Raw genomic sequence first — 144,179 nt, forward strand, 5'->3', positions numbered from 1 at the left:
GGTGAATAAAATTCTATACAGCAAAAAAACAGAAGACTCCGACCACACACTCAACCTACTGACCCTATAACATCTCCCCTCACTGCTCGTGGTGCACAAAAACATTCCAACCTATGTATGTCCCCCTAATGGGTTCCACAAGCCCAACGGTACATAGTCGGAAGAAAACCAGAGAAGCCTTGATTGCCAGACCAAGGACTGCATCAGTAGCAGCGAAATATGGATATACCTTCTCTCTTACAGTCAGCGAGCTGACAACAAACTTTACTGTGTCTTTTAGGCATTGCCACACCACCTTTGCTATTGCATCTGCTCGCCCGTATTCACTGACACATGCCACACCTGGGTTTAGTATGAAGATGTACGCATATTATTCACCCAATATGCGGAGATGCCTCAGTTTAGCGAGTTGAGATACAGCAGCAAACTCAAAGGAGCATGAATCAAAATCATCAGTTACAAACCTGCCACCGTTTATCAGGGGACTATAGGGAACTGGGGAAGTATACCGCGCTTCTATAATTATACCTTCCTTTTGGAGGAATTGTTTCTCGTGGTTGGCCAGAAGTGGCATAGACAGTTTGTGAACTCCCAAAAACCAATTTACAACAATAGTCTGGCGCCGGTCCTGTCTCGATACCAACAGCTAACTATGTTAATATGTATAAAGACGTTGTTAAAGAATTAGTGTGTCTCACTGACCGTACCCATACTGCTTTACTGTATTAAATAACACTTACAACGACAACAAGTTACTTTGCTTGGTATATTTTTGTAAAGAAAAATAAAATGTATTATGTTCAGATATTTAAAAAATAATTAATCTGCTATTAATATCATTAAAAAAACTAATCTATAGAAAGTTTTAGAAATAAAAAACACTTGTCAAACGTGTACAATAGGACAGAACAAGAAAAGCTAGCCGAGTATACCATCTAACAAAGTTACAGCTCGTCCAGAGATAAAGATTGACGCGGACGAGCTGTATTATTGGATTATGAAGGAGTGAAAACTAGGTGAAGCAGTGTTTCAGTCTCTGTCTCCCTTTGTATAGGTGGACTAATATAATATAGTATAACTCTGTCTGCACCTGGGTGCCATGGGAGTCAAGGTCACTCACTGTTACCAGTGTCACACCTGGCAATAAGCTAGTTTGGAATATAACAGCAATATGTAACAATCTCTCCAGGGCAATTGTGTGCAAACATGTAGTCAATATCAATAAAAATTATGTTGCAATTCCAATTCTGCAAATCTATGGCTTGCATTTTTCGAATTCCTTGATTCGAATTGAAGTCATGGCGGGGTGCACCATATTTGGTTTAAAACGTGAGACTGATCCTGGTTACGGTTACAAGCTGATTGGTTTACGTCACGTTTCAAATAGATATGGTTCAGTGTTCACCTCAGTACAGTCAGAATGCAGATCTATATAACCCATCATAAAACGTACGAGTAAATGAAAGAGGGACTATGAATAACTGCATTATTGCGGGTCACCAACTACTTTCTATCCATTTATTGGACCAATAAAGCAATAATATCGCTTATTAGTTTGTTCAGGACCGTTATACATAATAAATATGATCCAACACGGACAATTGATCTGCTGCCAATATAAGAATATACGAATAGCAGGCTAGGATCGTACCCATTTAGACTCATAAACCTGTCAACTTAAATATTGGATATATAATTACCTCACATAAACAAGTAAAAAGTACTACGAAAAATTTATCCGGCCCGACGTTTGCGGCGATCTTTCTGTCGTAAATTCTTCCTCTTACGACATGTAAATACGACGGTTTTATCGAGATACTAGTCGTATTTAGTAAATAATTTACGACAGTAAAGTGTTATATTTACGAAAGTCCACTTTTGGTGGGGTGGACTAAAAAATCCCACTATCGAGTTTAATCGTTAAAGAAAAGTAGTTGCATTGTTCCATTTAATTAAAAACTAATGAAAATTCATCTATATATATATGTAGAAATTGAGCGCACATTTCTAAGCTTATGTCTGGATTCTGGAACTGCTATGATAGTTGGAGCAGCAGAAGTGTCTAAAGCTTATGTCTGGAACTGCTATGATAGTTGGAGCAGCAGAAGTGTCTAAAGGAGGTGATAATAGCAGTGATATAGATTTACCCGGGGTGACAGATCACAAACCAGTTATCTGATATCTCAGTTGTTGTCGCACATTAGCGCTCTATTGTCCTATTTGTATATAGGGGTCTCTAATAGTTTATATAGAGGTCTCTATTAGCATATATAGAGGTCGGCAAGTGTTCTACAGATTGTGATTAGGCCCTGGCACTTGCTAGGTCCTTGAAAAATATACTATTGACAATTTAAGACTAAGTATAGTGTGCTAGATAAGTAAATATAAGGACGCTTGGTTGATCACGACCCAGAGAGCTGAGTGCTGAGTGCTAGTGTGATCATTCAGTTTGATTATAATGGAGCTGACAAGTGCTGCCAGGTGTGCAGTTTTAGCACTAACATGATATAGATTAGGCAATCATTTTAAACTTTTAAAAATTAACCTCCTGTGTTATGTATTAGGTTGTCTAATTTATCAGGCTTAAGTTTAGTATAACTATATTATACCATTAACTTGAAGAGTTTGATAGTAATATACTCATGGCACTGCGAATATAATTATATGTAAATTATAAATATTGCTTTATTTTTTTAAAGGCATTGGTGACCAGCTGCGCTTACAGGAAATAATACTTAAATCATTAAATACTCAAATAAGTCAAATATTGAAATATGAGATATACGCTAACAATAAAATCTTTGCTGCTCGTGACCGAACCTTACCACAAAACGACAATTATCAAGAAACAAATGTCCCTATACTTTTGATGCAAAAGAATCCTTTAGATCTGACAGGCTGTCAAAGATATATCTTTGACTCGCTGTCAGTTCCTGAAATTATAATATAATCTAAGACTTTCAGCTCCAAATTCGAAAGAGTACAAAATAATACCTTCAGATCGGCCTAGATTTTAGTTACAAAGTCAAAACAGCAACACAGCTAACAAAGGAATGCCACCCGGATGAATCGTTCTTAAGAAAGAACCCGCTGATCTTCAACAGCATTCAATGCTGAGCATTGACCCCCTACGTCGTGCAACAAAGTACCTGAGGTACAATAAATTATATCAAAACTGTCAACATCGGAGCTGCTCAACACAGATTTTAGTCTGGAACTCTAAATGGTAACGGAAAGTTAAATGGGTGTCTTCCTCGATTATAGAGTGTTTAACTGCTTACATGCTAACAGGCGCAAAATACTCTAAAGTAATAAGAAATCTAAGTAGCATCCTTAATGGAATCCTATCAGAAGACTAAATTGTTGTTTGAACTCTGAACGAAATACTAACGGTCAAACCACAACGCAGTATATCTTTATATATTGGGTACCAAGTAATCAACCACAAAGGCTCGAAGGAACTAGAACTTAACAGGATAGGCACTAAAAGCCACTTAAACGCAGCTATAGAATATGGATATTGGTAATATAAGACATGCAAGTAATAAGTATTACTATCATTTGTCAAAATTGACACAATATGAGCAACCTAGATCAATTTTGGACTGTTCTAGTGACTTTGTCAGGGAGTAAAAGAGCAAAAGGCAAATAACCCGAATGAGGGCCGACCATTTAAAAACATAAGAAAGACTCAATTACGTCACAGAAAATCATCAAATAACATTAAATGATAGCAAGGTACGGTCACTACGGATTCTAAATAGTAAGTACAAATACCGAGCATACCACTTTTAGTGCATCCCACAATGTTCAGGTTCTGATCGCACTGCCGTAAAGTACTAAAGTTGTCTACTACTCTACCAGTATTGAATAACGACTGTGCTACCAAGCCACTAGACAGTTTTTTTGGTTTTCTTGATTAAGAAGATGTGGATAATTTCGGCCAAGCAGTCACATATCAAAAATATATATATATACAGGGTGGGCCAAAAGTCAGTGTGCAAACGTTGGCCTTAATAGCTCAGTCACTGAGTGCCCAATTGAAATACTTCCTTCTGGTATGACTTAGTACCACCACTGGTTCGAGGAATTTGTCAACTCGAAAAATATTCGCGTTCATTTTTTTCAAATGGAGGTTCATTTTCACATTTATTTGATAGTTTGGATAGTCGGATCAAGCTAAATGTTATTGAATTGTGTTTGGCCATTCGAATTACGTTTGTCCTGAAAGAATTAGAACTGTAGCTTCTCAGATGACCGAGATATGAAGCATAACGAGTTTATTCATTACGTGTGATCAGGTGATTGGTTTACCTAAATCACGTGATAAGGTGACCCCGTTAATTACCCCGTTAAAAATTATGGGAATTGTTAAGGGTGCCCAATTACTGTGTCGTGTCACGGTGTCACATAATCACCCAGTCAATATTGTTAACGAGATACAGAAAATGCTTGATAACTTCGTCATTTCTAATCCGTTTTGCCTCATGTTTTCAGATCATATGCAACATTTGATAATCTACCGTCTCTGAAAAAAATTAGGCGTTCAGCATGTTCAGAGAAAACAATATAGGTGTTTTAATATTGAATGGGTGTGGTCTAAAATATTCGAATTTTCAAATTTTGACGACGGAATCCTCGAACCAGTAAGTACAGTATGCCATCTGCAAAGCAACAGCTCTCAAATATAAAACACGGCGGAGGTATAAGACCCAACGTTTGCACACTGACTTTTGGCCCACCCTGTATATTCGTTTTGGTCCCCGCCAATAGCTGTGCTCTATCCCAAAAAATACCTTCAAGATATTTAAGCCGCCAGTAAAGCAAGCAATGAAGATTTAATTGCCTCCCTTTTAAAATCGTAATGCGTTTTGTACGAAGGCGTTAGCCCAAGGTGTCGCCATAAAATCAATTGCCTTAAATCTCCCTCATTTTTTGTTTTTAAAAACGGACATCCGGTATATGCCTTTTATGGTTGTTTTGAATATTGAAAGATATTCTAATTATTCTAAAGGTTTAAAAAGCTGTGGGAAGAAGAAGATCGAAAGTACAACAATTTCATATATCAAAAGCAGGAAGCCTGATAGTGATACCCAAAAAATAAATTTTTACCAACGTGGATTTAGGGAGGAATTGGAAAACAAATTAACCCAAACCTGTAATCTTATAACCCAACCCTAACCCTAATTCATACTCCCAAGTCTCATCACCCTGAAGTTTATTCCTATCAGCAGAGGTAAAATGATTTCGTAATGTTCGCTCCCTGCCCCACGACCCCATTTTATATAATTAAGTAATCCTGGACCACCCGGAGTAATATTATATCCGAGGAGTCCTAATCCTCCCCGCGTCCTAAGATGGCGTTTCTTTTGTCTCATATATTTTATTATTCCGGTTCACTAGTTCGTCTATGCTTACAGTTACACTTTACAGTCATTCGCTCCCGCAATATTCTCGACAAATTAATAAACTGCACCCTTTTGATCCCAGATATTACACTATTACAGCGCCCATTATGCTATAACTTTATAAGCATTAATGTAAGCTAGAAAGCTATATAGGCCTTTAATACCTGAACCGAGCTTTACAACTTCTATACAATTAGGCCTAGGGGGTATGCTAGGATATATCGACAACAGGACACCGACAATTAAAGAATTAAGAATGGATTTGTCCACAAAAGCAATTAGTGAAATAGGGGTTAGTAAATAGGTAACAAATAAATGCAAACTTTACATAAAATAAAGCGGATTACCTTATCGGACCTTATTTGGACGGACATGCACGGACATTAAATGAACGGACATAATTATGAACGGACATTAATTAATATGAACGTTAGAAGGCATTCAAAACCATCAAAAATCCGAATTTTTTTCATTTTTTAAAAACTTCAGCCGCTCTGACATAGTTAACCACCTTCCTTGTGTTGTTGGTTATATTAATCATATGAGCGGGATATAAATACCTCATTTCATTTCATTTCAACGTTTTTTTAATTCAGCAAATGATTTTTAAATCCATTTTTTATACAGTAAGTAAAAAAAGCAGTAAAAATGTTAAAATGTGTGTACATGATTAGTGTCTACTATCACATGTATCATCTTCATCAAATGGGTTTTCGTGCATGAAATAGTCCATGCTTAAAGCATCAGTGATTTATAGCTTTATGGAAACCTTTTTTTTATCAAACTACCCCGGTCCTGCATTTCAGTGTTAACTTTTACAAGCCATTCGGCGTGAAGTGGTTTTATCTTAGACAACTTTAGGTTAACCTTAACATCACGTGGAGCTTTCCTAGCACTGTTTCATTACCTCCCCTGAGTAATATGAACTATAACAACGTCGGACAATGTCATTGGCAACACGATTTACCGTAATTTCTAGAGGCTGGAACAAGTTTTTTATGTTGGCGGGGACTATAGCTCATAAACTATGTTGTACAGTGCCATAATTTCGTTGACGTTTTCCGCCAAGTGACCCTTGAAAACATCATACACTAGTAGAGTTTTCTGTGCCTCCGGCAGACCAAGGAGAACCTTTCCGTCGTTAACTTACAGCACAATAAAGTTCTCATAGTTGTCATATTCTGGACAAAAAGTTCGAAGTGGAAACATTTTTGAAAAAAATTCAACGGACTTTACCTTGGACGGACCTTAAATAAACGGAATTTATTTGAACGGACATTAAGATGAACGTTAGGGCCTCCAGCGTTTGATTTATGTCTGTCCAAATAAGGTCCGATAAGGTATGCATTATTTATTAAAACAATTCCTGCTCATTATGACAAAACATCGAATATGAGCACATGCATTGGTGGCTCATAATATTATCTGTAAATTAAAAGGCAAGGAACATCTCAATACAGTGCCATGAATAGTTGCAATTTTTCGCCATGACTGATTAGCTATGATGCTGAATGCTATGTCCCTAGCGCGACTAGATCCGGAAAGTGTTTCAAAAGGAAAGTTTTAAAGTGATGAGTGATCGTTCACTTGGTCGAACTTTAACTTTAAGACGCATACAAATTGAAACTTGCAGCCGGAATATTATATACATGCAACAATATTCCCTCTCTACAACGCGATTTTTTGGTATGAATGATGTTACCTCAAACATTCGCGGGGGGGGGGGGGGGGGGACTGCGTTATGAGGATGATAAATTTAAAATGTTCCCTCCAGTTAAATCGGGATGAAACATGTCCAAAATAACAGCGTTGTAGAGGATCACCGCGTTATTCATTAAAAGGTAAATACTGTATGTGGGAGAGAACACGACAAATGGTGCATCTGCAGAACGCCCGTATTAAATCTTTAAACCTAACAATCATTCGTAAAAGGACCTTTTATATAGGCACGTCTGCTCATTACAATGGTTTTATTTAAATATTCGGAGTCTTAAGGTTAAAGTAGAGTCGACGTTAAATAGTGGTGAATAATTTCAATACGATATAACTTAAAATAAACGAGCAGTTTGAGTATATATGCACATATATATGACATGTTATAGCAATATATTGAGCACCCATAAACGAAACATTAAACCGTCGACATTACTTAAAATTAGCTTATTTGCATTATTGCACTCGCAACTCACGCGGGGCGACCATGAATTTTGGACAATACTAAATACTCTAATAGTCTTCAGATACTAAAAATTAGTTTATATTTGTGAAATGAATTTGTCTCTAAAGCAGCTGCAGCGACAGCTTACCTCGATAGCAAGGAATTGTTTTGAAACCTATAGCTCTATAGTATCACACCATGAAAAACCTCTGCAGATGAGTATAATATGTGGCTTGTATATAATCCTTATATTATAAGCTTATAAGGATTATATACAAGCCTCGCATATAGGTTTTTGTTTGTTTGTTTGTGGGGCACCCACTCTACCTCAATACCAAAGTAAAAAGGTAACGTCCGCACAATGGGCTGATGTCTAATGGGGCATTGGTTGAACGTGTACCTTAACTGTGTCCTGGTCAAGTTCGGTTATACGCTCCCGTACAAGTTATAAGGATAATAACAAAACAGTCACCTTTACGTAAGTTACGACTTTCTTCCTGCATACTGAAAATAACTGATTTGACAAACAACCCTGATTTAAAAAAGATTGGAGGTAAGAGAAGAGTTGACAACGACTTCAGATCAATACGAGCATAATTATGTGCATTTAGCATAATTTTATGTGCATTAAGCATAATTATGTGTATTTCGCATGCCTGACAGCAAAAAACAAGGTCTCCACTCAACACTCAAAAGAAATTTAGAAATTATTATCTATTTTTAGCTTACATTTGTGAACTGAAGAGAAAAGGAAATGTCATTATTCAAGTTGGAGGAATTTCTTTCATAAGTTGAGTTTAACTGTGGGAAAGAATTGTGATCAACATAGAAATTATTCATTGTTCTGATTTTGGATTAAGATTTACTGACCTCGACATTACGAATATTCAAGCTTCCGAATTTATCAAGCTTTAAATCTCATGATAACATACTGGATATAAATTCATTTACGAAGATCCCATATCTGAAGGTTAAACGAAATTTGATAACGTTAAAGGTTTTTAATCGCTACAGTTACAATATGTCACGCAAAACTTTAAGAAATGTTTAAATATTACTTATAGTTTTAGTTATATCAGTTATAAATAAATAAATATTAACTGGCTGTAATTAACAATCTTGTTCAGGTCATGAAACATTGTTGCTATATGAAGTTTTTGCCACTTGATGCAAATGAATAAAATCATAATTTTCATGATTAATAATCTGGAATTAATTTATTCATTAATTCATTCACATTTCACAACAAATGAAACATGAATAATAGTTAATAGTTTGCTTGATTCAGTTTATCTGGTACTTATAAACTGGTTATACGTATAGTCAAATCAGACTGCTGAGTGCTGACCGTAACAATATGGCCATTAGCCAAATCTATACCTTGACAATTTTTACAAGCCATCTGAAATGACAAAAACGCGGTTTCGGGGAACATTTAGATTAATGAGAAATTCGGTCTTTCCATAGCAATAGCAAAGGCTCACTGGCTCATTCACTTTAATAACAAACAACGTCTTGCATCACATTAGCTGGTGTTACAAAGAACACTGCAATCATTGATAGCTCTCTTATCTGATGCACGTACATCAGATAAGTATCGATTATAATCTTCGATATCTCATCAAATCATATGTTGTTGTCATGCACAGAAATGAGAACCGGGCTTAGGTTTTTTTCATAATCCCCGAGATTGTCAATACAATTTTGCACAACAAAAATGGACAAATGTTTTGTATATATTGGAATAGCAGATCACTATTGATTTGATTTGAAACTTTTACAAAATAGCAAGTATACAAATGTACAGCAATTCGAACAAACATATAAAATGGGCCGAAATGTATAAATGCTAAAAAGCGTGGGTCAGTGAAACAAGTACAGAGGACAACTTTCAGAACAGGAGTTTTTTGGCCGCCCAAAGTCTCAATAACATCACCTCCACCTAGTAATAAAATTATGAAACGTGAAAAGTGTGAAACAATCAAATAATAATGTATTTATATAATATAATTGTCTCTCAAATACAGATAACGTCCGTAAACTCTTAAAATACTCCTACAAGTACATATTATACTGATCGGTGTCCGAGAAACATGAATTACGTCATCATGGTGCCTTCTTAACCCGGCTACAGACCTTCCCGTTACGGATGTAGTGGTCGAGATGAGTCTGTTCAGCCCTCTTCTTCTTCAGGTCAGTTACCACGTTCTTCCTTGCTGCACGCTCTTCACTGGATCTATCAGGACAGATCCATACATCTTTGTGTGCATCAGCCATCCTCAGTCTCCCTGTTTTCATCAGAATCTGATGAACTGCTGTTGAGCTTGGGACGGTGATCTTGACTGGTCGGATAGCCGTGATACCTGGCCTCTTCCAGCCGACTCTAGTCGCTTCAAAATGAGGTTTCTCCCCGATCTCCTCCAATACTGCGGTTACCAGAGCTGGAAGCTGTTCTCCATCCTCTTCTTTCAGTCCAAACACTATCAGATTCTTGCTCCTGTCCTCCTCTGCAGCCACACTCTTCATTACATTCTTCAGAATTTTACTGTTGCAGACCGCGCCATTTGTGCTGTTCTTTTGTACAGCGGCACTGTAGCTCTTAATCCCTGTCTCCACCGTTGTTTGTACTGTCTCTTCAACTGACGTCTTAAACAACTGTAGTTGTTCGTCCTTCTGCACTAGCAACTGGTCCTGCAACCTGACCATCTTTTCCTTGTCTGCTAGTGCTTCCGTCTTGAGGCACTCAACGATTTCCATCATAGCGCTCATCTGACTACTCTGCCGTCGTACGAGGTCTGCTGCTTGCATAACCCATTCTGCCATATACCTTTTATAGATAGACGGAGACATGAGTATTTCTTGGTCCATATCTCCACGAATTTCGAAGTTTTCTAATTTCAGTTGTCTTGCCATCGAAGTGAACCATCTATCAGCACAGCCCTCTACATCTTCCTTTTCTTCATAGTTGAAATCCTTGAGTTTCTTCTGAGATCGGGTCAAATGTAAATCATCCTCCGTGGTGTACATTGTATAGTAATGTACAAGTATACACACGCAAAGGCTTACTACGCGGTAGCAGCAAACTGAACTTATCGCAAAGTTACAAAAGATGAAAGCACGTGAAAGCAGAACTCAATTCAACAAATTGCGGACCAGTCGGCATGAACACAAATCTCAATCGTTATTATCTGCATTGTTATTGCAGTTCCGAAGATGAGAACTCGAGATTAGACCTCGTAGTTCATTAATAACATCATATCACATTCCGCCAACCTCAATTGGTAGAGCACCAGGCATGTAACTCGGAGGTTGGCGGATCATACCCGCCCCGGCACTATGCCGGCCCATGATTTTCCGAATCGCTTACCAGTGGAAATCTAGTCAATTCAAATATCTGCTTGCTTGGTACTCATGGTCGATACAATCACAGCCCAACCAACTATACTTGATCAGACCGATTCACCTACATGTGCATACGCCATCTGGGAGCCGTCAGTTGAGCTTGCTCTCTGACTCGTGGGTTGAAAACATCGTGTACAGTACTTCGTCAGTAGTACAGTACTTCACAACGATAACCCGCCTCCCCAACCAAATCTCTTAAATCATATCACATTGTCTGACTGCACGATTCTAAGTTCTAACCATTCACCCCAACAGTGACTATCTCCTCACTCTACAATCTACGAACGTGCAGATATTTAGTAGCATATACCGGGAAATATACCAATCACAGGATTTCTCTATCGTGAAGGAAGGGTCGGGAAAATTTTGGAAACTTTTACTGGCGGATTTAAAGAAAATGCGTGGATTTAGATGAATAATAATAAGCACCATCTAAACAAGTTTTTAAGAAATTTGTACCTCTCCAAGCAAACGAAAGGAAATATTGCTATTTTGTGCTATTTTTGCCACGTTCCTTCACATCTCATGAAAAAACTTAGCATAGAGATCAAAAACATTAAGTTTCAACATTGTGGCAGTTCACACTTTAAAAAAAGTAAAGTTGGATTTTGTGTTCTATTCTTTTCGTGGTACAATATACCAAAACAGGGTTAAGTCCAAATGACTTCACAGGAAGTTCAATTACTGTCTAGCGCAACATTTCCACACCAAAAATTGAGAACACTCATGACTCGATTCTGTATTTTATTTTCAAGTCTCTGGTTTCCTGATCTCCAGAAGGCAGAGCTGCAAGATCAGCTCCTATAACCATAACTAACCCTGATTTAGTACACTCGATACACAAATTATTATTATCCTATATTTTACCAAAACCCATAATCATGGGTAGAGTGGACCGCTGTCAGTGTCTCTCATTCCCAAACAAAAGGAAATGATATTATTTTGATTGACTGTTCTCAAATGCAAAATGATACCGAGAATGAAATCGGTCGCTCGCTTTTCCCATTCATTCACGGCTTACGAATTGTAATAAGTTTCGATTGATTACATCAATCAGATGCTGTAAAAATCTCTTTGGGTTGCGTTCGGGTCGATACCTAGTATTTCGGGGTAAGGGTGGTAGTTATTAGTATTACTTATTGAATTAGCTGAAGTTTATTGAATCTTCATTGCCGAGTACAGCTGCCTTTGGGTAGTTCTTCTTAATCTATTACAATTGTAAATGAATGGGAAAAGCGAGCGACCGATTTCATTCTCGGTATCATTTTGCATTTGAGAACGGTCAATCAAAATAATATCATTTCCTTTTGTTTGGGAATGAGAGACACTGACAGCGGTCCACTCTACCCATGATTATGGGTTTTGGTAAAATATCATCTCTTTTTGATTATAATGTCAGGGTACTTTATAAAGTCGAAATATAAACTGATATATTCATTAATAAGGAGGAAGTTTCAACGATTTCGAAATTTTTCCTTTAAAAACATTTCCTTGTGTTTAGGGAAGCATATCGGTCGATCACTGACTGAATATGCCACTTAATACTCATTCAAGTTGGCATTAAATTCATATATAATGACATTAAACTGTCGTGGCAAAGCAGAATTTGTTGGAAATCACGAATGAGCAAAATTCTCACCTTTCGCACGTGCAAACTTTGAGCAGACGTTGCGTGCGCATCCAATATTGAATCGCCGTAAATTTTTGCATGTAATTGTTTTATATATAGCTTGATAAGCATGCAAAGTTATAAAGTATTTCAAGAAGAACTGTAATCACAACGGCACTCTAAAGTTGACAGAAAATGACGAAAACAGCAATTTTCAGTGATTTTAGCGATTTTCTATCAATTTGGGCGTGTCCCAACGTGTGCAACTTTTCGATTTTCAACATTAAAACTAGCCTAATGCACAATTTATACCTATAGGAAGCAGAACTGAGCTCCACAACCCAAGGCATGGCCAAACACCAGAGAATACTAAATCGCAAAATTGACGTTTTTATAAAATAATTCTTCAAAAAAGCACAAGCTTCAATGACGAATATCTTTATGAAGGAGCAAGCTAGAAAAATTTTCCGGTAGATTTTCAGAATGCTTGAACAATTATCTAAGGTGAAAATTTCCTTAGATTTTGAATAAAATTACTCCTTAATGGTTTAAAATTAATTTTAAAAGTTATTACTTTGTCAAAAATCAAGTTTTAAAAACGGATAACTTGATGACGTCATTAAGGGGTGTTTATGACGTCATATAATTTTTTTATACAATGTAAACTTAAGTATAAACAATTATTTGCAAGACCTGTGGTCGGAAATGGCTGTATCTTTTATACTTTTGAATCAATGGACAATTAAATACAGGCTACAATTGACTGGCAAAGCGTCTATCCCTGAATATATATGTATATATCACGACAATCTATCGTAAAACAGGGGTTCTAGAAAACCCACTTCCCGATGCTCCTGAAACCTGAAACTTTTTTGCAGTCGATTTGGTCAACGTCTAGACGCCCTGAAAAATTTCAGATCTCTAACTCAATTTTAACATGGTTTTTAAGGCACCTGAATATGGCGATTTTGGGTTTTTTACCGAATTTCGTATAACAGTGCTGGCGAGTATTTTATGCAAATTTCTTAAAAATCTCAACATAACTATTTTTTATTCCTGTCAGCTTTGACATCAAATTAGAATGTTTTGAACTAAAAATAAATCTGCTGAACGACTTCCGATGAGTCTTAATGCCTGAAAAACACCTACCGGAGGCGGCGGCCTTCGGCCGCCGCCTCCGGCCGGAGTGCACGCTTCGCGTGCACGAAAGAGGCTTCCGACGAGTACCAAAGGGGTTATAATAGTAAAGGGGGTATAATAGTAAAGGGGGTACAATAGTAAAGGGGGTACATAGTATACCCCCAATAAAGACACCGCTCGTGCTTGCCAGCACTGTGATAACTATTATAAGGCCTGATCACGTAGCTGGAGTTCTTGTGACGAGGCAACATAATACACGTTACGAATCTGATCACGTGACCAAGGTTCTGCGAATCAAGGTTACGTGATAGGATCAGTGGTCACGTTACCTCATTAATTCCTTGTATGACACAAGTAGCTTAATTGGGCTGTTCTCTTAATATTAATTGGGCATTTGGGCAATTCATATCTCAATGTAGAATTTGATACTCGTGTTAAGAGAATGCTTCACGTAATCAGCGCAATAAACAGAACGAAATGCTTTTTGAATATAGAGAACTCATAGTCCCTTGATACCACACTCCTTATATAGTAGTTAGTACATATTATATAGCACATCAACTATTTAACCAACATTTTCCCAGCCTTTCCTTCATCGTTGCAATTATCCGATCCAAATGGTAAGAAGCTGATTGTCGTTTGATTCGGGGATGATGTAATGCGACGGAGGAATTTAAATTACGTAGCCTGGCATTCCGTCATATCTTCAATCGGTTATCAGTGTTTATGAACACTAAGCCTGTGTAGTGGTTCCCTGTGGTATTGGGAAAATTATTAACTATAATTCTCTTTGCCATATATGCGGAAGTTTAATCAAAATTCGGTAACGGCCTAGCTAGCTGCATCATAATTTATCACAAGCTCACAAGCTCATAAGATCACTCGCCGCGGCGCCGATGATTTTTGATTTTTTAGAGGAGGGTCCGGCCTGAACAAAAAGATGTTTTGGTCACGTGACAGGTAAGTAAAACACGAATTCGCTTGTTAACTTTAAGGGCTAAGGTTTGGGTAAGGGTTATAGTTACTATAGGGTTATCATGGTGAGGGTTAAAGGGCTTCGATGAGATCCTTTCTTTCGGTTACTAAGCAGTAAAACCCAAGTCACGTGACAGTGCAACCGCGTGCACGCACGGTCGCGCGCACGGTGCGCAGAAATATATCATGCAATTGCATATTCTATAATGAACCACCTGTCAAGTGTCAACTAATGTAAAAATAATTAAAGTGGAGTATAGGTAAATATATAGTATATTTGACCAAAACCCATAATCATGGGTAGAGTGTACCGCTGCCAGTGTCTCTCTTTTCCAAACAAAAGGAAATGATATTAATTTGAGGAACAGTCCGCTAATGCAAATTGATACCGAGAATGAAATCGGTCGCTCGCTTTTTCAAATCAATAAGCTTTATTACAATTCGTGAGCCGTGATCGAATGGAAAAAGCGAGCGACCGATTTCATTCTCGGTATCAATTTGCATTAGCGGACTGTTCCTCAAATTAATATCATTTCCTTTTGTTTGGAAAAGAGAGACACTGGCAGCGGTACACTCTACCCATGATTATGGGTTTTGGTCAAATATCATCTCTTTTTGATTATAATGTCAGGATAATTTACACAGCTAGTCGAAACTTCATTAACAAGGAGGTAATTTCGACGATTTCGAAATTCTGCCTTTGAAAACGTTTCCTTGTGTTTAGTTAGGTATATCTGTCGATAACCGACTGAATATGGCACTTTTTACTCATTCAAGTTGGCATTAAATTCATATATAATGCCATTTAAATATCGTGGAAAGCAGAATATATTCGAAATCACGAATGAGCAAAATTCTCACCTTTCGCACGTGCAAACTTTGAGCGGACGTTACGTGCGCATACAATATTGAATCATCGTAAATTTTTGCGTAGTGGTATTTAACATATAGTTTGATAAGCATGCAAAGTTTCAGAAGATTTCAAAAAGAACTTGGATCACAACGGGACTCCAAAGTTGATAAAAATCGTGAAAATCAAAATTTTTAGTGATTTTAGCTATTTTAAATCAATTTGGGCGTGTCCCCACGTGTGCAACTTTTCGATTTTTAACTTTAAAACTAGCCTATAACACAATTTACACCTTTAAGAAGCAAAATTGAGCTCCACAACCCAAGGGATAGCCCAACACCAGAGAATACTAATTCACAACTTTTGTGTTTTTATAAAATTATTCTTCAAAAAAGCACTAACTTCAACAGCAAATATCTTTATGAAGGAGTAAGGTAGGAAACTTTTCCGGTAGATTTTTAGAATGCTTGAACAATTATCTAAGATGAAAATGTCCTCAGATTTTGAATAAAATTACTCTTTAATGGTGTAAAATCGATTTGAAAAGGTGTTGTTTTGTCAAAAATCAAGTTTAAAAAACACTTAAATTGATGACGTCATCAAGTGATGATGATGATGATAAATTATTTTTCAATATAAAGTAAACTAAAGTATAAACGATTATCTTTAAAACCTGTGGTTCGAAATGACTGTATCTTTTATACTTTTGAATCTACGGACACTTAAATGTAGGCTACAATTGACTGCAAAAAGCGTCTATATATATCACAATGCTGGCAAGCATAACCGTTGCCCTTATATTCACAACACTATTTACCCCCTATACTATTATATCCCCTTTATTGTTTTCCAGGCATTAAGACTCATCGAAAGTAGTTCAGCAGGTATATTTAAGTTCAAAACATTCTAATTCAATGTTAAAGATGACAGGAATAAGAAATAGTTATGTGGAGGTTTTTAAGAAATTTGCGCAAAATACGCGCCAGCATGTTATACGAAATTAGGTAAAAAACCCAAAATCGCCATATTCAGGTGCCTTAAAAACCATGTTAAAATTGAGTTAGAGATCTGAAACTTTGCAGGGCGTCTAGACCTTGTCCAAATCGACTGTTAAAAAATTTCATGTTTCAGGAGTATTGGGAAGTGGGTTTTCTGGAACCCCTGTTTTACAACAGATTGTCGTGAAGTATAGTATATAATATGTATATATGTATAGACGCTTTGGCAGTCAATTATAGCCTACATTTAAGTGTCCATAGATTCAAAAGTATAAAAGATACAGTCATTTCGAACCACAGGTTTTAAAGATAATTGTTTATACTTTAGTTTACACTATATTGAAAAATAATTTATCGTCATAATCATCACTTGATGACGTCATCAATTTAAGTGTTTTTAAAACTTGATTTTTGACAAAGTAACAACTTTTCAAATCGATATTACACCATTAAAAAGTAATTTTATTCAAAATCTGAGGACATTTTCATCTTAGATGATTGTTCAAGCATTCTGAAAATCTACCGGAAAAGTTTCCTACCTTACTCCTTCATAAAGATATTCGCTATTGAAGTTAGTGCTTTTTTGAAGAATAATTTTATAAAAACACAAAAGTTGTGAATTAGTATTCTCTGGTGTTGGACCATCCCTTGGGTTGTGGAGCTCAATTTTGCTTCCTAAAGGTGTAAATTGTGTTATAGGCTAGTTTTAAAGTTAAAAATCGAAAAGTTGCACACGTGGGGACACGCCCAAATTGATTTAAAATAGCTTATATCACTGAAAATTGTTATTTTCACGATTTTTATCAACTTTGGAGTCCCGTTGTGATTCAAGTTCTTTTTGAAATCTTCTGAAACTTTGCATGCTTATTAAACTATATATTAAATACCACTATGCAAAATTTTACGGCGATTCAATATTGTATGCGCACGCAACGTCCGCTCAAAGTTTGTACGTGCGAAAGGTGAGAATTTTGCTCATTCGTGATATCGAATATATTCTGCTTTCCCACGATATTTAAATGGCATTATATATGAATTAAATGCCAACTTGAATGAATAAAAAGTGCCATATTCAGTCTGTTATCGACAGATATACCTACCTAAACACAAGGAAACGTTTTCAAAGGTAAAATTTCGAAATCGTTGAAATTACCTCCTTATTAATGAAGTTTCGACTTTGTAAATTATCCTGACATTATAATCAAAAAGAGATGATATTTGACCAAAACCCATAATCATGGGTAGAGTGAACCGCTGCCAGTGTCTCTGATCTTTTCCAAACAAAAGGAAATGATATTAATTTGAGGAACCGTCCGCAAATGCAAATTGATACCGAGAATGAAATCGGTCGCTCGCTTTTCCCATTCATTCACGGCTTACGAATTGTAATAAAGCTTATTGAATGGGAAAAGCGAGCGACCGATTTCATTCTCGGTATCAATTTGCATTTGCGGACGGTTCCTCAAATTAATATCATTTCCTTTTGTTTGGAAAAGATCAGAGACACTGGCAGCGGTTCACTCTACCCATGATTATGGGTTTTGGTCAAATATATATATATATATATCTTCACGACAATCTGTTGTAAAACAGGGGTTCCAGAAAACCCACTTCCCGATACTCCTGAAACATGAATTTTTTTTTACTGTCGACTTGGACAAGGTCTAGACGCCCTGCAAAGTTTCAGATCTCTAACTCAATTTTAACATGGTTTTTAAGGCACCTGAATATGGCGATTTTGGGTTTTTTACCTAATTTCGTATAACATGCTGGCGCGTATTTTGCGCAAATTTCTTAAAAACCTCCATATAACTATTTCTTATTTCTGTCATCTTTAACATTGAATCAGAATGTTTTGAACTTAAATGTATCTGCTGAATTACTTTCGAAAAAGTCTTAATGCCTGGAAAACAATAAAGGGGATATAATAGTATAGGGGGTAAATAGTATTGTGAATATAAGGGCGACGGTAATGCTTGCCAGCATTGTGATAAGTACTCTATTTTCATATTATTAATATTTACAGTTACAATTATATCACGCGCTATACTCTTGTGATCCAGGTGCTTGGTAATTCTAAGATTTTAATCGCTGTCCCCTTTGACAAATTGGCTGCCCCCAATTGAATTGAAAAGTCGTGAAGCCAATTCATTCATAGTAGTCGCAAAGTATCATCATTCAATATATGTATTGATTCACGATGTCAATCCTTCGCAGCTCGGTGAGGCACAGTGGTGCATCTCGCCGATCTACTGGTTGCGAGAAGCATTATTTGATGCGCGCGCGACCCAGTAGTGCATCGCGCTACAAATATATGTATCATCATTAATATGTAACAGCTGTATACAGTGAAAAATCCTGATTTACCGCAAACCTGATTTGCCGCTGGTCTCTCCTTCCCCCAAACTCCGCGGTAAATTAGGATTTTACTGTGTATTTACAGCTGGTATGAATTTTATTGAAACTAACGACCAATCAAACTAATTACTGGTTTATAAATATTAACATAGTAAAGTATTTGAGTCTAGTCACAATACGAACCATGTCACATAAGAGTGATACATTTATACGTCAAACTCCAACATTCTTCCCTCTAGGCTACAGATTGACACTTTCGTAATATACCATCACATCGTAATTGAAGGAACATACACAATCGCGAGCATATTTTCTTATAGTTTAACTGTTGGTATCTTCTAGTGAGCAGCCGCATAAGTGATCCTAAAGTGCAAATGTGTGTCACAATCTACCAATTTCATTGCATTTTCGTGGCTTTACGGCCGAGTGAGTTGCTGCTTATACTGGACATAGAACGATTATAAAGTCGAACTTATCTGATATCGTTATTTTGACATTCTGTTATAAGTGATGACGCGGTCGCGGTTATGAATTCCAGAATTCGTATCAAAGTATGGAAGATGGTATCTATAATTGGTGGCCGTACTATTTGTACATCTCAACTCGTTAGATGTTGTAGTAAACAGACTTACAGTTGTCCTGTTCACGCCTATATCAGGAAATTGCGGTCTAATTAATCTCAAAAGACCGGGAAACGCTGAAAATTACTCACTTTTACTTTTAGTTTGACGACTTTTTCTACTTATCCGGGGATTGTTACATTTTAATAGTGCCCCGTAAAGCACTTGAAATGTTCGCAACTTTTTACATTTATATACGGGGAGAAGAGGCAGTGTATTACTTATTACTGTTGTTACGTTCGGAGATAGTTGCCAAAATTATATCGTACGACTAGTAACAGTTCCCCATTACCCAGTACAGTTCCCCACTACCCAGTACAGTTCTCCACTACCCAGTACAGTTCTCCCATTAGAAAGGGTGTGTTTTGGCCACCTTGTAATAGCTTGTACATACAAAAACTATATGATAGTTAAAAGCGTATGATAAATCAGCATTGGTTTTGAACTGGAGCGGCTCACTGATTGAGTGATCACTGATCATATCGCCGCACGTGCGTCATACTATCACAAATCTACTTTTTACTGGTCAACAGTGCGGTCCCGTGTAATATCGCATAATTAAAAATTGGACGTTTTACTTGAGTGATCGAATTTGCAACAGAGCAGATTGAGATTTACTTGTACTCTTCTAGTTCTATAGCGTTTATTAATCGTATTTTGTGGGATTGCTCGGTTGTGTATATTATGCTCTTTTTGTTGTTTCGTAAAGACCTGTCCGATCTATGTTTCTTTCAAATTATACATACCTACTCGAGTTTAGCATTTTAAAAATGATTCTCCATCCTTTCCTACATTTTCAGAATTCATTTTCATTCCCATTTAACCTGACGGGCGAAAAGGTGGGTCGTTAAAAGTTCAAAAATACGAATAAGAATACACCAATGGCAATATAATTCCACTTTTTTGGCAATCATGTTTCATCGTCACGCAAAGTGCGTGTTTCTAATTTTGGCGTGATCACGATCAACAACTTAGAGTATCAGTAAATCGTATTTTCTGTAAATTTTATTTTCTGCAGTTCTCTTTCGTCTGTGCAAAAATTGTAGTTCTTAGAGTCAAATTAATTGTGTTATTTGATAACTTATTCCTGAATTTTGTTTTTTAGTTGAGAAGGTTTGAAAAGTTAAAACTAAAAAACAACGTGCTATATAATGAAATAAGATCTTGATGCAATGTTAGTAATATTTTGGACTCCTAAATAGAGGTCGAGTGTCGACCGAATTAAAAATTCTGATCACATTCCAAGTCCTACATTGCATTATTGGTATTAAAAGCATCACCACATATACTATATCACAATGCTGGCAAGCATTACCGTCGCCCTTATATTCACAATACTATTTACCCCCTATACTATTATATCCCCTTTATTGTTTTCCAGGCATTAAGACTTTTTCGAAAGTAATTCAGCAGATACATTTAAGTTCAAAACATTCTGATTCAATGTTAAAGATGACAGAAATAAGAAATAGTTATATGGAGGTTTTTAAGAAATTTGCGCAAAATACGCGCCAGCATGTTATACGAAATTAGGTAAAAAACCCAAAATCGCCATATTCAGGTGCCTTAAAAACCATGTTAAAATTGAGTTAGAGATCTGAAACTTTGCAGGGCGTCTAGACCTTGTCCAAGTCGACAGTAAAAAAAATTTCATGTTTCAGGAGTATCGGGAAGTGGGTTTTCTGGAACCCCTGTTTTACAACAGATTGTCGTGAAGATATATATATAAGTATATATATATCTTCACGACAATCTGTTGTAAAACAGGGGTTCCAGAAAACCCACTTCCCGATACTCCTGAAACATGAAATTTTTTTTACTGTCGACTTGGACAAGGTCTAGACGCCCTGCAAAGTTTCAGATCTCTAACTCAATTTTAACATGGTTTTTAAGGCACCTGAATATGGCGATTTTGGGTTTTTTACCTAATTTCGTATAACATGCTGGCGCGTATTTTGCGCAAATTTCTTAAAAACCTCCATATAACTATTTCTTATTTCTGTCATCTTTAACATTGAATCAGAATGTTTTGAACTTAAATGTATCTGCTGAATTACTTTCGAAAAAGTCTTAATGCCTGGAAAACAATAAAGGGGATATAATAGTATAGGGGGTAAATAGTATTGTGAATATAAGGGCGACGGTAATGCTTGCCAGCATTGTGATATAGTATATGTGGTGATGCTTTTAATACCAATAATGCAATGTAGGACTTGGAATGTGATCAGAATTTTTAATTCGGTCGACACTCGACCTCTATTTAGGAGTCCAAAATATTACTAACATTGCATCAAGATCTTATTTCATTATATAGCACGTTGTTTTTTAGTTTTAACTTTTCAAACCTTCTCAACTAAAAAACAAAATTCAGGAATAAGTTATCAAATAACACAATTAATTTGACTCTAAGAACTACAATTTTTGCACAGACGAAAGAGAACTGCAGAAAATAAAATTTACAGAAAATACGATTTACTGATACTCTAAGTTGTTGATCGTGATCACGCCAAAATTAGAAACACGCACTTTGCGTGACGATGAAACATGATTGCCAAAAAAGTGGAATTATATTGCCATTGGTGTATTCTTATTCGTATTTTTGAACTTTTAACGACCCACCTTTTCGCCCGTCAGGTTAAATGGGAATGAAAATGAATTCTGAAAATGTAGGAAAGGATGGAGAATCATTTTTAAAATGCTAAACTCGAGTAGGTATGTATAATTTGAAAGAAACATAGATCGGACAGGTCTTTACGAAACAACAAAAAGAGCATAATATACACAACCGAGCAATCCCACAAAATACGATTAATAAACGCTATAGAACTAGAAGAGTACAAGTAAATCTCAATCTGCTCTGTTGCAAATTCGATCACTCAAGTAAAACGTCCAATTTTTAATTATGCGATATTACACGGGACCGCACTGTTGACCAGTAAAAAGTAGATTTGTGATAGTATGACGCACGTGCGGCGATATGATCAGTGATCACTCAATCAGTGAGCCGCTCCAGTTCAAAACCAATGCTGATTTATCATACGCTTTTAACTATCATATAGTTTTTGTATGTACAAGCTATTACAAGGTGGCCAAAACACACCCTTTCTAATGGGAGAACTGTACTGGGTAGTGGAGAACTGTACTGGGTAGTGGGGAACTGTACTGGGTAATGGGGAACTGTTACTAGTCGTACGATATAATTTTGGCAACTATCTCCGAACGTAACAACAGTAATAAGTAATACACTGCCTCTTCTCCCCGTATATAAATGTAAAAAGTTGCGAACATTTCAAGTGCTTTACGGGGCACTATTAAAATGTAACAATCCCCGGATAAGTAGAAAAAGTCGTCAAACTAAAAGTAAAAGTGAGTAATTTTCAGCGTTTCCCGGTCTTTTGAGATTAATTAGACCGCAATTTCCTGATATAGGCGTGAACAGGACAACTGTAAGTCTGTTTACTACAACATCTAACGAGTTGAGATGTACAAATAGTACGGCCACCAATTATAGATACCATCTTCCATACTTTGATACGAATTCTGGAATTCATAACCGCGACCGCGTCATCACTTATAACAGAATGTCAAAATAACGATATCAGATAAGTTCGACTTTATAATCGTTCTATGTCCAGTATAAGCAGCACCTCACTCGGCCGTAAAGCCACGAAAATGCCATGAAATTGGTAGATTGTGACACACATTTGCACTTTAGGATCACTTATGCGGCTGCTCACTAGAAGATACCAACAGTTAAACTATAAGAAAATATGCTCGCGATTGTGTATGTTCCTTCAATTACGATGTGATGGTATATTACGAAAGTGTCAATCTGTAGCCTAGAGGGAAGAATGTTGGAGTTTGACGTATAAATGTATCACTCTTATGTGACATGGTTCGTATTGTGACTAGACTCAAATACTTTACTATGTTAATATTTATAAACCAGTAATTAGTTTGATTGGTCGTTAGTTTCAATAAAATTCATACCAGCTGTAAATACACAGTAAAATCCTAATTTACCGCGGAGTTTGGGGGAAGGAGAGACCAGCGGCAAATCAGGTTTGCGGTAAATCAGGATTTTTCACTGTATACAGCTGTTACATATTAATGATGATACATATATTTGTAGCGCGATGCACTACTGGGTCGCGCGCGCATCAAATAATGCTTCTCGCAACCAGTAGATCGGCGAGATGCACCACTGTGCCTCACCGAGCTGCGAAGGATTGACATCGTGAATCAATACATATATTGAATGATGATACTTTGCGACTACTATGAATGAATTGGCTTCACGACTTTTCAATTCAATTGGGGGCAGCCAATTTGTCAAAGGGGACAGCGATTAAAATCTTAGAATTACCAAGCACCTGGATCACAAGAGTATAGCGCGTGATATAATTGTAACTGTAAATATTAATAATATGAAAATAGAGTACTTATCACAATGCTGGCAAGCATTACCGTCGCCCTTATATTCACAATACTATTTACCCCCTATACTATTATATCCCCTTTATTGTTTTCCAGGCATTAAGACTTTTTCGAAAGTAATTCAGCAGATACATTTAAGTTCAAAACATTCTGATTCAATGTTAAAGATGACAGAAATAAGAAATAGTTATATGGAGGTTTTTAAGAAATTTGCGCAAAATACGCGCCAGCATGTTATACGAAATTAGGTAAAAAACCCAAAATCGCCATATTCAGGTGCCTTAAAAACCATGTTAAAATTGAGTTAGAGATCTGAAACTTTGCAGGGCGTCTAGACCTTGTCCAAGTCGACAGTAAAAAAAAATTCATGTTTCAGGAGTATCGGGAAGTGGGTTTTCTGGAACCCCTGTTTTACAACAGATTGTCGTGAAGATATATATATATATATATTTGACCAAAACCCATAATCATGGGTAGAGTGAACCGCTGCCAGTGTCTCTGATCTTTTCCAAACAAAAGGAAATGATATTAATTTGAGGAACCGTCCGCAAATGCAAATTGATACCGAGAATGAAATCGGTCGCTCGCTTTTCCCATTCATTCACGGCTTACGAATTGTAATAAAGCTTATTGAATGGGAAAAGCGAGCGACCGATTTCATTCTCGGTATCAATTTGCATTTGCGGACGGTTCCTCAAATTAATATCATTTCCTTTTGTTTGGAAAAGATCAGAGACACTGGCAGCGGTTCACTCTACCCATGATTATGGGTTTTGGTCAAATATCATCTCTTTTTGATTATAATGTCAGGATAATTTACAAAGTCGAAACTTCATTAATAAGGAGGTAATTTCAACGATTTCGAAATTTTACCTTTGAAAACGTTTCCTTGTGTTTAGGTAGGTATATCTGTCGATAACAGACTGAATATGGCACTTTTTATTCATTCAAGTTGGCATTTAATTCATATATAATGCCATTTAAATATCGTGGGAAAGCAGAATATATTCGATATCACGAATGAGCAAAATTCTCACCTTTCGCACGTACAAACTTTGAGCGGACGTTGCGTGCGCATACAATATTGAATCGCCGTAAAATTTTGCATAGTGGTATTTAATATATAGTTTAATAAGCATGCAAAGTTTCAGAAGATTTCAAAAAGAACTTGAATCACAACGGGACTCCAAAGTTGATAAAAATCGTGAAAATAACAATTTTCAGTGATATAAGCTATTTTAAATCAATTTGGGCGTGTCCCCACGTGTGCAACTTTTCGATTTTTAACTTTAAAACTAGCCTATAACACAATTTACACCTTTAGGAAGCAAAATTGAGCTCCACAACCCAAGGGATGGTCCAACACCAGAGAATACTAATTCACAACTTTTGTGTTTTTATAAAATTATTCTTCAAAAAAGCACTAACTTCAATAGCGAATATCTTTATGAAGGAGTAAGGTAGGAAACTTTTCCGGTAGATTTTCAGAATGCTTGAACAATCATCTAAGATAAAAATGTCCTCAGATTTTGAATAAAATTACTTTTTAATGGTGTAATATCGATTTGAAAAGTTGTTACTTTGTCAAAAATCAAGTTTTAAAAACACTTAAATTGATGACGTCATCAAGTGATGATTATGACGATAAATTATTTTTCAATATAGTGTAAACTAAAGTATAAACAATTATCTTTAAAACCTGTGGTTCGAAATGACTGTATCTTTTATACTTTTGAATCTATGGACACTTAAATGTAGGCTATAATTGACTGCCAAAGCGTCTATACATATATACATATTATATACTATACTTCACGACAATCTGTTGTAAAACAGGGGTTCCAGAAAACCCACTTCCCAATACTCCTGAAACATGAAATTTTTTAACAGTCGATTTGGACAAGGTCTAGACGCCCTGCAAAGTTTCAGATCTCTAACTCAATTTTAACATGGTTTTTAAGGCACCTGAATATGGCGATTTTGGGTTTTTTACCTAATTTCGTATAACATGCTGGCGCGTATTTTGCGCAAATTTCTTAAAAACCTCCACATAACTATTTCTTATTCCTGTCATCTTTAACATTGAATTAGAATGTTTTGAACTTAAATATACCTGCTGAACTACTTTCGATGAGTCTTAATGCCTGGAAAACAATAAAGGGGATATAATAGTATAGGGGGTAAATAGTGTTGTGAATATAAGGGCAACGGTTATGCTTGCCAGCATTGTGATATATATAGACGCTTTTTGCAGTCAATTGTAGCCTACATTTAAGTGTCCGTAGATTCAAAAGTATAAAAGATACAGTCATTTCGAACCACAGGTTTTAAAGATAATCGTTTATACTTTAGTTTACTTTATATTGAAAAATAATTTATCATCATCATCATCACTTGATGACGTCATCAATTTAAGTGTTTTTTAAACTTGATTTTTGACAAAACAACACCTTTTCAAATCGATTTTACACCATTAAAGAGTAATTTTATTCAAAATCTGAGGACATTTTCATCTTAGATAATTGTTCAAGCATTCTAAAAATCTACCGGAAAAGTTTCCTACCTTACTCCTTCATAAAGATATTTGCTGTTGAAGTTAGTGCTTTTTTGAAGAATAATTTTATAAAAACACAAAAGTTGTGAATTAGTATTCTCTGGTGTTGGGCTATCCCTTGGGTTGTGGAGCTCAATTTTGCTTCTTAAAGGTGTAAATTGTGTTATAGGCTAGTTTTAAAGTTAAAAATCGAAAAGTTGCACACGTGGGGACACGCCCAAATTGATTTAAAATAGCTAAAATCACTAAAAATTTTGATTTTCACGATTTTTATCAACTTTGGAGTCCCGTTGTGATCCAAGTTCTTTTTGAAATCTTCTGAAACTTTGCATGCTTATCAAACTATATGTTAAATACCACTACGCAAAAATTTACGATGATTCAATATTGTATGCGCACGTAACGTCCGCTCAAAGTTTGCACGTGCGAAAGGTGAGAATTTTGCTCATTCGTGATTTCGAATATATTCTGCTTTCCACGATATTTAAATGGCATTATATATGAATTTAATGCCAACTTGAATGAGTAAAAAGTGCCATATTCAGTCGGTTATCGACAGATATACCTAACTAAACACAAGGAAACGTTTTCAAAGGCAGAATTTCGAAATCGTCGAAATTACCTCCTTGTTAATGAAGTTTCGACTAGCTGTGTAAATTATCCTGACATTATAATCAAAAAGAGATGATATTTGACCAAAACCCATAATCATGGGTAGAGTGTACCGCTGCCAGTGTCTCTCTTTTCCAAACAAAAGGAAATGATATTAATTTGAGGAACAGTCCGCTAATGCAAATTGATACCGAGAATGAAATCGGTCGCTCGCTTTTTCCATTCGATCACGGCTCACGAATTGTAATAAAGCTTATTGATTTGAAAAAGCGAGCGACCGATTTCATTCTCGGTATCAATTTGCATTAGCGGACTGTTCCTCAAATTAATATCATTTCCTTTTGTTTGGAAAAGAGAGACACTGGCAGCGGTACACTCTACCCATGATTATGGGTTTTGGTCAAATACTCCATCAACAATAATGGCTGCTTATTTCTTTACATACTGAACCGCAAAATGGGGACAAAAGAAGCTTCTAGAATGATGTAATAGTAGTATTATAACTATCGATGATATCATATTATGATGATTAGCGAATTCACGTGAATTATCAAGAGTATCACTTTTTCGCAGAATATCATATTTTAAAAGTCTGATATTGAGTACTTCTTAAGAAAAAGGAAAGTTCATTTGGGTAAAAGCGTCTACTCACTACTATTATATAACTGATCACGCAACATTTTTTGCGCAGGGCTTCAAGTTTAGGGGTTGAATACTTTCCCTGGAATGAACAATACGCTTATTTGAGTACGATTTCTACGGCCAGCTCAAAATCTTATGATCATTCGAATAAGTGTATAGTAATACTATGAGATCTTTATAACATTTCTACGTAGACTGTAAAAATCATTAAAATAGTTTCTCAGGAATGAACAGGACACAAATTTCAGTAAACCTCGCCCAATTAATCATGGCTATATCAACAATTTTGCACTCACGGAGAATCTTCAAGGATTTCCCTGCAGCCCAAAATTCAACATAGGTGAATTTTCACACTATCTTTGAAATCAAAATCCAATTTTCCACCCTTGCATATTCCTATTGGAAAATCTGTAAGTATGAAAAATTACGAAATTATGCCTAAATTTGTTGTGACTTGTTTGTTTGTTTGTTTATAGAACCTGTCACGTCCCAATCTCGAACTGGAAAATGACGTAACTCAATTCGGAGTGTGAATACGGGTGGTACCTGCAAGAGTATTCATTAAGCATTTAGAGCTCTGTTGTGACTTTGATCAGGTCCAAAAATCAACTTTTCAGTTGGCTGAGCACAATTTTGAGGGCATCAAAAACTGCACAAGAATTTTGAGAAGTACCAAGTATCAAAACAATTTGATGTTACGATATAATTACAGCTACAAATCACAAGAAATACCTGAGGTATATCCTCTCAATGAAACAAATGATTTTGGTAATTCTTAGAACTCTGGATCTGATCACCAGCTTGTCAGTTGTCTGCTAAATGGTTTCAGTCATAGCACTGACACTCAAGAAACATTTCAAATACCTCACTCAAGAAACGTGCAACCAGCCCCTGGAACATTCTATATGAATTATGATAGTGAGGAAATCAAAAAAATGCTTATAGTAATTACAGTTGTGCCTCGCGCCAGCCAGCTTGAGCTTTAAATGCTCAGAAGATGATTTCAGATTAAAATGTGTCCACGTTGCTAAGGCACTGCTTTTCAAGTTGAGTTGATAATAGTTCCAGACAGTCTCATTGGATAGTGATTAGTGAAAGTGTGAAATTTCATCAAGGTTTATTGGTAGAAACGGTCCATTCTACTTTATTCTACTTTACTTCTCGGACTCTAGCTCTATAAAAGTCTAAACAGCATAACTAGAATCAAGTATAATATCCACTATTCTGGATCGTCCAAACCCCGCTTTAATGGGGTGTCCAATTCACTAATTCAAATTGCACTAATATTTTACACAGGTACATACTATACTCTAAAATAAAACAACTCTGAAACATCACATGATAGTAACTTTTTCGTCACATGATAATGATAGTTACTATTTCGACACATGAAAGTCACTATTTTGTTTTAAGATCAGTGAACTTCTATGAGTATATAGCTGGATTGAACAAATTAGCTGATGATTATAAAACGTAAATAAATAAAACGTAAATAAAAAAATTAAATATTCTGTTACAGTGTTTGGTCTCCACTCGGCTCTAGCACACGTTCTAGCACACGTTAATCACGGCTCTGAAACAAGTTGCAACCCCTTTTCGCGCGCGGCGGCAAAAGGCCGGCTCTCTCTCTCTCTCTCCGGCCGAGGTATACAACGTGTAGCAAGCTCTAGCAGAGGCTCAGTAGAAATTTCAGACAAACTACAATTAGCTTTGCCTTTATATCAAACTATAATAAACAAATACTGTGCATTATAAAAACTAAACATCCCTTCCAATCAATCCTGTCCTCAGAAACATCTTTGAAGGCGTCTAACCTTAACTATAAATTTGATTGTGTTATACAAATTAATTTGATTTCGCCCCAAATCAAAGAGATTTTGAAAGGACCCCCATGGCCCTGTAAACAAATTTACAGTTGCGGAGCTGCTAGCAGTTTAAAACAATTCCCACAACTAGTCATTTTAGCAAGTTTTCTAGTCTAGTAAGTTATACGGACGGACATAATAATAAAGACGGATATAATACGGGGCCACTTCTTGTTTGTAGTTATGAGATTTCTAGGATGCCTGTCATGTGGAGTGTGGATTATATTGGCCAGTTAGTCATAAATTCAGATTTAGATGAGATTTCTAATTTAGGACTAGGTAAATTACTCTAATTTTCTAATTAGCGATTATAATCGCTTAATGAAAAAATTAAGTCAACTGCGGTCAGAAACAAATCTGGCCAGCTGATTGCAGACCCCCAAAAGCAGAAAGAAAGGAACACTTTTCTGAGTTATTAAATCTTCCCCCGCAAGAAGCTAATATCTCAAACCCAAACAACATCCCTCCCCAACCCAGGTTCAAATACCTCCCTCATTCAAACCTAGACAACATCCCTCCCCAACCCTGGTTCAAATACCTCTCTCATTCAGACCTAAACAACATCCCTCCCCAACCCTGGTTCAAATACCTCTCTCATTCAGACCTAGACAACATCCCTCCCCAACCTTGGTTCAAATACCTCTCTCATTCGGACCTAGACAACATCCCTCCCCAACCCAGGTTCAAATACCTCTCTCATTCAGACCTAGACAACATCCCTCCCCAACCCTGGTTCAAATACCTCTCTCATTCAGACCTAGACAACATCCCTTCCCAACCCTGGTTCAAATACCTCTCTCATTCAGACCTAGACAACATCCCTCCCCAACCCAGGTTCAAATACCTATAATACGGGGCCACTTCTAGAACTCTCACCTCTGCGGCATTCTATCAGCTCAGCAGCATTTGGCACAGTCGCAACATTAAGACAGCAACTTCGATTAGGATCTATAAAGCGGCTGTGCTAACTATACCTAAAGTAAGTATACTACTGTATGGAAGTGAGCTATGGAATACCAGACAGACGCGGATGAAAAGATTTGAGGTGTTCCATCAATGATACTTGGGAAGAATCCTGAAGATCAAATGATACTACCATGTATTTAACGCTGACGTACTCAAGCGGGCCAACATCACCCCTGTTGATATTTTGTTGATGGTTTGGTCATGTGGTGAGGATGCCAGAAGTGAGAAGAGTCGAAGAGAGAATGCCCAATTATGTTCTGCGCTGGATCCCAATCCACGACAAAAGGTTCAGAGGCATGCCTCGCAAGAATTGGTTATCGTGTGTCCTAGAGGATGCGGCAATTATCATGACAGGTGTCGATAATATCACAATGGAAGCTGCAGACTGCAGAGCAAATACCTTATTACATGAAATTTGTGCGAGGTGTTTACTGCACTGCTATTAACAACTACTGTTAAGTGAAATTTATATACAGTACCTAGTGCAAAAATAATTATAAAAAAGAACCTGATAATAAGATTCAAATAAATTATGAGACCAAGAAAAACAAAGCATCGCATTTCTAAACTGAACTTAAACATACTTTAGTTTAGTAAATATATTTTAAGAATTTAGAGCTTCTCCGAATCAGATTGTGACAAATTGAATAAGTATGTCTTTAAATCTGTTTTCAACTGAAAGTACTGAAGCCTTAACCCAGTTTAATATGCATATCCTAAGAATAAAGCTTCTTCTGCAATTCCAAAGCATATTATGACTTATTGAATAAGTATGCATTTAAAATAATTTTAAACGGGTGACAGACAACTGAACCCAATTGAACCTAGTTCCCACGCAGTTTTCAAATCCCAAAACGACAAAGCTGAACCCAGGTCATATCACATTTCACACCGAAATCGGAAATACGACAACTGAACCCAACGATCGGATTTTATTTTCCCAAGCTACCCTGTCTAGGAAACGTCCAAATTGGGTTCAGTTGTCCGGTAACCTTTTAAACATATCTAGTACTTGAACTTCCACTGTATACCTTAGGGGTCGTTCACATATTACGTAATCAGCCAAGGGGGAGGGGGTTTCCAAATGATTACACTGGTGTAATTTTGACACAATAGCTGTATATGTGTAAAACTGATTACGGAGGGGGGGGGGATAAAAATTGTCCAGAAAGTGATTACGTAATATGTGGACGACCCCAATTATCTTTACTTTTATTTGCCAACCATGATTAGCGTTGTTTCATATCATTTCATACCTTGAAAGTATTTAACTTAATGAAGTTTAAAGTTTGAACTAGACTTAAGATTGTCTTTGGTATGTTTCACGTATATAGTAGTATAAGGACAGACAGACCCGTCAAAGGATTTTTGACGTTTTTGAGTCCCATTAGGTGCCCTTTATGACTGACCAACTTTTGCTGTACTATCATTTTAATGATTTCAATGTGAATGATGAATCATTAGGGTTAAGATAATCACATTTGTAATAAATGAAACCTCTCTGTACCGTCAATCGTACTAATCTAAATTCTAAACCGGCCTACCTGGATTACCAGACCTCTTATTTTCCTCAACAATCAGACCGAGTTGTGCAAGAAATGTGATTTATCATAGCTCATATTGCATTTGGTGGGTGATGCAAGTACATATCGAGCTGTATCCAATCACAATACGACACAATACGTGTATATGATATGGTCCCTAATGCGGTATATGAAACGTTCTATACCGGGGTGTTTCTATACCGTACACTTCTCGTTTCTCCTGCTGCAAGAAACTGTCTTTTTACTTCACAATATCCGGATTCCAAATCAACATCCTTATTCCTTAATTATGATAACATTAACAATCCTTCCTGGTCTGTCCCGTTATTTCTAAGACGTATAATTTCCAAGAAATCCTGACTCTCCTCGAACTGATCATTTATTTAACTTGTACTTGATTAGGTCTCCTCAATCATTCGAGTGGCCTGCACCAATGATTCACGTACTCTAGTTCGACAAATAGTTTCTGCTTGTGATCCAACGGCTATTACCGGGTCCTCATAATAGGATCACAGGGTTCAATGGCAGATTAAACGATTTTCTGACATCTAGCAACCAGCGGTTAGAAATTCCACAACCTTTCAGTATAGTTTTAATTCTCCTGTTTGCCACTCAGTTCTGGTCTAGCAAACAGGAAAATAGATTGATATTCGACTGTTTCCGGTTCAGCAGCCAAATTTCTAGACCGGTACTCGGTTACTACCTTATCGGACCTTATTTGGACGGACATTAAATGAACGGACAAAATTATGAACGGACATTAATATGAAATTGAACGCTAGAAGGCATTCAAAACCATCAAAAATCCGAATTTTTTTCTTTTTTTTTTAAACTTTTTTTTATGTCAGCAAATGATTTTCAAATCCATTTTCATATAGTAAGTAAGAAAAGCAGTCGTTAAGCAGTAAAAATGTTAAAATATGTGTACATGATCAGTGTCTACTATCACGTCATATCATCTTCATCAAATGGGTTTTCGTGCATGAAATAGTCCATGCTTAAAGCATCAGTGATTTATAGCTTTATGGAAACCTTTTTTTATCAAACTACCCCGGTCCTGCATTTCAGTGTTAACTTTTACAAGCCATTCGGCGTGAAGTGGTTTTATTTTAGACAACTTTAGGTTAACCTTAACATCACGTGGAGCTTTCCTAGCACTGTTTCATTACCTCCCCTGAGTCAGAGTAATATGACTATAACAACGTCGGACAATGTCATTGGCAACACGATTTACCGACAGACCAAGGAGAACCTTTCCGTCGTTAACTTAAGGCACAATAAAATTCTCATAGTTATCATATTCTGGACGAAAAGTTCGAAGTGGAAACATTTTTGAAAAAAATTCAACGGACTTTAACTTGGACGGACCTTAACGGGGGGGGGGGGGGGGGGGGGTTCACCCTGATTTTTTTGTGAAACTTGGTTTCGAGATAGCAGTTGACCAACAAACTAGGACCGGTGACCAAACTTTTGAGGGGGTCCCGGACCCAACCGCCCAACGGTGCCCGCGGGGCAGCCACACCCACACATTTGGTCCAAATTAGGCCCAATTTAGCCAAATACCCTGAACATGCCCAAAACCCAGATTTTAGGTGCTTTACTTGTAGCTAGTGATCCCTTGAACTCGTATATGAAATTTCATCAAGATTGGATAAAAAATGACTGAGTTATGAGCCAAAAACCATATAACCATATTTGGGCATACGCACCTAATTTGATCGAATTTGGCCCATAAATTGGTTAAATATCAATATTTTTGAATGAAACCAACTTTATATGAAAGGTAAGCCTAAACTACACATTCTCTATGATTTTCAGCCCAATATCTACCTAACTGTGGATTCTGTGTTCAAATAATCGCAAAAAATGAACAAAATCGCCCATATCTTAGTTCGCGATATTTGCGAAACTGACTTCGCTCAAAACAATAGAACTCAATAGGGTTTCAATATTTTTTCATGAAATTTTCAGAATCAACGTAGAATTGTCTCATGACCTTAAGTTTTGAAACAGAATTTTGAGTTAGGCCTTTAAAAAATTTGGCGGCCAAATTCTGAAATTTGCCGGCATTTTTCAGAATTTGGCCGCCAAATCTTTTTAAAGGCCTAACTCAAAATTCTGTCCCAAAACTTAAGGTCATAAGACAATTCTACGTTGATTCTGAAAATTTCATGAAAAAATATTGAAACCCTATTGAATTCTATTGTTTTGAGCGAAGTCAGTTTCGCACATATCGCGAACTGAGATATGGGCGATTTTGTTCATTTTTTGCGATTATTTAAACACCGAATCCACAGTTAGGTAGATATTGAGCTGAAAATCATAGAGAATGTGTAGTTTAGGCTTACCTTTCATATAAAGTTGGTTTCATTCAAAAATATTGATATTTAACCAATTTATGGACCAAATTCGACCAAATATGGTCATATGGTTTTTGGCTCATAACTCAGTCATTTTTTGTCCAATCTTGATGAAATTTTATATACGAGTTTAGGGGATCACTAGCTACAAGTAAAGCACCTAAAATCTGGGTTTTGGGCATGTTCAGGGTATTTGGCTAAATTGGGCCTAATTTGGACCAAATATGGGCGTGGCTGCCCCGCAGGCACCGTTTGGCGGTTGGGGTCTGGGACCCCCTCAAAAGTTCGGTCACCGGTCCTAGTTTGTTGGTCAATTACTATCTCGAAACCAAGTTTCACAAAAAAATCAGGGTGAACCCCCCCCCCCCCCCCCCCTTAAATGAACGGACTTTATTTGAACGGACATTAAGATGAACGTTAGGGCATCCAGCGTTCAATTAATGTCCGTCCAAATAAGGTCCGATAAGGTAGTGATCGTTTGTGATAATATAAAGTGTGGTATGTGGTAGATATTTATATAGCGTAGGTACTTTATAATCTAGATCTAATTCTATAAAACGGAGTACGAGTTATACCACGTTAGTCTTTTATCTCTCCGCTAAGTCTACAATTCTGCTGACTAACATAACAATTGAGTATGATACTGATAGTATGAGGTCAATTAAATGTTCGTAGGTATGGATCATAGAGATTACATTTACACGTTATAGTTGAACAGCATGAGACAAGTGGAAAACAAACAAACGAATAAATTTCAAGCTCATAAAGGATCGTTGCTTGAGATCGGAGATTTCAAAACTTTAGTTTGACAGTCGATTGTCGAAGTTCTTTTGTCGAACTTTAGTATGAGTCGAACTCGAGTCCAGGTAGCGCAGTTCGAAGGAGTCGAACCTTAGGATTTGTCGAACTACAGTACGTGTCGAACTAGAGTGCGTGTACCTGATTAGAGTGCGTGTACCCGCACCAATGAACTCCCGTTTGTGTCGTATCATCTCCCTTCAGTGTTTGCGGTCACTAGCCATCTCGCTCGCTCCTTCTATAAATCTAGATCACAGTGTTCAGTGTTTCCTGAAAACGCTGTGTTTCCTGAACTCATTTAAGTGAATTAATTATTACCGTTTCTTTGATACCCCTTGCCCGACGCCCGTATCTAAATCTCACCTTACCCGTATCTTACGCTTGTTAATTTTAGCCGACCCTGACATAATATGGGGGTGATTTGAGGTAGGTATCTCGCATAGCGAATGAAGCGGTATGCAGTACAATACAAAACAAGTCCCATTAGATGTTGGAAGGTGTATTTACACTTGCTTCCTAGCTGTTCCTTGGATTCCCTGGTATTTTCTTGCCTTCTTCGAGCTGTAAATGAGCCATGAGGCCAAGTAGACGTTTCGTGATAAACTTTAAAAACCTCTCTATACCGAGCCTCTCGCGGTATAAAAGTATAAAGCGTTTCATATACCGTATTAACGGCCATACTATACTCACGTAATAATTGTGTCGCATTGTGATTGGATACAGCTCGATATGTACTTACATCACCCACCAAATGCGATATGAGCTATGATAAATCACATTTCTTGCACAACTTGGTTTGATTGTTGATGAAAAGAAGAGGTCTGGTAATCCAGGTAGGCCGGTTTAGATTAGCACGATTGACGGTACAGAGAGGTTTTATATATTACAAATGTGATTATCTTAACCCTACTGATTCATCATTGAAATCAATAAAATTATAGTACAGCAGGCTATCGGTTCGATCTTGAATGTGCCTTTGGTGCAGTTTCTGTGAAAATCGATAAGGCTGTACTGTAAATTGTAATTAATTATGAAACTCTAATATCGTGTGGTTAACATTTTTCAATTTCAGTTTCAGACCTTTCCACTTAAAGTAATTCCTGATTACTAAATTCTGCCGAGATTTACTGAACTCAAACTACAAATATTGGTGATTTTATTATTCTTGAAACGAAAAATTCGTGGATTTTTTATAAGAATTTTTTTCCACGTTTCATGCAATTAAATCACTTTTGGTGGAAACAAAAATATTTTGAAATTTGTCCGTCTCGAAAAAATATTTAAGTGAAAAATGTTTCTAAAAACTACTTTTATCCGTGTTTTACGCTATTCCGATCATTTTGAGCAAATAAAAAAATTTTAAATCTTTGCTAATTAGCTAATTGATAATTATCCATCTAACTGATTGTCTGACGTAAAAATCGTCTTCACAAGGTGTGAGAGATAGCAGTTGACCAACAAACTAGGACCGGTGACCGAACTTTTGAGGGGGTCCCGGACCCCAACCGCCAAACGGTGCCCGCGGGGCAGCCACGCCCATATTGTGGTCCCTTGAACTCGTATATGAATTTTGAGTTATGAGCCAAAAACCATATGACCATATTTTGGCATACGCACTAAATTTGATCGATTTTGGCCCATAAATTGGTCAAATATTAAGTTTTGTATTGGAATTTTGAGTTAGGCCTTTAAAAAAATTTGGCGGCCAAAAAATGTCGGGCAAATTTTGGAATTGGCCGCCAAATTTTTTTAAAGGCCTAACTCAAAGTTCCAATACAAAACTTAAGGTCGAAATGCGATTCTACGTTGATTCTGAAAATTTCATGTAAAAATATTGAAACCCTATATTGAGTTCTATTGTTTTGAGCGAAATCAGTTTTGCAAATATCGCGAACTGAGATATGGGCGATTTTGTTCATTTTTTGCGATTATTTGAACTCAGAATCCACAGTTAGTTAGATACTGAGCTGATAATCATAGAGATCGTGTAATATAGGCTTACCTTCCATATAAAGTTGGTTTCATTCAAAATATTGATATTTGACTAATTTATGGGCCAAAATCGATCAAATTTGGTGCGTATGCCCAAATATGGTCGTATGGTTTTGGCTCATAACTCATTCATTTTTTGTCCAATCTCGATGAAAATTCATATACGAGTTCAATACAAGGGACCACTAGCTACAAGTAGAGCACCTCAATTCTGGTTTTTTGGGCATGTGTTCAGGGTATTTAGCTAAATTTGGCCTAATTTGGACCCAATATGGGTGTGGCTGCCCCGCGGGCACCGTTTGGCGGTTGGGGTCCGGGACCCCCTCAAAAGTTTGGTCACCGGTCCTAGTTTGATGGTCAACTGCTATCTCGAAACCAAGTTTCACAAAAAACCCCCCAGGGTGACCCCCCCCCCCCCCCCCCTTAATCTGCGCTGCAACCTTTTATGATGTTCACAACTAAAGATATTCGACAAACAAAAAAGGTGGTAAAAAGTGGTAAAAGTGGCAAAAAGTGGCCTTAAGACACGTCGAAAAGTTTGGAAAAGTTGGTCAGCCATAAAGAGCACCTAATGGGACTCAAAAACGTCAAAAATCCTTTGGAAGCTACTACAGACGGATTTGTCTGTACTAGTAATAGTATCTCAATCTGCAATGACAAATAAATGATCATGGTTTATGTGCTGCTAATACTAATAATAATAATAATATTAATCGCCAGTCTTGATTTAAAACATATTTGCTACAGCTACAGGGTCTGATATCCTAGGTAAAACTAATGTAAAAGCTTATGTCCCAGGCATGTCAATATCCCGTTTAACCACACTATCCATATTGTTTGTTGAACCAGTTTTATGCGAATCATGTGGATGGAAAACTGAATTCGTATTCAGCGCCACTGTAGCTGTATTCTTGTTCTTCACTACTCTCTTCTTCTTTTACAAGTGGATCAAAGTTTACAGGTAGGAACAGTTAAGCAGATATTGGTTAATTAGATTTTGAGTCGAGATTTTAAAACATAAAATCTGATGTCGTTTGTCAAGACGTTAAATTTATTCATAAATTATAAATTCGAAATCGAATGCTAAATTTTCATATTAAGTTTAATAAATATGATTTCAATTGATATAAGTATATTAATTATATTGCCTACAGGTCGATGAGGAGAGCTAAAAATAACTGTGAAAAGGAAAAAACTAGAGCTGATAAGTTGGAAGGGGAGACAAGCTCACAGGACTCGGAGACTGAGAAACTAACTTAAATCTGTTGTATCCGGTCCTCTGATCGGCTACAGTGTACAACTCTTTGGAGTTTGGGGTCGTTCACATATCAGTATTAGTATTACGTAATCAGCCGAGGTAAGGGGGGAGGGGTATCCAAATGAGGGGGTATCCAAATGAAGGGGGTATCCAAATGAGGGGGGTATCCAAATGAGGGGGCTATCCAAATGAGGGGGTATCAAAATGAGGGGGTATCCAAATGAGGGGGTATCCAAATGAGGGGGTATCCAAATGAGGGGGTATCCAAATGAGGGGGTATCCAAATGAGGGGTATCCAAATGAGGGGGTATCCAAATGAGGGGTATCCAAATGAGGGGGGTATCCAAATGATTACGCTAGTGTAATTTTGATACAATAGCTATGTGTAAACAAATTATGGAGGGGGAGGGGGTTAAATTTACAATTTGTCCAAAAATTGATTACGTAATATGTGAACGACACCTAATTAAATTACCGGACTTTACTTAATTGGACATTAATTGGACGCTTGAGGCCTTAGCGTTCATTTTAATGTCCGTTCAAATAAAGTCTGTCTAACTCTAAGTCAAAACTCGTTGAAATTATTTTCCCAAACGACAAACGTATTGTCCAGGATAATGATATGACTACTTTTTAATTTCGGTCAATTTCAATTTATTTCATTAAATAATATCAACATTTTTACTGCTTTACGACTGATTTTCTTGCTTTCTGTATTAAAAATCGATTGATTATTTGAGGTAAATGAGATTTATAATGTTATAGGTGTCAGGTGATAAGTCAATAATCATAGAGTAAGTTATAAATGAGATTTCTAATGTAGAATTTGTAGATTGTAGGTGTCACAATAGTCACATACAATAAAACCCCGATTTACCGCGGAGTTTCAGGGGAAGGACAAGATTATTAAAATGGGAAATAATTTTAATGGAAAACGATTTAAAAGGGAAACATTTAAATTGCAGATGTGGTTACGTCTTAGCTGAATCATTTTAATAAGGCAAAATTCCCGGCTTGGGATAGCAAGCGGTTAGTTCCAGACAATTATATTAGCAATTTGACCAAAACCCATAATCATGGGTAGAGTGAACCGCTGCCAGTGTCTCTCTTTTCCAAACAAAAGAAAATGATATTAATTTGAGGAACCGTCCGCAAATGCAAATTGATACCGAGAATGAAATCGGTCGCTCGCTTTTCCCATTCAATAAGCTTTATTACAATACGTAAGCCGTGAATGAATGGGAAACGCGAGCGACCGATTTCATTCTCGGTATCAATTTGCATTTGCGGACGGTTCCTCAAATTAATATCATTTTCTTTTGTTTGGAAAAGAGAGACACTGGCAGCGGTTCACTCTACCCATGATTATGGGTTTTGGTCAAATATCATCTCTTTTTGATTATAATGTCAGGATAATTTACACAGTCGAAACTTAATAAGGAGGTAATTTCAACGATTTCGAAATTTTACCTTTGAAAACGTTTCCTTGTGTTTAGGTAGGCATATCTGTCAATAACAGACTGAATATAGCACTTTTTACTCATCCAAGTTGGCATTAAATTCATATATAATGCCATTTTAATATCGTGGGAAAGCAGAATATATTCGAAATCACGAATGAGCACAATTCTCACCTTTCGCACGTGCAAACTTCGAGCGGACGTTGCGTGCGCATAAAATATTGAATCACCATACATTTTTGCATATTGTTATTTAATATATAGTTTGATAAGCATGAAAAGTTTCAGAAGATTTCAAAAAGAACTTGGATCACAACGGGACTCCAAAGTTGGTAAAAATCGTGAAAATAACAATTTTTAGTGATTTTAGCTATTTTAAATGAATTTGGGCGTGTCCCCACGTGTGCAACTTTTCGATTTTCAACTTTAAAACTAGCCTATAACACAATTTAGACCTTTAGGAAGCAAAATTGAGCTCCACAACCCAAGGGATGGCCCAACACCAGAGAATACTAATTCACAACTTTTGTGTTTTTATAAAATTATTCTTCAAAAAAGCACAAACTTCAATAGCGAATATCTTTATGAAGGAGCAAGGTAGGAAAACTTTCCGGTAGATTTTCAGAATGCTTGAACAATTATCTAAGATAAAAATGTCCTCAGATTTTGAATAAATTTACTTCTTAATGCTTTAAAATCAATTTGAAAAGTTGTTATTTTGTCAAAAATCAAGTTTTAAAAACATTTAAATTGATGACGTCATCAAGTGATGATGATGACGATAAATTATTTTTCGATATAATGTAAACTAAAGTATAAACAATTATCTTTAAAACCTGTGGTTCGAAATGACTGTATCTTTTATACTTTTGAATCTACGGACACTTAAATGTAGGCTACAATTTACTGCAAAAGCGTCTATACATATTATATATATATATAGCTTCACGACAATCTGTTGTAAAACAGGGGTTCCAGAAAACCCACTTCCCGATACTCCTGCAACATGAAATTTTTTTTACAGTCGATTTGGACAAGGTATAGACGCTCTGCAAAGTTTCAGATCTCTAACTCAATTTTAACATGGTTTTTAAGGCACCTGAATATGGCGATTTTGGGTTTTTTACCTAATTTCGTATAACATGCTGGCGCGTATTTTGCGCAAATTTCTTAAAAACCTCCACATAACTATTTCTTATTCCTGTCATCTTTAACATTGAATTAGAATGTTTTGAACTTAAATATACCTGCTGAACTACTTTCGATGAGTCTTAATGCCTGGAAAACAATAAAGGGGATATAATAGTATAGGGGGTACATAGTGTTGTGAATATAAGGGCAACGGTTATGCTTGCCAGCATTGTGATAGCTTATCAATTAATAGTATTTATATCCTTTGAGTCGGTTGATTCTGTAGACAAAGCTGAGGTGATCGATAAATGATGATTAAATGAGTGATGTCTTCTGGTAAATTTAAAATAAATTCATTGTTAACAAAGCTATATTCATTCGCGAGAAACTCAAAAGATAAACCTATATTGATGTTATCATTAAGAAGTTCAGGTCCGAGCCTTCTTGCACGGAATTTTTGTTAAATCGATTAATAATGATACATCAGAATACAAAAAATAACTCAATATCATTACCAAAGTATTTTGCAATAGCAAACAGCTACTTAATCTTACTTGGATATGTCGTGTAAAATGCCATACAGAATACTGCAGGAAATCCTTTTTTCTTGGAAGGAGTCCTTCCAACAGTCAGACGATCCAGAAGATAGTCAGTTTCAACCTGCTATTCCTTTATAGCACGAAAATACTCTTGAACATCCGAGTCATGTGTCCACTGACAAATGCAAATGCTTATGATGGTCGTTTCAAGACTATACTAATTAAAACCTATTTGAATACAATTACAAATATTTGTTAGTCCAAGAGTTGAACTCTGCTGAGAAAATAATCTCCTGCAGAGCACAATTCTAGGAGTGAGGTGAGAAACTAAGCGAGTTAATTTTCCGAGCCACGACTTGAAAAATCGTAATCGACAATTTTGTCTCCTTTTTGCCGTAATTATTGTCTTTGAAAAAATGTCTTTAGTCACAAAAGTACCATTACCGAAGCATAGAGCTGGGGATAATTTTCCAAAAAACGTTCATGCAGATGAAAATTGTTCACAATTTTGAACTAATGATTACTTTTAGATTTATTGTAAAATAGATGATCATGAATCATGATCGTAATAGTTATATGAAGAAGCCATTATTATATATAGTACTAAGAAAATTACTAAGACATTACTGTACAAGTTCGGCTCTTTGTGGGTGACAGATAGTAACGTTACGCTTATGCAAGCACTCGTACATAACCAATAACAACGTCTCGGTTGATGCGGCTAGGGACCATTATTCAACATTTGCTAGATGTGAGTGTGACCACTGACCACGTGCCATACCTTCGTCCCAGACAATTAATAGAACGATTATTTTAAATGAAAGGTTAATTTAATCTATAAAGCAGACCTATGAATGCAATTGACCACTCAAATCATGAAGTTTTACACTTTAATAGTTTCACTTTGGTTTTATTTCATTATTTCTTAATTATTATCTTGAAAGATTTTTTCGAGGAAATTTTAAAAATTAGTTATGTTTTATAATTTCTCTTCATCATCTATCTATGTACTGTAGAGTGTAGTATATTTCCTTCATATATAAGCCCGATCGTTAGCTGAGAACTAGAGTCGTTGTTTACAATTACTGAGATTCGGCAGATCGAGAGACCGGTGCCATCTGATAAGCCGCTCACGCGCTTTACTTAGCTTATAATAACACCTATGACCTTCAAGTGCATTTTAAAGCAATTTGCTCTGCTCTTGAGTATGATAATTATAACCAGTTTTATCGTGTTCAGCATCCTCGAAAACGTAGGGTTACATGATTTTCGCTTCGATATTCATTAACAACAAATCCTTCTATCTTCCAATTTCTGGCCCGGCTGCCTGCTAGGTTTCAGAAGGAGATACCAGAGTCCAAATCAAGATGCTGCAATAATTGGGCAGCTGCTATAATTGGATCCAATTACACGCGATACACTACATTATCTTATGTAAAGCCTGATCAAGTAACTTCAGCTCTGGTGACGTCACAAAATATCCTAGTCGGCATACGACACGTTACGAATGTGATCGCTTGCCCGAGGATTTACGAATCAAGGTCACGCGATAGGATCAGCGGTCACGTGATAGGACTGACTGTCATGATTTGATGATTTGAAACTTTTACAAATAGTACATTATACAATACAGCAAAGAGAATTAAAAATATACGACATTATTATCATGAGGCATTTTGTTGGGTAAAAGTTGTAGTCCATATTGTATAAATACTAAAAGCATGGTTAAATGGTACAAGTTCTGGGGGTATACGTATTACAAGTTTACCTTTGCGTGTGTACTTGTACATTACTATACAAGTACACTATGGGGGATGACCCAACTTTGACCCGATCCCAGGAGTTGATTAAGGAGTTCAACTATGATCAACAGGAAGATGTAGAAGGCTGTGTTGCACGCTGGTCCATTCAGTTAGAAAAATACCTACATATGGACTACCGTGAAATTGACTACGATAGTCGTGAAAAGATCAAGACTAAGGATAAACAGACTCTGTCTGGCTGGATTGTGGATGCAGTGGACCTTGTTCGTCGGCAGAGTAGTCAGATGTATCTCTTGAAGGAGATCATCGAGTGCTTCAAGACGGAAGCACTAGCAGACAAAGAAAAGGTGATCAGACTGCAGGGCCAGCTGCTGATGCAGAAGGACGAACAACTACAGTTGCTTAAGACGTCTGTTGAGGAGACAGTCCAAACAACGGTGGAGTCAGGGATTCAGAACTATAGTGCAGCTGTTCAACAGAACACTGACTTACTGACTTAAGTCGGCTTCTTGGTCCGAGCAACTACAATTCCTCGCCACACGTCGCGGTCAAGCATAACAGATCTTATCTCTTCAACACAGGAAAGGCTGGTGTCCTTCTTTAGCATGTCCAGAAACGTAAGGTGGGGCCTCCCCGGTCTCCTGTATCCATGCTGAGGGTCCCAGAACAGAAGTTGGTTTGCCAGAAGGTCGTCATGCCTGGCTACATGTCCAGCCAGTCTCATTCTTCTGGAGGCTATCATCGCTGATGGCTTGGGGATGTTGCCGTATAAATCACTGTTGTTGATGATTTGTGGCCAACGTATGTTCAAGGCCATCCGGAGCATTCTAGTGTAGCATCCATTGATCCGCTTAGTCATGGATTGGCTTATCGTCCAAGCTTCAGAGCCGTACAGGAGTACGGGCTCAACCGTTGCTCGAAAGACACGGATCTTTAAGTCCCTGCGCATTCCAGACTTCCAGGTTGTCTTTAACTGATGACAGGCCCCCCATGCCTTTGCTTTCCTAACATCAAAGTCCTTCTCCGCACTCATTATTCTGCTTCCAAGGTAGACAAAGTCATCTACTTGCTCTATCTCCTGCCCACTTGCTGCTTTAATGACGGTAGAGTCAGACTCAGAGAGATTGACTCTGATGTACTTCGTCTTACTCTCGTTGAGGTGCAGTCCAACGGAGTTAGCAGCCAGCTCCACACTGAGGAGAAGATCTTGCGCTTGCTCTGCGGTGTCTGTTGTCAGTGCAAGATCGTCAGCAAAGTCGACATCTGTCATCTTAACTGCTGGGTATCTCCTGCTTCTTCTGGGGTTGACAGTGAAGCCCAGATCTTTGCCTCCAAGTGCTGTTGTCATCACATAGTCAATGACAATCACGAAGAGGTAGGGCGCCAGTGTATCTCCCTGCATAACTCCAGCAAGTATAAGGAAAGCTTCAGTCAGACCATCCTCCGTGATGACTCGTGCCATGGTGTCCTTGTACATAGCATCTATCAGCCTAACAATGGGCTCTGGTATCCCATATGCCAGGAGTATCTTCATCAATATACCCCTATGAATGCTATCAAAGGCCTTCTTAAAATCGATGAACAAGAGAAGGGCGGTCAGGTTTTTGTCTCTAGCCCCCTCCAAGATCCTCCTTAGACACAGAATGTGGCTGGTGGTACTGCGTCCCTCCCGAAATCCGTTTTGGTTGATCCTCAGGATTTTCTCCATCGCTGGTTTGATTCTGTTAAGGATCATACGATTCAGGGTCTTACTAACAATGGACGTAAGAGCGATTCCTCTGTAGTTATCCACTTTAGTTAGATTTCCTTTCTTTGGCACAGGCACGATGTTGAGTTGCCGCCATTGATCAGGGATTTTTCCATCAACCAGAGCGCTGTTACAGAACTCTAGAATCAGGTCGTCCATGTCCACTCTTTTGAGAATCTCTGGAGCTATGCCATCATCACCATAGGCCTTACCCTCCTTGATCTGCTTCCTCGCCTCCGCTAACTCCTCCCTGCAAAACAGACCAGTCTCTATATCCTGCTGGGGGTGGATGGTTTGGATAACTATTTCCTGGTCAGGTACAGATGGTGGTTGACCCAGGAGCTTAGTGAAGTGGTCCTTCCAGCTCTTCAATCTCCCCTCAGCACTACCTCCATCAACCAGGCTGCATGGCTTGCTTTTCCTGCCATTTATGTCATTAATAAGGTCCCAACTTTCCTTATTCTTGCACCTGTCAGCAGCATCCTCAGCCCGCCTGATCCGAGAAACAAGAGTCTCCTCCTCAACCTCTTTGTAGCTCACTGCAAGTGCATCCTTACACTCCTTAACTACCTCTCTACTCTCCTCTGTAGGATTCTCATGATATGCGTCTTTGGCCTGAAACAGAGTTCTCCTCCTCTCCGATACCCTAGGATCTTGGGAGGGGTTGTTACGTTGTCTTCTTGGGATGGGCTTAAGCAACTTATGATTGGTTGCTTTCACGGCATCCATAAGCTTTCCGTACTGAATCGTGGGATCGTTCTGCTCACTTGATTCTTCCTCCAGTAGCATAGAGAATCTGTTTTTCACCTCCACAGAATACAAGGCTTGCAACTCCTTATTCTCTTTGAGCAGTCTGTAGTCATATCTTACTACTCTAGGTGCATTCTGGCACTTTCGCAGGCTGAGTTTGACTGAACTAACTACTAGACGGTGGTCCGACCCAAGAGAGTTAAAAGAATTGGAGACAACAGTGTCCTTGACTGAGTTACGCCACTTCTTCCTTATCAGGATGTAATCAATCTGACTCTTGCTCAGGGTTCCGTCAGAGAGATACGTCCATAGTTTACTGGGACGTTTCTGGAATCGGTGGTTAGTTGCCTCAAGGTTTCCCTCCAACAAAGTATCCCTGAGAAGCGATCCGTTTCTGTTGGATACTCGATGCCAGTACCAACCTGAATCCTCCTCATTCAATCTGCTAAGATGGGCGTTAAAATCACCAACAACCATTAGCAGATGATGGGCTGGCACCTCTCCTAATGCAGATCTTAGTCCCTCGTGAAAGTCCTCTGCCTCTTCATTTGATGCTGCTTCAGTGGGACTGTACACCGTTATTACTGTAAGCCGTGGGTTTCCATCAAAGGATATGAGAAAAATTCGCTTCCCAAACGATTTCATGAGACTCACTGCTTTGTAGGCCTGCTTGGTCAGCATAAACCCAACTCCACCAGTAGCAGCTTGTCGGGTGTTTCTCCAAGCAGGTGTGGTCACCAGGTGCACACCCTTCTCAAAACTCTGGATCTTGATCTCCTCCTCATGCACAATCCGGTGCTCTTGTACCCCTAAAACTGCAACTCTACTATCAAGGAAGAGCGATGCTAACTCTATCCTCTTATACTGTTCCCTAACAGTACGAACGTTCAGTGTCCCGATGGACGTTTTCCTACTACACGACACAACGCTGCCACTATTACTGCTCTTCTTTTCCGGTTCTGTACTTATCCTGTTGTGTTGTGTTGGGTACGACAGTACATCATCGCCTGGCCCTCCCAGATTGGGTTTTAAGCCAACCAAGTCATAAAACTGCCGACCCTCCACAAGATTCGTGTTAGGGGCTTTAACCCTAGTGCTGTATAAATTCATCATAGTTGTTTTTCAAATAGCTAAATGACCCCATGGAGTCCCCTCCATGGTGGCAAATGGTCATTTCCCAAAGCCACGCTACCGGAACATTTGGGTTTGAACCGCAGGAACATCAACTTGAGTTGAAATTTTTATCAGACTTTAACCAATCGAACTGTCTGCTCAGGGTAAATGATGTGGTGAATTCTTCTTCTTCTTCTTCTTCTTCTCCGACACTACCCGAAGGTAGCCACTCCTGTCCCTGAGCTAGGGGGGCTAGGGTGTCAGCATAAGCTAAACTTTTGCAGGAGCTAGCCCTCTCCCTGACTGCCCGTTACCCCGGGTATGGGGGGTCATCCTTTCCACCAGAGCGTGGTCCAACCATTTGGGTCGTAGTGGAAAGTCAGAGGATATAATGACCAACACCTCCAGCTGATGCTCCGCACCTCTCTTCTTCAGAGGCTAGGAGTTCGAGAGACAACTGACGTTCCTATCTTGTCTCTCCGGGGGTCAGCTATCTACCCGTCGTCCATCCTGATTCTTGCCTGGAGTTCACCACCATCCATCGTCCAGTATCCAGTCTTCACCACGTGGAGGCATCAGGAGGACTTGTTGCAGAGAGGCTAAGGTCGACTTATTCGACTAGGTACTGACAGGGGGGCACTAGCGGGGTACCTCCGATTCACAGCCCTGGCTTTTATAGTGAGAGCACAGAACTGCTAGTCAGCGGTGATCTTTATGATCACCTACGCATCTACAACCATTGGAAGACCAAAACAACAGAACAGTGCAAGTGGTATAGGTACGGTCTGCAACAGTAAAATCCCGAAGAAGGTGATGAAGAGTGTGGCTGCAGAGGAGGACAGGAGCAAGAACCTGATCGTGTTTGGGCTGAAAGAAGAGGAGGAAGAACAGCTTCCAGCGCTAGTTACCGCAGTTTTGGAGGAGATCGGGGAGAAACCTCACTTCGAAGCGACTAGAGTCGGTTGGAAGAGGCCAGGTAGTACGGCTATCCGACCAGTCAAGATCACCGTCCCAAGCTCAACAGCGGTTCATCAGATTCTGATGAAAACAGGGAGACTGAGGGAGACGCACAAAGATGTATGGATATGTCCAGACAGATCCAGCGAAGAACGAGCAACAAGGAAGCATCTGGTCACTGACCTGAAGAAGAAGAGGGCGGAACAGACTCATCTCGACCACTACATCCGGTACGGGAAGGTATGTAGCCGTGATAAGAAGTCATCATGAGTTACACTCTCGGACACTGATCAGTATATGAAGGAGTGATGATCATTTTAAGAATTTTCAGACGTTATCTGTATTTAAGAGACAACTATATATTTTGAATATTTTATTATTTGATTGTTTCACACTTTTCATATTTCATAATTTTATTACTAGGTGGAGGTGATGTTATTGAGACTTTGGGCGGCCATAAAACTCCTGTTTTGAAAGTTGTCCTCTGTACTTGTTTCACTGACCCACGCTTTATAGCATTTATACATTTCGGCCCATTTTATATGTTTGTTCGACTTGCTGTACATTTGTATATTTGCTATTTTGTAAAAGTTTCAAATCAAATCAGTTGTGACATCAGTTATCCCTTATAACATGGCACAAGTAGCTGCAATTCAGCAATTGATCAGCTCTTTAAATCTCATTCTACATTATGACGAGAGCGTAAAAATAATGCTTCCCTGAATCAGCACAATGAAGGGAACAAGATGCTGTTGGAATTTAATTATTTATCTTCCACCTGTAGTCCCTACGTGTCGATGATATTTAGTATTTTCGTCAGCGTATCTAAATATTTCAACAATATTTATCGAGATCAATATTTCATTTCGATATGAGGCAGAATTTTCTCACGTTCCTTAATAAAAAGGATTCCCCGTTTAGCAAGGGTTCGCGTCCCTCATCCCATCTACGAGTCAAGCAGAGAGATTGTGTTTACTTCTTCCTAGGTCAGTTAAATTCTACTGATGGATTACATCACCAATTAATCGTCACTGATTGGATAAAATGATACGATCTCTCATATTTTACGACTTAAACTGACTCGGATTTTAATTCAAAATGCGACAGAGTGAACGATCAGAAAATTTAAATGAACATGACCACATCAAACGATATTACGAATACCATTTTAATTAAAGATTAAAAAGTCCTAGACGAGATTGTGAACAAAAATTGGACAAAATCCAGGTCCAGCGACGAAATTTAACACTGAAAGGATCCAGAAAGTGAAATACAACTAAAAGAACTGCTTCGGACACTGTAATGTTCATTGTTCATCTGCCTTAGCTCTAAATCTATTTTCTGTATATAGAGCTGCGCTCTACTTTCCTCTATTAGTCTATAGTTCTCATCCATCACGCTTCAGTAACGACGACTCTAACTCTAGCGAACCCGCTGATTTCTCCATACCTCGCCACACACTTAAATATCCCCGCATCTGACCAATCGGGCTTATTGGCCACCTTCACGCTGAACCAATCCTTTTTATCGTTGTAAGCTATAGGTCCGATACTTTGCCAATTAGTTCCTACCAGCTTGTAGAAGGATATGTTTGCTTTGTTCTTTATCTTTATGTTAGTGCTGGTCTGGAATCTGCACTTCACCAGACAGGCTGGTTTTCCTTGATCCTTTACACACCTCACAGTTTCGGCTGCTGCTGTTGCCAGGACAGCAATGTCATCCTTTTCCGTGCAGTAAGTGGATCCAGTTGATTCTGTTTCATATCCCGCTGCACAATCTTTACACATGTTCAAGCCACGTTGGTCGCTGTAAGTATCCTTTGGGCACAAGACACAAACTTCCCCATTGAAGTAATTTCCTGGAGCACAGTCGTTAGCAATGATGTCGCGACAGGAGGAAGAGCCAATCTTGTCTGTCATTTCACCATGAGGACACTCTTGGCACTCCCAAGCTCCTATATCGTCTGAAAAGGTGTTCTTCGGACAGTTGATACACTTCTTACCGTTATGAAACTTACCGGCTTGGCAGTAGTTCAGCTTCGCGCACTCTGTGGAGCCAGTAGATTTTGTTCCCGTTCCACTGGGACACTTCTGGCAGAAAGCCTGGTGAGGTTTGTCAGTGAAGGTGTCCTTGGGACAGGGGGCACACTTGTTCTCCTTCTCGCTGAAGAAGGCTCCTGGCTGGCAGTTGTTCTTCCTGGTGCACCTCGTTGCTCCAGCCTGTTTAGTTTCGTAACCGTGTGGGCATGGTGCACATTCAGTGTTACCTACAGAGTTGTCGAAGGTGTTTCTTGGACAGAGCTGGCAGATGTGGCCGTTGTGGAACTTACCTGGGCCACAGAACGTACTCTTGATGCAAGCTGTGGATCTTGTTGATTTAGTGTAGGTTCCTTTCGGACAGGAGCTGCAAGTTTCTGCGTTGATCGTATTGGAGAAGGTGTTCTTTGGGCAGGCAGTGCACTTGCTCTTACCATTGACAAACGTACCAGCAGGGCACGTTTGATTGGGAATACATTGAGTAGATCCAGTTCCTTGGGTATGTGTCCCTGAAGGACAGTGAGTGCAGGCAGTGTTCCCAGCTCCATTTGTAAAGGTGTTCACTGGACAGTGAACACACGCCCCATTGTTTGTGTTCATGTAGGTCCCAGCAGAGCAATTGTTGATGAAGTAGCAGGATGATGCTCCAGCTTTGCTTGTGGTTCCTGGTGGGCAGCTCTGGCAGTGTCGTGCTCCAATTTCCGGGTTGAAGGTACCCGCACTACATTTCTTGCAGTTGGACCCTTCTCCTGAGGGTATCTTTCCCTTAGGACACTCCACTGCCCATCTCCAGAAGATGAACTCGAAGAACTGGCCACTGTTCGTAGTAATGGAGGTTTGACAACGGTATGGGTGGGCTCGTCCACTGCTATAGATGTGCAGACAGTATCGGTGGTCGGTGTAAAACTCTATTTGTTGGTAAATTCCATTGTACACCTGACCTGAACGATGATCACGTAGTAAATTTATGATACACAATTAATTAACAAGAGTGATTCAAATATTATAAGAATGATAATAAAGTAATGAATGAAATTCAATGACAAACAATTGCTAAAAATCCCGAAAATACTCACCGTTTTTTATGATGAATTTCTGTTCATGCGATCCAGTGCACCGGGTTATGTAGAGCTGACTATTTCCACTTTTAGTAACACACCCTTTCCCGCCTGTACTCTCCGGATATTTCCAGTTCTGAATCTCTCCGGTACTAGAAACGTATCTAAACTTCTCACCCTCGTCTGAGTCGTGACAGATCCTGGTTTGTAACTTCAGGTACACGGTCTCCACAGCAAGACACAGTCCGGTGGATCTGAGTTTGAGAGTTCCCCAGTTACCGGCAGCCAGGTCGGGGTCATGTACTGGGTTCAGTGGCGGACCTGTGATAAGAACAGGCTTTACGCAAGGTTTGCTACGTTTGTTAGTTCCCAAACGTGAAAATGGGCGAAAGCTCTAAGTCTATAGCGTCCATCGGATAAAATTATATCATGATACTTCTTAACTTAAATCATATTGTTATGGATAATATGTTAGCTAAATTCTTTAATAATAATTATACTAAGTTAACTTACCATTGTAATTGGACCTCACGTAGAAGTTCATCCACTGTTCAGAGCTAGTCGAGTAGGACTGACAATCGTATAACAGAGCGTAGGGGTTGTAAGAGGCACTCCTCACATAACTACCATAGAACTCCACGCAGTACCGCTGATCAGCCTCGGTCACAAACTGCACAGCTGCACCTGCGAACTCGTCTCGGAGTAGGAACTTAAAGTGGTCGGTTCCCTTGCAGGGTACAATAAACAGACGAGAGTTACGAGTGAGTGATTGTGCAGCTAGACAGTAAGGTTTTCCGTAGGTCCTTGTGAGACCCCTGTGCTGTAGTTGGTGGGTGTTGGTGTCGTACCTGGAAATTATAGAGATATACATTCTACAAACTGTTGATTAGAGTAAAAAAACAGAACGCAGAATTTCTACAGCTGACATTTCCTTGTTATAAGATAGTTAAAATCCATGCACCAAGTAAAAACTATCACGTTTTTTACAAATAGCTTACCTCCACTCCATTTGATCGGTTTCAAATGAAACATCAGGATGACATCTACCAGTGAACAAGAGATTTTCCTTGTATTTGGAAACGTACTGGATGTCATAACACTTAGACGGGTTGACCATGTAGGTTACATGCCCCCAGTTCCCGCTCCTAAGTGCGGCAGCAGACGTGCAATACGCCACAGGCAATAGAATAACGCATATCAAACAAAACTTCAGCATCATATCTGTTGCATAAACAGCTTCTCCTAAAAGAATGAACCAAAACTCTTGCTTCAAATCTTTCTGAAGGTAGGACTAAGAGGTATGTGTTTCTCGGTTTGGGTAGTTACCCGTTATCACATGTGATGATCAATCACATGAGGTCTGTTTTACAAAGTTAGGGAGTTTCTCGAAGTTATTTGGATAGTTCCTGAAACTTGATATGAATTATGAATTGTTCACATTGACTATCTCATCAAACCACTGCAAGATTCAATTTATTTTTAAAGCCTTTCTTCAAATATTAGACTTAAACTTTTTGCTGAAAGGGTATAGTTTATTATATAGACTATAAACTTTCCTACAATTTTTATTTTCCGAAATAACTTACAAACAAAAGTATGAGCACTTAATCCTCAATTTTGATCTTCGATGTTGCTAAATCTTAACGAGCGTGCTAAATCACTTTACAGTCGATCTTCAAGATTGTTCTAAAAGGGCCCCCGACCGTTGAAACCAACTTCAATCGATGTATTTTCGGACGCTGATTCCGTATCACCCCCCCCCCCCCGGCCCCCCCCCCCCCGCCCCCCCCCCCCCCCCCCCCCCCCCCCCCCCCCCCCCCCCCCCCCATGACATAGGGTTAAAATGCTCCCCTGACGAGATATTGGCGAAAAACTGTCTTGATCACGTGATATGACCGTGAAAGGAAGTTAGTCTAATTTCTCGTTGGCGTTGGGGTTTCAGCATATGCTTTTGTTAAGGAGTTGGTTAGGTTAGAGTTGGGATCAGATTATAGGGTTAGAGTTTCGAATAGTTTTTCAGGACCAGCTAGAGAACGAGTTGAAAAAGTCACGTGACAGTCGAGTGTAGAGTGATTAATCAAAATCTTTAGGTTGTTCAGTCGGCAATAGCTAAAAATAACCGGTCCATAAGCGTTAAGATTTTTGTAGCCTGAGCAGTGTAGCTGCACAACGTCTCAGCAAACCTTACCGGCTGAGTGTGACTATGTACTAGAGTTGATAGCGTCTTCATAGCAAGTTCATGTTGATCGCGCGCTTAAGTTTACTGATTGCACCCTGGCGCATTCCAAGCTTCAATTGACACAATTTAGTCAATTAAAGGGCAAAAATATGTAATTGTATTGCTCTCCTGGCGAGATATCAGCAAAAACTGTTTTTATCACGTGACCATATAATGAAGTTGGTCTAATTTCTCGTTAGGATTAGGGATTGAGTTAAGGTTAAGTTAGAGTTGGGATCAAATTAGACTTAGAGGGTTAATGTTTAAAATTGTCATTTACTTTCAGGGCCACCCGGCCCAGAGAACGAGTTAAAAAAGTCACGTGACAGTCGAGTGTAGAGTTAAAATTGTAATTAATCACTCTACACTCGACTGTCACGTGACTTTTTTAACACGTTCTCACGGCCGGTGGCCCTGATCAGTGGCTATTCAAAACCCTAATACATAATATTTGACTATTATTCCAACCCTAATAGTAATATAACCCAATCCCAACAAAAGCATATGCTTAGGAGGTGCACGATAAAAATAAACTTGCTCGATAAAAATAAACTTGCTCGGATTAAATAAACTTGCTCGGATTAGATCGGATATTCAAAATATTTGTACCATATCCTCATGTATAACTCTAGTTGCTGGGGAATGCCTAAATCGTACTGGAACAAACTAAATACATGTCACCGTAACCACCTCAGAAAGATCATGAATGTCAACTGGCCACGCAGTATGATGTCCAAAGATACCCTCTACAAACAGAGTAACTCTACCCCTATGTCTGAGCGTGCTGAGTTATCTAGGTGGAAGATGCTAGGACACATACTGAGGAGTGATGAAAGATCACCAGCTCAAGCTGCGCTGTGTTTTGCTGTCGAGATGTGTAATGAAGTTGGTAGACTCGGGGCTCACAGACGTAACCTCCTACACCACCTGAGGGTTGACCTCTGGAAGCGTTTCATCTTGCTGGAGTCGTATGATGATATTCTCCATTTGAGAGAACTTGCTAGTGACCGTGGTTATTGGAGTAAATTGTTTAACTTTATACTTGAGTACAAGTCAATTTGATTATTGGGACATATAATTTTACAAAGGATCACGTTTCGGTTCTAAATTATTTTAGGATTGTTGACATTTGTAAGATTGACATGTTTGATAATAATTGTTCATGTTTTCTAGAGAGTTTGAGAATTTTCACAATACCAAATCACAGTGCTGGCAAGCACGAGCGGTGTCTTTATTGGGGGAATACTATGTACCCCCTTTACTATTGCACCCCCTTTACTATTATAACCCCTTTACACCCCCTTTGGTAGTACACGTTGGAAGCCTCTTTCGTGCACGCGAAGCGTGCACTCCGGCCGCCTCCGGCAGGAGTTTTTCAGGCATTAAGACTTATCGGAAGTCGTTCAGCAGATTTATTTTCAGTTCAAAACATTCTAATTTGATGTCAAAGATGACAGGAATAAAAAATAGTTATGTTGAGATTTTTAAGAAATTTGCATAAAATACTCGCCAGCACTGTTATACGAAATTCGGTAAAAACCCAAAATCGCCATATTCAAGTGCCTTAAAAACTATGTTAAAATTGAGTTAGAGATCTGAAATTTTTCAGGGCGTCTAGACGTTGACCAAATCGACTGTAAAAAAGTTTCAAGTTTCAGGAGCATCGGAAAATGGGTTTTCTAGAACCCCTGTTTTACGACAGATTGTCGTGATATATACATACATTCAGGGATAGACGCTTTGCCAGTCAATTATAGGCTATATTCAGGTGTCCGTAGATTCAGAAGCTTTAAAGATGCAGCCATTTCGGACCACAGGTCTTGAAGATAATTGTTTAGACTTTAGTTTACATTATGTTAAAAAGTAATTCAACGTCATCATCACCACTTGATGACGTCATCAAGTTAACCATTTTTAAAACTTGATTTTTCATAAAGTAATCATTTTTCAAATCGATTTTACGCCATTAATAAGTAATTTTATTCAAAATTTGAGGACATTTTCACCTTAGATAATTGTTTAAGCATTCTGAAAATCTACCGGAAAATTTTCCTACCTTGCTCCTTCATAAAGATATTCGCTATTGAAGTTAGTGCTTTTTTGAAGAATAATTTTTAAAAACGCTAATTTTACGTTCTAGTATTCTCTGGTGTTGCACCATCCCTTGGGTTGTGGAGCTCAATTTTGCTTTCTAAAGGTCTAAATTGTGTCATAGGCTAGTTTAAAGTTAAAAATCGAAAAGTTGTACACGTGGGGCCACGCCCAAATTGATAGAAAATTGCTAAAATCACTAATAATTGTTGTTTTCACCAATTTCCGTCAACTTTGGAGTGCCGTTGTGATTACATTATACAGGGTGGGCCAAAAGTCAGTGTGCAAACGTTGGCCTTAATAGCTCAGTCACTGAGTGCCCAATTGAAATACTTCCTTCTGGTATGACTAAGTACCACCACTGGTTCGAGGAATTTGTCAACTCGAAAAATATTCGCGTTCATTTTTTTCAAATGGAGGTTCATTTTCACATTTATTTGAAAGTTTGGATAGTCGGATCAAGCTAAATGTTATTGAATTGTGTTTGGCCATTCGAATTACGTTTGCCCTGAAAGAATTAGAACTGTAGCTTCTCAGATGACCGAGATATGAAGCATAACGAGTTTATTCATTACGTGTGATCAGGTGATTGGTTTACCTAATCACGTGATAAGGTGACCCCGTTAACTACCCCGTTAAACATTATGGGAATTGTTAAGGGTGCCCAATTAAGGTGTCGTGTCACGGTGTCACATAATCACCCAGTCAATTTTGTTAACGAGATACACAAAATGCTTGATAACTTCGTTATTTCTAATCCGTTTTGCCTCATGTTTTCAGATCATATGCAACATTTGATAATCTACCGTCTCTAAAAAATTAGGCGTTCAGCATGTTCAGAGAAAACAATATAGGTGTTTTAATATTGAATGGGCGTGGTCTAAAATATTCGAATTTTCAAATTTTGACGACGGAATCCTCGAACCAGTAAGTACAGTATGCCATCTGCAAAGCAACAGCCCCCTCAAATATAAAACACGGCGGAGGTATAAGACCCAACGTTTGCACACTGACTTTTGGCCCACCCTGTAGTTTTTCTTGAAATACTTTGAAACTTTTCATGCTTATCAAACTATATATAAACCACCATCATGCAAAAATTTACGTTGATTCAATATTGGATGCGCACGCAACTTCCGCTCAAGGTTTGCACGTGCGAAAGGTTAAAATTTTGCTCATTCGTGATTTTGAACAAATTCTGCTTTGCCACGACAGTTCAATGTCATTATATATGAATTTAATGCCAACTTGAATGAGTATAAAGTTGCATATTCAGTCAGTGATCGACCGATATGCTTACCTAAACACTAGGAAATTTTTTTAAAGGAAAAATTTCGAAATCGTTGAAATAACCTCCTTATTAATATTAATGAAGTTATGAGTTTACATTTCGGCTTTGTAAAGTACCCTGACATTATAATCAAAAAGAGATGATATTTGACCAAAACCCATAATCATGGGTAGAGTGGACCGCTGCCAGTGTCTCTCTTTTCCAAACAAAAGGCAATGATATCAATTTGAATGACCGTCATCAACTGCAAAATGATACCGAGAATGAAATCGGTCGCTCGCTTTTCCCATTCATTTACAATTGAAATAGATTACATGTTATAAATCGAAACTTATTACAATTCGTAAGCCATGAATGAGTGGGAAAAGCGAGCGACCGATTTCATTCTCGGTATCATTTTGCAGTTGATGACGGTCATTCAAATTGATATCATTGCCTTTTGTTTGGAAAAGAGAGACACTGGCAGCGGTCCACTCTACCCATGATTATGGGTTTTGGTCAAATTTGTTATACCTTTTTGGAATGATTAATGAATTTTGCCTAGCTGCCATATTTAATGACGCGCGGCTTTTAGAGCTTCAGTGTTCAGTAAGTGTAAAAGTCGTGTAATTTGACGAAATTTGTTGATTTTTATCGTATTATTTTGTCATATGACATATCTTTTGTAGGTTTACAACCTACCAGGACGCGCGCCGAGTTGGACTCGTCGACGGTCCTAATATCAAATATACGGAACAAATATTTTACGAGTATCACCCGTTAATTATTAAATATATCTTCGGTTCCTAAAATGAGATCATTTTGAAAATTTGTATAAACTTTCCAATAGGACTGTCAAAAGTGTTCAAAAAATTTGGTGGATGTGATGTCCGAGTTTATAAAGTGATGAAAATAGGACAAAAAAGTAAAAACGTTGCTTTATGCTTTGAGCTGTAATATAAAACATATAATGTCTAATTATACACATAATGTCTAAATATAAATAATTGAATATCAAATATGCCTCAAATTTTTCGGACAGCTTTTTTGTAAGTTTATTAGTAAACTTACTAATTTTTATTAAAATTGGATTTAATTGAGGGATCAAGGTTAAGCTTAATTGTTAATGCAATGCTTAATGTGCATTATGCATTTGTTTGAAGAAATTTGTGCCATGCCGGCCGAAATTAGCGCTAAAACACCATTCTACTAAACTGTTTACAGTCGGCACGCGTGTTAACGGGTGATACTCGTAAAATATCTGTTCCATATATTGGAACATGGAAGTCCAACTCGGCACGCGTTCTGGTAGGTTGTAAACCTACAACACGCGTGGCTCACTGTCGATTGCACATTACCTAGATTTAGCACGCTTGCACATGTCTCACGTTACGTAGCTGGGGACCTCAGGCTATCATGTTCATAAACCGAATAGAGAATAGGCGGAATGACAGGCTGAGCGCGGCCCAGTAAGTCTCACGGCGCGATTTTCATTTCACGATCTGGTGCACTTGTGCAGCTGCAGTGCGCGCAGCGAGCACAACGTGGAGACATCAATGACGGATGATACTGATCGTCTAAATTTCTTCTCGAAATATTAGTCACCAACTATTAAAAACGATCGAACAACTTTGAAAACGAAGCTTCGAAATCAAAAGTAGTCCATTGACAATACACTTAATTGTTGTTCATTGTTAATGAACTAGCCCGGCGCGCTATTTTTATTCGTAGCACTTGCCTCGGGCCATAATATTTCGAGAATTAAGATAGTGGCGCGCGCTACTTCGAAGAAATTTTGTAGACGAGTAACATCCGGCCGTCAAACTTAATTGACGATGTCAATCCTTCGCAGCTTAGCGAAGCCCAATGGTGCATCTCGCCGATCTAATGAGAAGCATTATTGAATGCGCGGTGCAGCTCCCTGTGAAATATATACTGCATCGCACTACAATCATCGCATTTTATTGTTTATGAAAAATACATATTAAATATTTTTCCACCAACATCAATAATTTATCAACTACAATTTAACTTAACATTATGATTAATTGACGATGTCAATTCTTCGTAGCTCAGCGAGGCCCAGTCTATACTAGTAGTGCATCTTGCCGATCAACTGTCAGGGGCGCTTTTATGTTTTAGAAAAATCTCGAAGATCGGGTGTAAAGTGATTTAGCACGCTCGAGAACATTATCGTATTATAATTTTAAAATCTTTTCATTGTCCACACTTTCTTGTGGAATACAAATTTTGAAGTTTATAAATTACTTTTTTTGCCACATTAGGATAAAACCAAAGGTATTGATTATATTTATTTTCATTATTAACATAACTGGTTCTCTCAAACATTCTAAAATGTAAAAATAAAATATAATAAACCATTTAAAATACTTTTATATTTTACATTTTAGAAATCATATCTTTCTTTAACGGGTAATACTCTTAAAATAGTTGTTCCAAATCACAAATATTCCAAATAAAGACTGTCGACGAGTCCAACTCGTTCCGTGTCTTGGTAGGTTACAAATCTACAAATCTTTCTTAAATATTTTTAAATTTTAAAGCTTAAAACATGAAAAGATTTTTGATGTTCGGAGGGGGTTCATTTTAGTTAGGAATATATGAATTACTCGCCCCGGAAGAAACGACTTGCTGAACGCTGTGATGCTTGCCCCACACAGTACAACTGCTCGGCCATTTCGTGTTAAATGTCATGAGAAATGCCTTATGAAATGATATGAGGATCGCAACGTGAGATAAGAAACGACTTGTGGAGATTCTTTATTTTATTTACATTCTTACTTATCTATTTAATTGCTTGAAACAAGACTAAGAGCGGATCTGCACATTGTCAAATTGGGGATTTCCAATCTACAGCTGTACGGAAGAGTACCCACCTCTAATCAATCTCATAAACAACCCCCAAACTTCCATAAGCCGCAACTGGATTCCACAATTGGGCACAATACTCAAGATAAGACCTTATTAAAGCTTTATAGATAGCAACCATAACAACTTTTTCGCTTATTACTAAATTCCTTACAATCCAAAAAATCATATGATTTACCTTAGAAATGCATACTTTGATCTTACTTACCTTTACTTTTACTTCTAAAGCAGGGAGCTATGGATAATAACCCCAACTCTTTTTCCTTTGCGGATACTTAGTTCTACACCATTTACCTTATGATTTAAATTAGGATTGTTGTTAAAATGAATATGTACTACTTTGCACTTGACAGGATTAAAATTGACTATTATAATTGACTATTAGAACAAGTGACTGGACTTTTCATATCACATATAAAGATAAGGTTATATTAGAATAAACAACTATTGCCTGACAAAATGACCTAACGCAATGTTGCCATGGCAATGTTGGCAACAGCCTCGTTAGAGGTGCCATGAATGAAAAACAGCCACTAAGCTAGAAGTATCTGCCAGAGCAGGCAAAGCAGAGCACCGTTGGGGGGGGGGGGGGGGGTGGTCTAGAGGCAGAGCCCATTGGAAAATTTACCCCTCAGAAAAATTTGGAGAAATTTGAAGCATTTTCCATATTATTCAGTATCCTGACTCATACAAAATTATTCCTAGAGATACACAAATTACAAACCTATATTTGGAAGTGTAAGGAATTCTTCGTCAAGTCTCAAGAATTCAGAAGATCTTTGACAATTGACATAATATGTTAGCTTTTTAGGAAATATTCTCAGGGCAGGCAAGGCTTTTGTCAGGAGAGGCTTCACCTGCCCTGCCTCATTGCTGGCTACATGGATGGGGAAATTTCTTTCCAGCTGTTCTTAACAGATCTCTTATTTAGATAATATACTAATAAAGTTAGTTTGCTGATTCATGATCTATGCAGTGGCGTAACGAAGGGCCCTGCTGACCCCGCTGTGCAGGGGGGCGCCGTCTAAGGGGGGCGCCAAATCGTCGTTTGAATGTGGGACAATTTCGAAAACTTAACTAAAGTACTAGCAAAACTGTGCGTTTTGCTCTAGATACACACTTTTTTAGAGATTTTTACCGGCGTATCTTCTAAAATCACCTAATTTGTTCAATTTTAGGGAGGGGCACCAAAAGGGGAGGGGGCGCCAACAGGGGGGCGCCTTTTCGGCAGGGGGGCGCCAACAGGCAACGTTACGCCACTGGATCTATGATGGTGCAGTAGCTATAGTTGGTATCTTAGGTACGATCAAATTATTATATTAAGCTTGAAGTAACACCAGATCTAATCAGTAGGAGTGTTATATATCTGAATTTGGCACTAGATGTGTCATGAGTGAAGCTCATCAGATCCTGAGAAGAGAACTCAAAGAAATTTGGAAAGGTATAAACTCGAAATAATTTAACGTTTTAACCATGAACCACACACTTTAGTTAATGTTTTTAATATGATCAATGCTTGGTTGATAGTTGTTGTATCGACAGTTAGACATCCTTCCCAAATATTCCGTTCTAACTAGATCACTGTTGCCTCTGTCAAATTTTTAAAACTGTGTTTCAGGGTTACCTATCAATTATAAGACATGTTCAAAAGTATTAAAGCGTGATTCTGTGTTCTGCGATTACTTCAATGCCTTCCTCTCACTTCCAGTAAGTGTTTATCGAATTTGTTTATGATAAAAGCTTCGAATTTAGATAATGTAGTTTGTTTTTTAAACTCGTCAACAAGTAACCTAACTGACTCTGAACCAGGCATTTGCTCGACCTCTGTACTATGACAGAAAAACAGAGAGTCTCCTGGAAGTGTATAGAGATTGTAAGGTTCCCGTAGTCGGTATCACTATACAAGCTCCCGTTCCTGTTGGAGAGGTTCAGGAGCTCCTCTTGGTCTGGCTACTCAAGTACAGACTACCACTATTCCTCAGGTTACTGGCCGAACTGTTTTATTTCGTATTTTTTCCATCGCCTTAAAAAGGCAATAGATGGTTAGAAGTGGTAGGAATTGAGGACGGGTATAGTGGGTAGGTATGTTTTTCGTGTCACGTGAGTCATGAATTGTGTCACAAAGGAAAACATGCATTACCCTCCGCATAACCATTTAAATGCATCTTCTCTGCGCGCGGAGCAGTAATGGTGTCATCTCCACGGTTACCCTCCGCACACGTTTGCACGATTCGACGATTGTATTACACTTTCAAATGCGCGGCGCCAAGCTGACTAAAGTTTTCATAACAGTTACGGTCATAGGTCAGCGTACGTATGTAATTACAATAATTTATTCTGTTGTTTTAAATGGATTTTAATATAAACAATGTTGATCATTGATGCGCTACAAGTACAAGTATAACGCATTATATTAACACACTAATTTCACGTTTTGTTGTGAGTTATTGGTGCAACAACCGACTTGGCTCCCGATAATGCTATTAGAAATTAGAAATTAGAAAGGTCATTGCAAAATTACATGTGTCAAAACTCAGATCCCAATCAGTTAAATGAAGATTATTAATAATCCGTTATATTGTTGAACGAGCGTGCTTAATGATAATCACTTTACAGTCGATCTTCGAGATTGTTCTAAAATTGGAATTAATATATCACATAATAGGTTAGGGTTTCGAATAGTCGTTCAGGGCCAGCTAGAGAACGAGTTGAAAAAGTTACGTGACAGTCGAGTGCAGAGTAATTAATCATAATGATCATCCTTTGTTGAACAAATTATGATGCTGATATTATGGGCTCTTACTAAATCGCTCGCCCAAAAATTTCACGTGACTTTGGTTTTTTTTGGTTGTACAAAACGGTTTTAGTAGGAGCGGATATTATGTTGAACATGATTGTCGAGCGATTAATTTGTTATACGAAATGGACCGTAAATATTATTATGAGTTACATTATGATTACCTAATACGGATTTCACGACTACCATTTTATTCAATCTAACAACTTATGTAGACTTGTAAACAACCATTCCTTCACATGGCTTTTGTAAATTGTAATTTTAAATTTTAAAAGGCAATGCCTACGAGTACGGTCGATGGAAATCTAGCGTCCGCTAACCGGCGCAATTCTTGTTGTTATTTCTTACAATCTGAAATGCTTTAGTGCAGAGTGTTCCTAATTAACAGGAAGTAACAGAACTACTTGCAGGACGACTCTATATGTTGAATATCAGCTATGTAAGCAGTTGTTACGAGTGAGCGGGGCAGTTCCAGACCGACCGGATAGTGACGAGGAACTGACAGAGAGTGAGACGGAGGAGGGTAGTGAGTCCGAGATAGTTATCAAGGTGAGTCCGAGGTAGTCGTCAAGGTGAGTCCGGGATAGTTGTCAAGGTGAGTCCGAGATAGTTGTCAAGGTGAGTCCGAGATAGTCGTCAAGGTGAGTCCGAGATAGTCGTCAAGGTGAGTCCGAGATAGTCGTCAAGGTGAGTCCGAGATAGTCGTCAAGGTGAGTCCGAGATAGTCGTCAAGGTGAGTCCGAGATAGTCGTCAAGGTGAGTCCGAGATAGTCGTCAAGGTGAGTCCGAGATAGTCGTCAAGGTGAGTTCGAGATAGTCGTCAAGGTGAGTCCGAGATAGTCGTCAAGGTGAGTCCGAGATAGTTGTCAAGGTGAGTCCGAGATAGTCGTCAAGGTGAGTTCGAGATAGTCGACTATTTAGAGTATATTTCTGATTCATTTGCAACATAGTTTTATGGAATTTGAGGAATTAGGATACATTGTTAATGTACTAATTACTAACAACTCCATGTTGCTCTCCAGGAGAGACATGTGCTAGATATAGCTGGACTAGACCGCAGTTCACAGATGAGTACTGCGGAGGGGCTCTCAACTCCTCTAATAGAGGTCCCTCAGTCTCCCGCTCCTAGTAGCACTGTACACACACCAATATTGGAGGACAGTGATCACATCACTCACACTCCGCACTCAATCGACCAAGACAGGTACTTACAGCTCGTGTTATCATTATAGGTGAAAATGTTAATTATCATTAGACATTCTTATCTGTATAGCATTTTAAAGCATTATTTCATTGTTTTTATAACCCTAACTGAACTAGGTTGAAAAGGATCCCAGCCCTATTAAAGGATTTACTTGTGTCAGGGTAATAATATGTGAACATTGTACTGCTGCGTGAGGGGTCTTGCTGTGAAATGTGTCCATCTCACTGACGCCACTTGACACAAAGTATTGTCGTTATACCAGTCGTTATTACTCAATTATTGAATCTGGCAGAGTTCATTAACTGAACCACGAGCGGTTGGAGGTTGCCACACATTTCAGAGCACGTCCCTCACTTCAATAACCTATTATACCTGTTATTAAGAAGCTGACATGGAATTGATTGATTCCTGCCTTGAAGTGTCCCAACTGTCAAAATTGACTTGCAACAATTCAAACGTTGACAAAGCAGAGATTCTTTATTGATCAAAGTAACGATTAACATTGAATAATTCAGTATTATAATATGTAATGTGTATCAAGACGTTGGGGACAGTTCACAATGTTAAGTGCCATAAATATTAGTTGTTAGCTGGTTGCTATGGTGACCTCCATAAGAGTGTTTGAAATAAGTTTTAGGACTTCTCATACTGTAACTATTATAGTTGTGGGGGTTGATGTTACCGATATCAGAAACATGGAAATAGTAAGAATTAAGCTGTTAGGTGGCCCTAAAACTGTGTCCATATCTTGATTTGGTAAAATAATGATTTTTAAACATGAATAGTGTAAGTTACATTTAAATTTAATCAGTAATGCATAAATCCATTTATCCTAATACAAGTAAATAGTTTTAAAATCAGTTCAATGTAATCGCTGAATCTAGAAATTTCTCCCCGCTATTTTGGATTCGTTGCTCTGTAAGCACCTACTTATTTCCCAGTTCATTTAGTTTAAAGATGTAGTGAAATTTGAGCCGGTGTATGCTGAACATGTAATTCAATAACACTTCAAAAGTTCATGTTTTATTAGGGGGAGTCAGTAACCTTCCTACTCATTAACATGTACCTTCTAGGAATGAGATCCCTGTAAACATAGTGCATCCTGCATGAAGTTAGGAATATCTGTATGGACATTGATATCCATGTTAAATGTTTTATAATCAAGTAATTTTAGTATGATTATTGTATAATTGTAACTGATTTCATATTTTGTAATTCTATGTTGGGAGATGTACAGATTTATAACTTATGAGTTTGTGACCCAATTAACTCACGAGTAGACTAGAAATGGGGGCGACCTATGTGAGTCCTATATTATTTACATTGTAAGGAACTATAAAACCTGACTGACAGTAAGAGGATGGTATTATGTACCTTTGCGTCATAACGTACTTCATAAAGTGTAATAATACCCTACTCGATCAGGGATCTGATAGCGATGTCCAGCACCACGATACAGTTGGAGGGAGGCGACTCATCTGAGTACGACAGAACAGGTACTTGTTGTTTCACTCAATCCACACTTTCAATCAAATCTCATACTATACTTATTAAACTGCAATTTAGGTCAATGAAAAATCGATCAGGTTTCAATTAAAAGCTGAGCGAGCATTCACTAGTTTAATGATCAGACCTCCACGATATAATAAGCTCTGTAATAAGTACCCCGAGTTAACGCGACCTCCATCAATGGTATCCGTTAGTTGAATTATCCAGATAACCCACATATTATTCTGACTTGGTAACCATGACAACGCCTCACTGCAGTGGGATCCTGCACTGCAGTGGACACAGTGACAGAGTCTATACAAGGATCAGGAGTGTTCACAGACTCCGTCAGGTTACCTGATATAAACACTGGTCCTGTGACGGGTCAGAACTACACTCCTATGGAGGGAGCTCATCCTCCTCGTGCTGAGGGACAGGTTCGTTACTTCGCACTTGTTTTGTTTAGTTGCACGTGAAAAGTGATCTAATGGCCACGAACCTCAACCTCAAAACCTCCCAAGAAGCGTTCAAGTTAAACGGTTTAAACAATTTAAACAGTTCAAACAGAGCTTACTCTTTCTGTAAAGTGGTCCACAACTAGTGGCTACTTCCATGCTTTTAGCAGGTTACTACCCTTCTAATTTAAACTAGATTAAAACATCTACCAAACCAGCAGTGCTAAACTAACCTCCCCCCGCAGACAGACGGTGCTCTCACGGCAGACATACCAGGAGGTGACACGACCATGTTCTCCTCCTCCCCTGGTGGTGTCAGCGCTCCTCCTCCCCCCACTATCCTACCTGATATCTTCTCCTCCTCTATTACCGACATGTTACCTGATTCTCAGAGCGACATTGCTAGTCCTCACGTCTGGCAGCGGCTTTACAACCGCCGGTAAGTGTCCACAACCCGTACTGTCACAACACATAAACCCCTCATAAACCCCTCATGAACCTCACCAGAACAGACTGACTTCACAGTAATTTGCTGAGCAGGCTGATTGTGCTCGTCAAGTAGAATAGTTTTCTTCAGAACAGATTTTGTGTCACTGTGAGATCACAAATAACACATGTTTGATCCTCATTGGTTGATTACACACGCGACCTGGTTGCCATGACAACACATTTCAGCAATAAAGTGAGAGACCACCCCTCCAGCACTCCTTCCCCCACTCCAGACGACACTTTTAACGAGGATTTTCCTGACATCTCAATCTCAAAACAGGACAGGTTAAAAATAAACCCGCCTTCAAAGGATAATTTATCTAACAAAAATCAGACTTACTAACAACAAAATAGTAACGATAGTAAGCGCGCCATTTATCTTGTGCAATTAGGGCAAAGTGTAGCATGTTAATGGCTGTGTTTAGTGCTAATAGCTAAGTCGTTAAATGGAAGTAATCACTAAATGAGAATGACTAACAGGAAGGTGTTGTTGGGTTCTGTGGGTGGTATGGACGGGTTCAGAGAGTTTCTGAGCAGGACAGCCGGCGAGCATCTCCTAAATCTGTGGCTGGATATCACTCAGGTAGCCAACTAGTTCCTCACGTGTGATTTACTGTTCTTAATGTTCTTGATTTTCTGTTTGTGGTAGAATTTAGCTCAGTGTGTTTTATTGTTCGTGGTAGAATTTAGCTTTAGTTTGACCTCCTTAAAATTTGGAATAAGTTCCAAAATAATATCGCATTGTTTTGTAGCTCTCTTTTAAGAAATTTATATTTTCTGTTCTCCTCTCATACAAAATACTCCTGCTATTAATTCCCTGGACCACATCAACTAAGTGTCATGTTGTAAGATTAGTTGAGATGAAGTGTTTCTATAACAAGGCATCATGGGGTGGGTAGTTAATAGCTCGACATACTGTGAAATGTGTATAGCCCCAGATTAACAGATTAACCCATTGCTTATAATAACTCAAGTTTCAAGACCTCGTATGATTATGGGAAATTGGCGCGAGTTTTAGACATCTACAATTACCTCATATTTTACCACGTAATGGTACATTATATATTAATTGTTAGTATTACCACATGTAATTTTCAGATGGAGGCTGCGTTTGAGAAGATGGAAGAGAAAGAGCTGAAAGTTGATATGATACGAGATCTGCAAGACAAGTACCGAACCAGACTCTCCTCTTCTGCCAAGGTTACATTTGATTTTAGTCAGGACTGTATTTCTTACACCCCAATCAAGTGTAGCCTGATCGTCTAATGTTTTAAAACTTCGAATTGTGATTTGGAATGATCATTTGATTTAGCTCTGTAAAGTCCGGAGCCTTATTTGAGCATTAAGGAACTTTATTCGATTGAAGGACGGTGTACTAGTGGACAGTATTTAATTGTTGTAGTGAGTAGAGGGAACTTTCTAGAACATTGTAGAATTCTACATATTCTGTAAACTTGGCACGCTTTTACAGGGGCTAAGAAGGAAACTCTAATTTGGAGTATTGATAGCTTTGTAAGCTAAAAGTAGAACGCTGTGTAGTTTGAATTAAAGTTATTCAATGTACTCGCTCCATGTTCTTACATGTCAAACGATACATATAAAGCAAGCAAGCTATTTAAAAAGCCTCCAGTTCACATCCAAGTTTTAAAATAACATCAATAATGCTTACTTAATAATGCTTACTGACACAAACTTTATGTGGTCGACTTTAATCAATATGATAAATGTGCTTAATGTAAGTATTGATCTGCTCGAGTTGTTTGGTAAACTAGCTATTTATCATACAAATCAACCCAAAACCTTATCTTACTTAACCTACTTTTTATTTGACAGGAGAGGCTGTTCAAAAGAGAGTTCACATCGCTAAACAAGCTGAAATGTCAAGTTCTAAGAAAGTTGCAATTCTATTGGCTTCCCAGATACTTCCAAATGAAGTTACAAAACTGCAGGTATCTAGTCTCCATAACCAGGCAGCCATTATACAGCCATTATATAGCCATTATATAGCCATTAACCAGGCAGCGTGGCACAGGATCTGACTTCTTTAATTGCAAACCTCGAGCAGAGTTAAAGCGAGCAGACGACTCGTATCCTACGACTTACTTTAATTCTAGTTTGCTTTGGAAATTACTTCGCCAGAGTATATCATGTCTGCTTTAGATTACTTATGACTGGGATTCTCATAAATTTTCCTCTTTCCTTGCGAATGGATAGTTTGTTGGTTGAGTACTAGATTTACCAAACTTTATAGCTAAATGCATATTAATGCAAAAAGTTTACTCTAATACTGCCCTACCACATATCATAAAGATGTTCACTGTTTCGAACATAAACGCAAAGAGAACCTCAGTTCTTCGTAGTACCATTCAACAATTTGCATTAGCCCTATGCTATTATATAAGGAAACGACTTGCCAACAAGACAAATTCTTAAATTCAGTCAAGTGTACAGTCAACAAGCATTTGCTAATACTGAACAAGCACTTGAGTCGAATGACCAGAACTAGAACGATTCAAATGTTGTTCTTTTAGGCAATTACATGATTTGGCACATCACACGTTGATACCGATGAGCAAAAAACGTTTACCTCAAAACGAAATGTGACTACCTCCGAGCTTTTTTACAATGCTACACGCCACCGCGCAATTTCACTGCCATTTACCTGATAAAATATCTGACATGCGTGTTCTTAATTATGTAAAGATTTTAAGGTGTTAGTGCCGAGTACTGCCTCCGGGTAGTGCTCCTCAATAAATCAATCAAATTGCAAGTAATTTGTATAATTATTAATTGGGCAATTTGGTAATCTAGCTAGGCACACTTGGGGCACAAAATTGTTTTTCCTGGGGCACAGTTGGGGCAAAAAGTTACTTGGGGCACACTTGGGGCAGATGCAGTTGGGGCTCACTTGGGGCACAGTTGAGGCATAAAAATGACCTGAAGCACAGTTTTAGTAAACTAAACACACTTGGGGCACACTTGGGGCACACTTGGGGCAGATACAGTTGGGGACCAGCTTGGGCACACTTGGGACAAAAATGACTAAGGTAAACAATCTTCTGGTGTAATAATAAGTAACAATGTATACGTAATTTTTAACTTAATTAAAATTAACCTAATTCCTGAATACATTAAAGACTAAAGTTAATAAAATTATACATTCAACTATTCAGGATAATACTCTTCTCATAAGTTTAGGGATTTCGCTATTAAAGGCTCTTCTCACAGATGAGTCCGATCGGGTGAGGTTATGACGCTTTCGCCACATGAACTCACAGAGGGCTATCTCTAGGGCTTCAGAGTCTGCACGGGTCCTTCCATGGCCACGGAGCATGTGTTTCTTTGCGTGAAACCACATCCCTTCACATGTGTTGGTGTGGACGCCAGTGAGGGGGTCAACGAAGCCTCTCGAATGGTTGACCACTAGAAGTACAAATCCATGCCGTGGAAGAGCACTGTAACCTTTCCACTTGTCAGTCAAGATGGTGGTTCCTGGGGCAACGTAGAGCTTTATCAAGCGAAGGAGAGTGTGGTGGTCCCTCCGGTTGTTAGGACATTCCACTAGAAAACACTCGTCTGTAGTCCTACAAAATCCCCCATGTATCCATTTACCAACAACTCTTCTTCCTCGGTTGTATTTTCTCTTTCCAATTTCGATTCATCGATCTCGATAATATGGCCGGGTCCACCAATTTTTCTGTGAGCTCCGTCCTCCAGGATGTCTTCAGCCATGCACTGACGAAGGGCATTGAAAAGGGATCGGACTGTTTTCGTGTTCATGGACAGTAGTCGGGCGGCATCCAGGACACTGATGCTGTTGCAGAACATCCAGAGGAGGTGCAGGAAATTGCAGAGGGATATCTTGCGTATAAATGTATGATTTTATTAATGTTTTAGTTGTTTAATGTATTGGTATTCAGGAATTAGGTTATTTTTAATTAAGTTAAAAATTACGTTTACGTTGTTACTTATTATTACACCAGAAGATTGTTTACCTTAGTCATTTGTGCCCCAAGTGTGCCCCAAGTGTTCCCCAACTGCATCTGCCCCAAGTGTGCCCCAAGTAACTTTATGCCCCAACTCAGGGAATATAATTTTGTGCCCCAACTGTGCCCCAACTCAGGGAATATAATTTTGTGCCCCAACTGTGCCCCAACTGTGCCCCAAGTGTGCCTAGCTAGATTACCAAATTGCCATTTATTGCTAAGATTATAATTCCTGACAGGGAAAACGGTAAGCTAAAGTTGGATTTAGATGAAGAGCAGTTGAAGTTACCTTTCCTGCCTACAGTACTGGTATCCAGATCTTATCCTCTGCAACTCAGCAATCTCACTACCGTGGTTTGTACTCTTAACTAAAGTTGCTAAAGATGTTGACTGATTAGTAACCGCAACACAATGTTTTGTCAATCTCGTAGCTGACTTTAAAAAATTTGAAAACGTCTCCTAATGGTAACTTTTAAAATATGGTGGTAGCCATGGTAACCACTAAAATATGCCATGGCAACTAAACTTCCTACCCTCTGACTCGTGTGTTTCAGATAAACGACACAGTGAACTGGGTTGAGATGTTTAAGGAACACGACCAAAGAATTATCAGTGGGAAACTTAGGAACGTGTCCGCTTCTATTGTCAGGTACCTCCCCCTTATCTTACAGAGCACTGTAACTACAATAACTAGGGTGATTACTATTAACCAAAATTTCATGTGTTGAAAATAGTTTACTGAACATGAAGGGTTAGGCTCGCGTGTAGGAATAACAAGAAATTAAATCATAGAACTGTTTGTTAAGTTATTATGACTTTACCTTATTTATTTATAACTATAATTTGTCACGGCTCATAACATATTTCTTAAGCTTCTGTGACTTTTATTTATTTATTATTAACTATGATATATAGGTAATAATTTATTACAGCTCAAAGAAAGATCACTTTATATTTGGAATACGGAGTGATAAAAATGCTGGAGGACCCTTCAAAGGCTGGCTGGCTAGGTGATTTAATAACACTAATTGTAATCCACATTAATAAAAGTCGCGTGATTTTTAATTCTGGAAATTGTCGACTCGCAAATTTTCCCAATGAACATTACATAGTAGTTATAGTTTTGTCTGATAAAGTTTGCATCTTAAACCTCTGGAAATAACACAATCTTCTCATTTCTGTTTATATCGATTGACAAACAGGTCAAATAGTCTTGATCTCAGACACAAACACAATACTAGTATACCACTATATTTTGCACTTCAAGTGACCCAGAACCCTAAAAAGAGAACACTAAAAAGAGAATCCTGCCAGGCACGGTAACACAGAGATGATAAACATACTGTCGTTCTGTGAGGAGGTAACTCAGTACAGAGTGATGGAGGAGCGCAAGGCTGACAGGGGTATCCTGAAGAGGGCTGGCTGGAGGATATGGCACAACTTCATGGCACCTGGTAAGTACAAGATGCATTATCATCTTAATATGTGAGATGTCTTTAAATATTATTTTTTAGAGTGAACTGAAATGGAATCAACGTGTTAAGATATCTTCAATCTCACATAATGGTTGATATTACTTTCAATGAAGCTAAGTTCCATAACCCGTTATTCAGGTGCCCCACATTCAGTAGGGTTAGGACCAGCAGTAACTACAGATATCAGGATAGCACTCCTCACCACTAAACCCTTTATTCAGGTGCCTCACATTCAGTAGGGTTAGGACCAGCAGTTACTACAGATATCAGGATAGCACTCATCACCACTAAACCCTTTATTCAGGTGCCCCACATTCAGTAGGGTTAGGACCAGCAGTAACTACAGATATCAGGATAGCACTCCTCACCACTAAAGACTATGTTTCTTACAGTGTATTTGATATTGCTAAAGGTTGGACTTTATCTTTATAATTCTTCTATCATATTATTCTCTTTATCGTAATTAGAGTTTATCATAATATATATTGATTTTGATTCAATTGTTGAACACTTCCTCTAGAACCTATATTAAAATTTGCACATCACCCCTAGACATTACCTAGACTTAATTCACCAGGAAACGTAACCTTGTTCCTAAAGCGAGCTTGGAAGGAGTATATCCAGGAGGACTACGAGGTTTACTTGGAGTCCAGACCTGACATCATGGAACAGATAAAACAACTGACGGAAACTAGGATACGCCAGATGCAGGGCCAGAGGACTAACCAGTAAGTCTTTAAATTTGCATCCTATAAATTTATTTTGTTTGTCAGATTGATTTTATTTTTTGCAAGTTATTGAGATATTTTAACTGTGAAGTGTGACCGGATCGTTTTCTCATGATTTTAAACTAATTATATGGCAATTCAGACACAGGCGAAGGTACAGAACTCACAAGCACAAGAAAGGAGGGAAAAAGAAGAAGATCCACACAGTGTTTGACAGTGAGAGTGAGGAGGAGCTGGAGGAGGAGGACTATACCAACATGCAAATACCTGTTCTTGAAGACGCGCTAACTAACAGACCGTGAGTTTAATTATCGTTGTTATTATGCAAATTAATATTTAGAAAACTGGTCATCAGGTTAAGAAGCGATTAAAACACGTCACAGAAATGTATCGTCTAAACCAAATGAAGAAAATCTAAATTTTTGTCAATTGTATCTTCTGTCGTCTTCTTCTCAGTTGCAGAACCAGTCCACTGCAGTCTCCACCACTGATACCATGGTGTCGGGTAGTCCTAGAGAGGTGAGCAGTTCAGGGATGCCAGCATTGCATACGTAGGACTGTCCCAGCTCAGAGAGCTGGTCAACAACGCCCATGATGGTGTCAATGAATCCTTGAAGAGCTGCTGAGTCTTTAGTCACAAGGGAAGAGGAGAGGATTCCACTACCACAGATGAACTTTTGAGCCATTTCCACAGCTCCATCGAGACTATCAGGAACTTCCAAGAGATCCATCAGTTCTTGTAAACGGGAACTGCAGATCAGTCCCTTCATGTAGTCTTTAAGCAGTCTGCCGACTAAGATCCTCACAGTCTTCATGAAAGCTCCAATAGATTGCAGGTTTCTCTCTGGGCTGATCTCCATATCTCTCTTCTCAATAGAAAAGATTCCACAGATGGCACTCTGTGCCATTTCGACAGCTCCATCTAAAGCCTCAGGGAAACCAAGAATATCGAGTAGATCCTGAAGTTTGGTGGTGCACAACTTGTCGTGGCTCCAAGACTTGAGAGTGTCCCAGATGTCTCCAAACACGCTTCCGTAAGCTTGGAGGGCTGCTGAGTGGACGTCTCTTTTGACCAGGGCATCAGATTCTCCACAGAGTTTGTTCTGGACGTACGCTATGGCACTGTCTAGTCTGTCGTCGACTCCAAGGATGTCCATGAGCTCTTGAATCTTGGCACCGCAGACAAATTTTGTTCCATATTCTTTCAGCTGGTTGTAGATCCTCTTGACTGTGACAATGAAGGAATCTTCCAAGATAAAGTCGACTTCTGAACTTCGTTTTTGAACAGAGAAGAATCCACAAATTTTATTCTGTGCCATTTCGACGGCTCCATCTAAAGCTTCAGGGAAACCAAGAAGGTCAAGGAGGTCTTGAAGTTTGGTGGTGCACAGCTTGTCGTGACTGTAGGACTTGATCTTTTCCCAGACATCGCTCCAGACTACAGCGTAAGCTTCGAGGGCTTCCAGATGAGAACTGCTTTGAAGACCTTCAGATTCAGAGCAAAGTTTCTCTTGTACATACTTGACGGCAGGGGCAAGTCGTTTGTCCAGTCCTAGGAGGTCAAGAAGATCATTTAGTTTGGCACTGCAGACAAAATCTTTACCCTTTCCTTTCAGTTCGCTGTAGATCCTCTTGATGGCATCCACGAAAGATTTCTCCAAGATCAGGTCGACTTCTGAGCTTCTCTTTACCACATCAGAACTTCCGCAAATCCATCCTTGAACCATGTTCACGGCTCCATCAAGTCTGTCATCGACTCCAAAGAGGTCCAGAAGATCATGAAGACTGGATCCACAGATGAGGTCTTTTCCGTAGGCTTTAGCAAGAGCGTAGATCCTCTTAACTTCATCAGTGAAGCCCTGGAGAGCAGCATCATGAAGGTGAGGGTTGAACATTAGGGCTTCAGGCTCGTCACAAAGCCATTGCTGGGCAAGTTCCACAGCTCCATCAAGTTTTTCAGGAAGTCCTAATATGTCAAGTAGTTCCTGGAGCTTGGCACTGCAGACAAAGTCAGAGCCTCGTTCCACAAACTGGTCGTAGATCTTCCTAACAGTAGCGAGGAAGTCAGCGATTGACTCGAGCTCCTGCTGGTGAGTCAGAGAGACAGGTTTAGCCGTGGAGACGGCAAAGAGTGCCAAAAGAGTCAGGAACAGCTTCATCTCTAAAGTTGTTGTTCAGTACTGGTTGAAAGTGGGATGAGCAGAGCAGTTTGTCAGGGGGTTATATACTGACCTATCATTGGAACAGCTGCTGTCTTTAGTATTTGATAAGGGCGGTATAACAATGAAAATCCTTTGCTCTCAAGGTTTCCAAGGCTTCAAAGAATTGCATTGTCTCCATTCATAAGGACACCTGTCCTAGTAGGTCACCATTTGTTTAAAATCAAAACTGATTTAAAATAATGCCGTTTAATTTGATTAAACTGTTTTGTGGCAGATGTCAGGCCAGCTAATTTGCAATTATATTGAACTCCACCTATAGTTCTTTGTAAGCCTTGACAGCAAAGGATTGTTATTGGAGAATTGGGTAAATATATGTCTTTAGTTTATACAGGATGGAGATGGAAGGTATCTTATCAGTACTCTTATCTTGATAAAATAAACTCGAACTCCAGGTCTCCAAAAACCGTAAACATTATACCATCTAAGATGAAGATGGAAGGGTAAGAACTATCACCATTATTGATGTTTATGTTTGAAAAGCCGCGTCTAAATCAAGCCTAAAGTAGTTTTCTTCTTAAAAATTTGATGTTTAAAGAAAGTACCCAACTCGTAAAATTTGTTTCTCGTATGCTTTGTAAAAAACTGTCTTTATAAGAAAAAAAAACTGTCCCTGTTTATTTCTTTGAAGCCTAGCAAACCACTATTATCTACTGCACTGTACATAAACAGCAATTTAATAACAGGTCAGACAAGACTCCTCACTCTCGGGTACAGCTAACAGCACTGCTCAAAAAGCAGTTTTTAAAATATTTAAAATATTTCCTGGGCCCATTCAGATGGATTCAACACTTGATCCCTACTTCCCGGCACGATCCAGCAAACTTTCTATCCATTAAAAGCACAGAGGGATCAAGAGAGATCAAGAGGAATGGGGCACTTTTTAACAACACAGTCTGGTACCATGCACAAATAATTTCTCCAACCAAGTCAGGACGTTCTGACGATTTTCTGTTCATCAAAGCTTTCTTGGGTACCTTACGAGACATATTTAAATGGTACGAAAGTCGGTGGTTTTTGGAAAAAAACACCATATTTTCGGACTACCAAACTTTAGGTCAACATCATTATTTTACCAAAATTATTTTTTACGTATTTTCCTTACTCATGACTTTATCGATTTACTAATTACTATCAACTGATCAATATGGTAAGTTATTAATACGATTTATCAAACTATTAATTAACACTACTATTCGATCATGAATTGCTTTAAAAATGATTTTGGACACGTTCCATTAAAAATAAGCATGCTCTGTCACTACTTTATTGGCCACGGCAGTGAAATTTCGGGAGTAGTGGAAGATAACTAAACAGACACTGTCGGTCTCCTATACCTTCTGGAGGATTATAAGTTATATATTAAGTTGAGGCTAACTTTTAAAGGCTCCGGAGAAATTGTTTACAAGATGAAACAGCTGATCAGAGGAGAGAAGATCTTTGTATTTAATCTTCTCGAACATTGGGTTTCATTTTTGTAAAATAAGGAAATGAAAAAATCCCCAAATACCATAATTTAATTTGGGGTGTGAAATGTGGCGGTTTTCAGAAAAAATTCCCATATTTTCGTTCCCAAATCATTTAGGTCACCGGAATTATGTCGAACATAAATATGTCCCGTAAGGTAATTTAGCTTTCAGTATCTCAATCTTGTCTTGGGCCATCCACGATTCCACAGTTAGTAGAGGCTCTTACGGGCATTGTCTGCTCGATACGTTAGGGACCCCAGATACACCTTACTAGACGTATTTTTGACCGTAGAATCGATTGAAAGTGGTTTCAAGATGATTGGACTGATTGTTCTGGGGTAAAATCGCAAAAAACCGATTTTTGGGCCAAAAATAGGCCAAAAAACCATGTTTTTTGATATTTTGAGCAAGTTAATTTTGTTGGCATGTCGGCAAAACTTGCATAAAGATAGCTAAAAGACAGCCGCACAAGATTGTATAAAAATAAAACAAATCCCTCTATTTGTTCTGAGGTAAAAATCCAAAAAAGTGGTAAAAATTTTGACTTTTTTGCTTTAAGTTTGAATAATTTTTTGCAGTTGTATTAAATCAACCCAAAAATAGTCACATCGTGTTTGCCTAAATTTTTCCTTTCCGAGAAGTACCCACTTCATATACTTAATCGAAGTTTGAATATTGTCACTCCGCAAGCGTTTTTGCCAAATTTTCGACGCGCACTACGCGCAAAAGCATTTAGTTGTTATCAATTGGCACCCGCGCGTTCATCATAAATTTCAAACAGCTATAACTCAGCGAGATTATGTCCGTTCTAGCTCATATTTTCACACTAAATAGAAAATAATGTGATCTTATTGCTGACAAAATATGGATATAATTACTTTATTTGCCTTAGAGTAATAGACTGTCAAAGTTTAAAACGCGCATTGGTATAGCACGTGACTAATAAGGCCAAATTTATACTTCTTAACATATTATCGATCCTTAGACATCATACTATTGTGTCCAATTAGCGGTTAGGTCTCTAAACTCGTAGCAGAAAACACGTCTTTTTGCCCGTAAGAGCCTCTACTAAGTGTACTTTTTAATTGGTCATTGAAGAAAAATTCAGTAAAAACAGTAAAATTTGGGTCGTGGAAAGCTGAAATCTGAAATTTTTATGATTTTCCTTTCACCAAAGCTTTCTCCGGATAGTCATCCTCCAGTACCTAGATTGCGACTTGTGTTACTCACACTGACCTCATCGATTGGTTACTGGTAAAAAATGCAGCCAAAATTGTGAATTTTCGGTCAAGGAAACGGCAGAAAAGCTTCTACCTTACTCGGGATTATTATAACCGGGATAAAGTGGTGGGTTTTGGAAGATTCCGACATATTTTTCCCGGTCAAAAATTTTACCAGTCATAAAAAAACCCGCCGACTCAGATTATGGGGTTCCAAGGGGGTGGTGATCATCATATTTTACCTGAAGTCTCATATGTGCTAGAGAAGACTTTTGAAGCAGTGGATGGAGGGCTGTAACTTTATTGGCGGTTGCTACCATAATTTCGTTATAAAAATCACAATTTGGTTGTAGAAATCAGATTTCAGGGTGGACCGTGATTCTCACTTCTCTTGCCCATGAGTGAATCGTAGAGAAGAGAGGGGACATTAGCGATAATGAGAATGAGAATACGCTTTAATGAAGATTTGACTTATTATTGCTATAGATTTATTTTCCTTTAAATAGACGTGTCTTTTTTTCTATTTCTGAGTAATATCAGTAACTGTAAATTGAAATAACTTCTTTAACAAGTAACAAAAACAGAAATTTCGGTTGAAAATTTGTTGACCTCTGAAAAAAAACTTGAAAGGTCGGCCACCGGTAAATACATGACCGGGATAATTTGGCGGGTTTTGGGAAAGTCCGCCATATTTTTCCCGGTCATTAATTTTCCCAGTCATAAATTAACCCGCTATAATATTCCCGAGTAAGGTATTAAAAAATGACTCCTTCTATTCTGATGATACCTTGAAATTTCAACCTCACATATTATGTCGTCCAACAGTACATTTGTGCTCACTTTATTAATTGTCCGCTTTTCTTATAGAAGGAAGTGTGAGTCGAGGTTTTTTTTTCATATAAAATTTGAGTCAGTATATCAATATGGCTTAGTGAATAGCGGTAGAACACATTCGATTCGAGAGAAATATTGGAGGATTGGAAAAGATTGCTTGAAAGATTACTCGTGTCAGGAAGTGATGATGAGCTGGAAGTGGAAGGCACTAACATAGTGATGGTAGAAGATGAGTGGTCGATTAAATAAGACTTATTCGATTAACTTAACGAGGTGAAAGATATGGCTGCGTGCAATAAATGTTGGGACAATTCTTATTATGGGCACAGATTACCACATTCTCGCATTAAGGTATTTAATCTTTTAAATCATTTTTGTTGGTATGATCCTGTTAAATAATATGTTATCGCAAAGTTTTATTTTCAACTTTAATTTAGTTAAAATGTGTCATACAGTGGATACTGGATATTATGTTTAAAGACATACTTATTCAATTCGTCACAATATGATTTAGAGAAGCTCTATTCTAAGGATATATTTAAACTAGAGTATGTTTAAGTTCAGTTTTGACAGATAAAACTGGTGGTTTGATTTTCTCGGTATTATGTTTTATTTAAATCTTATTATTGGGTTCTTTATATAATAGTTCTTTTCACGCTTCTTACTGCACTGGGTATAAGTTTCACTTAACAGTAGTATTGTTGACACCATTTACTGAGCTGTTATTATTTTGATTTTATTCGGTGGTCGCCAAAATATGCCGCTTATATCTGAGAATCGGAGTGAGTGGTTAACAAAACCAAATTACATGCATCCCATAGTAGATACGGCCGTAAAACTAAGTCTTCGAACTTTATTAGTACGCACATAAATTATTCGTCACTTAATGTTTGTTCACTTAATTTGGGCGATTTTGACGAAAATTGCACAATTAAGTGTCGCACAATTGTCTATTTCACAAACCGCACCAAACGCTTAATTGTGCCGGAAGAGCAGGATCAGACCGGGGTGACTTCGAGTATTAACTCATAAGCTGTCTCGTCTCATTTTAATTTTTCAAACCCAGATGGCACTTAAGCGTATCATCTTGACTCATGTCACTTTTGCACCATCCTCCACCATTCACTCTGATTTCACCGGCAACCTTCCCCAGGGTTGCCACACCCCAGAGGTAGGCAGAGCATCTCAATGCTATCCTCTCGTGGGCTATCTTGGCCCAACCTCTTTTTAAAAAAGGGAAAAAAAAGTGTCGCCACAAATTTTGTGTAATAAGGTATAACCAATTATTGTGCTGTTCATTTTCCTTTAGGTTTTTAACAAATTATAAAGACTGGTACTCTTTTACTAATAGTAATACCCTGTGACTGATAATCTGTGACTTCATTCAAAGTGATTAGGCTCATTTTAGTATTTTCATACTGAAATTACACTCCAGCAACTAGATAGCGTTTAAAAATTTCAGATAGCAGGCTTCCATCAATATGGAGCTTCACCAGCTCTTGCCTGTTCTTGAGCGGTTATTAGGAGGTGTCCGAGGGTAGCACTCTTTCTGTAGTAAATATTACCTGAATACGTTTATACAATATACATGGCCTCAGAATCTAGTATCCACAGAACTTTTCTTATGTTTAAATTCGTTTTAAATGTGATGAGTATATTGAGCAACAGTACCTCATCGTGCAGACCAATGTTTTACTTTTTTTTGTTGATAAAATATATTTCTTGGAACACAATAAGAACAGTTACTGAAATGCAATGATCAAACCAAATAACGACAAAAATTTAAATTTATCATTTACTTCTCAACAGAAAAGATTCCACAGATGGCATTCTGTGCCATTTCGACAGCTCCATCTAAAGCCTCAGGGAAACCAAGAATATCGAGTAGATCCTGAAGTTTGGTGGTGCACAACTTGTCGTGGCTCCAAGACTTGAGAGTGTCCCAGATGTCTCCGAACACGCTTCCGTAAGCTTGGAGGGCTGCTGAGTGGACGTCTCTTTTGACCAGGGCATCAGATTCTCCACAGAATTTGTTCTGGACGTAAGCTACAGCACTGTCCAGTCTGTCGTCAACTCCAAGGATGTCAATGAGCTCTTGAATCTTGGCACCGCAGACAAATTTTGTTCCATATTCTTTCAGCTGGTTGTAGATCCTCTTGACTGTGTCAATGAAGGAATCTTCCAAGATAAAGTCGACCTCTGAGCTTCGTTTTTGAACAGAGAAGAATCCGCAAATTTTGTTTTGTGCCATTTCGACGGCTCCATCTAAAGCTTCAGGGAAACCAAGAAGGTCAAGGAGGTCTTGAAGTTTGGTGGTGCACAGCTTGTCATGACTATAGGACTTGATCTTTTCCCAGACATCGCTCCAGACTACGGCGTAAGCTTCGAGGGCTTCCAGATGAGAACTGCTTTGAAGACCTTCAGATTCAGAGCAAAGTTTCTCTTGTACATACTTGACGGCAGGGGCAAGTCGTTTGTCCAGTCCTAGGATGTCAAGAAGATCATTTAGTTTAGCACTGCAGACAAAATCTTTACCTTTTCCTTTCAGTTCGCTGTAGATCCTCTTGATGGTTTCAAGGAAAGATTCTTCGAGGATCAAGCTTCCCTCAGAGTTTCTCTTCTGGAGAGAAAAGATTCCACAGATGGCACTCTGTGCCATTTCGACAGCTCCATCTAAAGCCTCAGGGAAACCAAGAATATCGAGTAGATCCTGAAGTTTGGTGGTGCACAACTTGTCGTGGCTCCAAGACTTGAGAGTGTCCCAGATGTCTCCGAACACGCTTCCGTAAGCTTGGAGGGCTGCTGAGTGGACGTCTCTTTTGACCAGGGCATCAGATTCTCCACAGAGTTTGTTCTGGACGTACGCTACGGCACTGTCCAGTCTGTCATCAACTCCAAGGATGTCCATGAGCTCTTGAATCTTGGCACCGCAGACAAATTTTGTTCCATATTCTTTCAGCTGGTTGTAGATCCTCTTGACTGTGTCAATGAAGGAATCTTCCAAGATAAAGTCGACCTCTGAGCTTCGTTTTTGAGCAGAGAAGAATCCGCAAATTTTGTTTTGTGCCATTTCGACGGCTCCATCTAAAGCTTCAGGGAAACCAAGAAGGTCAAGGAGGTCTTGAAGTTTGGTGGTGCACAGCTTGTCATGACTATAGGACTTGATCTTTTCCCAGACATCGCTCCAGACTACGGCGTAAGCTTCGAGGGCTTCCAGATGAGAACTGCTTTGAAGACCTTCAGATTCAGAGCACAGTTTGTTTTGTACATACTTGACAGCAGGGGCAAGTCGTTTGTCCAGTCCTAGGATTTCAAGAAGATCATTTAGTTTAGCACTGCAGACAAAATCTTTACCTTTTCCTTTCAATTCACTGTAGATCCTCTTGATGGCATCCACGAAAGATTCCTCCAAGATAAGGTCGATTTCTGAGCTTCTCTTTACCACATCAGAACTTCCGCAAATCCATCCTTGAACCATGTTTACGGCTCCATCAAGTCTGTCATCGACTCCAAAGAGGTCCAGAAGATCATGAAGACTGGATCCACAGATGAGGTCTTTTCCGTAGGCTTTAGCAAGAGCGTAGATCCTCTTAACTTCATCAGTGAAGCCCTGGAGAGCAGCATCATGAAGGTGAGGGTTGAACATTAGGGCTTCAGGCTCGCCACAAAGCCATTGCTGGGCAAGTTCCACAGCTCCATCAAGTTTTTCAGGAAGTCCTAATATGTCAAGTAGTTCCTGGAGCTTGGCACTGCAGACAAAGTCAGAGCCTCTTTCCACAAACTGGTCGTAGATCTTCCTAACAGTAGCGAGGAAGTCAGCGATTGACTCGAGCTCCTGCTGGTGAGTCAGAGAGACAGGTTTAGCCGTGGAGACGGCAAAGAGTGCCAAAAGAGTCAGGAACAGCTTCATTTCTAAAGTTGTTGTTCAGTACTGGTTGAAAGTGGGATGAGCAGAGCAGCTTGCCAGGGGGTTATATACTGACCTATCATTGGAACAGCTGCTATCTTCAGCATTTGATAAGGGCGGTACAACAATCATAATCTTTTGTTATCAAGGTTTCTAAGGCTTCAAAGATTTGCATTGTCTCGATTCACAGGGGCACCTGTCCTAGTAGCTAACCCTTTGTTTTAAATCAAACTGGTTTAAAACTATGTTGTTTAATACGGTTAAAATGTTTTATGGCAGATGTTAGGCCAGTTAATCTGCAATTATATTCAACTCATTATATTATCTACAGTTCGATGATTTTGAGAAATATTAAAATTTAATCCTGAATGATAAACAAGTACGAGGTAAAATTTCCTTAATCTAGGCGGTACTTTGTCAACTTTGATAGCAACGGATGGTTATTGAAGAATTGGGTTATTCGATGTATTTAGTTTATACAGGATGGAAGGCCGAAGGTAGCATATCAATGCTCTTATTTTGATAAAATTTAAACTCCAGGTGTCAAAATACTGTTAACATTATACCCTCATCTAAGATGAAGATGGAGGGGTAAGAATTATCACTATTATTCTGTTGTTTTCTGACAAATGTGCTTAAAAACCATTTTAAATAATTCAGATTCAGCAATCTTCCCATCTATTATAAGCTGAGAGGGATGAAGCAACGTCTCTTTCATAATCAGCACAGAGGGATTCGGCACTTTTAACAACACAGTCTGGTGCCATGCACAAATAACTTCCCCAACTAATTCAGGACTTTCTGATGATTTTCCGTTTATCAAAACTTTTTTGGGTAATCTAGCTTAAATCATGTCTTAATCCATCCACTAATTGATTATTGAAGAAAAATTCAGTCAAAACCGTAAAATTTGTGTAGGAGAAATCTGAAATTTGAAATCTGAAAATGTACCATTTACAACATTTTAATTCCGTCAAAGTTTTTTCCGGATATACAACTTACAGTACTTTGATAGCGACTTGTGTTACTCTCACCGACCTCACTGATTGGTCACTATTAAAACAAATTCAGCCTAAACCGCGAAATTTCGGTCAAGGAGACGGCAGAAAAGGTTTTCTTGTTGTTTACCGGACGGTGCCGGTAATGACCAATTTACAAAAAAAGTTATATACAAATAATATTATGATTAAAGAACTGCACCCCAATTTCAGTAGTCTGAAAACGTGGTAAATCAAAAAAGTTCGCTGCTTACATGTCAAAATAAATTTTATATCTCAAAGACTTTCATGGAAAATAAAATGTGAAATATTATCTCAGTGAATCTTCTAACATCACATTAACCGAGTCCTCAAAATATAAACAAAAAGTTTCTCATGAACAGTTTTCAAGATAATTTATTTGTCCACACTACACACTTTGCCTCCTTTGATGAAGTGTCTTTTGTTTGGCTCGTCTTTCGATCTCTTTTTGCGTTCTAAAACAAGTTGTTGCTGCTCGGCACGTTCCTCTGGAGACCTATCTTGACTGATAAAGACTTTACCAAAACGTTCAGAGCTACGGAGATGCCTTGCTCTAACAAAAAACTGCTGCACGATTGTGGAGCTCGTCAAAGTCACCTTAACAGGTCTTTCAGCCACTTGTTTCTTATCCTTGGGTTCATTCAAACCAATTCTGCTAGCTTCTATTTTTGGCTTTTCACCAAGTTCCAACAACACTTGACCGGCCTTGTCACATAACAGCTCACCTTTCTCTTCTTTAAGACCAAATATCATTAGATTCCGACTTCGGTCTCCTTCTGCCACAAAATACTTACTGACATTCTTTAAGATTTTTCTATCCGAATCCAACAAAGGACCTACTGCTGAGGTTTTTGATTCCTTTACCGCGGCGCTGTAAGTATTCAATTCTGATTTCACAGTATCCTCAACAGATGCTACAGTCTACACCCACAGATTTCAAGTCTTCAAGCTGTTTGTTTTTGGAAACTAGCAGCTCTTTCTGCAGATCAACTATTGTCCCTTGACTGTAAATTACATCGGAGTGCAATTTCTGATAATATTTCTCCAGCTGATCAATGTACAACGATTGTCTATTCATAATTTTTAACGCAGCATCAAGACTCCTAGACATGACTTGGTTGGGCGACATCTGTCCGACAGCGACATCTGTCCGACTCAGAAAATAGGTTATTCGGACAATAGTTTGTGCCGGATCCTACTGTACGATTTTCTTGAAACTTTCCATAAAGTATGGTGGTTATAGGACGGATAATCTGTGTAAGTTTGAGCGAGTTTCTATGTGCCAAATTTGAGATATCACCTTAAACACACAAAATATCTCCAATTCGGTGGTTTGCAGTGGTTCCAAGGCATATATCTGGAGATCCAACGATACGATTTTCTTGAAACTTTCTAGATAGTAAGATAGCTTTAAGACAAATAATTTGTGCAAGTTTGGGTGAATTTCTATGTGCCAAATTTGAGATATCACTTCAAACACAAGAAAATGGTGCTGTCGGACAGATGTCGCTGTTGGACAGATGTCGTGTTACCACATGACTTCCCTGGAGATTTCTCTTTTACCACTGAAACTTTGAGCTGTACACGCGTTAACATGATCTGCCTTAGCCAGCCTGAGATTACCCCGGATCCATTCAGCTCCATCATCTCTCACTTCATCAAGCTTATAAGCCACGTATTTCTCCAATTTATACATCACAAAACCACGCCATCGGTAAATCAAGCAGGTCTTGTCAACGTAGTGATAAGTAACAGATAAGCGAGCAACAACGTATTGAAAAGTGTAATTACTGAACTGAAAAGTGTAACTACTGAACTGAAAAATCTTACAAAATCTCTTTTTCTATTCTGATCATTTTCCGTTAATCAAAGTTTTTTTTGAGAATAGAACTTTCAGAATCTCGATCGTGTCTTGTGCTATCCTCGGTGACCTTGCTCAATGGTCATTCAAGAAAAATTAAGTCAAAACATTGAAATTTGGGTCATGTAAAGCTGAAATCTGAAAATGTCCCACCGGTATATTCAGCCTCCAGTTCATATATCGTGACTTTTGTCACTCACACTGAAATTTTGGTCAAGGAACCGGCAGAAAGCTCTTGGGGGAATGCACATTATACAAAGTTTCGCGTGATCTGGTTCTTAAATAGCATGTAAAGCGTCTAAGATGCCCCATTAGGAGCCTTTTATGCACGTATTATGTCGTAATCTTTATAATGACACGATATTTTGTTATATTCAGCTGGCAATTCTTGAGGGGTATTGCGTATTAATTCTTGATACACATGGTACTCTTGATACACGTATATTATTCGCGGCTACAAACTAAACCGACATATTTGTAGATTATTTTAATCGGTCAAAATGATCACCTTCTCTTTAAGATTGTTACGTTAAGAGTTAAGAGTTAAAAGTAACTAATAAGGGGCAAACTGAAATAATATATATTATTGCTATTTTATTCTGAACTTAGTGTACATTCAAAGTGATTAAGTGATAAGGCTCATAGAACAAGAACGTCCATACTAAATTTGACTTCATTAACTAGATAGCATTTAAAATCTCAAACGATAGGCTTCCATCAATATTTGACATCCGTTATGGCCTTCTAACTCTTTTAACTTGATTCCGACGCGGGAAATCTTTAGAGCTACAGATTCTGAAATGTCTTTATACAATATACATGGCCTGTCTCACAATCTAGTATCCACAGAACTTTTATTATATTTAAATTCATTTTAAATGTGATGGATCTATTGCACAGTCATTTTTTCGTGTAATGAATGTTTTATTTTTGTTGGTCGATAGAATACATTTTTTGGAACACATTAAAAACATTTACTAAAATGCAATGATCAAACCAAATAAACAAATTTTAATTATATTTTTCTTCTTTTCGTCTTTCTTTAGACGCAGAACCAGTCGACTGCGATTTCAACAGCCCAAACCATGGTTTCGGGTAACCTTAGAGAGGTGAGAAGTTCAGGGATACCAGCATTGCAAACCTTGGACTGTCCTAGGGTATAGAACTGCTCCAATACGCCCATGATAGTATCAATGAATCCTTGCAGAGCAGCGGTGTGCTTCACCATGAGAGCGGAGCTAAGAGCTGCACGACCACAGATCATTTCCTGGGCAATCTCAACAGCACCATCAAAGTCATCAGGTACTCCAAGAATGTTCATCAGTGTTTGGAGACCTGAGCTGCAGACAAACGCCTTCAAGTAGGGCCTCAGTCTTTCGTAGATATCTTTGACAGTGTCTTTGAAGGCTCCAACCGCTTGCTGATACATCACTGGGGTTATCTTGATATCTCTCTTCTTAACAGAGAAGATTCCACAGATGGCACTCTGTGCCATTTCGACAGCTCCATCTAAAGCCTCAGGGAAACCAAGAATATCGAGTAGATCCTGAAGTTTGGTGGTGCACAACTTGTCGTGGCTCCAAGACTTGAGAGTGTCCCAGATGTCTCCGAACACGCTTCCGTAAGCTTGGAGGGCTGCTGAGTGGACGTCTCTTTTGACCAGGGCATCAGATTCTCCACAGAATTTGTTCTGGACGTACGCTACGGCACTGTCCAGTCTGTCGTCAACTCCAAGGATGTCCATGAGCTCTTGAATCTTGGCACCGCAGACAAATTTTGTTCCACATTCTTTCAGCTGGTTGTAGATCCTCTTGACTGTGTCAATGAAGGAATCTTCCAAGATAAAGTCGACTTCTGAGCTTCTTTTTTTAACAGAGAAGAATCCACAAATTTTATTCTGTGCCATTTCGACGGCCCCATCTAAAGCATTAGGGAAACCAAGAATATCGAGAAGATCCTGAAGTTTGGTGGTGCACAGCTTGTCATGACTGTAGGACTTGATCTTTTCCCAGACATCGCTCCAGACTACGGCGTAAGCTTCGAGGGCTTCCAGATGAGAACTGCTTTGAAGACCTTCAGATTCAGAGCACAGTTTGTTTTGTACATACTTGACGGCAGGGGCAAGTCGTTCGTCCAGTCCTAGGATTTCAAGAAGAACGTTGAGCTTTGCACTGCAGACGAAATCTTTACCCTTTCCTTTCAGTTCGCTGTAGATCCTCTTGATGGCATCCAAGAAAGTTTCCTCCAAGATCAGGTCGACTTCTGAGCTTCTCTTTACCACATCAGAACTTCCGCAAATCCATCCTTGAACCATCTTTACGGCTCCATCAAGTCTGTCATCGACTCCAAAGAGGTCCAGAAGATCATGAAGACTGGATCCACAGATGAGGTCTTTTCCGTAGGCTTTAGCTAGAGCGTAGATCCTCTTAACTTCATCAGTGAAGCCCTGGAGAGCAGCATCATGAAGGTGAGGGTTGAACATTAGGGCTTCAGGCTCGCCACAAAGCCATTGCTGGGCAAGTTCCACAGCACCATCAAGTTTTTCAGGGAGTCCTAAAATGTCAAGTAGTTCCTGGAGCTTGGCACTGCAGACAAAGTCAGAGCCTCTTTCCACAAACTGGTCGTAGATCTTCCTAACAGTAGCGAGGAAGTCAGCGATTGACTCGAGCTCCTGCTGGTGAGTCAGAGAGACAGGTGTAGCCGTGGAGACGGCAAAGAGTGCCAAAAGAGTCAGGAACAGCTTCATCTCTAAAGTTGTTGTTCAGTACTGGTTGAAAGTGTGATGAGCAGAGCAGTTTGCTGGTGGCTTATATAATTCTCACTTCTTGTAACAGCTGTTTTTCCCGCACGGTTAATTAGGGGGTTAAACAATCAAACTTATCAATTATCAGCTCTTCTCTCGGACGGTGTCACAAATGCTGGCTCAGTCGCTTTGTTGTACAGTTTTAGGTGCACCGGTCTGATGGAGGAGGACTAAGTTGTGCTTTGTTCAGGAACAAATGTCCGTTGAGAATCGTTGGAGTACATTGTTTAAAATCACTTGCTCCATAGTCTCTATTCTTTTCCTTCCACAACGTAGCGACCAGAGTTAAATTGATCGGCCGAGTTTATGGCAATCTAAAGATCATTACAATCAAATACACAGATTTTCAAACATTAGGAAGATAAAGTGCAGCACAGATTAGCGGTGCAACTATATTTCAAATAATCCATGGTACTAACACAACACAAAATGATTTAGATGCCTTTCTGTGCTATTTATAGAAAGTGATCTCCATTCCTATTTGACAGTGATTGAAATTATGGTTGTACAGTAAAACCCCGATTCACCGCACGATTTGGGGAAAGAAAATAGTACTTTTGGCCCACCCTGTATGTCAAACTGGGGTTATGGTTTTAATCACAGCCGAACCACGGTTTTCCCTCAGCACAGTTCTGGTTGCTAATTTAGGGTTATTGTTGACTAGCATTAAGATAAAAAATAGATAAATGAACTAACAAGCCTGACTAATGACTAGGAAGAGTCTGTACGCAGGTTGGAAATTGTTGATTTATATAATACTACTTGAACAATACTAATTTAACATTTTCCCACCACCCTCAGGGCGATGGATAAGTTCAGTAGCTGGGCTGATAGAAGCTTGAACGGGGAGAAGTTGCTAATGTATACTCTGTGGAAAGATCTCAAGTCTTACTTCGAGATCAACAAACAGAGTAACAAGCACCTGAGAAGTTTGCAAGCTGAGCATATCCACAGGACTCATTTCCTGATGAAAGACAAAAAGTGGGTTTTCAGCACAGTCCGTACTTTTGATTCTTGTTGATTAAAAACAGACTTTTCCAATTTCTTAAGCATACTCTTACTATTACACATACTCTATAAATTTTAAAAAGTATTCCGAGCTAAATTGTACATGTCAGTATTGCCAGGCCCTACAATTTCCCTCAAGACCTTTCCTCGAGGATGAGTCGAGAGCAGACTGCTCGGCCCACATCTCCTCTTCTAACCAAGACGATGAGTTTCTGTGGGGGAACCGTCGAGAAAGTCTTTGAAGAGTTTGTCCAGGTTTAAATTTTACTTATACAATAAAATATAGCCTTAAATCTTTGTTTTATACCGCTTTACATGTAACTTTCAACAAATGTAACTTTTAACCAATGTTACTTTTAACCAATGTAACTTTTAACTAATCTAAAGTTTTATCTTGCAGACGTTGCCGCTGGCTCAAGCAGCTCTGAGAAGAAGGAACACCTCAGATGATATGAACTCAAGTATCAGTCAGCAATCATTTGCTATTGGTGGTGGTGGTAGACGACGAGGACGTGGAACTAAGAGCAAAAAGGTAAGAGTTAGATGTCAGATCTATTACTCTATTAGCACTTAAAGAGGTAAATTAGAGGTAAATTACAAATGAGGTGCAAAGTCATCAAATTAACCACTTTTAGAGTATAAGAGATATAGAGCTAATAGCCTGGCAGATTGGCTGAGTTTATTTATTAGATCTTTTTGCTGAGCGAGCCTGAGGCTCACCCAATGTAACAATCAACCTAATATCGTAGTAGTAGCTGTTTCTCCCCACTGATCGGACATTTAAAATGTTTGCGGTCATATTTACTGAGATTTGTGCGATTAACCTAATTAAATAATCAGTAATTTCATTGGTCAGTTTGTTTTTCCAACTCAGTGTTAAGTTAAAAGAATTAGCAGGAAGCATACCACTTTGTTCTGATTAGCCGGTGATTTTTAAAGCCAATATCCTTCAATTGTGATCACGCACAAATATTGATTTTTTACGAGCTCAGTAAGTCTTTGCCTATTAAAGGAAAATATTGATCAGTACTTTTTGCCACCACCAGCTTCTTTAAACAGGTGTTTTAACTTAAACAATTCTTAATTTTTCTAGCGATTTCATTATCAGACGGGTGCACTACGGCTGACTTGCCACAATTCACATGTAGTTTCCAAATGTAGTTTAAAATTTCTACTACCCACTGTATCACTTTGCCGCATGTTAAGACCTTTTCTCGTGGTAGTATGGCACGCGCGATCGCCGAACGTATTGTTATTGACTGAAATCCTTGACCAAGCGCCCAGTAAGATGTAAATTTTAGCCGCGCATAAGGCGCGCGCGACAAGGTGTGCCAGTTTATTCGGTCCCCTGGAGATTTTCACAAGCATAATCTGATAAACATTTCTGAAAACTAATGAAATGTTCTACAAGTAGTGATGTACAGCAAACTGTAGTGAGAGGAAAAATAACTTAACAGAGTGTTTTTTTCGACAACACCTTCAAAACGCTCTCAAAGATGCGGATGCCTTCTTATTCTATCTTATCTATTCTATTCCCAGTGGCGTTACCATTTGGGCATTTGGCGCCCCCGCTGAAATTTTGGGCACCTATTTCTTAAAGGTCAGGAAGGGTAAAGGTTAGTGTTAGGGTTCGGTTATATTTCGGACAAGAGTCGCCCAATTGTCCGCAGTTAGCATTATTCGAGGTTTTTGTACTCCTAAAATAACTTTATGAGGTCAAATTGACTGTTTTAGCTAAAATTTTTTAGTTGCCATACTTGCCCACAGCTTTTACGTAGACTTTATGTTCATAAACTTTCTAAAAATTAGAAACTTTTCTCAAAATATAAAAATTACTCCATCAGAGGTTACCGTGATTGAGTCTACTCCGTCATTTTTAATAACTTGTCTTCTTAAACCTGTCTAAGTCTCACTAGAGTCTGTCATAGTACCTTTACTCCCATAACCACTTATCAGAGAATCACAACGGAATCAAGATTTTGTTCGGAAACGTTAACATTTACTGGAAGCAGACTATAAATCTTTGTGCTTTAGATTCCCGTCAAGGGAAACAAGGAAACAAACTCTGATACTCTTTGCTTTAACTCTTTAAGTCATCAGTTTTCTCGAACATCTCTTTTTCAGGATTGCTTCCAACTCCTTAAGTAGATTGGATGCTTGCTTCTGATGCAATCTCAATGCCTGTGTCGAGGTGTTGTGGTAAACTTAAAATATAATACAATGTAGTACTACGGCTACGGACTACCCTGGTTTCTCCTCATCCTTAACTTAAAACCTTTGCATTAATGAAATGAGCGATAGCTTGAGGGTCTTCTTCTTTGAAGCCACGGGAGGTCTAAGCAGGTGATCCAAGCCGCGTTTCTGCTGTGATACCACGTGGTAGGAGATCTAGACAATGTGGTTGTCAGTCCCACCAGTCACCGCTTAGTAACCTAGGTTCTGTAGAGTTTCAGTCAGGGCTCTATAATGCATTTTCCCACTTCTGGGAATGCCAGAATTAGGTGCAAGTTAAGAAAACTCGAGTCGATTCTAAGACGCTAGAACCATTAGAATAGGTGGTCAAATTCTAAACCTTATTTTGGTATTCTCTGAATTAATCTTAGTGTTAGCCTCTTTTAGGGCAGTTGCTATAGCTGCAGTTGTGGTGCGGTGCTCCCTGCAGTAGTGGTTATGCAATTAGTTGTCGCATATTATATTTGATCTAATCTATGATATAGTTAACTTACCCATTTCCATGCATAGTTGATCAGTCTTATGGTATTTGTAGAACTGTAGAAGTAATATATTGATGTAAATCTGTAACGGGAATTGTGCAAGAATTAAGATGAGAAATTAGAACGAGAACGGGAGCGTGTCCAGTGAACCTACAGTTCACATATCCAGTTAACCTGCAGTTCACATATACAGTGAACCTACAGTTCACATATACAGTTAACCTGCAGTTCATATATCCAGTTAACCTGCAGTTCACATATACAGTTAACCTGCAGTTCACATATACAGTTAACCTGCAGTTCACATATCCAGTTAACCTGCAGTTCACATATACAGTTAACCTGCAGTTTACATATCCAGTTAACCTGTAGTTCACATATCCAGTTAACCTGCAGTTCAAATATACAGTGAACCTGCAGTTCACATATACAGTTAACCTGCAGTTCACATATACAGTGAACCTGCAGTTCACATATCCAGTTAACCTGCAGTTCACATATACAGTTAACCTGCGGTTCACATGTAACTATGTATCCTGCAGCCTGCCGACAATCTTGTCATTAAAGTTGGTCGGTAAATTATTTTCAATGTGCAACCGCAACATGCATGCCGAAAGTTGCCATCGGCACCAAGAAAACTGGCTCAAATTATCAAAGTATTAAAGTAACTAAATTCCAAAATACTGCATAGTTTGTGCAAATTCACTCCTGTTTAAAACTCTAATTCTGATTTGGTCGTCGACCGGATTACAATAGGTCAGAAATAGTGCTAATGTATTTGGTATTCTCTAAATTCCTCAGAGTTAGCTATAGCTGGAGGAATTTAGGTGAAAAATTGGAAGAACGGGAATGGGAATAGGAATAGTGAGTGAGAATAACCGGGGAGAATAGGATATCAGAATATTGACCGATGGCGATAGACTGAATTTTATAGAAAATAGTACTAGAAATCCGTGTCTATTGAAAGTTTGTTGAAACTTGTACCAGGTCTGATGACACCTAACAACCCTACTACAGGTACCGGGACGAGCGACCCCCACTAAAGAGCTCTACCACCGTCTCCTGAACCTACTGATGAGTGTGACAGGGACGTGGCCAGAAGAGCTGCTCTTATTTGAGAAGTACCTGGCTGAACATGGGCCTGATGATGGTTATCCGCTCATTGTTAACGACCTTCATTTCTGGGTCGAGGTAAGATGGGGTGAGGTAATGCGTTTGATAATAAACGTAAGTTTTATTTCTCGTTGTTAATAAAATATTCGCTGCACATAATGTTCGTGAAGCCTCAAAATATTATATATCCACAGGTGCAGAGATACAAGGACATGCACCACACAGATACGGACCACGACTTCATCTTCAGGAAGTTGGAAGCTATTATCGACTGTTACTTGGACCCTCAGATTCCTACAGAGCCTCCACCGGAGAAGGTACTATTCAAGAATTTGCATATTATGGAATGTATTCAAGTTAATTGTTTTTATAGTAGATAAATGGAATATGCGTAAATTTAGCAGTGCATTTTAATTCAAACGAATTTTAAAACTCATATCCGTTTATACAATATGATGCAAGTTCTAACTGAAACCCCTTTTCCCTCAGCCAGTGAACCTGTCCCCTACAGCGTCCCCCACCCCCTCAATGGTATCTAAAGGACAGTCCAGTAACCCTGAAAGTCCTGTACAGAGTAAGATAGACATCACCAGCACCACTGAGAAACAAAAGAAACTGCCTTGGGCCCAGCGCAAACAGGTTAGAACTTCATTCAATTGAGCTGTTCTCTGCTTCCAGCTGCTGGACTTTTATAGAACAACAATTAGAATAGCTGGCTGGAATTTGTGAAAATATTGGATATAAGGGCATGCTCTATTCACTATAAACTTAAAAAAGAAGTGGCAGAAGTGCACTTTTTGGGAGCGCTGACGTTGACGTTGCAGCAACTACAGGTAGATCTAACGGTGGATATCGGACAGAAGATCTCCCACCGTCTCTCCACTCCAGGTGGTCACATGGATAAGGATATGAGTCACTACGATGAGGCTCAGAAGATGGTGCTTAAGGAACTTGTTCCTTTCTATGCCGGGTAAGTTTTATTTTTCGGACATATTTTGGGTATAGTAAGCAACCCCACATTCTTATGTTGTTCTTCTTTTAAGCTGGGTTTGGAAAGAGATTAATATTTATTCAGTTAGTTTATGAATGGTTTAAGCGGAGGCTTGAAGCCACACTTCATTGACTGATTAGAACTTTCCTTATCTGATTTTTCATAATCAGTAATCAAATTGTTCTCAAACGGAGCATGAATGAAGCTGCCGTCCGACCCCATTCTAAATTAAAACATTCCTTTATCCCCGATTTCAAGCTCAGCTAGTTGATAACAGTTAATACCATCACAACCATGATGGTTCACCCAGTCATGCCTTCCTTTCCCACTGATAAATATTGTTATCAGGTTGTATCACGTTTCTTTGGTTTATTATACAATTAAGATATCCCGAACTTGAAGTTTACTTCAGCTCACAAACACCTCACTTTTCAACTTCGCAGCTAATCAATGTTCCGGTTCAGGTTTGCCAATCAACAAGATAACAAATCTTCAAGGCTGAGCCAGTGTAAAGTGTGCACCAAACCCATACAGCCCCTCCAGCCGCCTGTCCTCAAACAAGTCCAGTGCCACACAGGTAAAATATCTCTTTATATGGTAATGTTACCATTGTAACACTACCATATAAGGTAGTGTAACACAGGTAACACTCCAATACTGATCTAACAGTGAACTTGCTTCTCTCTAAATCGGGCACGTGCTGGTGAAAAGATTATATTAGATTCAATTTGGATCGTGCCGGTTTTAAGAATATGTTATTGACTTTACCCAATTTTCACACATTCCCTATACTAGCCCACTGATTATCAATTATCGTGATTTCCACACACCTTGATTCTAATTAACCCCGCACCCTCCTCAGTCAATAGAAAGTGGGTTGGGTCACCTAGCAGCGATACAGTGCTAGTGTTCCCTCTTCCAACAGCAGCATCCGCTAACAAAACCAAACACCTCCTCTCACACAAGGAACACTTCACCTTCACTTTGGAGCATGGCGTCACTTGGACTAAGGTCTGTTTTTACTTAAAGTTTTTATATTATTTTATTCTACATAATTTACTGTTTTGCTCAAATTATATGGTCTTGTCAGTTAAGGAAAATCACCGCCATTTCATAGGTGAGGGCCTCTCAAAATTCTATAGAACCGAAAAAAACTTCGGAGCCCAAAAATTCAGACTGGGAAAATCGCCATTTTGGTCTGTAGCTATTGCGAGTCCATCGTATTTTCTAAAAGTCTCTAAGACCATTCTAGCCCCAAATACCGCATACCGCCCGTTTTCGCACTAACACCCGAAATTTCTTTTTGAGTTATTGACAAAAACTGATTTCCGGGCCGGAAATCAGTTTTTGTCAATAACTCAAAAAGTTTAACTATACATAAGTATAAGAATATTACACAAAATTGGAAATTTTTCTTTAAAATTCTAAGAGTCCCCAAAAAATATCAGCCCTTTACTATGAAATGCAGGTAATTAGGTCATATTGTCCATAACTGACCAGACTAATAAGTATGTTTTACTTTAAACATGGATTAAGGCAAGCCTGAGTCCTGACAGGTTAACCCAGGCCATGGAGTCAGCTAGACCAAGGTTAACTGCTCAAGCTGTGGGTAGATGATGTGAACTAAATGTTAACTCCCTTCTGTCGTTACAAAATAACGGGTTGTTCCCTTTATTGCGACATGTTCGTAATAATAGAATTTTACTTTCGTAAATAAAATTGTACAGAAAAATTAGGAAAGTTAGAATGTTAAAACGGTGAGCCTCACAACTGCAGCCATGTTAATAGTTAGGCCACAAAATACCTATTCCGCTTGAAGTGTTTCACGTGTCATTTATCGTTCAGCTTTATATAGCAGATAACTTGGTTTTCATTTAGCTTTATAACTTGGTTTTCATTTAGCTTTAAAACTTTGTTATCATTCAACTTTACAACTTGGTATTAAATCTAACTTAGTTACTGATTATTAAACAACTCAATGATCTAACTTATTACATCCATATATTTTATACTAAACTGAGTTATTTTAATAAAGTTTATAAATATAAACCTGCAGCACGTGGACGATGACATGATATCAGCGGCTAACAGTGAAGACGGAATGCCAGCAGGCAGATCTGACCCCTCCAAGGTACGGGCTCGTTAACTCCGTTCCCATGGTAACGGTACTCGATCACGTGACTACTCACTACGGTCAGGAACGTAGCCAGGGAGTCATTCTAGGGATTCTTTAGTCCCCCTCTTGAAAAGTCAAACATAGAATTTTCGAACTTTGAATTTCCTTTTGACTAGATTTTATCAATAATAGCATATCTTACAAAAATTCTCTCGAAGCTCAGAACGCATTTTTCCAGATCAATCCCTTGCACTTATCAGTTTCTAAGGCACTTCACCCTGCTGGCATTTGAAAACTTGGAGCTATTTTCTCATATTCTCATGATTCTTATATAATAATATTAGCACTAACACCAGCTTAATATATAGTATATAATTTCTTTTTTAAGAACTAATTTATGCAACAGATATTCTGAGCTATAAATTGTCGTACGTATGTATATTTTTCAACGCCCCTTGACCTGAAATGGCCAGTGTGATTTCAATTCACATATTTATTTCATTCCCGAAGAAAATTTTCTGATAAATTTTCCGCTCGCAATTGAATCCCCCTGTGATAAATTCTAGCTACGGTCCTGATTACGATAACACGTGATTTAGTTACCTGTTTGTCGATCACGTACAGACATTTGAGAACATTCTATCGGCGTTTTGTCAACGGTTCCATGCTAAATGAGTATATTGTTGAAAGTCAGAATACTCGATTCAAGCTTTTGAAAGCTCTGAAAAATGTGTTGACAGTTAAAAGTATTTAAAATAAGAGTTGTTTAAAAATATTAAAATTAGAATTGCCAAAAGCTAAACGTCCAATTCAAACTTTATAGATTTCTATTTTCTTTTAAAGTCGAGCGGTTTGAATTTTTAAAAGCTCGTTGCTCAGTTATTTAATTTGTACATAGATATTGTGTGTGATTTTTAATGAATATGTGAATAGCGTGTAAGAAATTCTTATCAGATTGTTTAGAATGTAGTTTAACTTATTTCTGATAAGGCGAACACTTAAACCGATTTTTATCCATTTACTGATATTTCACTGCGCGCTTTTAAAGATTAAATTTTGTCCCATTTGTGATAAGAGAGCATCGCCTGCATGACAATGCACTTAACACTTCATTTTCTTTCATTCGTTAATTCTATTGGACGATTTACTCTAAAGTCTAACTAACTCATTGAAACTTATCATTAACCACTCTCATTCAGTAGCTAGCTATGATCCCAGGAGAGGGGGGTTGTTGCATATTGTGTTGCAATGCTCTGTGTATCAAGGTAATCTAGCAGCCTATAGTGGTAAGTGTTACAGTGTTATACCTAGTCTCACCTTGCTTTACGCTACTCGCTCTATACTAGTGAGATGGCACATTTCGTCTAAGCTGCTCCGATTATTTTATTTTTAAATATTTCGCAATATTTAATTCGACTTTAAAATGTGCATTATGCAATGATGCCGGTTTGAAAGAACGGTTACCTAGAGCCCCATAGAAAATAATACCGTCTAAATTAGATTTTCTTATCTTAATCGAGTTTTTTAAATTAGGAATAAGGATTTTAACATCTGGCTTGTTTAAACATGATTAATTACAGTCCATTTTTATACACATTTTATTTCAATTCAGTAACAATGCGTAAGATAAAGCAGTCTAGATTTGGAAGCAATTAGCGTTCTTATTACTTAATGAAAACTTGGACCTGTTAGCACTAGGAAAAATGTTTCCACTTTTTCAACAGTGCAGCTTAAGTCTACCTGGTGATGCTATAGGACTTCCAAGATTTGTATGAAAACATACAACATTTCTAATTCCACTATTGTAAAACAAAATTTATCGCTGAAGATTGGGTCTTTGGTCCTGCTGACTTTAAAATGGAGGGTAAATTGTTTTACCACAATACAGGATTTCTCTGCCATTTTATGCATGTTGAAGACAGGTATGATCGCTAAGTCTTTAATAATACCGTTTGATCTTTGGGCCTGGTAATTTTAAAATGGTGGGGGGGGGCCAACCATATTAAAGTATATTAAAGTATATCCCCGGGTCAAAATCGGAAAAAATCCTACATTTTAATATACTTTAATATACCTACAATTAGTAGATTAGAAGATAAGCCAATTACTGGTCCCCTGAACTCATACTTCATATATTTTGGCTCATAAATTAGTCAAGTATCAATATCTTTGAACAAGACTAACCTTACATGAAAGGTAAATCTAATCTATACATTAAATAAAACAAAATTTTTCACATAATTTTTTATTATGTAGGTATATTAAAGTATATTAAAGTATATTAAAGTATATCCCGGATCGAAATTGGAAAAAAAACCTACATTTTAATATACTTTAATATACCTACAATTAGTAGATTAGAAGATAAGCCAGTTGCTAGTCCTCTGAACTCATAATTCATATATTTTGGCTCATAAATTGGTCAAGTATATGGTAAGTAACATGGATTCAAAATTTTAATGGAGAAAATGTAGGTATATTAAAGTATATTAAAGTACATTAAAGTATATTAAAGTATATTAAAGTATATTAAAGTATATTAAAGTATATTAAAGTATATTAAAGTATATCCCCGGGTCAAAATTGGAAAAAATCCTACATTTTAATATACTTTAATATGGTTGGCCCCCCCCCCCCCCCCCCCCCCAATGGTGGGTAAATTGTTTTACCGAAATAATTTTGACAGGAAACCAGTAAAGTATGTTAAAGACATATAGGTATACACAACATCTATCCCGGTGTTACATTTTACCATCGAGCCCGGCTTTAACTGTCTAAATACTTGAACTTTGAGTGCTGAGCACGAGATTCTCTCTCCCGCCAAGCTGTGTTCCTTCCCCCTGACTGGAGGTCATACATTGACGTTTCTCTAAGAGCTGCAAGTTCTGAGGAATTGAGCTCAAGGTGACGTACAGCTTGTCAGATTTAACGGAAATACTTCCGACTCTCTCAACCCCTTCACCACCAGATTAGGAGTTGGCCGCGAAATAAACGTCCGTAATTCTATTCCTAGCTCCTTGACATAGCGTGTTAATTATTAATAATACCAGTAATTCTCCTTGACATATTATGTTAATTATTACTAATAGTACTTGTAATTATTACTAATACCACTTGACAGCCCACGCCCAGATGAGCACCAAAGTCTAAAAGTTAAGTACTAAACAAACCCGCCAAGTACTTTAGTCGCTAACACCAATCGTGTGGTAGGTGTCAGAGTAGGACTGATATTTACTCTTGAACTATCTTTGTTGTACAGCCGAACTCTCAAGTTGATTTCCTTATTTTTTGTCTGATGAAATCTATCCTGGGACAAAATTTGTTAGGGACCACCGCTTTAAAACTGTGTGCTCTATCTCTGAATTATAGTATCTTTTCAGGAGTTGTGCCTGCCTGAAATATCTAATAAGGTAAATTAGCATATTGTTATATAACGCGTTTTGTAAGGAGTCAAACATTGTAGGAAGTAGGTTAGTAGGAAGTATCTGCGTATGATCGTTTATCGATGTCATTTTTAACACAGCGATGAATCAAAAATGAATCGTTCTTAAGAAGGCTTCTATATTGCCAATGGTTTGCATCTACATCTTTTATTATGAAGCTTGCTAAGAGCCATGTGAAAGCTATTTTATGGTCTTGGCCAACAGAACAGCTAGTACACCTTACCAACTGAATGGTAAGGCAAGAAAAGATATTGTTAAACATTTAGGGAAAATAACAAGATGACGGTTTTCAGGGTACATGTTTAATGCAAACTATCACTGTTTTGGGGGAATTTTGTTTAAAATTATGTAACACTCTAATTTGTAGGCAAATACGACTGAAAACTTTACCTACGATAGCTTTCGGTCATAACTACTATTTACAGACTAAAGAGTTAGAATAAACTTCAAAGACTACAGGACTTGACGTGGGCCTTTGATGCATGACAACGGCCTCCTTTCGGGTTGGGTCTTTTGCGGGGTACCCTAGAACCTAGTTTTTGTGATTTCAAAGTGAAAAAAGTGTAAAAAAGTTTCAACTCGTTAGTAATAAGATAACGGTAATCTTACTGTAGTGCGACACGTACTGTAATGCGACACGTACTCTAGTGCGAAGTCCGACAAAAACACCCTCTGTCGCACTAGGGTACGTGTCGCACTACCATCCAGGTAGCGTACTCTACTGCGACAAAATATCCTGACTTATTTCCAAGCTTAGGTCACATCCTATCCTTCTTATGGACCATTAAGTGATTCGTCGGGTTGGTTCACGTCACTTATTTCGAATTGATCTTGCGAATACGATTCGTCGGTTCACATCACGTGTTTCGAAGTGATCCGCTGATCACAATTCCTTCGGGTCAGTTCAAGCCACGTATGCAGTGTGTGATCCACCGGGTAACTCTTAAGCAGCATATGATCCTCATTCCTATCACACGTATCGTATGAAGGTATATCTCCGATTTGGATAACAAGTTCATATTCTTGGGCCATATATAAAGTCACGATGATTCTACCAAAGCATCGAACAACATCAACATGTATTCTTCAATCACCTCCATTCCTGGACGCACTACTGGTTCAAGAAACGTTATCCACGACGGATACCGCTACTGCCTGGATAATTAGAAGCGCGACGACAGGACCTACTGGTGATCCACTGGGAAGATCTGCTCCGGACGTCTCAGTCTGATGAACGACACTACTGTGACCAGTACGAAGACTTATTCCCACCCTCCTACTCCTGCAGCAAACTCTGTCCACACAGCAAAGCAGCATATGAAACGGAAAGCTTCCGATACTGACCTCCCTACGAAACACCTAATTGCTGATGCTGTTGGACATTATGAAGCCCTCTTGGATGAGCTCCTTGCTTTTGGAGTCGACCCTCAATCTGTCATGAGTGACTACGAGAGAGCCCTGATAAACGCTGTGGAGACAACCTGTATACTACCAAGAGAGGATGCTTCTTCCACCACAAGCAAGCACTTTGGAGGAAGATGCAGCAACATGACCTAGTCCCGGAATACAACGCAGAGAACTCAGCAGTACGGAAGTACTTTAAGATGATCGGTGCTATTGCCTTCGTGGACCTAATCTTCGTGGACCTAATCTTCGTGGATTGTAATCTTTGATTTTATATTTAACCCCATATTTACTCATACACGACTACACTCTTGTCATTAAAACTTAAAAATGGAAAGTCAAATTTTTATTGCGTAAAGTGTTTTATCGCACTTTAGTTCGTGTCGCACTACAGTCCAGGTAGCGCACTGTAGTGCGACAGTGTCGGCCTTGAAATTTCTCTGTCGCACTAGGGTACGTGTCGCACTACGATCCAGGTAGCGTACTCTACTGCGACAGTGTCGATCTTGGAGGTTTCGCACTAGGGTACATGTCGCACTAGAGTACGTGTCGCACTACAGTACGTGAACCTAAGATAACCTTGAACTGATGTTACGGCTAATTAGAAGTCGGGTGTAATCGTGATATGAACTGGGACAGTTTTACTTGAAGACCCAGAATAGTTTATACAGCATTGTTTACTATTAACAATTTAGCGATGCCCACTATTTCTGTTTAAAGTCACTCCCAGAATCGCTAGTGCCGCACACAAAGGTAGCAGTCATTCTGATGCTGAGAAACTATGATACCTCCTACTTTCCTACGTTCCTACCTTTGACAAAATTAATACAAACCCCTAAATAATCAATTGTCAGTTCTTACGGATTTTGTCATTTCTTACGAATTTTGTCATTTCTTACGAATTTTGAGAACATTCCAGCAGCCCACACTAATAATAATTTGATATTGTTAGTAGTGTGTTTTAGTGCTAGTTCTCTGGTGAGCTGACTTGTGGATCCTCTCCAGAATAAATGCAAAACGAGAAAAGGAGGGCAGAACGGACTGTCCTGGTATCTAGCTCCACGTTTTGTAGCTCCCGACTCAGCCATCTGCTCTGATGAGGAGTGATCTTTGACGTCCTCTTCTTTTATCACGGGTATTGTGTGTTGTTGGTACAGTAAAACTCCGATAAGCCGTACCTGAATGTGTTGAACATTTGTCTTTCCCTAATTCTGTTCTGCATTTTTCGTGGTGTTGAAACAAGTTATTAAACGGATCTTGCTTGGCTCTTTTGCCATTACAACTTGCTAATAAAACAATATCTAAATCTGCGTACCCTGCACGTTTGTTCTTTTGTTTCTTTCTCCAGATTTAATGTGTTTGTGTCAGACTGGTATGGAGGAGGTCTGTGCCTGCTTTTTCGTGAGATTGTGAAGAAGTTTGCAGCTCGTTCTACCAGCTGTCCAGTTAGCGGCTGTTAACTGTTAAGCATCGTGTCTGAGCTAGTTGAGCTGCTACCTTTGTTCTGTTTTGAGCTGGAATTTGTCACCTTACTACACCGCCCAAATCAAGCTTCTACAATTCGTACAACTACCCAGTCTAGTTTTCACTGTCTTGAAGCAGCATACTTTAGTATTAGTACTTGGCAAACTGATCCACTTAATTCCTGCTAACCGTAGTTAAAATGCTTCCTGGATGAATTAATCTCTCTCCAGGTGTGATTCATTTAGTTCCTGCTGCCCCCCGACTAGGCAACTACCGAATTCTCACATCTATTTCTTTCCTGGACCCCAACTATCTGATCCTGAGATGACACTACATTTCCTTCTTACTGAGTTACCACACTCCATGCTGCTCACCACTATACTGAGGGTACTTATAACACTACAGCAGAATATGAAGTACCTATAACACTACAGCAGATGAAGTACCTGACCAGATAGGTACGTGACACCATAAGGTACACATCACAGTGCACACTGTAGTACACTTACGCTGAACAGAAACAAAAGGAAAGACGCGGGAGTTGCCAGGTGCTGTTAAGAACTCTCTGAACTCTCTGAAACCTGCTGCACAGTTAAACTTGTATTGTACTCTGGACAACTAGCGGAGAAGAATTGCCATTTTATCCTTAATCAATCCTGCTCGTTTCACTGCAAATAGAGCTCAGTAATTATATTATTACAATTAGAGAGGTCCCAGTACTGGTCGCCTGTACAGAGGGCCCGGCCTTTATTCTTAAATCAGACCATCTCACTCGACTGTAGTCCTCTCATTTTTCAGTTAATTTCAAGGAGTATTATTGATATTAGTATTGTTCGCGTGATTTGTTAAATCTTTGCTCTGAGTTTCAGGGGGATATTACTGGTATACGGTATGTTAGTGGGGAATTTAGTGTCCGATGTTAATGTTGCCCTGAATAGTGATTTAGATTCAGTTAAGAATTGAGTCTTTACTGCTGTCGTCGCCACCCTATACCACCCTATACGTGCTCTAAATTAGCCTTTAAATTAGACTAGTAATCAGAGTAAGTTATGTGTTGAAACCCGGGCCTTCAATACGCGCTTTTGTTTGCTCTAAGTTGCACTTGTTCCTATACCACAGTCCCCATAGGTCGCCAAAACCTTTCCAAGCTAGTTGCCTTGATAACAAGCGGACTAACAGAGTAACAGGTATCCAGTTAAAGTCTAGACAAGTTCAGTGGCAATGGCAGGTGAGTCGCCTCCCTGCCTCTGTCAGGTCACGTCTGGCCCAGCACCCTGGTCCTCTACTCCCTGGTGACTCACGTACCTCTGCCAGGGTGCAGGGCGCCCCCAAGTCTGACCCCCCAGTCTGCACCCCTCTGTATGCTCGGTAAGTTTGGTAGGAAGTGCTGGGTCTGGTTCTCTCTCCCTGTTCAAGAGCTGATCTGTAATTGAGCTAGCATGTTCTGTGCCGGTGCTTGTACGAGTCTAGTTCTCATCCGCTATCTTGAGGCAATGACTATGCACATACTCACTCAGGGCTGTCATTCCCGGGGGCCGGGAAGGGGGGTGCATTTGTTCACCAAAATTTTGTTGACTTCTTGAGTTAGAACAAACATTTTTGGGTCTTAACAATACAACAAAAATAAATTTTCTGATCACTGGTCTTGAACAAGTGATTATATTAGCCGTGATATGTATCACCAAACAGCTGAAAATCACAACATGTTAATTGTAGTGGCCCAGTTTAAGGATAAGAATGTGTCCCTTTTTTAACTGTTGTGAAGTATTCAGTGTTCACTACCGAGTACCGATTGAACTTCCTGGGAACAGACTCAAATTCCTTTGTGACCCTTTTTAAAGTTTGCTTAGCGAAACTAACCGTTATGTGTTTTGTAGTTGAATTAGAAACTGCGTTTGAATCTAATGAATGATAATTGGGATCACATTATCCGCCCTATGAAATTAGCACGAGGCACGTTTCAAAATGCGATTTATGGCCCTGTACTCACATATGCTCTCATTTCCGCCATGTTTAGTGATTGTCCGGCGATTTGACCAGAAATTGTTCATTATCACCCTGGTGAGGAGTGACCAATATCTGTTAACCTGGCGACCAATGTCAGGTATTTGCAATTCTAGTGAGTGGCGGCGAGGAGTTTGTTACCCTGGTGACACGGAGGTTATGAATATCCCTTTATCCAGTCGCAGTTCTATTGTTGAACTACAGTACGTGTCGAACTTGAGTACGTGCACTTTGTTACCATGGCGACAGAACTTGTAACTAGGATTTGTAACCACGCGGTGGCCCAAAGCCAGAACTTGTTACCAATGTTAACTGTTAAGGTTCAATATTTTGTTAGGGTTGTCTCTCTCTTGATAGAAGTGTAGAAACTCTATGTTGCCTGGGTAGTAAAGATTCATACCCGAATATACTCACTTCGTGTGCCGCACATTAAGGTTGCTTTCTTTTCTAATCCCTCACTTTATCACCTCCGATGTGGCGATATCTTTTCCAATCCGCAGACTGGATTCTTTGTCCGGTTTTCTAAAGGTTCACTGATCTCTTATCGTTGAAACCGTGACAGCCACATAGTTTCGATATTGGCGTAATCCTGTGGGTACAAGTTTAGTTCGTGACATCTGAAAGGTATCTGTTGAGTAGGAGACGTTGGCGCTGTGGGTAACAACTTTGAGTAGGTGTCAAAATCGGGTTCTGTTAGAGGGCTGTAAACACTTAAACATTGTTAAAGTCAGTCCATGTGCGCAGTTTCTTGGCACCTGTACTACGACCCTGGGTTCTAGAACAATCTGACTCGCATGGTTGTACAGCTTGAAGTTAAAAGATTAAAGATTAAACACGTCTTTTATCTGATTTGTTACACTTTTTAAATCGTGTCAGCTGCCAAGGACGTTTAGCTTTTAACTTTTATCATTTACTTATTAAACTTTCATCAAACGACTGGTCTTTTTATCATATTTTGTTGCAGACTTTTCAAATCGTGCCAGCTTCCAATTTATCACATCCCATGCTATCGTTGCAGACGTAAACAAGGCGGCTTTTCCTAATTCCTTCCTCTGGCATTGCCGTCCAGTTTTAGGAAGACCTCGTGCCCCGGGCAGGGCAAGGTGGCTGTAAACAAGTGCTATCTCAATTAATGCGACTAATTGGATTTATAAACTGGTTACCGATTGTTACCATGGTTTCGTCTAGTAACTGATTGTTACCATGGTTTTATCATGTAACATCCCTAACGATATGATAATAGACCGATGATATTTGGTGGTGGCGGTAGAAGTGGAAGAGGCCCGAGAGAGAGAGAACATTTAATTAATGCTACTTCCCGTAGCAGTCTAGTCGGATAGTCGAGACAGAGCTGTACTCTTAACATATGTCTGAACACTCTATATATCCTCCTCCTACCTCCTCCTCCTTCTTAGCCCACCTTGTTGGTTGCGACTCCTTCTTTGTGGAGAGTACAATATGCTGATTGTATAATTATATATTGCACTTACGTTGCTTAATGCTTGCTCATAATGCTCACCAAATAGCGTAATTGGTCATCATAGATCTGGGTTCTCGTCTAATTGGTTTGTCATGTTGCAAATTTGAAGGGTTCTTTTCCACATAATGGGCAATTAGTTCCCGCGCATTTTATAACTAGCATTATCCATCATGACATCATCCACGAATGCGGAACGTAGTGTAGAGATCAGAACAGGTCCCTGGTCACTACTGCGATGAGGCAGACAATGGCCGGCTGGCAGCTCGCTCAACTCACCGGCGGTGCACAGCTCGTCTTTAGCACCGGATAACATTGCTCATTACACGGAAGTAAGGCATATTTAGCATAAAAGAAAAGTCGGGATAAAAGAATCCGCCGATCCGCTCGCTTCAATTTTTGATTATTTCCTGTTTTCTAAGAATAGATAGCAACCCGTCGTTTAGAGTTTTCAAATGATTACTACTTTTTGTTATCAACAACTCCTGAGTTTTATCGGATTCATAGTGGTTAGGTTTGAAGACCTGCAACCGTCAATCCGGCTCATCTCGATCCGTGCAGGTCACTTCTTACCTTTACCATGTGAGTGAATCCCAGTGATATTCAGCTGGTTGAGCGCTGACAGACGTGTAAACAGACACAATCCGGATTAAAGGAGGGTGAAGTGACCCCTGAACCAACCACCACACCCGTCTGGGATGTGACTGTGATGACATCCCCAGATTCCCTGAGACGTGCCTGAGTGCCACTTGTCACTAGATGCCCTGACACGTGTCACTGGGTAGCAGATTCCACAGTTATAGCTTCCCAAAGTGACCGGTCATGACAGCGGAATTGTGCTAGCACATCACCCCATTCTCTATCTTCCCTTGATATCCTCCTCTCCCAGAGTTGGGGGGGGGGGCTAGCTCATCACCCCATTCCCTTTCTCCCTTGATATCCTCCTCTCCCAGAGTTGGGGGCCGAGGGGGGGGGGGGTGTTCTAGTCCATCTCTTGTCAGTCATGGAACTACAACCTCCCACTTCTCCAGACTTGGAATACCCGTTGACCATTACCTACTGATTGGTGAAGTGGAACATGATGTGATGTCTACAGAGCTAAACTTATCTGATGACGTGCACATTTCCACTACTACAGGAGATGAAGGACCGAACCCTGACACTCGAGACAGTGTTGGATGTGGCCAGGTGCTCGGTTAGCGGGACACAAGACGTCCTCTGTTGTAAATCTGTTTCACTTGGTGTTGTCACGTGACTCAGAGCAGTCTCTATTTTCGCTGCCACTTAGCTTCAGGGCTCTCGTAATCAGCTGGTTTTTCACACTTTAAAGTGGGAAAGTTGCAATTACGACAAGATGGCTACGTCATTGTCAAGATACAGCACGCGTTGTGATGAAGGGTTTTCGGGCCGGGTTGCTATTGAAAGTTGATAATTAGAGAAATGTGATACCAATTAGGGTGTTGGTGTGTTAGACCTGCCCCTAGCAACCAGAAGTGGCTGCTCACCTTGCCCCCGGAAACTCGCATGATACATATGACAAAGTATGGGAATAGCGCAGACTCTTTTCCGCTCTGTCTAGAAACGGTTTTCATCACCTGCGTCAGTCCGAGTGAGATGTGCCTTGTACTTTCTGGCGGTGCACAACAGTTCTGCTAATGTACCTCAGTTCTGCTAATGAATTGCCAGGTTTGGTCACCTCTTCTTCACGGCCGTTTCTGACCTCTGTCTCCAACTTCGTTAGAATTATTGACTCAGAACTAGACACCTGCTTACACCTGCCAAATTTACTGTTTCGCGGCGGGTACAATTGCTTTCATGTTTCGCGGGTAACAGATTCTATCGAACGGTAATTTTTGTCTCTATTCTTCTCGAACAAGGTCGGAATTTGTGTGATCGTTTGCACTCAGCAGGTGATAATATCTCGAAATGCGGACGTGACCAGAACTTTATCGATGTAAATTTTACATTGCAGAATGCAGAATACAGAAGGAGGTATCAACCCTCAGGTCTGAAATTCATGTAATTATAGTATCTGAAATTTGAGTAGTGAGATTGATGATTAGTTTTACTTCAATGAAGTGTCCTGATTTTGCTCGTGCCCCCAACCCTCGCCCTCTTGAGGGTCTATCCCAAGTCTCTTTGATATTGATAAAGATCCTTAACTTGTACCTGGTCATTTCGAATACTAATTTGTTCCTTGGAATCAAGATTTTACTACAACCCAGACGTGTCGTTATATCTGAGAATAGTTTAGTGGTTGTTTAATTTTACCTTGCGAGTACTCACCTTTAGATTTCAAACTTTTTATTCCTCGGAAGGGTGGGAGGGTAATGTTTTAATTTTACATCTTAACACTAACCGTACTCTTGATCTTGTACACAGGGTTTTGCAACCTTTATTCTTAGGGTAAATGTGACCGGACATATTAAGATTATAATATAAATAGTCAAACAATATCCACAGATAATTTCAGCAATGGCCATTGTTATACCCTGGTGTCACCGGTAGTTCATTTGGTAATTGGGCCCAAGATCGCTGAACTTGAGGTTCTCACTTGTAGTCGCTATGCCACAGTCAATCAATCTTAAAATTTCACAAAGACTTCGGTATTCAAGTTATTAGGGAGGACGAACCTTCTTTCAACTAGGTAATTGGTGAGCTATGTAGTAACGTTAATTCCGTTCCTTTTTGGTTTTGGGGTGGCTACCGCAAACCACCCCTGCGACCAAGTCTACTCAGGAGTCTAGTTCAGGTATATTGTAGCCCATTTCAGATGCATTGGAATAGTTTTAGTGGTTGTTTGATTCTATCTGGCGCACTCACTTCTCTTTCAAATAAATTGATTTGCTTTTCTTTTTGGTTTGGGTCGCTACCACAAACCACCCCCGGTGACAAAGTCTATAGAAAGGTCTATTTCAGGTCCATTGTAACCTAGTTCAGATGCACTGGGAGTGCTGGTGGGGGTTCTGGGAGTGGACAGTATTTTCCCACTGAGTGGCTGCTAATGTTTAGATCTACAAGGTTCCTCTCCTCTCCCTCTCTCTGTCACCAACTGTCACCATGTCAGTTCTGGCTTTGTGTCGAGGTGCTGCCGCCCCTCCAAGCAAGCACACCTTTCCCAGCTCTCCTGGGCCTCTTCACGCGGTCTCAATCTCACCTGCTCTCATAACATGCTCCGCCCCCTCCCCTTATCTTTCTTCAGCCCCACCTCCAGCCTGCTTGCAGTTGTGAACACTCTGCTACTCGAGTGTTGAGGTTGGGAACTGCTCTGAAGCTAGCCTGATTACTGATATCTCTATATCATGACGTTATTATAGACCTGTCTGTGGGCCACAGATTTAGTTATGACGTAGGATCTACAAGGTGTTATGATACCTTTTAAAACGGAGCATGGAAATTACCCTAATTTTCCCTTTCCATCGTATCGGGCTCCTTTGAGCAGCCGTGTGTCGCACGTTCAGATGTGGGCGGACTCTTTTCTTTAAAACGTCGTCACTAATTTTAGAAGGAACGCGGACCACAGCCAAACTATGACATATTCTATATTTCCTACTCCTCGTGCCGTCTGACGAATAGTTGATGTTAACACTTCAGCGTTTTCGTGATCTAGAAGATTTATTATTCCTGACAGTTTGTAGTGTAGCAACACCGGGGATTGTGTCATTTTAACAGTTCCCTGACGCTCCTAGCTTAGTTGTGTTGAATATCTGCTCACCACCCCTCATTCCCCCTCACAACCCCTCAAATAATTGTTCCCTGAGGCGGTTGTATTAAATATCTGACTGTTCTGTTCTATTTGTCTAGAACTGACCCGGCTTGTCAGTCGTTTCCGGACCGATTGTCTTGAGTAACGGAGTTTCTACTAGCTAACTACTTATTATTTTAACCTACCCGGCGCTAGTGACATCTTGTCAGTTCGGTTCCGTTTCACATGTTTTACCACCCTAGTTAAATGGTTCCCCGCTTCCCCCAGCCCTAGTTTCCGATAACTCTCTGAAAAGGTAAAAGTCACCTCTTTTGACATAAACCCTGTTGCACGTGGGTGCATAATAATAGTCTGAACAATTTGTTTAGGTTACGCACATGCCATACACCCTCAGTCTTCACACTCCTCCTCCCTCCTCCTCTCCCTCCTTCTCCCGCACAATTGAGTGATATTCGGGCTATTGTCCGGCCTGTTTGCAGGAGCGACCAGTTTAGGCGGTATCCGGTATAAATGGAGGGGATTGTGGCTAAGGATGGGGTTTGCACGTGCCGGTCCGCAACAATGCTGTTAATAGCACTACAGACCAGCTCTCTGTCACATGTGGATTGATACTCACCATGTTCTGCTCACTACCCCTCCTCAGCTGCTCTGGTTTATTCAATCTATCAGCTCTTTCTCTCTTGCGACTTGCGAGGTATTCTGCCAGTAGGATCTTTACTTAAACGGTATTTTGATGAGTGCAAATTAGAGAAAGGAAGGTTTTCTATGTTGCCCTATGACTCACGCATTCATTACTCTGTGCTGTGTAATTTGTCTCCTGCTCGAAATTTCTCTACATTTGCCGTCCGTTGATGAGAAACGCTGTAAACGGAGGCCTTGTCTCCTCTGATCGTAGGATGAAACGACTTAAACTTCATCTGGACATATTCAACATATCCGAGCACTCTATAAGATGTTGAGTGCCCTTAGTTTAACTTTATAATTGCTTCTGGATACTACAAATTGCTGTGTTATCCTCGACTAGTACGCAAAGTTTCGCCATGTCTTTAACAGTATGTTGGCAGAGTGTAAGAACTCGCATCAAGTCGTTAGATATAGTTCCGTGCTAGACGTACTTGTGTCTAGTTTCTAATGTCTACAAAATCTGTTGACATATTCGGAGCTGTGGGTACTTGGTAACTGTTTCTCCTCAAATAAAGTTTCCCAGTAGTCAGACAAGCTATGTATATTTTGTTTATATCCTCTTAGTTACAGGAGTCCTGGTCTTGCTAACAGGAGTCCTGGTCTTGCTAACAGGAGTCCTGGTCTTGCTAACAAGAGTCTTAGTAGCGAGAGTCTTAGTAGCGAGAGTCCTGGTTTCGTAAGTCCCACCCGGAAAGTTGTTAAGAATGATGTTACCCCGGTAACTAGAATCATTCATTTTCAGGATGAGTTCTGAACAAACAGTAGCTAGGTATAGCCATTACAAGTATTACGCTAGAATTAGACTATGTTTTAACTGTATCTCTCTCTCTCTCACTGTATCGCTAATCTTATGTTAGAGTTGACGGGATGCATGTGAGTGACAATAATTACTTGTTAGTCCTTACCTCAGCCTCACAACTGGCAAACCTCCATATAATACTAACCGTTAGTCTCAATTCACATCTCTTTTAACATCTAGTCATGTAAGCTTGTTGCGTATTGATGACCGTTGCTAGGGGAACATGCACGTGGGCGCATATCGCGAGCACTGATTGGCCGTTAGCGAGCTATTTGAGCGTGTGGGTCACGTGGGCGTCACCTGACAAGAGATAAGCTGAATAGGGACCAACGCGCTGCATGCTGCTTGTCGCACTTCAAATACTCTGCCTCCAAGGCTAAACTTGTAGTGCACTTTAGTGATGTGTTTAGTTGTGAGTCAATTGCTGGATTGTGTTGCTAAGGTCGGAGGAGGCTGACTCATGACCTCATTACCCGGGTATAAATGCTCAGTTATCCTCCGTCAATGTATCTCTTTTCCCTGTCTCTCAACACGTTGCACTCTCACTAGTTACCAAGTGATCACGCTCCTGTGTACTCTACATGTGATCTGTCTTATCTCCCCAACCTCTCACACAACCAGTCCTCCCAGGTCTTTACTCGTCACGTACTTAATAACCATGCTAAGGAGGAGGAGGACTCCTCACTCAGCATGTTCATCAAGCTAACTGAAACACCAATATTTACCTGCATAATGGGAGTATAATTGGTATACATAATACATGTGAGCTACCACTCTATTCGGGAGAGGAAACTGATTCCCCGCCTGGTTGAGGAGCTATTAGGGGCCCGGCAGCAAGACGCTTCAATCAATTCCCAAATCTTCAGTGCTTCCCAGTGTCCAGGGCCCCTCCGGGTCAGAGCTGTGGTTTGGTCCGTTGCCATGTTACCCGGATACCCGCGCTGTCATTTCCTGACGTCATAACGCACTGGTTGTCAGTTTTAACTAAGTTTTCAATTTTCACTGTATTTCTCCCCTTCAGCCCTGTGGAGGGTATGCGGAGGACCGCATTTTTTAGTCACATACCGTAGTGGATTTAGTCTGTTTACGTCATGTATTCCCTTCAGCGGCTACTTAATCCTGATCACGGGAACCTAAATCTAATTTGAAGTTGCAAGACCCCATTACATTAATGGTGGATTAGGAGACGGGGTTATCATGTTTCAAGCCTTCTTCCCACTCATTAAGTCCTGATTGACACCGTACACCACCTTATTTACACCTTTGTAGTTCTGTTATCAAACATTGAGTGGATTTGAATAACGGTATATAGGCATAACCGCATAATTGACAAGTTAGTATCGAGCATGGTCCGGCCCTTCGTCGTGATTTCATTTCTGCCAGGATCCCACAGTTTTAGTGAGCAAGTTGTTTTGTTTTGCTAGGAGACTGCATTCTAACAGTAGCCCCCTCCGGCCTCCAGGGTTTAGTTAGTCCTGTAATGCAATTTATATTTGTAGGAACTAGGTGACATTGTGGTAATAACGGAGTTGCTATGACAACGCCAGTTCGTGTGCGTTTGAAGGCGTCTGAGACAGAGTTATAGTTAGGATACAGGATCGTTATTTAATCTGGGAGGTGTCTCAACTAGGGGAACTTCCTTTAGTTGCTATGTAGTGTTTAGTTGTTGCCATGTGTTCTTTGCTATTAATATCGGTATGTTGATTTATTGTTGCTATCTGATACACTAACTTTTCACGCTCTATTGGCGCTCATTAACCTTGGCTACCCGTTCTAGTGTTTATTGTCTCAGATTTTAACAACAAGACATAAAATCCGCTCCTCCCATTTGTACGTGGGAACTGTATAAGAACCATGTTAGTTGTACGTGATCAGTGTTGCAAACCACTCTGCTTCCTGTAGCTCCTAGTTTCCTGTAGCTCCTAGTTTCCTGCAGTCCTAGTTTCCTGTAGTTCTTAGTTTTCAGAGCCCTTACAAATCACGTGACACAGATGTTGACACAGTGGTTCTACAGATCCCTTCTTTCACCACCTCTCTCCCTTATCTTGACGGACCCTACTTGTCGTCGGACCCTCCTCTCCGTTCGTACTGTCGTCATTCTGTTGAGAGCGCCAAGTTTCCGGCTCAACAACGTGTGCAAATAGCTAGTACCTCACTCTCTCCCCCCCTCTCTCTTTGTGGCCTCCTGAACGTGCAATCAGCGCCACTGTCGATAACTTAAGTTATTCAGAAGGATAGCATATTCAGGGAATTTAGACCACATATTACACGTATATTGTAAAGAGAATAGTCCTACATATTTTGATAGGTGTAGCCGGAGAGTGTTGACAACCCTGGCGAATGGCGATTCTCAATTTTATCAAGTTGTGGGTTAGTGACAACCTTCCCCTCTGCAGAGCTTCCTTGTACTCCTTTATATTTCCTTTTAAAGTGAACTCCATCTGGTTTGTTTCGCTCACATCTCCCCCGAACACATTATCCTGTCTCAAGCTTGGTTTTGGGAGGGGTTTACCTAAAAACCTGAGATGTTGTGTATTTTAGTTTTGTGTTTTGTAGTTTTAACTTCTGAGCCATTAGTGACCTGTCAGGCGAGCCTGGAACCGAGCCAGCAGGTTTCCTTTAACTAGGTTTCTGATGTGTGCTATAAGAGATATATAATTACATTTTTGAAAGTCTTCTCCGAGGTTGAGTTTATCTCCTTCCGTGGCCCGGTAACCACGAGACCTTGCTCGTGTGTGTTCACCCTGACTCTTATCTCTTCCTGCAAATTGTATTAGTACCACTAGAGGAGGTAACCCACTCTGTAGTAGTCACCAGACCAGCCCACGGCACGCAAGCTGGGGGGTAATGAGTGTGAAGCTGGTGTAGCTGGTTCAGGTGTAGCTGTCGCGTAGTTAGTTATAGTATAGTGCTGTAAATAAACGTGTGTTCTATCTTGTAGCGTATTATTACTCGGCGAAGTTGGTTTGATATCTGATACACTGGGTGAAGTTGCAGGATGCTGAGTTCTGCACCGAGCATGTCCCTTATCTCGCCTCACCAGATGGTACCCTTCTTAATTAACTTAACCTTTTATCTCCCCCAACTTTGCCATTTTTCACCGGGTCGTGTACACCATTTTATTTAGGTGCACCTTACTTTCACTAGCTCCTCCTTCCTGGTCCCCACATCAGTCACATGCTCTGGGTTGGACAGAAGTTGAAGTTCTATTTCGATATTTTAGAGTTGTCTCACTTTATTACTCCGCGTAGCTAGGTGATAGTCTCTTCAAGTGGATATTATATCCGCTCTTGTTTGGTGATCCTAAAATCATCATGCATTATCCGCCCTGTCATATCTCGTGAACTCTATTTCTATTGGTGGCTGGCTTTTAATAATTCGATTGCTGTATACATTAAATCATCCATAATTCACTTACAAGGTTAAAATGATACAAATTAACATCATGAATTTGTTACCTTTTACCACGGTATTTGCTCCTTTTATAAATTTTTCGTAACTTCAACCTCTAACCGTTCCGCCCACTTTAGTGAAAACAAACAGTATGTTTCGAGCAATGATGTCTCAACAACAACAACAGCAGCAACACATGCAAGGTGGTAATCCCGGACAGCAGCAGATATACCAGCAACTATCCCCTCACTCTGTAGCCTCTACTCTGGCTCAGATCGGTGTAGATCCTGGATATTATAGTGATAGTGAGTGTTCTAGTAACAGTTCTGAGAAGGTTAACGAGGAGGGAAATGTCTCACCCCAGCAGAACAAGCTCACCCGAATCCCTGAACAACAGATACAGGTAAGAAAAAATTAGGAAACATTTCTGTTCTTTATGTTTACTTCATGAAAAGGGAAGTTAAGGTTGTTTTTAATATCTGCTCCATACATAATTATGTTTTATATAATTTCTATGATTTATCTAACCATCTCTTATTTCAGCAACAACCTAACAGTAACTCAAACTACAACTGTTTCAACGACTACTTTGGATTTAACGAGCTGGTAAAACCCCTGCCCCTACGATACCCTGACTCTCTAGTCCTTGGCAACCAAGGAAACCAGACCCCCGCTTTTGAGAGTCCTCCCGCTGGAACGTGGAAGGACCAGGGTGGATGGAAAGCAGTGGAGTCCCCAGCTAAAGATAGTGCCGTGTCAGAAGGAGGAGAGAGTGTGGAGGAGAATCAGATGTACACCCCCGCTACCAGCCCTCCCTCTACTGCTGCTACTCCTCCTATGGTGCCCACTGTCAAGAAGAACAACGGCAAGAGGAATAAAGTTCAGGTACGTGACAGAAATGGCTTCCCTTTTTTAAACTTTAGTTAATATTGTTTATTGTAGGTTTCAGTGGGCCTTCTATTTGCTACCGGGGGAACTTTCTAGACGTCCCAAGTAAAACACAGGGCACAAACTGCAACTCTTTATCCTCCGTAATTAGGCGTTTTGTAGAGGCTGTCTGGATTGTTCAGAGTTAGGTCCAGTACCAGGCTAAATCTATCCTTTCTAATGGGCCCGACAATTAACAACCTCCCTGGCGCCTAGCTTTGCATGTAATGCACATTAAAGAATTTTACATTTTAAAAAGGGAGTTCAGTTGATCATGCAGGCACGCCCCATCAAGTTTGAAATTGTTGTTGCCACCTGTCCTAAACTAGTCATGCATCTTGGCAAACCGTGCTCTTCAATCAAGCATAAAAACGTAGCTTATCAAAGAAAGGCGGTCAAACACAAAAATGTCTCTTTCGTAAATTTAAATTTTTACTCCGAATAAACATGAGAAATAATCACATGCTGGCAGCATGTTATGCTACATACGATACATGCTCGACTAACACCACTTCATTGCAGGTGTGCGTATTCTGCCGGAATAACGGAGAAGATGAGTCCGTCTACTCGACCCACGCCCTCAAGGCGCCCGATGGCAAAGTAACATGCCCCATCCTGTTCGCTTACGAGTGCCCAATCTGCAGATCCACCGGAGAGAACGCTCACACTCTCAAGTACTGTCCCAGGAACCCTAACGGACAGGGACACATGCCAGCACAGAACAACGGAGGACAGAACGGCTACAACAACTCTGGAGGACAGGGCTACTCGGGAAGATCTAACATGGGATACGGAACAACAACAACAACAACAGCAACACAAACAACAACAACAGCAGCAGTTCCAACAACCCCTCCAGCAACAACCCATCCAACACTCAGAGCGCTCAGTTCAACTCTAACCTCATGCAGGCAATGCTACAGATGGCTCAGATGAACGGAGGAAACCTCCACCCTAGCCTGGCTCAGCTCAACTTCAACATGGCTGCCATGCTCTACCAACAACAGATGGGACAGAACCCATCTGACCAACAGCAGCAACAACCTAGCAACCCCTTCGCAGAGTGGGTCCAGCAGCAGCAGCAACAACAGCAGTACACTGGAGAGAACAAGAACTACAACTCCCAGAGTTACAGCACTCAATCCAGCTACAACAGCGGATACAATGACGCCTCCCCTACCTACAATAACAACCCTTCTCCAACCTACAACAACACCAACAGCTACAACAATGCTAGCTACACCCCCAACTACAACACCTCCTACAGTGAGATGTACAACACCCCCCAGCACTCTGACACTTACACTCCCGCCCCCTCCACCCCCTTCTCTGCTTCCAACACTCCTGCTCCTGCAGATGTGGACAACTTGTCCCAACTGTTCGGCAAGGCCAGCATTGACGACTTCCTCCAAAACTACAGCAGGTAGAAACACTGACTCTGATTTCACTTTCCGGGGATCTGATTTCACTTTCCGAGGGAGATGATTTCACTTTCCAATGGAGATGATTTCACTTTCCAAGGGATATCTTGCACATTTATTATAAGTAAGAGTAAAAATACATAATCCATCTCATCTCATTTATACGGCATTTTATACTCAGTGATCTGATATTATTTGGCATTAACGTACGATACTTAAGCATAATTCGAATATTACAATATACACAGGCTAACTGTGTCACGTGTTCGTTTGTACTTAGATTAATATGGTATGAAAATCGCACGTTTGTTTTCATCTTATTAAGAATTTTTATTTGAATTTGAACATATTTTCTCACATATTTTAATCAAGAGGCTTGTTATATTCGTTCCCAAAGTTTTATTATATATTGTTATTGTGATTTCGCAATATATGTTTCCACTCAATATGATATATGCAATTTCAATTAGGTTAAATTATTATTGTAAAAAGGTAGCAGGACATTTCAGAATTAATATTTTGCTAAAATTGAATTTTATACTGTGGTAATTTCCTGCACTTTTGACAAAACGGACAGTTATAAATTTGTTGTTGCGGCCTTGGCAACTGAATCTTGTTGCTTAGCAACGAGACATTGTCTGGCAGTGTTCGAGTATTTGATTTACGTATAATAAAATAATATTGTGTTCGTGTATTATACATAATTAACTTATTGACTTTTACCGTTACTATAGTGATTAGTTACTGTGGTGACTTCTCATACAGTCAAGTAATTTCTTATTAATCAAAGTTGCGTAATAATAATTATAATCTGAGTTCCATTACACTAGATTATGTAACCCCTTATACTTTTATTGCTGCGTTTAGTTTTAACTTTAAATCAATAGTAATAATAATATTCCAGAAAATGTTGTGTGTGTGTCAGTTATTATTTTGTGTTGTAGAGAAACTGGGGCGGAGTTATTTAATTTCAAGCAAGGGCGAAGTAAGTCGTGTAACAGTCGTGTGACACTGATGGAGTAACACGGATATAATCACGAAGCAGCCCAACGTATAAGAGTTAGCAAATTTCAGTCTCTATTTTGTAACTTAGTAATTTAATTTTTATTTGTGTTTTTATACTTATTGACATGATCAAAGTGTCTGTGTCGTGTGTGTGTGTGCTTAATTCAGTGGTTTTCAAGCCGAACTTACCAGGCTGCAGGCCTTTAACCGCTTCATGATCCGTTACCATGGTAACAAGTGGAGTTGTTATGGAAACAAGTAGCGTTGCCATGGTGACCGAGTGGTTGATGGGTGCAGCGGTTCGGGTCAGGAAGCCAGCATGTACATAGTTGATTTGTTATTATTATTTATTAATTTTATACCGCACGATTTGTCCATGATAGAACACTTTTCAATTCGTTCTTGAATTCTCGAGACCAGTGATCGTTTTCTTTCATCAAATCTGTCATGGGCTATCTTGTCTGATAGAAATAATTTCAAATTTATTGATTATATTTATATGCTAAATTGTCGATGTGATGGTAGAATAACCTTGCGTCGAATCGACCCTCAAAGCTTCCCATACATCTCGACTTGTCTCAAATCTCTGATTTGTCTATTTGTACGCTGATCTCCGAGTTAGGGGAGTTTTGAGGGTCTGTCAACCTTTTGGAGCCGTAATAATATAACAATAGTGATTTCAAAATCTTGCTCTATCTATCTGGGAAATATACGTTCTGAATCTGGTTGCTTAGCAACGAGACATCTATTGACACCGGTTATTTCTGATATGTACCATTGTGATATTTCAAGACAGGTTTTATTCTATTTCTACGCAACTTATAAACGAGTTTTATTTCTCTACCTTGTCCGATAATGACACACAAATTGTAAAACATCCACATTGATATTGAACACACTGTGACTAATGAATGACTAATTAGACAACAAAGGAATCAATTATAATCAAATCAACAAGACTAGCTGACAATAGTCCTTTTCGTTTTGGCATCTGGGAAATAGGAACGTGAGTTGAACAACACTGTCAAGTAGACAGTAGACATGCCTATAATTAACTTCCACGGCTCTGACATATGAAATTATGAAAATCCCAGTATAGTACTGGCAGTCCAAATTAAATTATAATATCGTATAATCCGGTGCTCTGTAGCTAGTAATTGAGCGGTTACCTGGGGGCCCCAGGCTATAATGTTCATAAACATAGAATAGAGATTCGGCGGAATGACAGGCTGAGCGCTGCCCAGTAAGTGAGCGGGTGACTAAGTGACCAGATGTTTTATGTCACTGACGGTGTTGCAGCCTGACAGTCGGCCTGCTCTGATATCCCCCGCTCCCGGTAGGGTCAATACCAACCCAACTACCCAGTACCCAGGGTGTATGTTGAAGTGTGTGATAGCCCTGATAGGTCGGATCAGGGTGTTTTATAGGGCTACTCCACGAATATTAATATGCTGTCTCTGCAGCCCTGGCACGATCAAAGTTAGCCTGTCTGCGGTACAGATGTCAGGAGTTTGAGCTGCAGTTAAAGTTGTCGGAGGAAATTACTTTACTTATACAGAACATTAGAGCAGTGATAGAGCAGCGCAGTGCTATATTATTAACCTGTTACAACTCCCCAAATGTACCCAAACTGCTGCATGGCAACACACCTGACCCGACTAGAGCTTACATCCAGTGTGGAACTGAACCCGAAGTCATTAAACTCAACAGGACGGCCAGGGTGATTGTCAGCAAGTTAGCGGACCGTAGTTCTCGAATGTCAACAAGCTCGGAGTATGGCTACTGTTTGTCTGGGTTCTAGCATCTCGAGTGCTAACTGGCACTTGTCTAGATCTACAGGTGTCAGGTTCTGAAGAATACTGGGTTTATAGGTGTGTTTGAGAGAAAACTGAGGTTTAACTGTGTTTAGTTCACTTTACTTGATGTAGAGATTACGTAATATGACAAAGTCTTCGATCTTTAATTTCGATAATACCTTTAAAATTCAGTACCAGTTTAAGGGATAATCCACGACCACAGTTCACTGTTTATTTACAGCTCTTTAAAAATCAGGACCCGACCAAACCACGTACTGTTCAAGTTGATGAGTCGTGTAGCAATTGGTATTTAACACCGACAAAAATGTCTTTACAGTTAGGACTGGAACATGGCAGCATGGCAACAAGTCTCTCCCTCAAAAACCTCCCCGTTTTACTACCAAATATAGGAAAGTTTTGAGCTTGGAAATTATCTTGTTGTCAAAATTCCAGCCATTCGTGAAAGCCTGACAAATGCCCGTGACAATGTCCGCAGTCCATGAGATAACACTTTAGGTCACTGCACTGTGACATTCCACGACCATTTTGTGATAAAGAACCAGGGAGGTTCTTCAACGTATGTGACCGTGAGCTCATAATCAGCTTTTTAACTATCCTGAATCCTGATCATGATCGGAAATACCATTTACTAACTATACTAATAACTACCCATGATATAAGTTATCTTTATTATACTTTAGAACTAGTTTTAAGTTAGCTATTAAGCAGCTCACGGCCGTAACTGGCAGATACGTCACAAGATACTACTAACTCCGCGCACAATTAAGAGCGAAATACAAAATACAGTTAAAATTCATGTTCTAATAACTAATAAGATTATGTAACTGTTCTGTATAGCTCTTGTAGTTTAAAATATAAAACTAAAAACGCTGTGGTCTACTTGGTTCACGTTAGTCTAGTTCAGAACTTATAAAACGTTCTTACCATGCAAGTTGTGATGCAGCAAGGTGTCCGCTGTTGCATTCACAACCGAATATGGGGATTTACATTTTACAGTTTACACACGTGAATTACTTTATAATTGTGCATGTCCAATGTCCAATGTCAGATAAGTAACAGTGTCATTCCAACCTGCCCCCCACATTTAACTGGAAGATTAAGAATAAGTAAAGAGATCTGTGTAAACAATGAGATTTAAAAGTGCAATTTTTGAGTTGATCTACTTCTAGTATTGAAATTTAGTATTTTATTGAAATAAAGCCGAACTCTAGAACTCATCTATAAGTCTAGGTTTGGCAGATTCTAAGTTTTGTGTTTTTCTGCTTATTCAATACAATTACCTAGCCGAATTTAACAATTAGCTAAAGATAAATGGCAAATGCTTATTACATATGCCGTCATGCGTCAGGCCGTCAGCCGTATAATAGTCAACGTGGCCAAGTGGCAAGTGTACTCCAAAACTTAGAGTTATTTTTAGGCATAATCTCGTGTGTACGTCGGATCGAAGAACTCGTTAACTTTATTCATGAAGCATACGCCACTACTCGTTAATACTGATAGTAAATACGGAGCATAGCATATTATCATGCAACAATGAACAAACAGTCTGCGCACTACTAGCTGTGGTCTGTGTAGAGCATCGCCATCGATCAGTAAAATGGTATTCTTAAGTTTTATAACGAATAATTTGTAAGTTAACCAGGCTGTTCAAAAATTAAAATTCCCCAGAGAAGACCAAGTATCGACTTAACATTTTTAGTGAAGGACTTTTATTTAATTCTAAGAAACTCCCTTCAATTCAACCGCTCGAAAACAAATCCGCAGGAATCGTATATATAATATTTATTATATTATAAACGCGCGTGCGTGCTATGCTGAAATGCAAACAAGTTTATATCGCGTTTTCCATAAAACAAGTAGCACGTATCTGTGCCAGTCAAATCGATCATTATGCTTCAGGGTATCATCTGTCTTTGTATCGATCACGGCATCCACTGCAAATACATCATAAACAGACAAATGTAAGCATAGTGAAAGTTGATAATGATACGCCTATGAGGTTATTAAACTAGGAGTATCCAAAGCTCCGGAAACAGCCTAATTGATTGCTAAAATTATCTTATCCTCGACGTTTCCTGCTCTTAACTGCCTATGTTTAGTAGAGATCTTATACATTTTCTAAATGAGAAGTATAAATTGTTAAATAGTGTTTATAAAACTTCAATATCAGTGACAATATTACACTTACAAGTAAATAATTCTATACAAATTACTGTTTACACATTTGAACTACTAAGCTAACAACAAATTCCGTTATGTTAATACAGAAAAGTCTAAATTCATAAACAAAATTATCAAACAAATATGCACGGCAATTATTTTAATATTAAAGATAAATTATTCAATCTGTAAACTAACTTCTTAAGTGCGAATATCCAAATAAACTGTTAAGTGTTAATACATTTGTTAAGCACAATTTCTCTTCAGCTGTAAAGAAATTGTTTTTATTCCACCTTATTCTACTGTACCTGCAAGCACCACAATAGTTTTCACAGTTCAGTTCTCTAAATATAATGTTCAATCCACCAATAGGAAGAACTCGTTCTCATCAGCAGGATAACCAACAGAGAAGTGAAAGTGAAAGAGAAACCTAACGAACACCATAGCAGTGTAGGCAGTGAAAACAGGGAGTGTGTAGAGCAGGTGGTGTGCGAAATGGCGTAGAAGTAGATCTACAAAACTTACACATGACATCACCAGATAGATATGGGTTAACTGAAATTGTAAAACGAATCAGCAGGTTATTTAAAAGTAGTAAGGTAAAGGAATTGTTTGCGCTTAAAATAAAAACATTCTCAATTGATGTGAAGTTAGTAATTGTTTGACTCTAAACCTGGAACTGGAAGATGAAAAGAGGTCGTTGCATGAAGAAGAACGCTGAGTAGTGAAACAGAAATCCTAGCAACAGAACCACATTCCTTTCACAGAGATTCGTCCAAATTTCCTGAAAACATTTAATTTATAATAATTATTACTTTTGCTTAAACTAATTTGACAATTTACATCTAATTTTGGGGTAAAATCATGATCAAATTCATTTTGAATACAATTACGATCGTCCATATTTCATTTCAAAATAAATTAACATATTAAAAGCATATACTTTATTTCTCAAATAATCTCACCTCAGTTACATCAACAAAGCCTCTAGCTCGTCGTATAAGAAGCAATGTAAACACAGCGATGTGACTAAATAAACAAAGAAGCATGCCTTGTTCTAACAGGGTGTTGCTTCTAGCTTGTATAATCTCCTTGTTTGTGTACGAATACAGCATTGACAGACCTGTGGTGTTACAACTTATAACAAATGTATAGTTTCAGTTGGTAGTATTGTACAGTTAGCGTAGTATTACTGCAATCTACACATCTCAACTTTAAAGAGCGGTGAAATTTCTAAGATCTACATTCCACAAGGTTTATAACCTATATTGAACAGTATAACGCACATAGATTAAACACGATATCAAGGAACAATGTCAGGATTTAGAGGATTAACTCACCTGGTTACACTACTAGTTCCCATAGTAACACAACTAGTTACCATAGTTACACAACTAGTTACCATATAGTTACACTACTACTTACCATAGTTACACTACTAGTTACCATAGTTACACTACTAGTTACCATAGTTACACTGCTAGTCACCTGGTATTAGCCACGTGTAAGGTGAGGTATTGTAAGCATGCTCCTTCACACGATCATATCTCCCAGTTACAAACAATATCTTGTGTATCTCCAATACCTTACTAAACGAACTGTACTCTGTTGATCTCAACTCTTCAACCTGAACACATCATGTAAGCAAGTTCACCAAGCCTTGGCATAATCAGTACTACGGTATGATAAAAAAGGTTCAAAAAGTTGATATTTAACCCTAAAATGATTTATAAAGTTGAGCGCAAGTAATAGTCAATACCTGAAGTGAGTTAGAAAGTTGAGCGTGAGTAGCAGTCCACACTGCAGCTGCATTACTTGCTCCTCCGATATCCATCTGCTCAAACCCCCACTCAGGTAGTCGCATACCTGCACAATTATATAAATGTACAAAAGCTTTTTTTTCATTTACAATAAATCTGTGATACAAAGAATTATCTGCAGACCAACCTAACGTTGCAACCTCCGTCCTAGAACAGAAATATTGACTTGTGTTGTTTTGTCACATGACATACCTGTCTGTACGAGATAGTGGCCGGTAACATTGCTCCTGAATCTAACATGAGTGTAGTTAGCAGCCCACAAGCCCCCGCTAAACTGTTTCTCGTCTACTATCTCTACAATCCACCAGCTCTCACCCTCCCCGTCACTCGTACCTGCTACCTGGGGGAGGCAGTGGTACAGAGGTACAGTGGTACAGAGACTGCCAGTCAATCACCTCAGCCGACAAATGACGTCATAATTACATAATTTTAGTAATTTTATCGCTTTTGTTACCACCTGCATTAGATAAAGTGTTAAAACTTTAACAGAGTCTACTTGTCACGTGATAAAGGTGAAGTCAGTAGTAATGTGTTTATTTTTTGAATCGATATTTTTTTAATTGGCTCACATTTATGCTCAAAATTTAATCTTGGAACGTACGGTATTTACTTGGTAGCTAAGGTAAGATTTTACAAATCAGATCATTGAAACTACAACTTTGGGACTCTCTTGGATATTATTATTTTGCAATGGTTTTCATATACCTCATTTTCGGTTCCAACCACACTTCACATAACCAATTACTCCACAAACAAAGAAAACTACATTTATTAAAATTATTTAAAACAAATTATTTAACAATTATACCCAAAAGCACTCCACATGACATTAAAGTTCCAGCTCCGACCAGTAGTTGTTTGGGAAGTATTGGACGTAATATACAGTCTGAACCCGTTCTTGTTCACATCGTTTACTGCATGCGTCCACTGGGCTATCCTTGTTACACCACCCTCTAAGCTAACTGATACAATAGGTGGTTCAACAAATCCACACTTCTTCATGTCAATGTTATCCAGAACAATGAACTGAACTTGACCGTCGCTGTACTTTGTGTATGAAGGGTTCGGTCCTGTTTCTCCAGCACATATCATAGAACAAGGTTCTGGTCTGAGAGACCCTGATCTTGTCTTGATTATCTTCAAAGTGTTTCCGAAGGTTAGGTTTATAAGTTGAAGTAAAAAGATGAGAGTCCACAGAATCTTCATGGTTGGGAGTTGGGACGGACAATAATAAAATAAGAACAGAAATAAGATTTGTGCAGATATTTCGCACTTAAATATGGAGATGTTCGCGAGACATTAGACCAGATGTTTAATCGAGGAACTAAGTATTGCGTAAGCTGCAAGTCACGTCTTCAACTCTATCGTTAAGAAATGGGAAGAGTGAACAGACACGGATTCCTAGCTCACCTGTTTTTTGTGCGATCACTCAGTCGTGAAATATTAACGACATTAGACTTATTGGGTTGCCAACAGATAATGGTAGAGTCGCAACTCGGCAATCTTAGCGTTAAACCTATTGTTAGTTACGATAGGGAGCATCACCGGATTTTGGTGTTACATTTAGCAAGTTATAGCTCTTTGTTTTTGTGACCCATATTTTCTAGAACATACTTCAACTGGTGATGACGAACTTTTAACAATATACTTGAAGTGCCTGTATTTTGCAATGTTCCCTTAAAGCTTATTTGCTGTTTATTGAACAGTAAAATGAAAATTATCCGGACATTCGCAAGTGGAGTAATTACTTCACGAACAATGACTCACCAATCTGAAAACTACAGTTGATAAAATAAAGATAAGGTAAAATTCAGACAATTCTTCAACAATTATATCCAAAAGCACTCCACATAACATTGAGATTCCAGCGCTGATAGGGAATTGTGCTTTTAGTATTGGATGTAATAAACAGTCTGAATCCCTTCCTATTCACATCGTGTGCTGGGAAGGGGGTTTGAAAAGCTTTAATTTTCAATAGCTGTGAGTGGCTTACCAGAGTGTCAAAAATGGGCAAAGTCTAGCTTACATAACCCCTGAGATGAGCTACTAACAAAATAATCAAATTAAGATGCCTGTTTACACAATGAGCCCCCAAATACCCTATAAAGAGAAAAGACAATTTTTTTTTTGAGAAAAGACAATTTTATTATTTATCACCAATTCAATACATAATCAATAAATATATATCCGAATAAATTTGATTTAGAATTAAATGATACAAGTATGCTAGCAGCTAGCGCGCTTGTATTTAATAAATATTCACGCTGTTGAAATGGGTTTTACCACACCGCCACTCACATTAGCACAGTTGGTGAACGGACCCAGGCGCTGTTAAGCTTTTATGAGCCCTGGTTGACTGCTGGGAGTGGCGACGGGTCTGACATTAATTTTATCTTAGTTTAACCTATATTCCAATAAAATTTTAGTTTTGAGTTATATTATAATTATATGATTTTTATGCGATATTTATTAATTAGTTACAGCTGCTCGCATGGCAATACATTATTGTTTTAAAAATTGTTAAATATGCTCGCTATACGCTTAATTTTAGATACCGTATGTATATATACATATCAGCTCATAGTATCAAATAACAATATAAATAAATAAATTAAAAGCATTGAAGAGGTCCAAAACCAATTCAAGCATGATACCAGGTTGAATACACTGTCATCGGAAGCTGCAAGCTTATTAACGTTTGATTTCACGCTGATCCGTTATTATGCATTCACCTTCAGGCGGTGTCGACGGATCATGCGAAAAGGGTTTTTGACATGCTGTGCCCTTACCATAATTAAACTGAACCATTGCCTGATACGATGTAAACATGAGTGTTGGATAGGTGAGCCGCGCAAGCGACTATACTGTGGAAATATACTGTGGAAATTCGCTTGTTCTATACGCATCATTACCAGTGACTTACCAAGTTTGCAAGTTCGTTGGAAACTGCTTCGACACCATCAAACACTGTCAGATATTTTCCAGTCAGCAAATGTTTCATTCTCACTACATCATCATGCTGAATGACATGGGCAGCGTCTTTATTTATTGAGGGTGGAGCCTCAAGTTTAAACCAGTTATTTCCGTCAACTGCACTGTAACAGGTTACCTACAAGAAGAATTACAACATTAAGAAAGTAGTTGATCTAATTGTCAACTAATTATCTGAAGATATCACGACTGTGCTTAGGTATAATTCCAATCATATGTTAGCAGTGAAATGGTGATAATACTATTCGTTAAGGTTTCTCTTAAGGTTTGTATCACTTCAGGAATAACCAAAGCAACTGACCTGCTGAAAAGATTGCTCAACATCTGTTAAAGGATAGTCAAATGGGTGAGAGTGAAGGTAGCATGGATATGGGTCCTCAGTGTGTAGCATTATGTTGCTATTGTTCACTATCCATGTCTTGTCTGTGTTCTTGATACTGTGATACACGTTCCCTTCAAGTTCGGCCTGAAATATTTGATGATATTAATGATAATTTATTATTTTAGATTAATGGTTTTAAATCAAAGTTTTGCGTAAACTTTATTTTATTCGACTCACTCATCAAATAAATTCATTAACCTGAAATGAAGTTGACAGGTACGGATCTGTTACTCCTGATTTATGGCAGCTTCTGACCAAGTGCCAATATGTCATGTAATAGAGCAGTGGGGGTAAAAATACAACTGTTCCAGCAACACACAGATATCTCATCCATAACTCCTTTTCAGGCTTACTGAGGTCTCCAAACCTTTGAAATTCCTGGTATACTACAAAGCCAGCGATGAAAAGATACGAATTGAATCCAAGATGAAGCATAGTCATCGAGATACCCAGACAAACTGACATTGCCACATAATTCTTGACACATGGATAATTTTCTGATCTAGTTTTACAAAGGAAATGTAGAGCCAGCAATGAAGTCAAAGCCATGATGGGGTTGGCAGAGATGAACCTTGAGTCAGTGAGCAACACTGAGTTTGATAGCACTAAAACAGCCCCACAGGTACTGATCAGAGTAGAAACCTTCATTGTTCTTAATATCAAGTAAACTAAGGGTGGTACAGCACTTCCTGCAAGTGCTGAAATAAGTCGGCAATAGAAAAGTTTGAGAGTATCACTTTTCGGTGAGTTGTTGATGTCAAAACCTAAAAGAACAGTTATAAGAGACAGCACTAAAGGAAGTCCAGGAGGATTATCATCAAGCAAAAAGTTTGATGACAGGTAGTTTTTCAGTACATCAGAGTAATGTTCCTCATTGAGAACAAAATAGCCTGGTTTACTTAACAGTAAGCAATAGAATAATACAGAAGAAGCCGAAACACTGACTAGATAAAGATCCACTGCATAATGTATTGAATGTTCAAGTACATCACTATTAGCAGTGAAGTCAACTCCAGAATTGTGATCGACCTGATCAACATCGTCTTGCTTTTCTTTCTTTAAGCTCACCATGATTCCTGAAAATCAATCTAAATGTTACACTTCACAAAACTACATGATAAGAAATGTTTTAAACACCAAAACAATACTAGCAAGAACTTGTGATTCTCTAAAAGTTTAAAGTGGTGTCCAGAAGTCAAGAGACGTTAAAATTAGACAATCTTATCTTACTCTATATAAAGCGAGACGATATATATAATAAAACAAATATTTATTTTTACGGCACAATCAAACAATATCAATAATAAATAAATCAGGGGAGGTTTGAAGAGGTTTCAAGTGCCGAAGGCCACTGCTTATCTTTAGGATTTGAGAGTGACCTAACATAAACATTCACTCGTGAAACAATAAACGGAAATTCCTTTTATAATCTAATGACTCATATATCTAACCCCTAGTATTGTTTCACGAGTGAATGTTTATGTTAATTTTTAGCTTTGTAATTTTAATTTTAGCTCCTATACCTCAGTTGTCACTGATGATATCATGGTTTTGTATCATGATTGAAACATTTGTCTGACTCAACCGGTCGTTTCATTTTGTATATGTATATATATATATAATGTTAGTCAGCCACAACTGTCAGTAAAACAACGAGTTGACTTCAAATGTCGGTAAAATATACCTTTACAGTCATCCTCAAATTATTTGTTATTTGTCATACGTTGTATGACCCGCCGCGCACGAGTGCGCGGCTCCCCCTGTATCGTCGAAACTCTACCACTATAGTGAAGCGACCGTGGGGGTCACCACGTGATACAATTTGTTATATAGTAGTGTTGAAAGTATAAATATATAAATATATATTCCTACCATTTTACTGACACCACGGCATCAACTTTAACACGAATTTCCTCAAAAACTGTAAAAGATATACAACTTAAACGTTTTTGACTGGTTTAAATGCTTTAATGGCCTTCAAATCAGCACGAAAAAATAAAAAATTGGCCAAGGAATAAGAATTTTAGTGCCCAAAATTTGGACCCCAAAGTGATGACAAAAACGCGAATTAAATAGGTAATAATTATTTTAGTCTTTTGAGGTTTGACACCACTTTAGGGTTAAACGGGTTCCTGCTAGTTTATTTAATTTGTGATCTTGACACCACTTGGGGGTTCATTTTTAGGGACAGAAATTATTTATTCTTTAAAGAGAAACTGTGCAATAAAATTGACGTTATTTTTCAGCAGATTGAAAAAAAACACGTTTTGAAGCTATCCGGGTTGGGAAGAAATTTCACATAGCCATGTGTCTACGCGTACTGCGTGACGCGCTTGTTTCACAAGTAGATACGGCGGTCGCGCGCTACTGCAAGCGAAAGGGCTCTGGTTAGAGCAAGGAAGAAATCAGCCAACAAAACGACATGAGTCAAAGTTGTGCTATAGTACTAGGTAATTCTAGTACCGTTCATCAAATACTAGTAAATGCCATAAAACTGGGACTGTGTGAAGATCATAAAAGTGTTTTCATATCTCCAGAACGATATCTTGAAGATCGAGCTATCCTTGTCATACGTTGTATGACCCACCGCGCACGAAGTGCGCGGCTCCCCCTGTATCGTCGAAGACGATACTATAGTGAAGCGACAGTGGGGGTCACCACGTGATATAAAATAATACTAAACTAAACTTCGAAATTATAAATGTCATTTGACCATTGTTAATGATCTGGCCCGGCGCGCGCTACTTCGTAGCACTTGCCATCGAGAAGAAAGCGGCGCGCGCTACTTCGAAGAAATTTAGACGAGTAACATCCGTCAAAATGTCATCCGTCAATATAATTAAAGAACTGGGCGCGCTCACAGTAGTATTGCTGGTATAATATGTTTTAAAATATTTACAAGTATCATTTGTAAAACTATCACTAGAAAATTTTTGAGGGTTTTAAAATTTAAGGGGCCCGCCGCGCATTTTTGGGCCGATTTTTTTTTTTTTTTAAAATCGGCCCCAATAGAAAAATCTCCCATCCTTTCAAAATTTTTTTTAAATTTTATTTGCCAGTTGTCTATTTTGTTTTCCCAATACTTCCCTGAGGGTTGTCCTTATCTTATTTGTTGTTTAAAAATTTGGAAAGGAAAACTTTTCTTATACCCAAATTTCAAAAAAATTTTTGGTTTAAATTCGGCAAAAAAAACCAAAAATTTTCAAAAAAAACAAAAATTTTTTTTTTAGTATAAATTTAAAAGAAAAAACAAAAATATATTTTTTTATAAAATACCCAAAAACCTTTTAAACCGTTTTTTAGGGGATTGGAGTAGAAAAGAAAAGGGAAAAGGTTTAACCTTTTCAAAATCGTAAAAGAATCCGGGGGTGAAAACGGGTTTCGGAGGTGCCGACCTTTAAAGTTTAGCACCCCCCTTGCCTCCAAAATTTTGGGTTTGGGGTGGGGCTTTTAGGCGCCTTGGTCTTTTTAACTCCAAGCCCCTTTTGGGGTTTAAAAAAATTTAAAAAAATTTTATTTTCAGGAGTTAACTTCACTAAACCCCAAAAATTTTTATAAATTACCCAATTTACCGCCAAAATTTAACAATCGAATATAGGTTCGATTATAAAATTTTGGGGTTCGATTGATATAAATTTGAAAAATTAAAACTTTTTATTTAAAAAACCCCCCCCCCCCCCCCCCCCCCCCCAACACAAGTGGTTTAAAAATGGATCGAAAGCTTAACGCTTTTTGTTAAATCATGATAGAAATATTAGGTGTGTGCCGCTCCCCCATTTTGCAATTTAAAAAATTTGGGGCCAAATTTTAAAAAATTGGTTGGAGTCCAGGTTTTTTTTAAAAGTCGGCTGCCTTTGTTTTGTACTAATAGGCTTTGGTTCTAAATTTTATCAAGTTAATGGAAGTTTCTAGGAAAAGGGCTTAAAATTTAAAATTTTTTTTTTTGGGAACTGTGTTCAAAGCTTGCCTTGCATTAAAAAAAAAGGTTTTTGTTTATTTAAAAGGAAAAAAATTAAAATTTTTGGCCCGGTTTGAAATGTTGAGGGGCCTTTTAAAAAGGGGGCGTAGGGGCAGTGGACGGGAAAATCTTAAAAGAATTTTAAAATTTCCCGTGATATTTGTCAAGTTTTGACCCGTTAGAAATTTTTGGGTTTTAAAAAAGGGGGTTTTGTATGCCCCTTTTTCCCAAAGTTTTTAGGTTTTTTTTTAATTCCCAACGGTCTAGTACGTGAAAATTGGTTGTTTTGTTTAATCAAATTTTGAGTCGGATCCCCAAAAAAGGAAAACCCTTTACCCCGTGCTTCTTTTGTGAAAAAAATTACTGTCATTGATCGTTTTTTAAAGGGGAAAAAACGCCCCAAACACATCCCCAAAATTTGTTTTTGTGTTTCAAAAGGGGCCATATATTTTAAATTATAGTTCACCGGGGATCGAGGTCGATTTTCCCAGTTTGCCCCAGTCTGGCCCCGGAAGTTTTTTACGAATGTAGTGCTTTGGGGGACCCCCATTTTTAACTTAATCTAAAAAACAATCCCTTTGGAATTTGGTACCCTTGATTTTAAAGTAAAAACTTCCCCATCTTTGAATTTGCCCTTGGATCATTTTAAGCGGGTTTAAAAAAATGGTCGGGCCCTTGCACGGTTCCCCTTTAAAGGGGGCAGGTTAAAATGGTGTAGCCCCATTTAGACATATTGATTGGAGTGATTCCCTTTTCATGAAAATTCGCCCAGGGTTTAAAAAACTAATTTTTTTTTTTTTGGGTAGGTTGCTTTCTGATGGTCTTTTAAAAGTATTGTGTCCCCGCATAAAGGGGTACAAATTTCCCCCTTTTTCGGGGAAAAAAGTTCACTATATGGGTTAAAATTATCAGTAAAAAAGAGAAATCCCCCGGGGGGATTTGCCCCCGGGTGGTCCCCCAATTTTCCCAACCCATTGTTTCGGATGGTTACGGTATCATAAACAAAATGCTTTCTTTTTGTAAAAAGCTTTTAATTGGGGGGAAAGTGCGTCCCCCCAATACCATAGGAGTTTAACTTGTTAGAAGAATGTTGTGGTAAAGGGGGGGCCGAAGGCTTTGTTTAAAGTAAATTTGGATATTTTCCAAAAAGCCATGTTTATTGCCAGTAGAGTCTTTGAAAGGGAAAAGGTCTATAGATTTGTGTGGCTAAAGGGTGGAATGACCCTTTTCTAAACCAAAAAACGGGGGTTTGGTCCAATACCCTTTTAGTTGGGAAAGAAATTATGAGCCTTTTGGTAAATGTCTTCTCGCAAATTTTTCCAAAAAGGTAATTTGAAAACGGGCCCGTTGTTTTCAATACTCCTTTTTTGGGTTTTTTTCTTGAAAATTTTAGGAAAAAACCCTTTTCCTTTTTTAAAAAATTTAATGGGAAAAATGTACACTTTTTTTTCCTTTGTTGTAAAGCCGGGCCCAAGGTCCCAGAAAAGAGCTTTGATGATTTTTTACAAAAATTTTTGGGTTTTGTCACGCCCCTTTGCCCTTTTTGGGAAAATTTCTTTGATGACCTCGATTTTTCGTTTTTTTTTTGTCTCTTCAGTTTAAATGGGGGCAGATACTGGGTTTGGGACATGAACTGGGGCCCAAATGATTCTTTTGGGGTTCCAGGGGAAAATCTTTTGGTCGTTACTTTTTTTATTGGTTTAAATTTGCAAGAGATGTAAAAATTCCAAAATTTGTTAGCATTTTTCTTTGGCAGGAAACCCTTGGCCTTTTTTTGGCCCAAAATCTTTCCTTACTTTGGGGGACATAGTTTCCCACGGGGGTTCATTAAAAAATTTCCCCATGTTTTTTTCAAAATTCATGCTGTATTTTTCAAAAATTTTCTATTTGTGGCACTACCCTTTTTGCTATTTTTTGGGCTTTTGAAAAAACTTTTTCCAAAATTCCCTTGAAAGAAAATTGTGTTTTGGATCCCCGTCAGGTTTTTAATGTACAAGTTTTTTTTCCTTTGGGGAAATACAATCTAGCTTTCTTCTCGATGGAATGATTAGGCCTGGGTAAATAAAAGGGTTTTGGTTTGGTTATTTATTCCTTTTTAGTAGTTCTTTTGGGGGGTTGAAGTTAGCAAGACAAGTCTATTTTTTCTTAAAAAATACCCACAAAAAAGAGCCCAAATGTTTTCAAAATTTTTTGTGGAAACCTATCAAAATCTTTTTTCCTTTCCCAAAGGACATAGTTCTCTGGTTGCTTTACTAATAGCCCGTATGTATGGGGAATTTTGTTGGGTAAATCAGATGTGAAAAGATTGGGGGGGGGAAAAAGGTTAAACCAAAAGTGAAAAGGGGGTTGGTGAAGGGGGATCTTGATATATGACACCAGGATAAGGGATTGGTTAATACTTGGGGTGTGGATTTTGTAAATTCCCGCCCTTGGAACCCAACCCCAGGCATGGGTGGGTTGGGCACGGTTTGGGTTGGTTTTAAAACATTTTTAAATTTTTATTTTTTGGGAAATTTTTTTCCTCTGGGAAGAGGGGTTTGGTTTTTAAAATTTTAAACTTTGAAATCCCCAGGGTAATACCTTCTTCCCATTCTTTTAGAGGTTTCGTTCATATGCTTCGAAAAAACCAGTTAAAGTGATTCCCTTTTGGGGGGACGGTAGTAACCCCCCAAAAAGGTTTTGGGTTTTCCTTATGGGGATAGATACCCCCCATTTGATTTATGTGCTCAAAAAGGGAAAATAACCCAGAAATTTTTTTAAATTTGGGGAGTTTTTTTGGTTTTAAAGGGAAAACCCCTGTTTTTTGGCCTTGAACGGGTTTTTGTCTTGCCCAGAAAAACGGGGTTTGGAAAAACCCCGGGGGTACCTTAAGCTGTAATGGGGGTTTTTCCTTGTCAGCACCCGTGTTTGTTTCTCCCAAGACCTTTTAACCCAAAAAAATTGGGGTTTTACTGGGATGCTCAACTGCTAAGTTGAAAAAGTTTGTTGCTTTCCCCATAAATTTTGAAAAAATTTAAAGTGGCCCTAAAACGGAAACCCCCCCCCAATTTTCCCAAGGCGGGTGGGGGGCATTAAAACCCTCTGTTATGGAGAATGTTTTGCGGTTTTTCAAGAATTTTTTTGAGCTTTTGGTAGATAGATTCACATAAAAAAGGGGGCTATCATAAATTGGGCCCTTTTTTTTAAAAAATGGGGGGGAGTTTTGGTAAAAAGGGGGTTTGTATGGGAAAAAATTGTTGGTTCCAATACAAAATTTGAGTTTATTTCATCCAAAAAATTTGACTATTTTGTCATTATTTTTGTTTTTTTTTGTGCATTATTTTGTCACACATCTGAAAAATTTTGGGAAGGGGTGCCCGCTCGTACAGGTTTTTTGCAGAAGCCCCCCAAAAATTTCAATATAATTTAAACTATTTGACTAAAAAATTTTGTTCTACGTGGTGGGGGGGAAACCCCGGGCCTTTAGTTTTGGGAATTAAAAACTCACTAAATAAATTTCCCGTAAACCCCGGGTTTACCAAATTTTCTTAGGGAGAAATTTCCCCCCGGGGAGGGGGGTTTGAAAAAATTACCGTTTGACCCAAAGGGGGGAATTTGGGGGGTTTTTTCCGGCTTCTTATATCAACCCAAAACTGCTGATTCAGCGACCTTCTTCGTAAACAAACCCCTTAAAAAAAATTCTTTTGTACCTTTTTCCCTAGGTTTGGGGAACACGAAATTAAAATAAAAACCTGTTTAAAATTCCTTTCCCCTTTCGTTCAGCAAGGAGGACCTATTTGGGCAGTATGGGTTTGAAAAATTTTTTGGGTTTAGGGCCCCAATTCCTTTTAGTCTTGAGTTTTTTGGGCGTTTCTTTTGGCCCCAAATAAAAAAATTTCCCCCCCCTTTCATTCTTGTGTTGTTTACTCCACAATAAACTATAAATGTTTTTTAACCTACAAAAAGGGTTTTAGGATCTAGTTTGTCTATGGTGAAGCATTTTTTTCTTTTTTTCCCAGGCAAGGGGTTGGTCCCAAATGTTCCTTTTCCAGCCCCAAAATTTGGGGGGTACCGGGTTTTTGGGAAATTTTCCCCCCCCCCCAATTTTCGGGGTTCGCATTGGTGTCTGGCTTATGTATGGGAAAGGTGATTTTTTATCGTAGGGGGGCTCTTTTCCGGGGGTTTTTATAAATTTCCCGGGGGGTTCCCAGTGAAATGGACTGTTTGCCCCTTTAAAATAGGGGACGCTCCCTCTACTGTCTTACTATCCCCCCTTTTCAAGATCCCCTTTTTTTTGTAAACGGGACAGGCATTCTCCCCCTGGGTTTACTGTAAAGTTGGAATTCCAGGGACCAGTGACGGTTCAAAGAAAGTTTCCCCCGGGGAAGGGTTGCTGTTAGTAAAAGAATAGAGTAAACAGTCACATGTAATGATATGATGAAATCCCACTTTATATAAAAAAGGGGATAAAACATGTTGGAAATAGGGTTTTTCAAACGTAGGGACCCCAACATGAGTTCCCTTTTGCCCCTTCCCCCGGGAACCCTTCGAATTGACTAGGGGATCTTTTTAACCCCCGGCCCCGGGGACCTGGATTTTCACGTTTTCTATGTTGAATGGAATTTTAAGCAACCTTCTTTATAAAGGGTCCTTTGGACCAATTTAAAATTTCTAATAAAATTTAAATTAAAAATTTTAAAATTTGAATTTAGAATCAAATTTACCCCCAGCAATCCCTAAGAAAAAAAAATTTAAATTTTTAAGAAGCTTCAATCTGCTGTGCGGGGGACTTTTCAAGTCAGTCGAAAAATTTATTTAAAAATACTTTTTCTGGGGAAACAAAAAGCAAATTAGCAAGTAAAACAAAAAAAAGTAAAAAAATTTAAAAGAGTGAAGAAAAAGATTTTGTTTTAAAATTGGGGAACGGGGGCAAAAGGTAGCAATTTATTTTTTGAAAATTAATAGAATGCCCACTTTGGAATTTCTTTTGGAAAATTTTATTTCAGTTATACCCCTTAAAAAGTTTAAAAACAAAAATTTAAAAATGGCAATGATAAAAAGGGGGGAAACGAAAAAGGGATGTTTTTACTTCCCCACAAAACCCCCAAAACATTTGTTTTGATTTTTGGGCCCAAAAATTTTTTAAAGCAAGTTTGTCAACAAACTCTGAGATGCTTTTTGACAAGTTTATTTAAGGGAAAATGAATATCTTGATGGCGGTTCAAGAAACAAAGCTGGGGGGACTCAATCGGGACGGAATTTTTCCTTTTCTTTAAAAAAGGTTTTTCTTTAAAAACGGCGGGGACTTTAAATAAAGGGCCCAAGCGGGGGTAGCACTCGTATTGATCCTTCATACATCCAGAGTTGGTCTATGCCCTTAACGTGGGCGAAGTTGTTGGGGTTTTGGGTTTGCCAAATAAATTTTGGAAGGAAAGAGATTTTTGGGGGGAAACCCGTTTTTTGAGTCTTGTGAATTTTCCCTTTCAATCATTTTGGGTTTTATACTCGAATTGTTTAAATTTTTAACCTTTTTTGGCCCTCCCCATCCCCAGGTGCTAACATCCCCCAATTTTTTAACCGGACTTAAACCCAACTTTGGTTGTTTTAGTAGACAAACCGGGGAAAAGCCCTTGTAAATGGGTGATTTTAATATCCACATTGAAGACAAAAAATGTTCCCGGTTGCCCCAAAGGGTTTTTAATTCAAAATTTAAAAGGGTTTGTGGGGGGGGGAAACAAATTTTCGCTGAAAACCCCACAGAGATGGGGGGAATTAGATCTTGAAAATTCCCGGGGGTGGTTCTTTTTACTCCGTTTTGAAATTGAAATTCTGTTTCCCGATTTTGATTCGGGGAAAATGTTGACCACTATTTTTGTTGCTTTTAATTGAAAGTATCTCCAGCCCCCTTTGGGCCCTATAAAACCCAATTACTTACGAAAATTGTTTGGGCCTAGACCTAGATGCTTTTTTTTGGGAGGACTTTTCTTAAGTCAAAAAAACTATGTGACACTAAATTGCTTCAAGACCTCGATAGGGCAGTTGAATCTATGGTCTGATTTTGGGCGTTTTTTGGGACAAGCCTGTTTAAAGAAAAAACTTTACCCCCAAAAAAAGGGATCAAAACCCGCTGAATGGTGGTTTACACACTGTAAACAAGCAAAAGCAATGGAAGAAAGATTGAGGGGACTTATCAAAAAAATTTCCGGGATTGCCCAGATTAAAAAAGAGGGCCCAGGAAAAAATCAGGGGAGACCCATCCCCAGTCAGGGGTTTTCCACAAGAGCCCACTTTCCCAAAACAAGGTTAAAAGGAATATTTGCAGGTGATGCATAAAAAAGACTTTATTCCTTCGTTAAAAAGGGTTCTCAATAAAAAAAAAGGTTATTTACTATACCACCTTTTTGGTTTTCAAATCTTGAGGAGTGCTAAAAACTTTGCCAGTTTTTAAATCAAGGTCGACAAAATAAAACAAAAATTTTTTTTGAACAACAACCCCTTTTTAAAGATTTTCCTAACTCGGGTGTTTCTGTTCCTTTTTCCCAATACCCCCAAAAGGATAGAAACCAAATTTCCCGTATGTGTCTATTGGGGAAACTGGGAAGCATCAAAAAAGAATATGTCTAACAAATTCTGTGATCTTGACCCCATACCTACAAAGATTCTCATCAAGTGTCTCCCAGAACTCCTTCCTCTGATCTCATTTATATCAATGAATCATTAGTTAAAGGTGAGTTTCCTATAAACTTAAGGAGGCTCTCATTCGTCCAAGTTTGAAGAAACGTGGCCTTGACGGTGAATTACTATCTAACTATAGGCCTATTAGCAATCTCTCATTCTTGTCAAAAATCATTGAGAAGTGTGTATCTATACAGCTCACCAGTTATCTTGAGGATAACAACTTGCTTTCTAAAGTTCAGTCCGGCTATAGGAAGTTTCATAGCTGTGAAACTGCAACAACCAGAATCCATAACGACATCTTGATAACTATTGACATGAAAACTAAAGTTGTTCTTTTACTTCTAGATTGAGTGCAGCCCTTTGATACTGTCAATCACCCAAGATTAATCAAGAAGCTAAGATCTGCTTATGGCATTACAGGCATTGCTCTTACATGGATCAGGTCCTACTTGGCTAACCGTTAATTTTGGGTCAAAGTCAAGGATTCGTCTTCCTCAATCAACTGTTCTTGAGATAGGTGTGTGCCACAAGGTTCAATCCTTGGCCCCCTGCTATGCATATTGTACACCAACAGATCTTGAGAACATTGCAAGTATGCATGGGTGCAGTATTCATTTGTATGCTGATGACACCCAGCTGTATTTCACTCTTGATTCTGATGACCCTTCACAGCTAGAGGCACAATATGGAACACTGTATGTTGATATCAAGAAATGGATTGACAAACAATTTCCTTCAACTGAATTCTTCTAAGACTGAAAGTCATCGTTATATCCTCTAAATTTGACTCAAAAAAAATATATCCCAGCCTCTCTACAGATGTTAAGGATCAAGAGCCACATGTTGTTAGTGGAACTGGGAAGAGTCTTGGGCTGTATTTGGACAGTTATCTTTCAATGAGTGATCAGATTACGAGTCAGTTGGTTCAAGCAATGTAATATTCAGATCAGAAATTTGTGGTTTATTGCATCAAAACTGTCTTTTAACCTTAAGATTCAGCTTGTTCATGCTCTAGTACTCTCTAGAATTGATTATTGCAATAGCGTATATTTTGGACTGAGCTCTTATGATTTAAGTCGTTTACAGAAGGTGCAAAATTCTGCTGTAAGATTTATTTTCGGGAGAGGGAAGATAGGCACACACTACTCCACTACTTAAGAAAGGTCAATTTTCTACCAGTTAGATTTAGAATAGATTTAAGATTGCCCTACTTGCCTACAAGTGTTTTAAAATAATATAGCCCTCCTTACTTAAAAGAGTTGATCTATCTCCTAGGCAGCAAAGTTTTAAAAATGTACGTCTTGATAATGATTATTTTTACCTTAGTTTTCCGCCCTCTCCTAACTATGTAAACACAGAGAAAGCTTTTTAGTCACTGTGCAGTTTAAAGTATTTAATTCCCTGCCATACGACATAAGATCAGCTGAGTCAGTTGCATCTTTCAAGACCAAACTTAAAACATACTTCTTTTCTCTAGCATTTGATTGATTTTGCATTTACATAGGTAAAATGAACTTGTCATGTCTAATTTCAATTAAACTAGCTCAGTTAATGTAAGAGCCGCTTTAGAAAGCACTGGAGTTTATCTCCAGGATTAAATTATATCGCGTTATATGATTTAGCTATAAGGCGGTTTATAAAAGTTGTATTTATTTATTTATTTATTGCAAACCTTGCAATAACTCTAATGATTCCATAAGAAAATTTGAAGGACTTCTTGCCCACATTGATATTAAGCAAGAAAATTTAAAAGGGCCCAAAATATTAATTTCCCAAACTCTCTTCTCCCTCTTGGGACTTTAAGGGCCCCTAGACACAGGCCCCTGGGGGAGTACCACGCAGCGAAAAAAGAAGCTTCTAGATACTTTTGAAAAGGAAACCCTAACTCTCTGCTCCCTTCCGTTGCACTTTTTGTTGTAAAAAATGGGGGAAAGGGTTTTATTGACTTAGTGTTAGCCAAAAGGCCCCACCATCTAAAATTTGGGGGAAATCAGGGGTTTGGATAACGATGTTGTTTAATTTTTCAGGTTGCCCCAAGAAGGGGGTCATTTTCCCGGGGGCTTCAAGAAATTGCGGGAGGGACCCCCAAAATCGGGGACCTCCCCCCGAGGGTGAAAGGATAAAAAAAATGCGACTAAAAAAAATATGGAACAAATCCAATGGGCCCAAATGTCAACATCTTCGTTGGGCCCCCCAGGTTATTAAACCGGGGGGGATCGCTTTTTGGCAGAAAGTTATTACATAAAATACAGGAGGCTAACCGAATGTTCATCCCTCAGAAGACTGTATCCATTCATTCAAAAACCATATTGGTGTCCTGCACTTAAAACTCTATCTAATGAAGCTCTAGAAGCGAAAGAAAGATTTAAGCAAAGATCATCTCCCAGAAACAAGGCCACACTCACTGAAAGCACTGAATCATTCAAGAAAGCGCTGATTAAAGAAAAGAATGAATGGATTCGTGACAGAGCTGAACACTTAACACCAAAGACTGCACTCAATTCTGGAGAAAATATAAACGAGTTTTTGGGGCCAAAACTGACAATTTTATCTGCAACCTCAAAGACTGTGACTTGCTGGTCACCATCTGAAAAAGATAAGGAGGAATCGTTATTTACTACTTTCTTCACAGGAAAACACCTTCAAAACCAAACCCAAGGACCAAGAGCACGACATGCATGTAAAATAACGAGTTCAGTAAATTACAGAATGTTAGCAGCAATCTGCAAGTAGTTACAATGAAGATGATCCGCTGAACAACCCTATTCTATGGACGAGATAAAAGCAGCTATAGAAAGGCAAGAAACAAATGACAAATCATGTGATGCAGACAATATTCACCCTACCATCCTCAAACATATGAAAACAAATTGTCTTCACGTCTTGCAGATATATTTACTGGTGTATGAGCACAGGAAAATGGCTGTGGAAAAACTTCAGATGTAACATTCTTAAGGAAAGAAGGAAAATCCAGCTACATGTTACCTGGTGCGTTATAGACCGATTTCCATTTCATCCTACTTTGGAAGATTTGTGAAAGAGTGCTAGTTAAAAGATTGAGGACTCTTCCTGGACATTGAAGGAACTCTTGATGAAGATCAAGAAGGTTTCATTGGAGGGAGATCAACAACGCGATATCTTTTCAGAATGCTGGCTAACCTTGAGGAAGTTAAAAGACAGAAGCTGGCATGTATAGTGCTTGTCCTTGACTTCGAAAAGGCATTTGATAGTGTTCATTCTCCCATCACTATGTGTCAAACTAATCAACTCTCGCGTATTCAAGGAAATATTCTTAACGTGCTGAGAAATTTCCTGTTCAACCGGACGATATGTCTAAAAGTGAAAAACTATAAAGGAGAAAAAAAGAAACTGGTACAATATTTGGACTACCTCAGGGGGCTGTACTCTCACCTCTCCTCTTCTCCTATACATAGCAGACATGACACACAACACCCCGGGAAGAAGTAAAAAGATATCTAAGCTGCTACAAATTTGCTGATGACGGTACACTTATGATTTCCTTTCGAGAACACCTCCGGATGCCATGAAAAAATGCAGATGGTTTGTGAACCACCTCAGCAAGTGGTGCATCAAGAACAAGCTAGTAGTGACTGTGTTACGAATAAAACGGAGGCCATAATCTTGAAAACTGCCAGCTTATACTGAAGAACAGAAACCTGCAGAATTATGTATTAATGAGAAAAGCATCAACTACGTCCAAGCACAAAGGTCCTTGGGGGTGGTAATAGTAGATGAAGACCTCAATTTCAAGAAACATGCGTCTCAAAAACTTAAAGAATGCAAAAGAAAGTGGGGATTAATAACAAAATCAACTAACCGCAACTACCGGTCTAAACGTTTACAGCCTCACTCTCCTCCTTAAACAATGGTCCTCACTAAACTGTTCTTCGCAGCACCTATTTGGCTTCACAAGTGTCTCAATCAATTTTAAAAGCTTCTGGAATAAAATCATTCTAAAAATATCTGGATCAGTCCTGAATCCACAAAGGGAATTAACCGAACTTGCTCTCCACCTCCCACCACTGGATGTGCAACACGAAGCTCTTTCGGTTAAATTCATGTGCAAAGTACTCACACAAGTGACAACCTCTCAGCTACACTCTACCAAGTTGACGAAAGCAGAATACCAAGCTTTCAGTCTTAACAATGTCACTGAAAAGTACTTCCTTTGGAAAGAAAAATAAGTCACACGGAACCAGAATGATAGACCTAACGCAGCAACATTTCAAGGATCTGGCCTATTACACTCAGGCAGCCATAATGAGCTACAAAAATAAGATCTGGATTGACAGCATCGAAACAAATCTGCAATGCAGAACTGTCAGTAACAACAAGGAGACCAAGATACTTGGTGTGATTACAAAGATCAAAAACAGTGGGCTGCTCCTAGACAAAAAACAACTTCTATTCGGGCACAACACGAGTAAAAAATCTGGACAGCCGAAATAATGGACTACATTCACGGCAGCTCACCACTCTTTGCGAATATCCAAAAGATCATGGGTGGTGACAGTGGTGAGGCCTGTCGTTCTGCAACAGCTTCGATGATTCTCCTGTACACCAGCTCCTATTGTGTCTGGAGGTGCAAGACACCAGTTACCTGCAGCTAAAAGAAGAGCTGGTGGGGCTGACTCACATTCCTATCTAGATGAAGTGTTAACAAAAGCAGCACACAAAAAGCATGCCTTAGAAGGAGTCGGATTCTTTGGGTCAAAATGATGCTCTCCAGGATTTATCCAACTAAACCTAGAAAGATCATAAAATAAGGACTCTGCAAACTCTCAGAGAAATACACCACCGTAAAGATTAAAGAGGGGAGGATCCTGGACCCCGAAATCCACCACTTTTCTGTACTTTCAGAGGTACCAATGTGGCAGGAAACCAGGGCTCATGCTGCCGCTGAGCTAAAGCAGTAGAGGGGATGGCGGCTTCTCTAGGATCTAACACGTCCTGTGAGCAGACCAACACTATGTCCCAACGCACTGGTGTTGGGATGTCTGCCCCCGGGGCCTGGGCGGGTCAATTAAAAGGGAGGAAAACATCATGTATGTTATGTTGGGCTTCTCAACCAAAAAATTTTGGGAAAATCCCAAAAAAACACCAAAAACAGATTAAAAGAGAAAACTTTAAAAACCTTTGGGAAAAATAGACTGAAATTTTGTTTATATAAATTTTTTAAGGTTATTATTGCCCCCGTTAAAGGGGGGCCTTTTTATCAAATTTTTTTAAATTATTAACTATTTTAAATTTTATAATACCTAATTTAAAATTTTCCCCCGAAAATTTAAATTTTTAATTTTGGTTAAAAGATTAAGTTTTAAAATATTTTGATTTTTATAAGGTCCCCTTTTTAAAGCAGGGGGGGCCCCCCCCCCCTTTCCCCAAAACCGAACCCCCAAAAAAACAAAAAAAAGGCCCAAAAATTTTGACCCCCCAAATAACCCATTAATTTCGGATGAAAGTGAGCCTGAAATTGGGTCAATCCTTCGAGTTTCGATTTTATTTCGTTTTGGTTTGATTCTTAAACCCGTCGTTTTATTTGTCTTAGTCAAAGTAAAAATTGAATTTTAAGCTAAATTGGAAATTAAAAAAAATTGAAAAAAATTTTTTCCCAAAAAACCCGGGTAATATCCCGGCCAAGTGGGCGTTTAAGAAAGGCCCTGCTGACCCCCCTGTGCAGGGGGGCGCCGGGCTTGGGGGGGCCCCAAATCCCTCGTTTTTTTAAAGTGGGGGACAAAATTTGGAAAAACTTAACCCAAATACTAGCAAAAATGCGCGGGTTTTTCTCTGATACACACTTTTTTTAAGTTTTTTTGGCGGGAAATTTCTAAAATCACCCAATTTTTTCAATTTTAGGGGGGGGCACCAAAAAAGGGGGGGGGGGCGCCAAAGGGGGGGCTTTTTTCGGCAGGGGGCGCCAACGGAAGTTAAAGCCATGATCCCGGGGCCAAAAAAGGTAATCCCCGGCCCGGGGTAGGAAATTTAAAACGCCAAATCCCGGTCGAGCTCTGGCAGTACTACATGAGCCGTAATCTGACCTTACCAGCTTACTGGCCCATGGCTTGCTTCTGGCCAAATAGCTTTGTTGCTGTTTTTATTCAATATAATTGTGATATTTACTATCTATATTATAAAATGAAAGTTTCTTTGTATAATTGCCCACATGCAAATTAGCAAGTTGTATTATATTAACGTGGGTGGATGCGTACATGCACTTGCAGTGAATGTTAAAACGAGATTATGTTCTATTTGTTACTTACGTTGTGTGGAGTTTGTTTTACATTTTAATGTATCTTCTGATGTGATGAATATTTTTGATGTGATAAAAAATTAAAGAATACTATAGCTTCCCCACTGTGACCACAGGCATTCTAGTTATGATATGATATTGATTGTCGGTATATGAAGCAAAATTTCGTTTAATTACTCTATTCTGTTTTACTAGTGCAAGTTAGAGGCGATATCGTGATGATTTTCCGTGGACTGACGTGTTGCTCCTGACATTGCACCACATGACCTCAATTGCTGTGCAGTGGTGATACATCAAGACGTTTCTGCAACTGTTCAACAACAACCGCAGCTCATTTCTTCTGTGAAAAGGTAATTCATGTGTATAGTATGCAACGTCCAAACTCCAAAAGATGAGATATTTATAATATACTATTTTTAATTTATCAAAGCAAATCTAACTAGATCTTACTCTAAACATTGACTCTAAACATTGACTAAAATTCACAAAGTAATTTTACCTTTATAATTTCAGATTGTAGAATGAATGCAAATCAAAATGGCCTTGATGGGCCCATGACACCTGAGCTTCACCTGAAAATGAGCAAGAAAATTGCCCAATTAACCAAAGTGAGTTTTCAGTGCTCTTTATAGTAGATTCTATTGCATTTTATACAGATGTATGGTATTTTATGTGGGATGACTTTGCGGACAATCAATAATTGTTATTTCACTGTTATGTTATTTGTTGTCGTTATCTGATAAACCCTCAGGTCGTGTATGCCCTCAACACTAAAAACGATGAACATGACGCTCACATTTCTTGCCTTCAAGAAGCTCACGAACTCGAATTGAAAAAGGTTAGTAAATTATTGAACATCAGGTTTTTTTGATTATCATATTTTAGACGTCTGTTAATGAAAATTTACTATTCTGAGAATGTCGTGTCAAGAA

General features: G+C 38.9%; 7 protein-coding genes across 10 annotated transcripts in view; 3 read left to right on the forward strand and 4 right to left on the reverse strand.

Annotated features, from left to right (window-relative positions):
* Positions 1 to 43,935: 43,935 nt before the first annotated feature.
* Positions 43,936 to 47,046, reverse strand: LOC134821567 (uncharacterized). The gene has a single exon (XM_063832302.1). The coding sequence runs from the start codon at positions 47,044 to 47,046 to the stop codon at positions 43,936 to 43,938; it is 3,111 nt and encodes a 1,036-aa protein (XP_063688372.1).
* Positions 47,047 to 49,092: 2,046 nt separating this feature from the next.
* On the reverse strand, positions 49,093 to 52,375 carry LOC134818383 (proprotein convertase subtilisin/kexin type 5-like). The gene is made up of 4 exons (XM_063827913.1): positions 52,099 to 52,375; positions 51,614 to 51,948; positions 51,119 to 51,421; positions 49,093 to 50,983 (listed from the first exon to the last, which is right to left on the reverse strand). Exons 1-4 carry the CDS (start codon positions 52,317 to 52,319, stop codon positions 49,401 to 49,403), a joined length of 2,442 nt encoding a protein of 813 aa, XP_063683983.1. The 5' UTR covers positions 52,320 to 52,375; the 3' UTR covers positions 49,093 to 49,400.
* Positions 52,376 to 60,922: 8,547 nt separating this feature from the next.
* On the forward strand, positions 60,923 to 102,699 carry LOC134816677 (uncharacterized). 2 transcript variants are annotated; one of them, XM_063825634.1, is made up of 33 exons: positions 60,923 to 61,009; positions 61,187 to 61,275; positions 61,378 to 61,550; positions 62,776 to 62,914; positions 63,388 to 63,569; positions 64,995 to 65,065; positions 65,337 to 65,494; positions 65,758 to 65,951; positions 66,188 to 66,286; positions 66,482 to 66,584; positions 67,100 to 67,201; positions 67,835 to 67,950; positions 70,227 to 70,341; positions 70,542 to 70,636; positions 70,920 to 70,997; positions 71,302 to 71,441; positions 71,767 to 71,874; positions 72,040 to 72,190; positions 72,333 to 72,488; positions 74,805 to 74,852; positions 88,324 to 88,503; positions 88,641 to 88,785; positions 88,931 to 89,062; positions 92,262 to 92,435; positions 92,552 to 92,674; positions 92,847 to 92,996; positions 93,191 to 93,327; positions 93,813 to 93,925; positions 94,211 to 94,359; positions 95,405 to 95,479; positions 98,845 to 98,874; positions 101,317 to 101,446; positions 102,006 to 102,699. In XM_063825634.1, the coding sequence occupies exons 1-32, from the start codon at positions 60,958 to 60,960 to the stop codon at positions 101,416 to 101,418; spliced, it is 3,879 nt and encodes a 1,292-aa protein (XP_063681704.1). In that variant the 5' UTR covers positions 60,923 to 60,957; the 3' UTR covers positions 101,419 to 101,446; positions 102,006 to 102,699. The 2 variants fall into 2 exon arrangements, with proteins under 2 accessions (XP_063681704.1, XP_063681712.1); XM_063825642.1 differs by lacking the exons at positions 74,805 to 74,852; positions 98,845 to 98,874; positions 101,317 to 101,446; positions 102,006 to 102,699 and having other exon boundaries at positions 88,650 to 88,785; positions 95,405 to 96,481.
* LOC134820775 (uncharacterized) lies at positions 79,679 to 81,901 on the reverse strand. The gene is made up of 2 exons (XM_063831369.1): positions 81,365 to 81,901; positions 79,679 to 81,133 (listed from the first exon to the last, which is right to left on the reverse strand). Exons 1-2 carry the CDS (start codon positions 81,840 to 81,842, stop codon positions 79,728 to 79,730), a joined length of 1,884 nt encoding a protein of 627 aa, XP_063687439.1. The 5' UTR covers positions 81,843 to 81,901; the 3' UTR covers positions 79,679 to 79,727.
* A 10,276-nt stretch (positions 102,700 to 112,975) lies between the features above and the next one.
* LOC134826127 (uncharacterized) lies at positions 112,976 to 118,017 on the forward strand. The gene is made up of 3 exons (XM_063838408.1): positions 112,976 to 114,241; positions 114,382 to 114,723; positions 115,288 to 118,017. The coding sequence occupies exons 1-3, from the start codon at positions 113,990 to 113,992 to the stop codon at positions 115,699 to 115,701; spliced, it is 1,008 nt and encodes a 335-aa protein (XP_063694478.1). The 5' UTR covers positions 112,976 to 113,989; the 3' UTR covers positions 115,702 to 118,017.
* A 3,112-nt stretch (positions 118,018 to 121,129) lies between these two features.
* Positions 121,130 to 127,504, reverse strand: LOC134821155 (protein O-mannosyltransferase 1-like). The gene is made up of 9 exons (XM_063831830.1): positions 126,560 to 127,504; positions 126,281 to 126,445; positions 125,912 to 126,097; positions 123,181 to 123,328; positions 122,928 to 123,034; positions 122,657 to 122,795; positions 122,134 to 122,291; positions 121,842 to 121,952; positions 121,130 to 121,723 (listed from the first exon to the last, which is right to left on the reverse strand). The coding sequence occupies exons 1-9, from the start codon at positions 127,430 to 127,432 to the stop codon at positions 121,526 to 121,528; spliced, it is 2,085 nt and encodes a 694-aa protein (XP_063687900.1). The 5' UTR covers positions 127,433 to 127,504; the 3' UTR covers positions 121,130 to 121,525.
* A 15,936-nt stretch (positions 127,505 to 143,440) lies between these two features.
* The window catches only part of LOC134823613 (protein FAM184A-like), a 20,393-nt gene continuing 19,654 nt past the window's right edge, over positions 143,441 to 144,179 (forward strand). For all 3 annotated transcript variants that reach the window (XM_063835160.1, XM_063835155.1, XM_063835147.1), the window contains exons 1-3: positions 143,441 to 143,597; positions 143,761 to 143,855; positions 143,999 to 144,085. In XM_063835160.1, coding sequence (XP_063691230.1) covers positions 143,769 to 143,855; positions 143,999 to 144,085 — 174 coding nt within the window. In that variant the 5' untranslated portion in view covers positions 143,441 to 143,597; positions 143,761 to 143,768. The remainder of the gene's footprint in view (positions 143,598 to 143,760; positions 143,856 to 143,998; positions 144,086 to 144,179) is intronic.

This window comes from Bolinopsis microptera, chromosome 1 (genome assembly GCF_026151205.1).
Source record: "Bolinopsis microptera isolate Bmic1 chromosome 1, MBARI_Bmic_1.0, whole genome shotgun sequence".
Taxonomy (NCBI): Eukaryota; Metazoa; Ctenophora; class Tentaculata; order Lobata; family Bolinopsidae; genus Bolinopsis; species Bolinopsis microptera.

Excerpts from the sequence above, each read along its gene's own strand:
- LOC134821567 (XM_063832302.1), bottom strand. The coding sequence starts at position 47,046 with ATGAATTTATACAGCACTAGGGTTAAAGCCCCTAACACGAATCTTGTG.
- LOC134818383 (XM_063827913.1), bottom strand. The coding sequence starts at position 52,319 with ATGATGCTGAAGTTTTGTTTGATATGCGTTATTCTATTGCCTGTGGCG. Across the intron at positions 51,422-51,613 it reads CGTGAGGTCCAATTACAATG|GTCCGCCACTGAACCCAGTA; the intron begins GTAAGTTAACTT and ends TTCTTATCACAG. Across the intron at positions 50,984-51,118 it reads GAAATTCATCATAAAAAACG|GTCAGGTGTACAATGGAATT; the intron begins GTGAGTATTTTC and ends ATCATCGTTCAG.
- LOC134816677 (XM_063825634.1), top strand. The coding sequence starts at position 60,958 with ATGAGTGAAGCTCATCAGATCCTGAGAAGAGAACTCAAAGAAATTTGG. Across the intron at positions 71,442-71,766 it reads GCACAACTTCATGGCACCTG|GTGCCCCACATTCAGTAGGG; the intron begins GTAAGTACAAGA and ends CCCTTTATTCAG. Across the intron at positions 72,191-72,332 it reads CAGGGCCAGAGGACTAACCA|ACACAGGCGAAGGTACAGAA; the intron begins GTAAGTCTTTAA and ends ATGGCAATTCAG.
- LOC134820775 (XM_063831369.1), bottom strand. The coding sequence starts at position 81,842 with ATGAAGCTGTTCCTGACTCTTTTGGCACTCTTTGCCGTCTCCACGGCT. Across the intron at positions 81,134-81,364 it reads TTCTGATGTGGTAAAGAGAA|CTTACGCCGTAGTCTGGAGC; the intron begins GCTCAGAAATCG and ends AAGCCCTCGAAG.
- LOC134826127 (XM_063838408.1), top strand. The coding sequence starts at position 113,990 with ATGTTTCGAGCAATGATGTCTCAACAACAACAACAGCAGCAACACATG. Across the intron at positions 114,242-114,381 it reads TCCCTGAACAACAGATACAG|CAACAACCTAACAGTAACTC; the intron begins GTAAGAAAAAAT and ends CTCTTATTTCAG. Across the intron at positions 114,724-115,287 it reads GCAAGAGGAATAAAGTTCAG|GTGTGCGTATTCTGCCGGAA; the intron begins GTACGTGACAGA and ends ACTTCATTGCAG.
- LOC134821155 (XM_063831830.1), bottom strand. The coding sequence starts at position 127,432 with ATGGTGAGCTTAAAGAAAGAAAAGCAAGACGATGTTGATCAGGTCGAT. Across the intron at positions 122,796-122,927 it reads AACTTTCTAACTCACTTCAG|GTTGAAGAGTTGAGATCAAC; the intron begins GTATTGACTATT and ends TGATGTGTTCAG. Across the intron at positions 121,724-121,841 it reads TTTTCATCTTCCAGTTCCAG|TTAACCCATATCTATCTGGT; the intron begins GTTTAGAGTCAA and ends TTACAATTTCAG.